Here is a 121,896-nt window from a genome sequence, read left to right on the forward strand (position 1 = left end):
CAGCGGCCTTGAGCAGTGTGGTGACGAAAGACTGATCCCCAGCCCAAAAGACTGGCATCGGTAGTCACTACTAGCCATTGAACCGGGAGAAAAGACTTCCCCAGATTGAGGGAAGAGCTCAATGGCCACCATCTGAGAGTTTGCCTGACCCCTCAGCGATAAATTGCACCTGCGGTCGAGGGAAAACGGGTTCCTGTCCCAAGACGCCAGAAGAGCATGTTGCAGGGGACGAAGGTGCAGCTGTGCAAAAGGGACTGCTTCCATTGCAGCTACCATTTTTCCCAGTCCCCTTATAGCAAACCGGATGGAATAAGGGGAAGAATGACAAAGCGCGCTAGCTCCTGGTTGAAGGGCTAGGACTTTGCCTTTAGGGAGAATTACCAACCCTCGGAAGTTGTCCAGGGTCATCCCTAAAAATGATATCTTCTGGGCTGGGACGGGGGAGGATTTGCAGAAGTTTATCAGCCAGCCCAGGCGAGAAAGAGTATTGCAAGTGATGCGGACGGACTCCACACAGTCGTGGAAAGACGGTCCTTTGACCAAAAGGTCGCCTAGATAGGGCAGGACGACCATTCCCCAAGAGTGCAAGATGAACATGTTGCCGCCATGACCTTTGTGAACACTCTGGGAGCCGTATCGAGGCCAAAGGGCAGGGCCATGAACTGAAAATGCCGGGTAGAGTGCGCTTTAATCCCTGCTGGGACAGGTGCGTTTCTGACAGGATTCATGAATCGCCAAGCGAATCCACTTGGCTAGCGTGCTTTTGACGTGGCTAGACCATTCCTATGCCCCTCTGAAAGCATGAACACGGCATCTGACTTATGGAAGGAAGCTGTCCGCGAGATATACCGTCTCAGCGCCCTAACCACATCCAGGGTGTGGAGGGCCTTCTGAATGCGATGGACTGGCGCCGGCCAAAAAGGAAGGCAAAACAATTTCCTTGTCGAGATGGAAAGAGGAGACGACCTTGGACAGGAAGAACGGTGATGTCCTGAGAACTACCTTTTACTGATTAAAATTCAGGAACGGAGAATGGCAGGACAGGGCTGCCAATTCCGAAACTCATCTGATTGGCGTAATTGCCAGTAGAAAACCACCTTCCAAGAGAGGACGGACAGTGACACATACTGCAGCGGTTCGAAAGGAGCCTCCTGTAAGGCCTCAAGAACCAGGTGAAGGTCCCATGATCCCAATGGCCTTCTACAAGGAGGCGCCACATGGGAAACTCCTAGAATGAATGTCTTGACCTGAAGTCTGGTGGCAATTATGCGTTGGAAAAGTACGGACAAGGTCGAAATTTGGCCTTTGAGCGAGCTAAGCGCGAGGCTTGATTTTAATTCAGATTGTAGGAATTCCAATATGGCCAGAATGAAAAAACACCAGAGGTGATCGACCATGATCCTTGCACCGCGAAAAGGTTTTCCAGGTGCGGTGATAGATGCGCATGGACACAGACTTGCTAGCACTAATCATGGCGAAAATCACATTGTGAGAGAACTGAGCCTGTGGTAAAAACCAGGATTCAACGGCCACGCCGTCAAGACAGGACCCCGGAGGTCTGGTGGAAACTCGGGCCCTGCGAAAGGAGATCCATGCGATCTGGAAGTTGCCAGGAGACGTCAGCGACCAGTTGTATTGGTTCTGCATACCATGCTCGGCGCGACCAATCTGGTGCGACTAGGATCACTGATAATCCCTCCGTTCTGATCTTCTTGATGTCCCTCGGAAGCAAGGAAAGAGGGGGGGGGGATGTACAGGAACCGGTGCCATGGCAGAACTAGGGCGTCCACTCCGATGGCGCATGGATCGGGCAATGAACCGAGGAACCTTGTTGTTTAGTCTTGAGGCCATGAGATCACATCCGGAGTCCCCAACAAAGACAAATCTGCTGAAAGACTTCCGGATGAAGAGGCCATTCACCAGAGGCGATGCCTTGGTGACTGAGAAAATCTGCCGTCCAATTTTCTACTCGGCCCAATGGAGGATGTGACTCACTTCGTGCATGGCCATACTGCTACGGATACCTCCCTGGTGGTTGATATACGCTACAGCCGTGGCATTGTTGGATTGGATCCTGATGGGGTGATCTGCGAGGAGATGGTGGAAACTCCGTAGATCTAACCTGATCGCTCCTATTTCCAAAATGTTGATAGGGAAAAGTGACTTTCGGGTCGACCAGCGACCCTTGTGCCGTGTGGTGACAAAAGACCGAACCCCAATCGAGAAGATTTGCATCGGTGGTTACTGCCAACCATTTTACTGGGAGAAAAGACTTCCCTTGATTCAGGGAGGACCTCAGTGTCCACCACCTGAGGGCTTGCCTGACCCGCGGGGAGAGAAGGATCCGACGATCCAGGGAGAACGGGTTCTTGCTCCAAGCTAACAGCAACGCATGTTGTAAGGAACAGAGGTGGAACTGTGCAAATGGAACTGCTTCCATCATGGCCACCATCTTTCCGAGAACTCCCATGCTGAAATGAATAGCGTGAGAAACCGGTGGTTAAAGAGTCCACGCTGCCTTTAGTAAGGCTTGGGGCCTGTCTGGAGGGAGAATGACCAACTCGCAGGAAGTGTCCAAGATCATTCCCAAGAAGGACATCTGCTGAGCCGGTTTTGGGAAAGACTTTCTGAAATTTATGTTCCAGCCCAGGCGATAAAGTGTATTACTATTATATCCACAGATTCCTCGCAGGCTGGAAGGGACGGGCCCTTGATGAGCAGGTCGTCCAGATACGGTAACACCACCACTCCCCGCAAGTAGAGAATGGCCATGACAGCCGCCATGACCTTAGTAAAAACCCGGGGGGCGTTGGCGAGTCTGACGGGCAAGACAACAAACTGGAAGTGTTGCTCATCAATTGCAAAAACGCAGGAACTGCTGGAAAGATGGGCAGATCCGGAATGTGAAAGTAAGCATCCTTGATGTCGATGGATGCTAGGAACTTTTCTTTTTTCCATGTAAGTGACAACTGACTGGAGGGATTCTATTCGGAGTCGCCATACTTTGACAAACTGATTTAACAGTTTGGTATCCAGAATGAGTCGAATCATTCCGTCCCTTTTTGGGAACCACAGAAAAGGTTTGAATAAAAACCCATGAACCTCTCGTGATGAGGGCCCGGAATGATGACTCCATCCCTTATCAGAGCCTGAACAGCCCGAAGGAAGGCTCTTGTCTTTTCCTTGGGGGATAGAAAAGGAAAAACCGAGTTGTAGGGGAGAAAATTCTATCCTGTATCCAGAGGACACTAGCTACCTGACCCACTTGTCGTGGGCAACTGTGAGGCAAGTGTGGCTGAAGGAAAGTAGGCGGCCGCCAACTTTGACGGGGTCTGCCGGAAACCGCAACAAGAAATTGGGTAGATCTATGAGATCTGGCTCCCTTAGATCCAGAAGCCCTAGACCTTGGTTTCCAAGAGCGGTTAGGTCTGTACGAGACCTGGGAGCATCTGTCTCCTCGCAGGGACCAACCTGATCTGGAAGAGAAGGTAGAGGACCAACCAGAATTGTGGCGAGAAGATTGAAGACATGTCGGCTGTTTGCAAAACGGCCGAACAGCCCTTGTAAATTCCTTCCTCAACACTTTTTCCTTCCGGTAGTATCAGAAAAGAGCTGGTCCAGTTTCTCTCCAAAAGGACGACCCGTTTGAAAGGGAAGAGAAGACAATGCTCTTTCAGATGTGGCATCCGCCCGCCAGCCTCGGAGCCATAGGGCTCTTGTAATGGAGGTCGCATTAGCGGCAGTTTGAGCCGCGCAGTTGGCGGCATCACCAGAAGCGTCTACTACAAAGTCCGCTGCGAGAATTATCTGCCTGGCTCAAGTGGTTGCCTCCGGAGGAAGGATGGTGCCCAGGAGGGAAGCAATTAAGGCTTCCGCCCAAGTGGCCATTGCCTTAGAGACCCAAATTGCCGCGAAAGAAGGCAAGTAAATTTGACGATCGGAGGAGTTTCTGACTGAGGAATCCTCAGAAACAGATAGGGGCGTTTTAGAAGCAAGACGCGATACAGGAGGGTCCACCGGAGGGGACTGTAACCAATCCTTCATTAGGTCTGTATCAATAGGGTATTTAGCCTGAGTAGACTGTTGCCTGAGAACCATTTATGTGGCCAGTCCCTATGTTTCTGGACAGCTGGTAAACAACCTATGCACACGGTTGGTCTTCTTAAATGAGATAGCGTGTGCTGGAGCGGGAATATTTTCCTCATCCAACTTCAGAATCCTGTTGACTGACTCTATAAGAGAATCAAGCGACTCCTGATCAGATGGGGGATTCTGAGGGTCTGATGAGTCAGATTCGAATTCAGAGTTGTGCTCGCTGTGAACCTCTGAAAAAGGCGAGCGAGACAGTAGGCGCCGATGCTGAGGTGCGAACGTGACTGGGAGACGCATCTTCTAGAGACCTGACCATCCCTTGAATGATGGCCCCTGCTGGTGGTTCTGACTTAAAGAGTACTCCCTGAGGGAGAATAAAGCCTGGGTCAGAGATTTCACCGACCGTAATAGGGATGCGGCCCCCTCAGGGGTACTAAGCGCAGGCCCGTCAGCAGCGCAGCGAGGGCGTTGGAGCGCAGGCCAGGTCACAGTCCGTGTATAACGGATCAGTCTGTCCACTGGGTAATGCAGACTTGCAAATGGTACACACGGTATAAAAGAGGGATTTTTGGGTTCTTACCGTAAAATCTCTTTCTTGGAGCCTTCATTGGGGGACACAGATTACCATGGGTGTATGCTGCTGCTGCTAGGAGGCTGACACTATGCAAAAAAAGGAAACTTAGCTCCTCCCCGGCAGTATACACCCACCGACAGGCACCAAGTACCTCAGTTGGTGAGAAAGCAGTAGGAGAAGCAACCAAAAACTCAAAATATGTACCAAGGGACTTGAAAAACCCAACACGGTACAACTTAAACAGGGAGGGTGCCGCGTCCCCCAATGAAGGCTCCAAGAAAGAGATTTTACGGTAGGAACCCAAAAATCCCTCTTTCTTTATCGCTTCATTGGGGGGGGACACAGATTACCATGGGACGTTCCAAAGCAGTCCCGAGGGTGGGAACAGCAACAAAGGAACGAAAGGAGGAAGGGCTTATGTCGGTCTACGTGCTACCGCCACCTGCAGAACCTTCCTACCAAAAGCTGCATCAGACGAGGCCTGGGTATGAACCCTGTAGAAACTCACAAAGGTGTGCAAAGATGACCAGGTCGCAGCTCTGCAAAGTTGTAAGGCCGAAGCCTGGTGTCGCACATCCCACAAAGCCACTACAGATCGGGAGGAGTGGGCTCTCACTCCCGTAGGGGACAGTTTCTCCTGAAGTCGGTAGGCTTCCAGAATGGTAAAACGAATCCAGCGAGCGATTGTGGATTTGGATGCGGGAAGCCCTTTCCAGCGACCTTCAGAGATGACAAGCAAGGAATCAGATTGACGAAGAGAAGCGGTCCGGGCAAGATAAACTCGCGAGGCTCTCACTACATCCAATTTGTGGAGCGACTTTTCCAGCGGGTGAACAGGCACAGGGCAAAAAGAGGGAAGGACGATATCCTCATTAATGTGGAAAGGGCATACCACTTTTGGAAGGAAGGATGGAACTGGCCTGAGAACGACCTTATCCTGATGGAGGATTAGGTACGGGGAACGACAGGATAAAGGCGCCAGCTCAGACACTCTCCTAATGGATGTAATGGCGATCAGGAAAGTTACCTTCCATGAGAGAAGGGAAAGAGGAATGTCCTAGATAGGCTCGAACGGCGCCTTCTGGAGAGCGCCAAGAATGAGATTGAGGTCCCACGGATCTATCGGAGAATGAGTAGCCACGTGGGCGACCCCCTGGAGAAAGGTCTTAACTTGCGGTAATGGGGCCAGATCTCTTTGGAAAAGAATCGACAGAGCTGATACCTGGCCTTTGAGGGTAATGAGGGACAGGCCCACATCTAAGCCGGACTGAAGGAAGCCAAGTATGGATGGAATGGAGAACGCCAAAGGAAAAACATTGCTATCGTCGCACCAACGGAAAAAAGTCTTTCCAGTACCTATGGTAAATGCAGGAGGCTGGTTTACTAGCTCTGATCATGGTCTGAATGACTTGGTTGGAAAAACCTGATTGTCTTAGAATCGCGGCCTCAACGGCCATGCCGTTAAACTGAAAGACCGAGAATTCTGGTGGTAAAGGGGACCTTGTGAGAGAAGATCTGGATGGTCTGGAAGCCTCCAGGGGACGTCAGCGAGCATGTTCACCAGCTCCACGTACCAAGGTAGTCTTGGCCAGTCCAGAGCCACCAGAATTACTGGGATGCCTTCTGATTTTATTTTCTTGATCACCCTTGGGATCAGGTAAAGGGGAGGAAACAGGTAAGGAAATTGGAACTGGGACCACGGAATTACCAGGGCGTCGCAACTGACGGCTAGAGGGTCCCTGAACCTGGCTAAGAAGCGAGGAACTTTGCGGTTCATCCGAGATGCCATGAGAGCGACGTCCAGGGTGCCCCAACACTGGCATATCTGGTTAAAGACTGTGGGGTGAAGGGACCATTCGCCTGACGCCAGCCCCTGGCGACTTAGGAAGTCGGCTGCCCAATTTTCTACCCCTGGAATGTGAACGGCGGAGATCGTCGGAACGTAACGCTCTGCCCAACGCAGTATCTTTGCCACTTCTGACATTACCTGCCTGCTGTAACACCCTGGTGGTTTATGTACACCACGGCCGTGGCGTTGCCCGATTGAATGCGGACTGGTTTGCCTACGAGGAAAGGCTGCCAGCAGAGGAGGGCAAGGAAGATAGCTCTGATTTCCAGGAGGTTGATGGGAAGAAGAGTCTCCTGGGCGTTCCAGCGCCATTGGGCTGTCTTCCGATGGAAAACCGCCCCCCATCCTAGAAGACTGGCGTTGGAGGTGAGGACTTGCCACTGAGGCGGGAGAAAGGACCTTCCCTGTAGAACTGATGCCGGTATTGTCCACCAAGTCAGAGATTGCCTTACTCTGAGAGGAAGGAGTATGGGATGGTCCAGAGAAACCGAAGTCTTGTCCCAGGCAGAAAGGAGGGACAGCTGGAGGGGACGAGTGTGAAATTGTGCGAAAGGCACTGCTTCCATGGAAGCTATCATCTTCCCCAGGACCCTCATGCAAGACCAAAGGGGAATGGGCCTTGACCGTTTCAGGGACCGGATCCCCTTGCAAAGGGCTGAAAATTTTTCCCTCGGAAGAAACACTGGGGCTAGATTCGTGTCGAATTCCATGCCCAAAAAGGTCTGACGCTGAGTAGGGTGCAGGATGGACTTCTCTTTGTTAACTATCCATCCGAGATGGGAGAGTGTATCCAGAGTTATCTGAAGACTTTGGAGACAGTCCTGACGGGACGAGCCCTTGATCAGCAGATCGTCCAGATAAGGGATAATGAGAATCCCCCTGGAGTGAAGAATGGCCATGACTGTTGCCATCACCTTCGTAAAGACACGGGGAGCGGAGGCTAGGCCGAAGGGGAGGGCCGTGAACTGATAGTGATTTTCTTGAATCGCAAAGCGGAGATATCTCTGATGTTGCAAACAAACAGGGATATGAAGATAGGTATCCTGTATGTCCACAGAGCAGAGGAACTCTCCGGGTTCCATCGAGGCTATCACCGAGTGCAGGGTCTCCATCATGAAGTGGAGGATCCTCACGTGGCGATTGAGCAACTTGAGGTCTAAGATTGGGCGAAGGGAACAGTCTTTTTTCGGGACTACGAAGAGATTCGAGTAAAACCCTGAAAACCGTTCGTTTGAAGGAACGGGAACGATAACTCTGGCGGAAAGGGAGGAGACGGCCTGAAGGAACCCTGGGGTCTAGGACGGCTGTCTTGGGGGTCGGGAAAGAAAGAAGCGACTGTTTGGGGGGGGGAAGAAAATTCGATTTTGTATCCGGATATGATTTCCCTGACCCAAGCGTCGTCGACCACGGACAGCCAAGCGTCCATGAAAGAAGAGAGCCTGCCTCCCACCCTGGAAGAAATTCCAGGTGGGGGTGACCAGTCACTTTGAGGAGAATCTACCGGAGTGGGAGCATGAGTTATACGATGGTTTTCTGCGATCTCTGGAGGCAGAGGGCCGGTCCTGCTGGGATGATCCTTCTGCGGAAGAGAAGGGGCGAAAGGACCTAAACGGTCGAGGAGCCTTCCTGTTTAAAAACCATCTAGGCCGAGACTGAGGAAGGGAGGTACTTTTACCACAAGTGGCATCAGAAATTATCTGATCCAGCTTGGCGCCAAAGAGTCTAGAGCCGTGAAATGCCAGGTTGGTGAGCGACTTCTTGGAGGTGGTGTCCGCAGGCCATGACTTCAACCAAAGGATACGGCGTATAGCTACTATGTTGCTGTTAGCTTTTGCTACGCACCCAGCCGCATTTAAGGAGTCGGCCAAAAGGTATTTACCCGCATGATTAATTTGGTCTGCTAGATCTGCCAGCTCGTCCTGAGGGGCAGACGATAGGATGCCCCTGCGAAGAATTTTTTGCCCAAGCTGAAATGAGTTGCCACCCAGGCAGAGGCGAAAATAGGGCAGAGAGGCGCGCCGGATGCTTCAAAAATTGATTTAGCCAGCGATTCTATTTGCCTGGCTGTTGGATCTTTCAGGGATGCCCCGTCTGGAAGGGATAGAACCGTCTTAGAGGAGAGACGGGAAACTGGTGGGTCCACTTCGGGGGCTTTAGTCCATTTTGTAAGAAGGTCCGCATCAAATGGATACAGGATGTCTAAGTACCTGCAGCCTGAGAAACGCTTCTCAGGGTGTTCCCAGTGTTTGGTTAAAGTAGTCTCAAACTCTTTGTGATTAGGAAAGGTTCGGGAGGGAGGCTTCGCTCGTTTTAAGGGGACAGAGCCGTCCTGAAGGGGAGCCGTATCTTTTATTTTGAGCGTCTGGAAAATAGCCGATGAGACTATCGACCATGTCCTGTGTTTTAGACATGTTGTCTGCCTCTGAGTCAGATCCCGATTGAGAATCATTGTCTGACCTAAGGTCGTCTTCTGACGAGGGAGATTAGGAAAGCAGCCTGGGTGGAACAGACGGACCTTGCGAGCTGGAAGAGCTAGAAAGAACGCGCTTCCTAAAAATCCTACCCGGCCTGTCCCTGTGGAGGTCGCGGTCAAGTGCAGACGACTCACCGTGAGAGGTGGTCGGAGCACAGGTGGCAGAAGATAGCTGAGGTAGTCATTCTAAGACCTGGACCAGGGACTGAGAAACTTTAGTCAGGTCAGAGACCGACTGAGACACTGCCACAGCTCACTCTGGGGGAGGGGGAGTGCACTCATCCCGGGACTCGAGGTGCTTGGGTGGGGCAGACATCGTGGAAGGACTGCAGGACGGGCAGAAGGGAGACTGACCGGACGCCCACTTTCGCTTTGGGTAGCGGTGGGTCTAGGGTAAGGAGCCCTTGCAGGGTTGGGCATATGTGAGGCCTGCAGTATTACTGCGGCAAGTATCTGTAAGGGGAGTACTGCCGAGGGAGCTAGAATTAGGGCTCAGAAATTTAAGAACCTACCGTGACCAGCACCGTTATCTGATGCGCAGCAGACAGCAGCTGTGTCCCCCAAGCTGAGATCCGTGGTGTCGCACACGAGGTCTCAGAGAGATGGGCGGTGCTGGGCGGCAGCGCTGCGCGATTGGCTATGGACTGCGGGGGGGCAGGTCAGGAGGCTGAGGATCTATGAACAGAAAGTAGCCCTGTGATGGGCTAATAAAAGGTGCCAACAAAGCGCACGCTCTGCAGAGGGCATGAACCGGAATGAAAGTGAAAGTAAAAACGGGCTGTGCCGGTTTCTGCCCCCGGAGTCCCTGATCCTGAAGCGATGAACCCGGTGCCTGTGACGTGCAGAGGAGGGAGGTATGAGGAAGGGGACCCACTGACTGCTGCTGACTGACGGCGTGGGGGAGCTGAGAGGCGCGCGCCTGCAAACGAATGGGCGGGAAATTCAATAGGAGACTGACAATGTCTGCTATCAGCGGCGCCAACCTCACTGACTTCTATGTGGGGCGAGCATGGGACTGATGGTAGCCTTCAGGCTGCTTACCTGGCGTCCACATGCTCCCTGAAGATGACCACAGGGGCCCGCGATGAGGGGGGGCGCTGGTAATGAAAGTCCTCTGCCCCGCACTATGTCCGAATAGTGCAGAAGACGGCACCAACCCTTTGCCAGCAGGGTAGAGTCACCGCCGTCTTCCTCTCAGCCCTGTCCCGGGAGAGGGATGAGGAGGGGAATCGGCTAGGACCTGCCACCTGTAGTCAGCGCGCAGCACCCGAGGGTGATAGGGAAAAGGTCCTGCCCGCGGTCCTGAGAGTTGCGATGTGGATAACATTACACTGCTCGCTCAGCCGCGTGATATGGGAAAGCAGGGTGAACATTTACCTCGTTTCACGGAGCCGAGTCTGAAAAATAAATGGGAAAAGATTAATACACACACACAAAACCTAAGAGAAAAAAGGAATCGTTAAATGCGGATCTGGGGAGATCCCGGTCTGCCTCCTACAGACACTAAGCACAAACTGAGGTACTTGGTGCCTGTCGGTGGGTGTATACTGCCGGGGAGGAGCCAAGTTTCCTTTTTGGAAGAGTGTCAGCCTCCTAGCAGCAGCAGCATACACCCATGGTAATCTGTGTCCCCTAATGAAGCGATAAAGAAACCGGTGTGCTTATTAACCGCCCATTTAGCCTCCTGAAATTGAGGCATAGCACTCCTGAAAGGGTTAACAGCAGTCTGTCTGCAGCTGCAGGGAATGTGACGGGAAGGGGTTAAGCTTTAATCTGAGGGCAGATGCAGCTTACCAGGTCCTGTTTGTGTCCCCCGGGAGGAATAGCTGTGGTCCTGTGGTGTCACCCGGTATCCGGCTGTCCAGAGCAGGCCTAGGGCTCCTGAAGGGGTTAACGGCCACTGATGGAAAAGGACATGGCCCCCGAGATTAGAATTGCGCGTCTTCTAAGAGGCGCCAAGAGGGGGGGCAGCGACATTAGCGCGGGCGGCACTAGTGAAATTGCGGCCTACCCGAGCGCTGAAAGCAGGGGGGGCCGCCGGTGCTACGTTCCTTTTGCGCTAGCCCTCGTATCCGTGGAGTACCGACCGTAAGGGAACCATCGTCAGAGGAATCAGCCCCATTCGTTGCAGGAAAGTGTACGTGAAGGGTTATTCCACGTGCTTGCCTGTTGGTTCGGGGGAGAGGGGGCCGTAGAAAGGAAACGTCGCCCCCTTCACTCCGTTAATTAAAAAATAATTTACAGAAAATTCAAAAATAAAATAAAAACGGTGGGGTCTGAAACTAGACCCAAGTGCCTCCTACAGACACTAAGTAAAGAACTGGAGAAATCCCAGCCAGCGAGAGGTTGTATACTGCAGGGGAGGAGCTAACTTTTTTTCTGTTTTACTTAGTGTCCTCCTAGTGGCAGCAGCATAACACCCACGGTCTCTGTGTCCCCCAATGAGGTGTAGGAGAAATTATGGTATTGGTAATAGCTAGTGATGAGAGAGCATACTCGGGTGATCTCCGAGTATTTGGAAATGCTCGGAGATTTAGTTTCTGTCACCGTAGCTGCATGATTTGTGGCTACTTGACAACCTGAATACATGTGGGAATTCCCTAACAAACAGGGAATTCCCTAACAAACAGGCAATCCCCACATGTATACAGGCTGTCAAGTAGCCGCAAGTCATGCAGCTGCTGCGATAGAAACTAAATCTCCGAGCACTTCCAAATACTTAGGAGATCACTAGAGCATGCTCAGGAAAACCAGAGCAACGAGTATACTCGCTCATCACTAGTAATAGCACTTACCAAAGTATAATAGATTGACATGAAGTGGTGGCACATAGCTAATAATAGAAACAATCAACCAGTCCACGAGAAAATCGTTCAACACCACCCCCCCTTGACAACAAACAACTGCAGCTAGCCCACCCACCTACCCAATGTAAGCGCGCACACGATCTAAAAAAAAAAAAGGGACACGACAACATGTTTAGCTGTAAAATTTCTGGAGTGGTTCTTATTCGTTCCAAATTCAGTGACTGCGTAGTATGTTTATCTTAATATTTTCTTTTTTTTTATCTTTTTTTTTTCGCCTTGATATCTTTGTTTTGAACCACTGAACCATGTTTCTTTATTGCAAAAGTGAACATGCTTTAAGAAATTCAGCTTGAAAAAAAAAAAGTCAATAAAACAAACATTACATAGGATGATTTTTAAATGTATAAACAATTAGAAATTCAACAATATTGTCTATCATACTATGACACAAGTTCACAATATTGTAAAAACTATAATACAAGTATACTGTACATCAGAAGAACCAAACCTAGCCACATGATCCTCCACACGAGTTCTCCTAGGTCTGTTTCACATAAGCGCAATATGAACTCATTTCTTGCCCGTGTACGAGGACAACAAATCCTGGTCTGTACACACCATTGATCACAATGATGCTGCTAGCTTATCTAGCTAGAACACTCGTGAAACTAGCCTGACAAAGAACTTCTTCACCCCGGTTCACCCTGAACTGCAAAGAGCAAGGGATGAAGTCCCTTTTTAAGAAATGCCCTTGCTTCTTAAGCTGGTACATTCCAATATTTTCAGTCATCAGGAAAGATGCACACATACAAGAATATTAACATTAAAGTGGACACATTTCAAAAGTTGTTCATCACTGCACATTTTTACACAATGTTGTCAAAGGGCATAAAACATACAAGAACCGTGAATTTGTAAAAGTGCATGTTTATTCCAAACATGCAGAATACAACCCAAAAGTATATCAGCAGCTGAGAAATCTTGAAAAAGACTTGATAAGAATCCTAAAGAAAACCATTTCTACAGATAGGCGGATCGATTAGCGGGACTCCCAAATCTCTTGCCTTCCAGAATCCACAGCACAGCTTTTGATTAGCCAGGACTGGTGTAAGGTCATCATTGTGGAATGCTGCACATATGACATCCCTAATCAAAAGCTGCAGCGGGGGTCCCGAAGGTGAGAGACTCATAAGCCTCCAATCCAGCATTCACAGACTACTGATGAAATCAGGCGATTCGATCTGCTCAGCTCTATTCATTTCAGTTCCAGAGACATAAAAAGGCAAAGTAATCAAAATAGTAGAAAAGCAAAGTGAAGAAGTTGCCCACAGCAGCCAGGTAGGGGTTTTCATTTTTGAATGGGTCTGTGAAACACAATAGCGGATCCCAAGTAGTTCCCAAAGCCAAGTCTACTTTTCCTTTACACTATTTTTTGGAAAAATAAGTCTTGTGAACAAGCATTTTGTGTCGTTTTATAAAGCACGGGGTTGTTGTGCAGTTTTTGCTGTGTTTTTTTTTTTTTTCACAAAAAGTTTTTAAAAAAAGGGCACCAAAAACATTTTATTTACCATTTATGCATGTAGTGTTTGGTGAAGTTTTTAAAGCAGTTTTAGCCCCTCTCCCAAAAAAAACAAACTGAAGACTTTCATACCGCTCAATCTCTTACGATTCACTTTTGGCCAAAAACTACATGTATACGTCTGGGAATTAGGCTGCCAATGCACAGTTTCATGTGGGAGCCAAATATTTAGATAAGTATCTAATTCAGAAAAGCATTTCCAAATATTTTAAAATTTTTACTATTTTTTCAAGAAAGACTTTGATGAAATGCATAATTAACCAGTTATTGGGAACTGAATTTTTCAAGCTGACACTAAACTGTACAACAGCAGTCTAAGTTCAAAACCAAATCAATACACTGACATTTGTCCTCCACATAGTGCTAATTCTGTAATAAAAAAGAAAGACTAAAAGGGCGAAAGACTAAAAGAGCTTAGAATTTGGGACTGGAACAGCTGTGCGCTTAGTTCCCCTGGTTAACTGAAAAAGTACTTTTACTTTAGAAACAAAGTAAAAACCTGTCTTGTAAAACGGTGATTGGTTTCATGTAAGGCACTCGAAATTGCAATAGTGGCAATCAAAATTAAATGGTGGTCTCTGTGCGTACACACATACATTCACATACTGCCCATCTGTATAAAAAAGGTGAAGAAACCACTCTGCCCACCCCACTGTGGAGTAGCATTTCAATGCTATCAATACAGGAACATACCATCAATCTCTAAATATTAATGTGCCGATTGCGTACATGCAAGTCATCTTTAGGCCAGAGTCACACTACCGTATAACATGGCCGAGTGCTATGCAATAAAACATCACATAGCACTCGGCCCAATGTTATTCTATAGGGTAGCTCAGATCTCAGATTATTTTCTCATGCCAGTTCGGTATAAGAAAACAACTGCAGTGAGACTTGGCTCACTCGCACCCCTACAAGTCTATCGGACTGCACGCGCATGTCACCCGAGTGCAGTGCTATTCCCACTGACACCAGCGATGGAGAAATCATTTTCTCCATCTCCTCTGCACCTGTCCTGCAATGCTCTCATGCGAGAGGATCGGAGCACAGTGCACTGACAATCGGCTCACGCCCGCAGCAGAGTTGGAGACGAGTGTCATTAGCATACCGCATCGGATGCCATACGTTAGTCTGCTTCCAGCCTTAAAGAGGTTCTCTTGGAATGTGATATTGAACTTCAGATAGGTGATCAGTATCAGATAGGTGGGAGTCAAATACCGGGAACTTCCACCAATCAGCTGTTATTAGCTTTGGTGGTGCCTGGATGTAAATACAATAAACAGAGATGCACTGCACAGCTCCATTCAATATGTACTGGACGGTGCCGGGCATAGCTCCTATTCCTCCGTACTGAACGGTACCAGGCATAGCTCCTATTCCTCCTCTGCTGGAGTAGCCATCAGTGGATTGGTGAAAATCTGACACCTAGCACCTCCACCAATCTCATATTGATGACTTATCTTAACAATGTCACACGTCCATAGAAACCTTTGAAGAAATGAGAAACAACAAAAATAAAATTTCAGACATTTCAGTACAGCTGCATTAAATAGGTGGACCACAAAATAACAGGTCCTCAGGTGAACACCACATTTTAGCATCACATCATCCTGAAAAACAATACAGCGAGGTGGTTTACCATAGGATCAAGAGACTGACTTGTTGGTATATCGTTTCAATAGTTTACGGTATAGGCTTCCAAACATTATACCGTAAACAGGAGCTGTGTAAGTTTAGACTGGTATGAAAACTAGGATTATTTGTGACAAGGCTTTAGCTCGCTGTAGCTGTGGACACAGACCAGAACTTGCTGCCGACAGGCAATTATTTGGTTGGTCTCCTTTTCCTCTCTATTGTAGGTAGAAAAAATAAAACTTTTTGGGCATCTATTTAATTTCTAACTTACTACACACAAAAGGAGAAAGTTATGTACAAAATTATACATCTTAAGAAAACATCTGTACATAATATATAAATCTTTTGTCCCCCCGTTCCCTTTCCTTCTATCATATATAAAGATTTCAAGACATCACTGGCAATGCCAATAAGGGCCTGGCAGTGACAGCGGTTCCGGAGAAACTCGCTTCTTACAATCAATAGGTTTTAATTCTGAAAACTAGCACAAAACAAAAAATAAAAAAAAAAGGGGGCAAAGCAGCCAAAGTGAAAAAAATAACAGCTTATGACTCGGATTGGACCCAACTAAATTACTGTGTACATTTCATCACCTTCCAACACATATATCACATTAGTGAAGGAAGATTTTGCAATGCCATATTCTGATGACTTTTGTATCAAAGTGAAAACATTACTCCTAGAGGCTCAATCTTGTCACCACCTATGGCCTCTTGTGTAGGGAACATGAGTGTGTAATAAATACAGGTGGTCTTTTCAATGCTACCCAAGACTTTGTTAATACTTCTCCCTTGTAAGAGGTTCCCTTCATGACAATGTATTTCCAAGAGGCAGAGCAGCTTAAACCACCCATACAATATGTCACCACTGAGAAAACTACACCCGAGACATATGTCTTAGATGATGGAGAACTGGGCAGTAGTTGGACCTGCGTTAGCCAGACCCCTAGCCTAGCCCTGATGAAGAACTGGGCAGTAGTTGGACCTGTGTTAGCCAGACCCTAGCCTAGTCCTGATGAAGAACTGGGCAGTAGTTGGACCTGTGTTAGCCAGACCATAGCCTAGCCCTGATGAAGAACTGGGCGGTAGTTGGACCTGTGTTAGCCAGACCCTAGCCTAGCCCTCAGAACCATATACTGATTTAGTGTCAATGGTGGCAAAGAATCCTTTGGCAGATGATACATACAAAACTAAGGTTCAGAGTAGCGGAAAATACACTCAGTATATGCACTCTATAGCAAGGAAATCTAATCATTGGAGCTCATACAGCAAAACAGAAAGCCACGTTTGGCACAAGTAGTCAGGTTATTGATGTCCATTTTAGAGCCTTAGATGCAATGATATGGGTGACCAAATTATAAAGCAGTTTAGTCTTGTAGAATATTGTCCGAATGTTAATTTGCAGGGATATGACTGATAAAGGATTGCACTTTATGGGACGCGGGACATAAATGCCTAAGCTGCTGGGCATCTTTTTAAAGTGGGTAGACTTCTAGCAATTTCATAAAACTATAACTTTAAAGAATTCGAAAAATATTTATCGCTCTACTCTCTATGTAGGACCATGTATATTAAAATAAAAAACAGAACGATAATAAACACAAACAGTCTCTAGCCTTTGGCTTTCATAGAAAAAGCATTCAATTCAATGATTTACACAATCAAGAGAGATGCTTCCTGTGACTAGGAGAAAATAATTGGCTCATTTGGGTTCACACTTTCTTCCTTCCTCATGTTACTATAGTAAAAATGTCAGTAAACATGTCTTAAAAAAATTAACTTTTATGTACATTTCTCTGTTTTGCTTTTTTTATGGTGCTTTCATCTTCTCCAGGAACGTGACTCATCTTCGTCTTCATCCTCATCATCATCTTCATGAAGAAATGTGTCGGACGTCTCTGCTTCTTGCTGACGAAAAAAAAAAAAAGGGGGTCACGGGGAGGATGGAGGATAAAGGGGAACCTGACAATTCAGTGCAAGACTGGAACTTTCTGCTTTGGTATAATTTTGAGCAGGTCTATTCTGAAAACAGACCATCATCTAGAGTGACCCTTAGGCTGTGTTCACACGTAGCGAAACTCTCGCGGAAAATACCGTGAGAGTTCCGGAATTCCATTCTGCGGGAAAATCACATTTTAATTTCCCGCGATTTTCCCGTGGAAAAACTAGCATTTTGCAAGCGTTTTCCAAGCGATCTGTAGCATCGCTTGGAGAACTGATTGACAGGTTGGTCACACTCGTCAAACATAGTGTTTAACAAGTGTGACCAACTTTTTACTATTGAGCCGCCTATGCAGCATCAGTAGTAAAAGATAAAATAAAAAATGGTGTTATTCTTACCTTCCGACATCCCGCTCAGCCTTCCCGCCTCTCTCCACGCTCCCGTTCCCAGTAATCCTTTGCGAAAATGCCCGCGATGACGTACGTGATGATGTCGCGCGAATGACCGCGAGACTTCGCAATCCCGCGAGAACGGACGTCATCGCAGGCATCTTTGCAAAGGATTACTGGGAACGGGAGCGTGGAGAGAGGCGGGAAGGCTGCGCGGGACGTCGGAAGGTGAGAATAACAATATTTTTAATTTTAAACTCTATTTTTTACAGGGATATGGTACCCAAAGCCCGGAGGACAGTCTCCTCTCCTCCGGACCATGGGTACCATCCGCAATTGTTCTGCTTACTTTTCGCATGGTGTGCACAGCCACATGCGGGAAGTAAGCAGAACAATGCATTCCTATGGGTGCGGGTTCGCCGCGATTCTGCAAAATTAATGAGCATGCTGCGTTTTTTACCGCGAAGCGATTCCGCCGCGGTAAAAACCGCAGCATTAGCACAGCATTGTGGAATCCCATAGGAATGCATGGGATGCTTATTTTTCGCGTTTTCGAGGCAAAATCCTGCGGTTAAAACCGCCGCGGAAACGCGAACAAAACGCCACGTGTGAACTCAGCCTTAGGGTTCTTTCGCACTGCGTTCTTCGCACCGTTCAGTGGTACAGTCAAGGCTTACGTCCAACCTCCCAAAACCAGGATTCAGGCGTATGCGCCAACTGGGCCATTGACTATAATGGTGCAGGCAGAGTAGAGTCAACGTGTGCTCTGATGTGCATCATTTTCGGGGGTATACACCTACTGGAGGCAGACACACAGACACAGTAGACTGCATCCGAGTGCCTGACTTCAGCAGGCCTATACACCCGAAAATGATGCTCAACAAATCTCATGTCGACTACACCCGAATACCATTATGACCGTAATGGGGAAAAAGGGGAGGGTGTGTGGGGTGTTTGTTGGTTCCATCGGGGCTTACATCCAAACATATGACAAAGCACAGGGTGAAAGCACCCTTATTGAAAATGAATTTGGTTCAATCCAGGAGCGTGCGCAGAGCAGCTAGTCACCGCTCACAATGTGAGTGGTGGCTGTAAAAGCATGTTCCAGCACTTTGACAGTGAGCTCTGCAGAACGTCTGTGCAGAGCAAGCTGTCAATCGTGCATACAGTGGCCACTCACAACATTAGGGAGGTGTAAAAGTAGCCACTTCATGCACACCCCCCATGACTGATAGCAGGTGGCTCCTGGGAGGAAAGAAGTTAATTTTCTCCTGGAAGCCGTGCCATCAGTAAAGCGGGCAGCATCCTAAGGTCAAGGTCACACTTGCAAGCGCAATGCGATAAACTCGCGCAAGTCTCTCGCCTCAATACCCGGCACTGCCGCCGTCACTCTGGACTGGAGTGTGTGAATGCATAGAAAGACATGCAGCCACACATTCCGGTCCTGAGTGCCGGGTATTGAGGGGAGAAACTCATGCGAGTTTCTCGCATTGCACTCGCAAGTCTGACCCAGGCCTGACTAATTACCTGCAGATTAAACCTATATCAGCATTTAAATATTGTTTTCCTTGGTGGGTGACAGATTTCCTTTAACCCTTCAGGTGCTTAACAAGAACGCAAAGCAGAATGAAAATTAGTGTTTTCCATAATAATGTAGCTTTAATGCAAATTTGTAATTTTCATAAAAAGGAATAAGAGAAAATGACCTCAAATTGTTCTGCACTCTCTTCTGAGCACACCGATACCACATACATTATTAGAAAGTAATGTTTAGGCACATGGCAGAGCTTGGAAGGGAAGAAGCGCTTTTTGATTTTTAGAGCACTATTTGGCAGGGATAGATTGCAGATGCCATGTCGCATTTGAATAGCTCCGGAAAGTGCCAAAACAGCAAAACACGTCCAACAAGTGACCACATTTTAGAAGCTACACCCCTCAAAAAATTAATTTAAATGATGTGCTGAGAATATTAAACCACTTGGTGATTCAGGAGAGTTTTATAACAGTTGGCCGTGAAAGCGAACAATTATATTTCCATTACAATATTGCTCTAGCCACATTCTAGTCATTTTTTAGCTTTCATGGGGGGAAGCGGAGTACACCAACACACAAATCTCAGGCGGCAAGGAGAACCATTTTGGAGTGCAGATTTTATCAGAATAGTTTGTGGGTGCCATGTCACATCACCAGAGCCCCTGAGGTGTCGAAACGGCAACTACCGTTTGGGCACACACAAGTGCTTGGGAAGAGAGAGTGCCGTTTGCCTCTGGGAGTGTCCCAGAACATCAGAAAACAGGATTTTTGGGTTGCTTACCGTAAAATCTGTTTCTCGGAGCCTTCATTGGGGGACACAGAGACCTTGGGTGTACGCTGCTGCCACTAGGAGGCTGACACTATGCACAAAAAAAGATAGCTCCTCCTCCGCAGTGTACACCCCACCGACCGGCAGAGAATTCCTCAGTTAGTGAGAAAGCAGTAGGAGAAGTAACAGAATAGGTTGACAACATAAACAACTCAACTGTAACCATTCAACCAAAGTAATAACAGGAGCTGTAAAACATGGGAGGGTGCTGTGTCCCCCAATGAAGGCTCCGAGAAACAGATTTTACGGTAAGCAACTCAAAAATCCTGTTTTCTCGTTCGCCTTATTGGGGGACACAGAGACCTTGGGACGTCCCAAAGCAGTCCCTGGGGTGGGAAACAAACTTCCATCAGGCCAGCGGACTCACCACCGCGGCCTGCAGAATCCGTCTACCTAGGCTGGCGTCCGCCGAAGCGTAGGTGTGGACTCTGTAGAATTTCACAAACGTGTGAACCGATGACCATGTTGCAGCTTTGCAAAGCTGCAGTGCGGAAGCTCTGTGGCGCACCGCCCAGGAGGCACCCACTGCTCGAGTAGAGTGGGCACTGATACCCGGAGGGGCTCCGCGACGCTTAACACGGTAGGCTTCCAGGATAGCCGATCTGATCCAGCGAGCAATGGTGGCTTTTGACGCCGGGTGACCTTTCCGCGCTCCATCAGGGATAATGAAAAGAGACTCTGTCTTTCGCAAGGAAGTCGTCCTAGACAGATAGACTCTTACCGCCCTAACCAGGTCCAGCTTGTTCAAGGACCGCTCTCGGGGATGAGTTGGATTCGGACAAAAGGACGGGAGCACGATATCCTCGTTGAGGTGAAACGAGGACACCACCTTCGGAAGGAACGAGGGCGGAGGCCGCAGAACTACCTTATCCTGGTGGAGAACCAGAAAGGGAGAGCGGCATGAAAGAGCTGCCAATTCCGACACGCGCCGGACGGAGGTGATGGCCACCAGAAAGGCTACCTTCCAAGAAAGGAGAGAAAGGGAAATATCCCTGAGGGGTTCAAAGGGCGGACCTTGCAGAACCTCAAGAACCAGATTAAGATCCCATGGATCCACGGGTGCCCGGTACGGCGGGACCGTGTGAGCCACGCCCTGAAGAAAGGTCTTAACCTGAGGACGGGAAGCCAACGTTTTCTGAAACAGAATGGACAGCGCCGAAACTTGACCCTTCAGTGAACTGAGGGCAAGCCCCGCATCCAATCCTGCCTGAAGAAACGCTAGGACTGAAGGGAGCGAAAAGGACATGGGCGCGACGTTATTGGTCTCACACCAAGTGAAATAGGCCTTCCAAGTACGGTAGTAAATCTTGGAAGATGATGGCTTTCTGGCTCGGATCATGGTCTGAATTACGTGGTCGGAAAATCCTGCTCGTTTCAGAACCTCGGTCTCAACAGCCACGCCGTTAAATTGAGCGGCCGAGAATTGGGGTGGCAAATCGGACCCTGAGACAGCAGATCTGTTCTGTCTGGAAGCTTCCAGGGGGCGTCCGCGAGAAGGTTGACAATGTCCGCGAACCAAGACCTTCTGGGCCAATTCGGGGCGATGAGAATGACCGGAAGTCCTTCTGCCTTGATCTTCTTCAACAGCTTGGGAAGAAGAGGCAGAGGAGGGAACAGGTAGGGAAGTTCGAACTGGGACCAAGGAACGGCCAGGGCGTCGGCGCCCACTGCCAGAGGGTCCCGAGACCTGGACACGAATTGTGGGACTTTCCTGTTGAGGCGAGACGCCATGAGGTCTACATCCGGGGTTCCCCACCGAAGGCAGAGCAGATGAAACACTTCCGGATGTAGGGACCATTCTCCCGCCGCGAGACCCTCGCGGCTGAGAAAATCGGCGGCCCAGTTGTCTACGCCAGGAATGTGAACCGCGGAAATTGACGGGACGAAAATCTCCGCCCAACGAAGAATCTTGGACACCTCCACCAGGGCTGAAACACTCCGTGTTCCCCCTTGGCGGTTGACATATGCCACCGCTGTGGCGTTGTCTGTCTGAATCCGTACCGGCAGTCCTTTGAGGAGCCTTTCCCAGTGGACCAGAGCAAGATGGATCGCTCGAATCTCCAGAACGTTGATCGGTAGCGCTGATTCCCGATCCGACCATCGACCCTGAACAGTGTGGTTGCGGAATACAGCACCCCAACCGAGGAGACTGGCATCTGTGGTTACTATCTGCCAGTGAATGGGAAGGAAGGATCGACCCGATAGAATGAGAGGTAACGACAACCACCAGTTGAGAGACCGCTTGATCCGGTAAGAAAGATGGACAGGGCGATCCAGGGACCGAGGCGACCTGTTCCATTTCGACAGAATGGCCTGCTGGAGAGGCCTGGTGTGAAATTGGGCAAAGGGAACTGCCTCTATCGCCGCGACCATCTTTCCCAGGACCCTCATGGCTGTACGGAGGGATGGGAATCGCGAGGTCTGCAGCGATCGTACTTCCTGCTGCAGAGAGAGAATCTTTTCTTGTGGGAGAAAGACCCTTGACCGACGAGTGTCGAACAGAAGACCTAGAAAGACCAGGCGTTGTGTAGGAACCAGACAGGACTTTTTCCTGTTGACGATCCACCCGAAATTGGAAAGAGTGTCCAGGACGATTGACAAACTTTGGTGAGCCTGTTGGAATGAGGGAGCCTTGATCAGAATATCGTCTAGGTACGGGAAAAGAACGAGGCCTCTGACTCTCAACAAAGCCATCAATGCAGCCATGATCTTCGTGAAGACTCTGGGAGCGGTGGCAAGACCGAAGGGCAGTGCGACAAACTGGTAGTGGTGCTGTCGAATCGCAAAGCGCAGGAACTTCTGATGTCCGGAGAAGATTGGAACATGTAAATAGGCATCTTGGATGTCTATTGAGCACATGAATTCCTGCTCCTCCATGGAGGCGATGACCGAGCGAAGCGACTCCATGCGGAAGTGGCGAAGACGGACCCTCTTGTTGAGCAGCTTGAGATCCAAGATGGGTCGAACCGCGCCGTCTTTTTTCGGCACTACAAACAGGTTCGAGTAGAACCCCGTGAAGCGCTCCGATTCGGGAACGGGCACAATCACCCCGGAACTGAGGAGAGCGGCGATAGCTGTAGAGAACCCCGGGATCAAGGCTGGATCCTTTGGAGGCCGGGATTCGAAGAAACGATCCCGTGGGAGAGAGACGAACTCTATCTTGTATCCTGAGGATACGACCTCCCTGACCCAGGCGTCCTCCACGGCGGCCAGCCAAACGTCCCTGAAGGAAAGAAGTCGACCTCCCAATTGGAAAGACCCTTCGCGTGCCCGATGATAGTCATGTTGAAGTAGACCGTCCAGATCTAGATCTGGACGGTCTGCCCTGGGAGGAGTGGGGTCGCCAGGAAGGAGTGGGTCTGAAGGAAACTTTCCTTCTCTCCTGGCGAGCCTGCGGCCTCTGTTGGCTGGAGGAGTTGTCCGCCGTATTGAAACGGCGGAAAGTCCGAAAGGGTCGAAACTGACGCCTTAGTGGGGGTCTGCGAGGCTTGGACTGAGGGAGGAGAGAACTCGTGCCTCCGGTGGCGTCCTTAATAATCTGGTCCAATTGGGACCCAAAGAGGCGCACCCCCTGAAAAGGCAGGTTAGTGAGGGACTTTTTAGAAGACAAGTCCGCTTGCCATGCCTTTAGCCAAAGTGTGCGTCGAATTGCAATAACGTTGCTTGACGCCTGAACTGCACAGGATGCAGCATCCAAGGAAGCGGAGAGAAGATAGTCCCCAGCATGGGAGATCTGATTGGCGAGATTGGCCAAATGCTCCGGTTGCGCCTTATCTAAGATGCCCTGCCGAAGGTCGTCTGCCCACGTGGCTATGGTCTTTGCTGTACAGGATGAAGCAAAAATTGGACACACCGCCGCTGAAGCCGCTTCAAAGGCAGACTTCGCCAGGGATTCTATAATCCTGTCATTAGAATCCTTTAGGGACGCCACGCCTGAAAGCGGGAGAACCGTGTTATTGGATAGCCTGGACACGGGCGGATCGACCGAGGGAGAGGCCGACCAGTTGTCCGTGAGCTCCTTAGCAAATGGGTAGAGTACGCCGAGACGTTTTCCTCTTTGAAAGCGTCTGGTCGGATCCTCTCTTTCCTTGGTAAAAATTTTCCCAAACTGGGAATGGAAAGGAAAAACCCTGGAGGGAGTTTCTGCCCGTCTGAACGAAACCTCCTGATCTGAGGATTTCGCAGGGGAGTCAGCAATATCGAAGGTATGATGGATCGCAGCAATGAGGTCCTGCACTGTGACCTTCATGCTTGCATCCTGGTCTGAATCCAGCTCTAAAATCCCCTCAGATGACCTGTCCGAAAGCGCTTCCCCTGACTCGGGAGAGGAGGCCCGAGAGGGAGACTGGTGAGAAGGGCTATGCGGTGAGATGGGACTAGGAGAGGATTCCGGCTGGGAATCTTGCCTGGGTCTTTTGCGACTACCGCTGGCTGATTCAGATGGAACAATTTGGGACCTGCTTGGCCATGCTGAAGAGTCCAGGGGCAACTTATCAAGAACGGCCACCAGGGACTGAGACACCCTGGTGAGGTCTGCCACTGATTGAGATAGCGAGGAGGCCCAGCCAGGCATGGGGGGCTCACTCTCACCTGGGGCCGCAGATGGCTCCTGGACGGCGTCAGGCTGAATTGGATTGCTACAATCCAGGCAGAGGGGAGTGGACTGGCCTGAGGGAAGTTTGCGATTGCACGAAGAACATGCAAAGTACTTGACTAAAGTGGAGGGGGGAGCGGTAGAGCGGGTACGATCAGACTTAGACATAGTGAAAAGCTGAGGTAATGCCGGAAGGTTGGGGGACAGAGGGCGGAGAAGGGTCAGTCTGCAGTGCAGAGCTACTCACGGTCCGGTGTCCCCAGAAGCGATGCTCTGCGACCTGTCAGTGGATGCAGGTCAGAGTGAAATCCGGCTGATAGACCTCCTGAACGAAAAAACCAGCTGGAAAAGATGCTGTCCAGTGAGGAGCTGGTGCCCGGCTAACAGGCTGGGAAAATGGTGCCGTCCTGAGAAAAAGCGCGCCTTAGGAGAGGAGGGAGGGCGGAGCACCTCGTAGGGTTAAAATTCACCGCCCTCTAGCCAATAGCAGGCTGGGCAGGTGAAGGACAGGCGGTGGGAGGGCCTGGGAAGAGCGGGAGAGAAGCCCGCTTAGAAGAAAGGGGCGGGGGGCGTGGCCGCGACGCAGCGGTAGGCCCGAACTGAAGCCGGGGCCTAAATTAGTTGCGGCGGCCGCCTGTCAGCAGGGGGTCGGCGCGGAGGTCGGAAAAAGGACGCCGCCGCCGCCGGAAGCCGCGTCCAAGGGAAGAAGGAAGAGGCCCTGTACTCCCTGTCCCCAGAAAGGGGGGAGGGAAGGGGGGAACGCGGGGGCCAGCAATATGGAGCATGGTGTGCCTATGGGCGTAGGGCGACTGCGAGCGACCGCAGCGCCCGCTCCCTGTGCCACTGAAGAGGCGCACCCCCTGTCCGTCGGGAATGGGCAGCCAGGAAAATAAAAATAAAAAATCCATACTCACCCATCCCCGATCCGTTACCTGGGACTGAAGAACTCCTGCGTCTCATCCAACCGACAGGCTCTGGTAGGCGAGTGGGAGGGAGACTGGCGACAAGGACCCCTGGAGTCGCTGGCACGTCTTGGTGTCGGCGTCCGTCTGGCTGGTCCTGCCGCGGAGAACTGCAAGGATACGGGGTGGCAGTACATGCCGTACTTGCAGACTCCATGTGGGAGTACAGATGTGACTTTTCACTCTGTATCCCTCCGTAGAACCTGAAAAGGAACGACGCACGACGAGGTAGATATGGGTCTAATAAAAGACCCGTGTCCACCTCCTACTGACACTAAGCTAAACTGAGGAATTCTCTGCCGGTCGGTGGGGTGTACACTGTGGAGGAGGAGCTATCTTTTTTTGTGCATAGTGTCAGCCTCCTAGTGGCAGCAGCGTACACCCAAGGTCTCTGTGTCCCCCAATAAGGCGAACGAGAAATACCTCTCAAACTACCCCATTTTGGAAATTACCTCTCTGGGAATTCATCTACAGGTGTAGAGACTTTGACTCCAGGGTGTCATGATCCAGTGTTGGATCTGGCGGTATTAAAAGCACAAAGTGAACTTTTTTTACTTTGGTTGAGTTCAAAGATGTTTTGACTGTCCCCGGTGGTGGTTAGCGGTATCGCACCTTAGGTTTAGGTTAATGTTCACTCAATTAGGGATCAGGTGTGACTCCCTATAAAGGTGTGCTAGAGGTGTGCAATCACTGCCTGTGATATTGTGAGTTTGTGTTCACTCTGTTTTTGGAGAGCCTGGATGAAGGATGGAGCTGGTGAGGAGTCCTGCGCAGCTTAGCCAGGGGGGATGTGTTTCAGCTATGGTGTCTAGACGAAGGGCTGGCATGGCGTGGTGGAGTCGCAGTGATGGTGTCAGCGGGAAGTGTCTGCATGGGCTGGTGGAGTGGCGACTATGGAGAGTGGCACTCACCATGTGGGACTTGGCCGCTGAGCTGGGCTCAAGCATGCTCGACTTCGTGTCAGCAGCTGAACTCATCCTTGGGACTCTGGTTCTAAGCAGCTGCAACTGGTGTTGGACTCTGCTCCAAGGTTGCACTAAGGTGAAGGATCCTGTTATGGTGATGGATCCGGGTGGAGGAGAAGATGCACTCAGGTGGAGGGCTCTGTTGCTGGGAGCGCACGCAACAGAGCAAAGCTAAGTGGTGTTTCCCCTGTATTGTCTCTTTCCTCATGTGTGTTATTAGTGCAGTGGTGGGATTAGTCTCCGCACCGACCCATTCCCTAGTGAGGGTTTAGGGTCAGGGTGAGCAAGGGCGTTAAGGTACGCGTGCGGCGACAGGTGCGGAGCCTGTTTAGGGAATGTAAGGAGTGCAGGGACACTGGCTCAGGGGAGCTTAGGAGGTCTCCATGTCCCCATTCCCTATCGCAGGGCCCACCATTGTTAAAGTTTCCCAGGTTCCCCCGTTATTATTTGATTATTGTATGTATAACGTGTAATACCTAAATTCGCCAGGTGGAGGCGGCGTATCCACCTGCACGTGTTATTATTTAAATGCGCCCCACTGGAGGCGGTGTATCCAGGGTCACGTGTGTTATGGGTTCGCCTTGCGGTATCATCTGCGTCCTGACACACGTGATCATGACACAGGGGTGCAAATATGCCAACTTTGATCCCAGTACATTGTACCCAACTTGTACTTTTAGACATACATCCCACAAATTTCTTCAGTGGGTTCTTCCCGCTGCAGCAACGCCACATGTGAGAATGCCAAATTCTAATAATGGCACACTGTGAGGCTTGTGTTCATGGCGGGACAAAATTAATTTCATTGATAGTTTTTTTTTTTTTACATGTGCTCTATTCCACTACAAATTCTACATTTTGTGCAACATGATGATAAAAAAACGTTTTTTCTTTTCACAGTGTACACTGTTGGGGTTAAATAATACACTATAGTTTTGGAGACCATTACCAAATCTGTGTACTTTATTTTTGTAACTGTATAAAAAAAAAAAAACTTACCCTTTATTATTGGCAAACAATTTTTCATTATTTTGTGGGGGTGGAGTTGGAGGGGATTATATATTTTTTACGTGATCACCATGACAATACCATTAACCCCTTAACCCCCCGGAGCTTTTTTCGGTTTTGCGTTGTTTTTTGCTACCCCTCTTCCCAGAGCCATAACTTTTTTACTTTTCCGTCAATATGGCCATGTGAAGGCTTATTTTTTGCGGGACGAGTTGTACTTTTGAATGACAACATTGGCTTTACCATGTCATGTACTCGAGGGGAAAAAAAAAAAAAAAAAAAAGAAAAAAATTCCAAGTGAAGTTGCAAAAAAAAGTGCAATCCCACACTTGTTTTTTTTCACCATGTTCACTAAATGCTAAAACTGACCTGTCATTATGATTCTCCAGGTCATTACGAGCTTCATACACACCAAACATATCTAGGTTCTTTTCTTATCTAAGTGGTGAAAAAAATTCCAAACTTTGCTTTAAAAAAAAAAAAAAAAAAGCGCCATTTTCCGATACCCGTAGCGTCTCCATTTTTCGTGATCTCGGGTTGGGTGAGGGCTAATTTTTTGCGCACCGGGCTGATGTTTTTAATGATACCATTTTGGTGCAGATACAAAAAGATTGCTCGTTTTGTTGCATTTTAATGCAGTGTCGTGGCGACCAAAAAAACGTAATTCAGGCGTTTTGACTTTTTTCTCGCTACGCCGTTTAGCGATCAGGTCAATTCATTTTTTATTGATAGATCGGGCGATTCTGAGAGCAACGATACCAAATATGTGTATGTTTGATTTTATTTTCATTGTTTTATTTTGAATGGGGCGGGGGGATGACTTGAAATTGTATTTTTTTTTTTTTAATTTTTTAAAAAACATTTTTTTTGGCATGCTTCAATAGTCTCCATAGACTAGACTAGAAGGTGCCATAGCCCAATCGGCCCTGCTACATAAAAGGCCGTTGTCAGATCGCCTCTATGTAGTAGAATTACTGACTTGCTATGAGCGCCCACCACTGGGTGGCGCTCACAGCAATCTGGCACCGACAACCATAGAGGTCTCCAGGAGACCTCTGATTGTCATGCAGGCACACCATGGACCCGCGATCACGTGACGCGGGTCAACGGTGTGCGATTGCTGGAGCGCCATTTCAACGCCGCTGTCGGCGTTTGACAGTGGCATCTAGCCAATTAATTAGCCACGGGTGGATCGCGATTCCACCTGCGGCTATTGCGGGCACATGTCAGCTGTTCAAAACAGCTAACATGTCCCAGGGAAAGATGTGGGCTCACCACCGGAGCCCACATCAAAGGGAGGATGTCCGACATCAGCGTACTATTACACCCAATGTCGGAAAGGGGTTAAAAGGGGCATTTCCATCTCCAAGATCCCATCCCAATATGTAGTAGGAGTAATATTATTATTAGCAAATTCTTCAGATCACAAATGTAGCATAGTTGTTCTGATTCGCTATGTCACTTACTCCATGTGCAGGGCATTACAGTAGCTTAGGAATCCATGGTTATGACTACTCATATGATTATGACTACTCATTACCGTTAGTTGTTAGTGGTCGTAACCATGGATATCTAAGCTACCGCAAAGCGCTGCACGTGGGGTTAGGGACATAGCAATTCGGAAAAGCATTTCTAATCCGAGGTATTTGCTAATATTATTACTCCTACTACATATTGGGACAGGATCTTGGAAATGGGAATAACCTTTAAAGGGAAGGTGCCATCCAAAAAATTTTTTTTCAGCAAATGAAAAAATGTGAAGAATTAATGTTTACATTGTCTTAAAAAATATTATGTTTTTAATTTTGTAAAATATGAAAAATAATTTTAAAAAGTTTGGCATTTCCACTTGTTAACACTAGGGGGAGCAGCTACTGAAATTTGGCACAAAAACCTAGTGTACAACTATCTCACATTACTGCACTGCAGTAATTATGGGCGGAATCTGCTGACATGGGTGTGATGTCACTCCTCTCCTCCCCTTCTGGGTGTTTGCTAAGAGAAAAGAGAGGATGACATCTAGGAACACAGTGAGCTGCCATTTTGATGGGGCCTGCAAAGTTACTGACTGTCTTTGCATGCAAAGTCTGGATCAGAACAGGCCATCAATCAGCAGAAATGTTTCCTGGATTTCTGTGGAGCAGACAAGCAGATCGTCCATCCATGTGTATAAAACACAGCGCTCTATGTATAATCCCTGGCACCGAACAGGGCGCCCCCCATAGACCAGCACACTGCTCTCCTGAAATACTCTGTGCTGCTGTCGCCCTGCTCCTTCCACCATATATCAGGCCCCTGTCGCCTCGCTTTCACACATCGCCAGGACGGGATCTGAGGAGAAGAATGGGGTCTTCGGTCACCGAGGATGGCAGGCAGCAAGGATTCTGGGAGTAGGGTGACAGCAGCACAGAGTATTTCAGGAGAGCAGTGTGCTGGTCTATGGGGGTCACAGAGGGAGATATATGGCGGAGGAGCAGGGTGACAGCAGCACAGAGTATTTCAGGAGACCAGTATCACACGGGATAGGATTAGATACACGGCTCAGCACACAGAATCACACAGGAGAGGATTAGATACACGGCTCAGCACACAGTATCACACAGGAGAGGATTAGATACACGGCTCAGCAGTCAGTATCACACAGGATAGGATTAGATACACGGCTCAGCAGACAGTATCACACAGGAGAGGATTAGATACACGGCTCAGCAGACAGTATCACAGGATAGGATTAGATACATAGCTCAGCAGACAGTATCACACACGAGAGGATTAGACACACGGCTCAGCAGACAGTATCACACAGGAGAGGATTAGATACACGGCTCAGCAGACCGTATCACACAGGATAGGATTAGATACACGGCTCAGCACACAGTATCACACAGGACAGGATTAGATACACGGCTAAGCACACAGTATCACACAGGACAGGATTAGATACACGGCTAAGCACACAGTATCACACAGGAGAGGATTAGATACACGGCTCAGCAGGCAGTATCACACAGGATAGGATTAGATACACGGCTCAGCACACAGTATCACACAGGAGAGGATTAGATACAGGGCTCAGCAGTAGGGTGACCGCAAAAAATCGATGTCGGAATTTTGTCCGTCTGGACCCCACAAAACGATTCCCCTTTCCAGATATTGAGAGAGCCAAAATTTGAGCTCGATCAAACGACGTTAACCCGTGCCGCTCGTCGCTCAAAGTTTGAAAAAATCCAAATTGAGGTATTTTAAGATTTAGGTATTTTGCATAGTCTGTTAGACTATAAAGAATGTGACAACAACATTGCAGAAATAGCCCTGACCAAATTTTCGAACCATTTGTGGTATTTGAATGCAGAGTTGGTGGGATTATCGTTTTTTGATCCCACCATTACAGACAATGAAAAGTTGTTAATGGCTAATAAATTGCTCAGCAGCACAGATGAACCATTAAAGCACGCTAGGGTTGTAAATCCAAAAGTTAGGAAAGAAAAATTAAAAGAGGTAGGAAGTAACCGACTTTAACGACCTTCTGACAAAAGATGAAGAACAAAAGCAATATGTCCTGCAAGTTGTAAGCAAATGCCGAGCATTATATTCTGACGTTTCAAAAACTACTTTAACAAAAGCTCTAGAATAGATAAGATAACTATGTAAAATTATCAACTCATGTAGGTTAGCGTGCTCTGATGGTTCATCTGTGCTACTGAGCAATTTATTAGCCATTAACAACTTTTCATTGTCTGTAATGGTGGGATCAAAAAACGATAATCCCACCAACTCTGCATTCAAATACCACAAATGGTTCGAAAATTTGGTCAGGGCTATTTCTGCAATGTTGTCACATTCTTTATAGTCTAACAGACTATGCAAAATACCTAAATCTTAAAATACCTCAATTTGGATTTTTTCAAACTTTGAGCGACAAGCGGCACGGGTTAACGTCGTTTGATCGAGCTCAAATTTTGGCTCTCTCAATATCTGGAAAGGGGAATCGTTTTGTGGGATCCAGACGAACAAGATTCTGACATTTTTTCCCCCCATATGAGATCCGGTCACCCTACTCAGCAGTCAGTATCACACAGGAGAGGATTAGATGTCCAGCAGATTGCTAAGTGTTTTGAAACAGCAGGGAGCAGCTCCTCCTATGTTTTGCAAGAGCAGGGGCAGCAGATGGCCATGTGTTTTGCAAGAGCAGGGGCAGCAGCTGGCCGTGTGTTTTGGAAAGAGCAGCTTGGTGTCCAGGAGCTCGTCCTGGTTCCTCTCCTACAGCTGGTATGTGCAGAGTGAACATCCAAGCCCTGTTATGCTGGAACAGTACAGCATCCAGGGCTTGCAATATAGTGTAAACGAAGCTAAAAGAAAAGCACTGGGCTCTAATAAGATGGCGCCTGGCCACACCTACAGCTGTGAATTGAGCTGCCCACAGAGGCGTGGCCAGTTCACTCCTGATGCTGCTGCAAAGATACAGATAGGGGTCGGGAGCCGACTCGTCTCTTATGCCCAGGGACTGCCGTAAATGAGCATGGAAAGTGTCGTTCAGCAGCCAGAGAGGTAAGATGGCAGCCCCCAGTGGCTGCATTACTACAGAAAAAAAAAAAATCCATACACACCACTGAGTCAAGCTTAGGGGACAATATCTTTTTATACTATTTTCTTTTTTACATTAAATTATGAAAAAACACGGCACCTTCCCTTTAAGTCAATCTGCGGGAACACGTTTCAAACAAAACGTACTACTACGCCTTATGTCGGGAACTGGTTAATTAATGAAATGAAAGGGCTTCTAGAATTCAAATTTTTAAAGGGTCAGACTGTCATACCTCTTCCTTTGGCACCTCCTCCTCAACCTCAATGGACAGCGAGGGCGTTTTCGGTTTGTGCCAGCATACTATAAGCTTTCGACCCTTGAACTTCGAACCTTGATTAGCAGCCTAATAAGAGAAAAAAAAAAACACATGAGAAGTTATCCCTTCAAAAATAAAATATCATTAAAAAGAAGGAATGCTGCCAAGGACTACAATACAGGCTTTGTCTCTGCATCAGCACTTGATACTGTTGGACCCCTATCTAAAGGAGAAACCAATCAAGCCGATGCTCAACAGGTTACTGTGGCTTCACCAACTTCCTGGCTGTCAGCGGTTATTACTGGGGAAGCCAGCTTCGGCCATTTACATCCTCAATACTAGTATTAAGTTATAACCAGAATAACACCGTAGCTAGCAAATCCTTGCTAAATATTATGATGTCAAGTACACCATGGAAAATATATCGATACAGGTACTCCTGTATACTATCCAACGCTCGCCGGAGAAAAAGAGGGCTCCTGACAGGCTGGGTTTGTGCTACAAATTGGAGTGAAGTTAAAAAGAGCGCCCTCTAGTGGCTTAAAGTGAAAGCTAGCATATTATTATCACTTTACCACTACTTTTCTTTTATATTGCACTTCACTTCTGATTTATTGGTGCTGTAGTCCATTTTATAGGCTGTTTTTCCCCATCAGGAACTATAGTCAAAGTGCGACACCAGCCGTACACTACTTAATCTATACTGCGCTGACTCAGTAGGGAAACTACAGAATTTGGGGAGAAATAAGGATTCTTAAGATCGCCTTACTTACATTTTCTGCTTCTTGCCTGGTCTTGAATGTTAAAATGACAGTTGGGGGAAACTCCTCTTCCTTTAATTCATCAAGATCACCAAATTTCTGTAAATACACACAAAAAGCGATAAAGGCCAGAATCTACTGCGCTTAGAAACTGTACAAATTGTGTCTTTCACACACTGAATGAACCAATCAGATGGAAAAGACTTGAGATCAGCAATTCATCCGTCTTAATCCCTACTCCACAAGTGAAAATGGGGAAAGTGTATAAAATTGGTGCACCCTTTAAATTTTTACGCCATTTCTTCCAAGAGTCACACGTTATTTTCTCATTCACGTAGACTACTTGTTTTCCACAGCACAATTAATTTTACCATTCACTGTACTGGAAAACAAGAAAGCAAAATCACTCTTTGGGTTTTGTTTTTGCAGCGTTCATTGTACGGTAAAGATGACCTGGCCTCATCGGTCTCCAGGTCCATACAATTACAGGGATAACAAACTTGTATTTTATTTATTTACTTTAAGTGATGGAAAAAAGATGGATATTCGAAGAAAAGGATTTTCACTTGGGAAGCCATTTTCTAAGACTTGAAGCATTTTTCATATTTCTGTCGATGCAAGCGCTTTGTTTTTTTTTTATGTGATAGCTGGTGTTCATATTGATAGCTTTTTGGGGTACATACAACTTGTTATTTGCATTATATCAAATATTTTTTATAGTGCCTTCCACTTAAGAAGATGGTCAGGGCATTGGAAAAGGAACTAAAGTTTGTTACTTCCTGACTTCACAATTGTGGCACACGGCCCTTTCATAAAATGGTTCCCCCTATCTTCGAGTTTACTTACAGCAAAATGTTGTAACAACTCTTCTTTTTCTTTCTCATAAAAGCCTGCGACAGATATGGTTTTGGGACGATGATCGACAACCATGTGACTAAGTGAGCCCCTTCCCCTTCCTCCGCGTCCACGTCCTCTGCCCCTGCTCGGCATCGTCATACTCTTCCCCCGTCCTGCAGGTAAGATGCCTAATCGAGCAGCCTTGAAGACAAGAAAGTCAGGTTAGTTTGTGAACACAAGTGTGATAAAACGTCATATCTAGTGAAAATAAGTCACGCTATAAAAATAATGCACATATTTAGGAAAAAATAAACAAAATTCACACTGCGCTACCTCAACTTGTAGCTGGTTGAGCTTTTTCCTTAGTTCTGTTGTATCTTCTCCAGAGGACAGCCGCTTGTGGAAATCCATCTCGGCATCCAAAAGCTCTTTCTGTGCCTGCAGGACGGGATATATCAGTACTTTATAAGACACACACATCACAGCTGCTGCTGAGGTAGGGCATGGATGTACACAAACACAGATTACATCCATGTAGGTCAATGACAGCGGCATTTAAATGGGGCGATGGATATTGCAGGAGCATGTGCCACTGGCTGCCATGACGTGACAGCGGAATGAAGGTTACCATGTCAGCCAGAGGCACATTGAAGCCTCCACTTCGAGGACCGTCACTTGTCCATATTGATGGAAAGTGAGAATACCTGCCACACACTCTGTACACATTACCTCAATCTTAGACTTGACTTTAGATGGAGCAGCTAATGTCTTCAACTCATCTTTGACCTGAGAGATTTTCTCGTCAAGTTCTTTCAGCGTTTTCATAATCTCTGTCCTCTCTTCTGCTTTCATGTTTTTGTTTTTCTCTAACTTTGATATCAACATCTATAGATAAAAAAAAAAATTAAGACATTTTTCAGGTTTTGTAATATTAAAAAAAAAAAAAAAAAAAAAATCATATTTTTATTTGCATTTGACATACAGATATATTAAAGCAGCACTCAAATTTTTTTTTTTTTATTTATTTTTTTTTTTTTTTTTACACATAGTGGAATTCAGGCTATTAAGGAACAATTTAAAAGAGTCTAGCAAGTATCTTAGGTACAGGATGAGCTATACTTTATATACCAATCCTAGGTTGTCTAGCATGTTGATTCCTTCTTCCCCTAATGCAGATGTCTCTGGTCTTAATGTGGAAAGCCAATCACCACATCACTCCTGCTATTAGTCCTATCTATGGGAAGCCTGCGCTACATCGGTGACCTACTACTGCTTTTTCAGTGTAGGCTAGTAAAGCAGTTTAAGACTTGTCTCTTGCTAGAGATAGGTTTCTTCTTGTCAGTGCTTACAAGCAGGAGACCGTATTAAAGGGGGTTTTCCTACAAACAAAAGTTCATTTTAACCAATAGATCTTTGAAGAATAATAACAACAACAATAATAATAAGGTCCACAATTAAATATGCTTAAATAAAATGTTCCTGTGCCGAGATAATCTTATACATGTGCCCCTGCTGTGTGCTGTGTAATGGCTGTGTCTGACCGTACCGCATCTCCTGGGCAAGGAGGCTGTGCTCACACATTTTTTTAGCGGGTGTTTTTACGTTGCTCTGAGTAATAATGCATAGCAACATAAAGTTCAGAAAATTAGCAGCAAATAAAAAGGTCCATATCTCTGGAACAGTATGGCGGTCTTTAAAGAATAATGTGGAATACTCAAGGGAGTAGCGGAATACAAGAAAAGCAAAAACTGGATAGTTTTGATCTAGTGACAGCATTGTATGGACTCGCACACTCTATCACCACTCTTCTATAAAGCAGGCATGACCGCTTTAGCTGCAGGGGGGGAACGTACAGAGAAAAAAAAATTATGCCAGCATCGCGTTTTAAGCCTTCCCAATGTTAGATGAAAGCAGTAGACCAATATGCCAAATGTTACATGGTTTTGGCAATTTTTGTATGGAAAATGTTTAAGAAATATATTGTACTTGATGCCAAAGGCTTGTTTATCCTTGCTTCATTTTCTTGCCATTTTGACATATGACTCCTTCAGTCGCCACCAGTCATCCATGGGTAGCACAATCCACAATCTAAACAATCACTACAAAGAGGGGGTGCAGAATCATGGCCAAATTCTCCAGCTTAGCACATGGAGCACATACCTTCTGATATTCTATTTGCTTTTCTAACATTTCTTGCTTCTTCTTTCTCATGTCTTGTTGGAGCTTTAAGGCTTCCTGAAAGTAAAAAGTATGTCGCTAAAATTAACTCTCATGTTGTAAATGTGTCAACCCAAATTACCCCTCTTGTTCTATGCATTCCTGTGGTATTATAGGGGTTGCACCACCATTCGTTATCACATCCATCATTTAAAAAAATCAATAAAATAAATCACATTTGCAGCTTGGTCAATGATCCAGTGAAGAGTTATGCCATATTAATTCCATACTATGGCACCACCTGGCTATTAAAATATATAGCATTGTACAGGTCCATCTAATGAGTGGAGGGGCTGCTCTCCCCAGAGCGAAAGACATTGCTCACTACTCTACAGCCAACATCAATGGGTGGCAGAAAGCAGAAGAGCAGTATACAGCTCATTAGATGGACCTGAACATTGCTACACACTTTCAACACTAGGTGGCACCATACTATACCAGAGAACGGCATAGCTTCACCAGATCAGTTGTTTGCTTTTTTAACACCAAGTACTTGGCCAATATTTTAGGATCTATACAGTGAGTGTAAAATGCAATGAGAGAACCCCTTTAAACCATAAGGCATTGGAGTTTCAATCATACAATTACTCAACACAGTATCCAAGTAATATTTCTACAACAGTTCAGGAAAACTGAAATAGATTATAAAAAGGTGATTAAAGTTACTTGAAGCAAAATAAAAAAAAGAGTTCATGCGTGTAAATACAAAACACCACCTCTTGTAGTGCTCCATTTATAATCTACTAACACTGATTGCACAGGGCGATTCGCTTGCTACTGTACCCGGAAAAATTGCTGGAACTTGTTATAGAGACGATCTATCGTACCGAAATTTGGACTGTAATTACTTTGGTTCATGAGAAACTCATTTGTAAAGCAGGTGTTCAAAATGTCCATCGTCCACATCCAAGCACGCGCGGCTTTGTATTGTTGAATGTATTTTTGCAGGATGTCTGGGGTCATAGCCTGAATTTCTCGCTGTTTATTCTCTCGGAGTGGCTGCAATGTTCGCCGTGGCTTGTTACAGTACACTAGAGTTGAGAGACTTTGGTTGGATCGGGTTTCGTGAAACCCGACAAATAAAATTTGAGTCGGATGAAACAGGTCCGACTAGGGCAAAAAAAGTTGGAGTTTCGTCCGAAACCCGACCCCAAAGCTAGTCAATGGGGAATAAAAGTCGGCATTGAGTGGATGAATGTCATCCGCTCAATGCCGACTTTTATTCCCCATCGACTTGCATTGGGGTCGGGTTTTGGACAAAACTCCAACTTTTTTTGCCCTAGTCGGACCAGTTTCATCCGACTCAAATTTTGTCTTAGTCAGGTTTCACGAAACCCGATCCAACCAAAGTCACTCAACTCTACTGTAAACCCAACCCTTCAATTGGCCCCAAAGGAAAAAAAACAGGCAATGACGAATGTTTCTCTCTTATCAGGTCCTTACAATTCCTGAACGACAGTGACTCTTTACGGGCGAACATGAGCTTTCTTGGCCGCTTGTTGACAGTTGGAATAGGACATGGGTGCCTCCTGGAAAAACCTGAGCAACAATTTACGTAGGGAGATGCCAGAGGTCCTCGTTTCACATCTTAAATAGTTTCCGCAGACATTTTCGGATGTACTCCATCATGGCTGTCTAGTAACATTCCAGCTTATTCACCGACCTCCAAACTTCATTACAAACTCACTTTGGCACCTCTTTAAGGACTCAGTTTTCCAATTAGTATTCACTTATGGGAAACACACTCCTCCAACCTGTATCTGCACATTGTTAACAAAATGAAGGAATTAGGCAGGAGTGAAATGCAAACTACTGGCGAGCAGAAAGGAGTACAGCAAGTGTATCTCGTCATGGATATGACGGGCAGGTCAACAGGTCAGCGAGACCACTCGGCGCGAGGAGTTTCTCATCGCTGAGGTTCATTGCACTCTCATTTCTCATGAACTAAAGTATATACTGTCATAATTTCAGTACGGTCAACTCTTTTTGAAGTTACAGTAACGTTTCCAGGTAAAGTAGCAATTGGTTCTCCCTGTATTTAAACTCCAGCACACAGCCTTGTAAGTGATACATCACTGAAATCAGGCTCTCTTCCCTATATTATGTTGCCTTTAGATTACAATGCAAAAAAATGGCGACAAATGACTACCAAATGGTTTGATTGCTAATGTCTCCGCAAGGAAGCAAAATAAAAAAAAATAAATAAAAAGATTTATTCGGCATTCACTATTGCACTGTGCATCAAGTTCAACATTAAATCTTTGGCATAAGGTCCTCTTTAATTCCGACAACCTCTAAAGTCTGTAATTTGCTCTTTAACCCCTTTGACAAGAGATTGTACAGTGCACAAATTCAATACTGTTCAACAGGTAGCTGCCATATGTAGTCGGGAGGAGATATCATGTTAGGTTAGGGTCAGGTCCCAGCACAGGGGGTACGCCTTGTCATTGGCTGTTGGGCACACCTATATTGACCATTTTATACACCGAGCACATTCATTTTTTTAACTTATTTTCTATAGCAGTAATGCAATTTTAATCTCATCTTCCATGTTTGCATGCTATAGCGTTGCAAAGTGGAGCTTTTATTTGTTACATATTGAGTGGCTCTCCTAGTTTGCACTTGTTCACAGTCTTGATATTTATATGTAGTCCAGAGGAAAAAGAAAAGAAAAAAAAAAAAAAAACACCACCACAAAACACAGTGGTTCTTTATAGAGCAAAACAAAGCTGATTTCCTAAAGAAATGTTAATGTTAAGCACAGCCTTGGAGACTTGTGTGAAAGGAAATAAAAGGCCAGGACTTGTTCAGCCTGTAACTGGATACAGGATCAGCAGTGACAATGGGAACGGGCTATTTTTACTTCCATTCACTCTTTGTGCAGGAATTGGTGGGCACCTTTGTCTTAAGGCCCTTTTACATTTAGCGATGCACCAGCGATCCAACCAGCGATCCGACCCGGTCAGGATCGCTGGTGCATCGCTAAATGATCGCTAGTGAGCTTTCATACAGAAAGATCTCACAGCGATGCAGCAGCGACGCAGCGCACGATACTTACCATTCACACACAGCGATCCTGCGTCCTCCTGCCCGCCTCCACGCGTCGCTGGACGTCACAGCAGGAAGCGCAGCAGGAAGCGCCCGACGAGAAATGGAGCCGGACATTCTCGCGCGATCAGCGATGGACAGCGGGTGAGCCGGTCGCTGGTAAGTATCACACATAGCTATATCGCTAGCAATATCGCTATAACGTCACAAAACCAGTGACGTTTTAGCGATATTGCTAGCGATATCGCTTAGTGTAAAACCCCCTTTAGGAGGCAAAAACAATACCTGCTTCTTCTTCAGGGCATCCTGCACATCTACAGGTTTTGATCCTGCTGGGTTCTTATTTGTTGCCTTCAGGCCGGCAGAGTTGTAAACCATTTTGGAGGCAGGTGGCAGGGTCTATAGAAGCAAATGCCAAACACAAATTAGGGCATAAAATCTTGTAAAACCAAAGGGCTCTGATGTATGTATATTATTTAGGTTATACCCTACAATAAAAACCTTGGAGTCACAATGCATACATTTGGCATGCCTATTCTTGCCAAATATATTTAATAAAGCACTTCTATATGCACTGTATTATGGACCTGAAGATTGTCTTTAATTGGTCTCCCCCTTCCCTTAAAATAAGAAAAAGAAATGGACAAGTTTGGTATTGCTGTAAATTGTACCAACAAGGAGAATCATGTTATAATTTGATGCCAAATTCTATCTTGTAACAGACTAGAATTTGTTTTCGTATAATTTATATGTAATTTAATGGCGCCAAACACATCCTGACAAAACCGTGGTTGAAGCTCTAATATGGACATTATGATCACTTTTCCTGGCTTTGCACTTGTCTACGGGTTGTATCCATCAAGACATAATGCAAGCAGCCTATGAACTTAAGCTTTCTAGACAAATCCGTTTAGGACAATCTATTAATGGACACTGATCTTACCCCAGGTTCCTCTGCCAAGTTGTTCTGGTTAGGAGCCACATACGTAGAGTCCGGTTGACTGGTAACTACTCCGAGCCGATGTTTCGCAGGTAGTTTATTAATGACGTAGGAACCCTGGGTGGGAGGTTTGGACATTGCCTGTGGATTGTGAAGCGAGATACATCACTGTGCTATGAAGACATAATACAGATGACAAAATCATATCTGAGATCATGCAGTCAGCATGTATTGGCAGAGGTTCCCTTTAAATAGCAGTAAGAACATTGAGGAAGGTTTAAAAAACAACATGTTACAGGTAGGACTACAATGACATTGGCATCTACAATCTCCTGACATACAGGAACAAGAAAATCAGGCTGTAGATTGAAAAACTATATCTTCTGAATATATACATGCAATGCCAAGGTAGATACTCTGCACAGTTGGAATACAATGTAGCTTTTCCCTCTGTCTCTGGTCTACGATAAAGAAGCTGGACAGCACCTATAAACAGTTATATGATCTGTAGTGGTGCTGGTCACAGTCAGGATTACTGAAAATACCCAAACTAGATGAAATAAGGTGCCAGTAAGATGACAGCATTAGAGCGTTACCTTCTGCAGATGTGCCTGTCCAGCGAGCGGAACAGAGGACTGTGTGGTTGGTACAGTATGCGGTAAATGGTGGGGTGGCAAATGCTGAAGCTGCGGAGAACCTTGTTGCTCATTGTTTTCCCTGTGCCAAAGAACTCTAATAAACCTATTGTTTAAAACGGCTTCTGTGCTGGAAATGGCTCTCCTGGCTTCTTCATTTGTCAAGTACTGGATGAGGGCACCTTCTGGATCTCCTTGGAAAGCAACCTAAAACAAAAGGGAAATCACCTGTAAATTTTCAGCATTTACGATTACCACAGCAGGACATTATGTTGTGCGTCATATATAGGACCCATAGGCTTCATTCTGCTGCATGAGCTCTATCCAGCTTAAAGAGTACCCATCACCAATCTGGGACTGCCCTTTTTTTTTTTAATAAAACACTGGGCAAGCCAACATTAGTGATTTTTCTAAATATTATCTATCATCAAAACGGCTCCCGAAAGGGTCAGTTTCAAGCTAAAGTCAGGCTTGTACTTTCAGGTTGTATGATCTTGGCATGCAGTGCACAATCCCACAAGCCTCAAGGAGCTCTAGAATAGCTATATTTGCAACCAACCCATGCAATTTACATAGCAGTTTGGTGAACAGTAATGCAAATGTAAGTGTGTGACATAGGCGGCCGAGTTCCTGCCCCTGAAGACAACAATTGGGTAGTGTGAATACGGTCATGTTTTTTTACTGCGTTTTATTGTGTCATGAGAAATGTAAAATGTATAGGGTGTAATGTGAGCAATGTATAGTGTGATCTGTACTGATGTTACTTTGAGGGTACTGCAAAGTTAATGCCTAAGGCAACGTTGGTGCACTCAGATATAGGGAAAGTACAGAATATAGCTTAGAGATAGCTAGTAACGGTAGGAACACTAAGGCAAGATACAGTTAAATAACTAGCCTATATTGGGAGGTGGCTAGGGCAAGCAAAATAGAATCACTTCCTGGTTTGGTCAGTTAGTGAAAGTGTTCATTGGAGGCAAGATGAAATTCAACGGTGCAGTGGGCAGAAGCATGGTGTGGACAAAAGATTTTGGTGGTACAAGGTCATTCAAAACTCCCTGCGGACATTCCTGCAATGTCAGGGGGGCCTATGGCCCGAACATGAAACTGAAGAGTATCCCTTAATCCTGTCCATAGAGAGGAAGCTGGACAGTGAACCGCATGACGAAAACGTAGCCGATTTCGTGAATATTGCTGTGCCAGATGGGATATACCTGGGGCCATCAGAATTTGTTAAAGTAGGGATAGTCCAAGCTGAACGTTAGAAAATGATGGAAATGTGCTGTGTTGATAGAACAAGAAGTGAAAAGGGCTGTGCCCGATACTGCGTGTTAAAGACTGATGTACTTGAACTGTCCAGTCAAGTTGAACTTGTTAAAATGAATCAGGTGTCCCCTGATGTGTGTGTGTGGCTGTACCTTGAACTGAGGACATGGATACATCTGAGGCCTACAAGAGAGTGCAATGCAACATACAAAGCACAACACACATGGACTGGGACCCTATTTATTTGTAATGTGCCATGGCGACGACATGGAGCAGCCACGGCTACTGTCCAGGGCATCTTACACAAGATCCAACGATTGCTCTCAACTTAACAGTAATCCAAGACATTCTTTCACTTTTCAGACCGAACTAGACAGGAGAAGAGTTCGGTCTATTTGCTGACCATATATTTATTTTTTTTTGGGGGGGGGTTAACGTTCTAAGTCACTAGAGCACTAACACCCATACTGTCTTCTGGTGATGATCAAAAATAAAGACCTTTAGAGTAATGAACATTTACAGCAATTTTGTACTTTGTACGTGTGGCCAAATAATCCTGAACTAAAACTCACCTGAATATTCACTATGGTACCAAATTTGCTGAAGTGCTCGTTCAATTTGGTAATGTTATTTAGATCCTGAGGAATTTTCCGGACTTCAAGTTTGGTATTTGTGTACTGGATCTTCTTCCCAAAACCTAGCTTGTTAAGGTTGTTGTTTCCCTGCCTGGAACAGAGAAACGATATAGTATTTTGTAGAGCTGTATGAACAAACTATGGTTGCTCATACACAACAATAAGGAAACAATGACTGCTGCCCTCTCAGTTCTCAGCCAGGGTCGACCAATTCTGAATTTGGACCAGAATGCGGTTCATAATATACATAGGCTTGTCAGATTCAACTTTTCATAAGACACTGGTGCCCACAATGAGATGTGATCAGAAAATAACAAACTAGCTGAGCAATATAGACTACTAATAATTAAAAAAACCAAGCTTTTGTGTCCTTACTTGTCCATCCAGGGTTTCTTTGCAAACGGCCCATCATTATTATTATTTCCAAGTGCTCTTTTCCTTTCCGGTTCAACCACCACTCTGTTGAGGTTACTATTTACAGGTGTAGAAGGTGGTGGCTCCGTTTGGATGACAATATTAGCAGCTAGACATAAAATAAAAATAAATGAGTTAACATCCAAAAATTCTACAAAACTAGTAATAATGGCTAACATTCAGGGAAAAAAACAATATTTAAGAGGATTTCTCTAGCATCTTTCAAGTGTACACTGGAAAACAAGAAACGCTGGTGATGCAACATTGAACGGTGCCTGCGAGGTCTTGTGAATGGCCATCAGGTATCATGTACCTATCCTACTTAACACAAAGTTACGACTACACGAGACTTGGCTGATACAGGTCTATGCACAATCACCTTTAAACAGAATTTCTAACAGATTTATTCATTTTTTGTGCATTTTTCTTTTTTTAAATGCTACACCATTTACAGTCTCAACATGATCCATGAGGCTGACCACTAACCTCTCGGTGCAGTGTCCATTTCACAAGATGTCAGCCCAATTAAATTTGGCCTCTGTGTCTGTGTCCGTGTGAAGAACTGCCGGTATCCAGGCCTGCCAGTGTTTGTAAGACTAGGTGCTTCAGGATTGTACCCATCAGGCTCATATGTATCTAGGATAAAATGTAAAGACATATTTTAAACTGCACTGGCCAACAACTATCATTTAGAGATACCAATTGATGAAATGAACAAATTATTAAATGTAAACATGAGAGAGAATTTCCACATAAGTTAAATCAGCCTAGCCTAAACAATCACCTTATTCAAGGGCACCTGTAGTAGGATGAACCCTCCTACGCAGTCTAAATGGGCATGTAGGTCATAGGAAGAAGAATATAGTGATACATTGATATCTGCAATCTAATGCCAGAGAAATCCACATTTTTATTGTATGTAAATGAGCTGTTAAGATCTATGGCTCAGAATGATCCCATGACAATCTGTCTCCAGAGCGTGTTTTAAATGAAAGTGTGACATGTAATGACTGACACTTTGCTCTCATGCATGGCACATATGCTGACCCACATCTCTACAGTGAGATAAGAACCAAAACAGGAGATAACATTGTATTTAGACAAAGTTCACTTCTGCTGCACTAACACATTTGCACTGCAGTCGTTGTCTTAGTACTTCAACTTCCATCTCGCAGGCAGCTAGTGTGGAGGGAGGGGCAGTACAGCAGAGCTGACATTACTGAAAATGTGCTTGCAACGAGACAAGGTTCAACTCTGCTGTACTATGTAGGTTGGAATGAGGCACCACTCTGCAGCAGACTTGAGGGCACTATGAGAAGACAAGTGCTGCTGCAAATGTGTTTGTAATAACACAAAGTTCACTTCTGCTGTACTGTGTTAGTGCTGATCTGACTGCAGACCTGCGATTCTGAGCACAAAGTGTCAGTCATTACATATCGCACACTGGTAAAGCCCCCTTTCATTTAAAATAAGTTCTGCAGGTAGATTCTCTGGAAGATTAGGGTCCGACCCATAGATGTTAAAAAGCACATTTATACATACAAACAAAAAAAACTACGGAAAACGTAGATTTCTTTGAAATACTACATCGGATCACAGATCTCACTTTGTTCACCTTTCTATGACCTACATGCCCATGCAGGCGATTTGAGTGTTGAGCCTACAGACAGATTCCCTTTAATAGCCGCCGGGGTCTAAAGCCACATGGTGGATTAGTTGGACAGGCTTCTCCCTGTCTGCTGACAGGTCTCTGCCTATATGTATACGTAGGCAGGGACCTGTCAATCAGGGGAAGTGGGTAGGGAGAAGCAGCTGGGGACCTCCCTGCTGAACTAGTTTCTCTCTGGGGTTTAGGGCCCTAGCGACTATTAAAAGTACATTTTTATCCGAAACGCTGTAGCGCTTCAGGGTCAAACATATATGGCTGAGATCATACAGCCAGTGCCTGATACTTGCTACACATGGATTGGGTAGCATACATCAGGTGTCAACTTCTCTTTAAATAGCAGATATATAAGGATTTAAAAAGGAGTACTACAATTGAATAAGAGCAGTTCATCCCAATCTTAATAATGATGTGGGTACAAGTTATGACAGCCCAAGTAAAATTTAATATTATACTCCAAGTCTAAAGTGAAAAATGAAGCATTGAGAGAGGTACAGATATTCTGATCACAAACAGAGGGGTGGTGAGAAGCTATGCTTACGTTCAGAAACGGAGTAGAGTAAATTCTGAGGAGGTAATGGAGGAGGGAGCCTTCCTCCTACGGGTGCAAGACTGGGCACAGTACTTGTTCCTGGCTGTTCACGGTTATTTACAAAGTCTGAATGCGTCATTGGTATCCCTGCATGTTTGGAAGTAAAAAATATATTTATTTTTTTATATTTCGGGGTAATTGTCCCCCAGCACCAAGAAGTGAAGATGGCTTTAAGGTGCAATGATATACTGCGCTGCTGTAGGTATAATTCAAGGAACTTTATTGGTGCCTATGCGTTTCCTGATGCCCTGATGAAGTGAGCTGGGACAGCTCAGGAAACGCGTAGGCACCAATAAAGTTCCTTGAATTATACCTACAGCAGCGCAGTGTATCATTGCACCTTAAAGCCATCTTCACTTACAAGTCTTTGGACCCTGTGCAGACTGCAGCAGCTGTTTCATGCGTTTGTAGGTATTGTGACCGAAGTTTCACAACCCTATCAGGTGAGTCTCTCCTTGCCTCACCATTACAATTGTGTTTTAAAGGTTTCACACAGTGGATGCGCCCTGTTTTGCTTCTTTTATTTACCAGCACCAAGAAAGCATAGACATGGCTATGTCAGCACTAAGTAGGGAAAAGGTTACAAAACTTGTGCAAAAGTCATCAGGAGCACTTGCCACTGGCAAAGCAAGTTTCAACTCTCAGTTATCAGAGGATTTGGAAAATAAAAGCAGTGACCTAATGGGTTGCAATGAACAATTACTCCACTTGGATTTTGCGCCAAATTCTATACAGCTCTCCCAATGTGTCTTTTGATGTGTGTGGGTAGAGATATATATATATATATATATATATATATATATATATACACACACACACACATACATACACAGTATATATATTCTTTTTTTTTTCTAGACATAGGATACTTACTTGGAGCAGGATGGACAACAGGAGGGGGCTGGGTCATAGGTCGCGGCACTGGCATTCTCATATTATGAGCTGGAGCAGGTATCGGGTGCATCAGAATGCTAGGTGGAGGAAGCCCAGGGGGAGGAGGGAAGGGAATCATGCTAGGCAATGACACCTCATCAACTATTAAAGGGTCATTTCCGTGATCATATTGACAGAGGTCGCCAAGAACACAGTATCCTCGTTCTGTATTAAAGATAGAAAGAAAAAAATTACGTATAAAAGGTTTAGAAGTAAAAATGTTTTCTTTAAGAATAATTCCTTTACCAAGGTGAAAATAACATTCCCATCAAATAAGTGCCCTACAGAACTGATATTCAGAATGCATCTATTGTAGGTATACAATGGTGCCACTATCTTGAATATTTGAAGCTTACAAGCACGTAGCAAGGGTTACATCAAGAAATATCCATGTACTGCCTTTCAGTTAGAACACTAGTAAGATACAGAAACTTCTGTTCATGTAATCACACCCCGCTGAAGTGGTGACCATACGCCCAAGATAGCTGTCCACCATGCAGCTCTCATCTCCAAATCCACCACACACACACACACACGAAGCTTGGTGTGGCTCAGAGTTCATTTGTTTTCAATGGGGGGAGGGAATAGAGGCCGTGTGAGACACCTCGGTCAGTATCTTATTTCCCATGGAAACCAAAAGATCAGGCATGGAAATTCAACATGTCTGATCCCTCTTCTCTGACATGTATTGGTGGGGATGAGTCAAGGCGCCTCACATACGCATGATGACCAGTCTCACTAAAATCTGCAAATTTAGTTTACTTTTCTCTAAAGTGAATGAAGGTCTTAAACTTGAACCTGGGTCATAAAGATAGCAGATTGACATCTGGAGATTAAATATACACTGCTCACAACAATAAAGGGAACACTAAAATACTGCATCCTAGATATTACTAAATGAAATATTCCAGTTGCAAATCTTTATTCATTACATAATGGGATGTGTTGAGAACAAAAAATATAAAAATGATCAACATAAATCAAGCTTAATATCCAATGGAGGTCTGGATTTGGAATGACACTGAAAATCAAAGTGGAAATTCAAATTACAGACTGATCCAACTTCAGTGCAAATGCCTCAAGACAAGGAAATCATGCTCCGTAGCGTGTGTGGCCTCCACGTGCCTGTATGACCTCCCTACAACGCCTGGGCATGGTAATGATGAGGGGGCGGATGTTCTCCTGAGGGATCTCCTCTCAGACCTGGACTAATGCATCCGCCAACTCCTGGAAGTCTGTGGTGCAATGTGACGTTGGTGGATGGAGCGAGACATGATGTCTCAGATGTGCTCAATCGGATTCAGGTCTGGGGAACGGGCGGGCCAGTCCATAGCTTCATTGCCTTCATCTTGCAGGAACTGCTGACACACTCCAGTCACATGAGGTCTGGCATTGTCATGCATCAGAAGGAACCCAGGGCCAACCGCACCAGCATATGGTCTCACAAGGGGTCTGAGGATCTCATCTCGGTACCTAATGGCAGTCAGGCTACCTCTGTGCGACCCTCCAAAGAAATGCCACCCCACACCATTACTGACCCACTGCCAAACCGGTCATGCTGAAGGATGTTGCAGGCAGCAGATCGCTCTCCACAGTCTCTCTAGACTCTGTCACATGTGCTCAGTGTGAACCCACTCATCTATGAAGAGCATAGGGCGCCAGTGGCAAATTTGCCAATCCTGGTGTTCTCTGGCAAATGCTAAGCGTCCTGCACGGTGTTGGGCTGTGAGCACAACCCCCATCTGTGGACGTCGGACCCTCAGACCATCCTCATGGAGTCTGTTTCTAACCATTTGTGCAGACACATGCACAGTTGTGGCTTGCTGGAGGTCATTTTGCAGGGCTCTGGCAGTGCTCCTCCTGTTCCTCCTTGCACAAAGGCGGAGGTAGCGGTCCCCTCCATGTCTCCTGTGTACTGGCCTGTCTCCTGGTAGCGCCTCCAGCCTATGGACACTACGCTGACAGACACAGCAAACCTTCTTGCCACAGCTCGCATTGATGTGCCATCCTGGATGAGCTGCACTACCTGAGCCACTTGTGTGGGTTGTAGAGTCCATCTCATGCTATTACGAGTGTGAAAGCACAACCAACATTCAAAAGCGAAAAATACATCACCCAGAAAGCATTGGTACTGAGATGTGGTCTGTGGTCCCCACCTGCAGAACCACTCCTTTATTGAGGGTGTCTTGATAATTGCCAATAATTTCCATCTGTTGTCTATTCCATTTGCACAACAGCATGTGTAATTGATTGTCAATCAGTGTTGCTTCCTAAGTGGACAGTTTGATTTCACAGAAGTTTGATTTACTTGGAGTTATATTCTGTTTAAGTGTTCCCTTTATTTTTTTGAGCAGTGTATTTTAGGCTGGTTTTACACAACCATGTTTTGCAGTCCGTACTTTGACAGCAATGCATGGACTTGGCCCAGAGTCTCCTGATACAAACGCGGCAACCTCAAATCCCAAGTTTGTGTCAGGAGACCCGTAGCCAGTTTGTGCTTTGTGGACAGAGTATGGACCACAAAACAGATGTGTGAAACCAGCCACTGGTCCAGGTTCAACCTTCCATTCTCAGTTACAGATTTAGAAGACCTTTTAAACATTTTGTGAAGATGTGTGCACGTAGACCTAGGCATACAAGGCAAATATCAGCTAACATCTTCTACTTCTAGATAAATCTAGAAGTGCTGGGTCTGACTTTTTGGCTTTACATTTCATAAAGGTGCTCTGAGTGTGAAATACTTTATGGGCAGGGGAGTAAAATCTGCTTTTTTTCCCCCAATTAATTTCTTACCATCATAATCTCTGCAGCGTCGTTTCGGGGGTGGATTTCTAGTAAATGAATTGGGAGGGGTGTGGTTGTTATAGTAATTAGACCATATTTCTGTTGTGCTCTCGGGGTGGTGAGCAGGTGCGATGACAGTCACAGTGCTGGGTACAGCCTGCCCACCAGAGGAATACTGCGGCTCGGTGGAGATGCTCGCTGGCTGGGAAGCAGGAGTGTAAGAAGATTCTACATCACTCCTTTCAGACTCAAACTTCGTCCTCTCTCGGTGATCTAAAAAAAAAATAATTTGTCTTAAGTTTATTTGCTCAACTTTCATTTGTGAAGTTTGCATACAAATACCAAAAGTTTCTTCCCAAAGAGATATGCAACAACCCAGCTGGAAATGATGTCCGACAGGGGCAAATTTGCTGAACATCTCATGCACATACAGCTGCAACAACTGCACTTTATGGCAATAAAGTATTAAGTATTCCTATACGTAGATACAAGCCTAAAAAAAAAAAAAAAAGTAGAGTTGGTGGTTCTTGTATATATTACAGCTCATAAAAAACTCTGGCATTTTGTAAAGCTTCCATTCACACAGTGTTACTCGATTCTTGGTAAGGCTGGTAGCACACATCTGTGTTTCTCAGTTTAAGTACGGACCACAATGTTTGGACTGGTCGTGGGTCTCCTGAACTGAATTCAATGGTCACAAATGCCCATGAAGCTGTTGAGTTCTGGTCAAGAGCCCTCTGGCCGGTTCAGACACCAGGGTCAATATATAGACTATGACACCAGCCTAAAATGCATTAAACAAGCACAAATAAGCTCAAAGAAAGAAACAAAACCCATACGTATAAACATATAAAAAAAAATATTTCATCAAAGGTTCAAGCACATTATAAAAGAACAACTGGCATAATACTACTGAGTATATAGAGAAGCTACCAAGTCATGGTCCACACTCCTGGACAAGCATAAGAAACCAGGGCAGAAAAGGAAGATTTTCCTGGAAAGATTGATAACATACAGCAGAAATAAAAACATATCTGAATGATACATTACTTCTCCATGCAACCACTTGGGTGACTTGATTCATTTGCAGGTAAGACCAGCCAAACCTGGAGAACCAGTGGTCCATTGGAGCCAAGCTGGCATAGAAGAGTGAGATGCTGCGTTTTCCGACACTGGCAGCGTAGTATCACTCTTCAATCTCTCAGCAATATCTCACGCCTATGAAAATGCACGCATTTGCTGGAATACACTAGTGAATAAATTAGACAAACTAGGTTATATTTGGCCAAACTCCCCAAGCTGAAGCTCAGAGTAAAGGGGACTTAATTGCTGTAAAAGCAGAGGCACTCCTTCACATTAAGTGGGGAAACATAACACCGGAACCAACTAGTAAGCAAGGGTATGAGTTTTAATTTTTTTAATAAAAGATGCCGGCATACCCCTATCACTTTTTTACAATGTTAATCTTTTGTGAAGGACTTATTGTCAACAGAAGGATGGACTGAGTAATTGTTTTAGCAGTTTCACGGCTTTCAATGCCTGAAGCGGTTAAAAGAAGTTACAGAAAGATGGAACCTATGCACAGAAAATGGTTTTGACATTGCAGAGTTTCATTTTTGGATTTCTTTTAGCGCATTTTCAGCCGGCTTGCAAGCAGAATCATCCAGAAAAAATGTTGTGTGCACATACCCCAAGAAACAGAGTGCACCCACCACATAAATGAAAGAAAGCTACGTGGAATGTAAAATACCAGAGCGTTAATGACTAGCTGGGTTTCTTTTGGTGAAGGTTTTGTCTCCTGTATTTCTAAATACTGAAAGGGCAGATCTACGGACTGCCTGCACAAACTTTTTTTTTTTTTTTTTTTTGTGCGTTTCCTATAGCAGAGTACCAGTTTTCATTTATTCGATCGTCCATGACAGCACCACCTGAGAGAGGGGATCCGCCCTTCAGGAACAGGAAACCTACAGATACAAAAGGACAGGGTTCACTACAGATCGTCCGTCATGGATCGTCCGGAAATTCCCAGGCCGGCTGACCGACCCAGGTGGGGGGGGGTCTTCCTACCTCAGTCAGTGCGGGGTCCCTGGACGTGCCACGGTGGGGCCGGGCAGGTCTCCACATCAGTGTGTGGAGCAAGGATCGTCTCCATAGTGCCAGCACCGGTAGGTAAGTATTCCCCGGGCCCTTCCTGGTGCGTTCCCCCGATGTCCGGTCTTCGTTGCAGCCCCGGTCCTGCATTTAGGGCCCAGCCAGCGGAGCATGGCGGAGCGCGGGAGGCTGAAGGCATACCGGGCCGGGGGGCGCCGTGCCAGCTGCCTATCGCAAGTTCCTGCATGCTCATTTGAGTGGCAGAAGTGACGCGGCGGTAGAGCGGGGCCGGCAACGCCGAAACCAGAAGTCGGGTGCCAGACGGCCTTTTCATATGCGCCGCGGGAGCGTGGCTGTTCTGGGTCGCGTGCAGGGGCTGGGGGAGAGGGTGGCCGGAGCGCAGAGCGGGGAGGTCACAGGGAGGGTCCCAGGTGGGAGGTGCCCTTGGCCAGAACCCTGCTGACCCGGATTTCTGGGGGAGGCAATATAAGACAAGCTGGGACGCTGCTGGGGTGCTTCTGAAGGCCCATTGCAGCGATGGATACGACAGAAGCCCCCATAGACCAGCAGCACTAGGTGCAGGAGCACCCACACCCGCAGAGACAGGCCTCAGTGAAGCCTCATACAAGCTCCCAGCTGAACAAGGACGAACGAGCGGGCAGAGCCGCACAAGTTCCTCCAGGCTGAAGGATTCAGCTGCCTCCCTCCATAATCCGGTACCTGCTTCTACTGCTTGGGTAAGAGATCTCCGTGAAAGTACCCTGATGCAGTGTTCCCTTGTTTCTTTTTCACAGGGGAAGAAAAGCTCTGCTAAACAGAAACATAGGGAATGTGCCCTCTGTAGTTGCCCCTTGCCAGATGCACACCCTAAAAAGTTGTGTCAGCCGTGCGTGCGACAGACGGTAGAGTTCAAAAAGGGAACAATAGTCCATGGCTAGACTGGCAGGCCCTTACACTCTCCACCGTTTATACAGGTAGCGGAAGAAACTCCTGACTTCACCACAAGCCTGAGGGAAATAATCAGGACAGAGATGAAAGACTCCCTAAAGTCCCTATCACAAGGGGAATCTTCTAGGAGAAGCTAGTTTTTCGGGTTCAGAGTCCTCGGCCGCCCCTAGGAAGGACGAAGATTCCTCAGAGCCCTCTGCCTCTTCTTCATCTTCTTCGGAGGAAGACTCTAGCCGTTTCTGCTTCCCCTTAGACCAAATGGACAGGCTAGTCAAAGCAGTAAGGTCCACCATGGGGGTAGCGGACACAAAACCGGAACTCAGCGCAGGATCTGATGTTCGGCGGCCTAGATCCAAGGAAGCGCAGGGCCTTCCCGCTAAATAACAAAGTCCAGAGCCTGATAGACAGAGAATGGAAGAGGCCTGAAAAAAGGAGCACCTTACCACCGGCCTTCAAGGGACAAGGCCCCTAAGCTTGACGCAGCAGTAGCCAAAGCTTCCAACAAATCCTCCATACCTTTTGACGACATGGCCTCCTTAAAAGATCCGTTGGACAAAAAAGCAGACTCACTTCTAAAAGGAACATGGGAGATGTCAGCTGGCGCTCTAAGACCAGCAGTAGCTGCTACTTGCACAGCCAGATCCACGATGGTCTGGCTAGATCAGCTTGATTCTCAGCTGAAAGATGGAACCTCGAGAGCATCCATCCGGAAGATCCTGCCGATCATTCAAATTGCTGCTTCCTTTTTAGCCGATGCTTCGGCGGATTCGGCAAGGATGGCGGCCAGGACCTCAGGGTTATCGAATGCAGCTCGAATGGCTCTCTGGTTGAAGTGTTGGCCGGGGGACATCCAGGCCAGATCCTGACTGTTCCATTCCGTGTGAGGGAGAATAGCTATTCGGTCCATTGCTGGACGAACTTTTAGAAAAAGCCGGGGATGATAAAAAGAAATTTCCCAGTCTGACGAACCCTTCTTATAGACGTCCCTTCACCAGGAAAGGGTATTTCCGTAGATGATCATCCAGAGATCAAGGCAGATGGGATGAAAAAAGAAAAGGTACAGGATTTATGTTTGGAGGAGGGGGGCACCAGGAAGGACCAGGACCAGCGCGTGAAGCTAAAAAGCCACCCCAATGACTAGCTGCTCCGGTAGGAGGGAGGCTAGCCGCCTTCTACCCGGCCTGGTCGCTAATTTCCAGTAGCAACTGGATCCTGGGGTTGATAGCCTTGGAACTACGGCTAGAAATTTCCCATGTCCTCCAAAACAGATTTAAGGTTACCCCACTCAGATCTTCCCCATCAGAACAGGCTGCCCTGGAGGCAGAGATTCATGACCTACGCCGCAAAAAGGTCCTGACAGAGGTGCCGGAGGCGGAAAGGGGAAAAGGTTTCTACTCCTAGTCCGTAAGCCAGACGGCTCCCTCAGGACTATAATTAATCTTAAAGCCCTCAACGAGTTTCTGGTCGTACGTCCGTTCAAAATGGAAACAATCAATTCCACAATAAAATTGCTGTTTGAAAATTGCTTTATGGTGGTGTTAGATTTAAAAGACGCCTACTACCATACACCCATTCATGCAGCTCATCAGCGTTTCCTCAGAGTGGCGGTTCAGTTAGATGGGTCAGTTCAACATCTCCCAGTGGCCCTCCCCTTTTGTGTGGCAGTCGCTCCCTGGGTATTTACTAAGGTTATAGCCGAGGTTATGGCCCATCTGCGTGAATCACATTCTGGTGGTCTCCTACCTGGATGACTTCCTTATTATAGGCAAAACAGCAGAACATTGTTTGGAGCAATTACAAAATGTCTGCTCTAGAGCAATTAGGATGGCTGCTAAACATCAAAAAATCTTGATTGCAGCCAATGAAAGTCCAGCAATTCTTAGGCCCAATATTGGATTCCGAGAAGCAGGAATGCCGTCTGCCTCCTGAAAAGTTAGTTCACCTACGCTATCTGGTCCTGAACGCTCCCAATAACCCCACCATGTCCCTCAGGAAAGCTATGTCCCTTCTAGGCTCTCTCTCATCCTGTATCCCCGTGGTCCGGTAGGGCCCAGTTTCATACAAGGAAACTACAGGGCGAGGTTTTATTACATCAGAGTCCTTGGGGGTTACCTAGAGGGCCAGCTAACTTTGTCCTGGAACACGAGGGAGTCCCTAGAGTTGTGGTTAGAAAGGAATAACTTATCCAGAGGGGTACCCTGGGAGTATAACATAACCCGCATAGTCACCACAGACGCAAGCCCTTCCGGTTGGGGGGCTCATATAGGTGAGATTTTGGTCCAGGGCCTATGGGAGCATCATCAGGTAGAAATTTCCTCTAACCTGAAAGAACGGACAGCGGTGGAGCAGGAAGCTAAAAAGCTCCTTGTGCATCTGCAGGGTCATCACGTACGAGTGTTCTCCGACAATCAGGTCACCGTGGCTTATATCAATCACCAAGGCGGGACTCGTTCCAGACCCCTGATGAATGTAGCAGAGCGTTTGTTCCGACTAGCAGAGCAGCATTTTCTATCTTTAACAGCTCTACATATAACAGGAAGAGAAAACACCATGGCAGATTTCTTAATCCGCAATCTGCTAAAACAAGGGGAATGGGCCCTAAAAACCTCCATCTTCGACCTGATTGTACAGAAGTGGGGGCAACCAGAGGTGGATCTCTTCCCCACCAAGGAGAACAGGAAAGTGAGGCAATTCTGCTCACTGAATCCCAGAGAAGACCCTCTGGCGGTAGACGCTTTTCTGATAAAGTGGGACTTCAGGCTAGCATATGCTTTCCCTCCCCTGTCTCTACTACCCCTGGTGATGAGAAAAATCAGAAAAGACAGGGCGAGGACTATAGTGATCGCTCCATTTTGGCCCAGGAGGGCATGGTTCTCATGCCTCAGGACCATGTCTCTGTCCGATCTGTGGGTTCTTCCAGACATCCCAGATCTCCTATGCCAGGGCCCAGTTTACCATCCTCAGGTGGCTGGCCTACATCTGACGGCGTGGATTTTCAACGGTCACTGCTAAAAGATAAAGGTTTCTCCCCAGACTTGATTAACACCCTACTTAAAAGTAGAAAAATCATTACAACCAAAATTTACGTTAGAATCTGGAAAAGATTCCTTCAAAACTCAGGGGTAGTTGCTGGACAATCAGCACCAATAGTTCAAATCTTAGAATTCCTACAAAAAAGTCTGGACATGGGGCTCTCCACCAGTACCCTTAAAGTGCAAGTATCAGCCTTGGGGGCCCTTTTTAGCTGCAACATCGTTGGTAAATACTGGGTCAGTAGGTTCATTAAGGCGGCAAGTAGATCCAGACCAGTAGTAAAGGATAGGTTCATGCCGTGGGACTTGAACCTAGTCCTCACGGCTATGACAGAGGTTCCATTTAAACCTCATCAGCCTCCATAAAAAACCTGTCCCTCAAAGTAGCCTTCCTTTTAGCACTAACGTCAGCTCGTAGAGTAAGTGACATCCAGGCGTCATCTAGGCTTCCTCCTTATATACAATTCAGAGACGATAGGGTAATACTTAGGCCCGATCCAGCATACTTGCCTAAGGTGGTTTCTAGTTTTCATAGGACGCAGGAAACAGTCCTTCCATTCTTCCTCCCTAATCCAGTTAATGGGAAGGAAAAGAAACTACACACCCTAGATGTCAGGAGATATCTCCTAGAATACCTGGCAGTTACTGATCCCTGGAAGAAGGATAATGCCTTGTTTGTCTCCCATCAAGGCGCTAGAAAGGGTCTTAGAGCATCAAAAAGAGGGATTTTGGGTTCTTACCGTAAAATCTCTTTCTTGGAGCCTTCATTGGGGGACACAGATGACCATGGGTGTATGCTGCTGCTGCTAGGAGGCTGACACTATGCAAAACAAGAAGCTTAGCTCCTCCCCGGCAGTATACACCCACCGACAGGCACCAAGCACCTCAGTTGGTGAAAAAAGCAGTAGGAGAAGCAACCAAAACCATAAACATAAGTACCAACTCAACAAGGGACTCTCAGACCCAACACGGTACTAATTAAACAGGGCGGGTGCTGTGTCCCCCAATGAAGGCTCCAAGAAAGAGATTTTACGGTAAGAACCCAAAATCCCTCTATCGCCTTATTGGGGGACACAGATGACCATGGGACGTTCCAAAGCAGTCCCGAGGGTGGGAACAGCAATAAAGGAACGAAATAAGGAAGGGCTTAGGTCAGTCGATGCGCCACCGCCGCCTGCAGCACCTTCCTACCAAGAGCTGCATCAGACGAGGCCTGGGTATGAACCCTGTAGAACCTCGCGAAGGTGTGCAAAGATGACCAGGTGGCGGCTCTGCAAAGTTGTAAGGCCGAAGCCTGGTGTCGCACAGCCCAAGAAGCCCCTACAGCTCGGGTGGAGTGGGCTTTCACCCCCGGAGGAGGCCGTTTCTCCTGAAGACGATAGGCTTCCAGGATGGTAGACTGAATCCAACGAGCAATTGTGGACTTGGAGGCCGGAAGACCTTTCCGGCGACCCTCAGAAATGACCAACAAGGAATCAGATTGGCGAAAGGAAGCGGTCCTGGCAAGGTAAACACGCAAGGCTCTCACTACATCCAGTTTATGGAGCGACTTTTCCAGAGGATGAGCAGGCGCAGGACAAAATGATGGAAGGATGATATCTTCGTTAATGTGAAAGGGGGATACCACTTTCGGAAGGAAAGAAGGAACTGGCCTGAGAACAACCTTATCTTGGTGGAGGATAAGGTAAGGAGAACGACAGGATAAGGCCGCCAGCTCAGAAACTCTCCTGATGGAAGTAATGGCGATCAGAAAAGCCACCTTCCATGAAAGAAAAGACAGAGGGATGTCCTGAATCGGCTCGAACGGCGCCTTCTGGAGAGCGCCAAGAACAAGATTGAGATCCCATGGATCTATCGGAGAACGATGAGGAGGAGCCTCATGGGCGACTCCTTGGAGAAAGGTCTTCACTTGCGGTAAGGAAGCCAGATCCGTCTGGAAGAGGATTGCTAGGGCAGATACCTGGCCTTTGAGAGTACTGAGGGATAGGCCCGCATCCAAGTCGGATTGGAGGAAACCAAGAATGGAAGGAATTGAGAACGATAGTGGAAAAACATCGTTTTCGTCACACCAGCGAAAAAAGGCCTTCCAGTACCTATGGTAAATGTGGGAAGAAGCAGGCTTCCGAGCCTTAATCAAGGTCTGAATGACCCGGTTGGAAAACCCTGATTCCTTCAGAATCGCGGCCTCAACGGCCATGCCGTTAAACTGAGAGATTGAGAACTCTGGTGGTAAAGGGGGCCTTGCGAGAGAAGATCTGGACGGTCTGGAAGCCTCCAGGGGACGTCCGTGAGCATGTTCACCAGATCCGCGTACCAAGGTCGTCTCGGCCAGTCTGGAGCCACTAAGATGACCGGGATGCCCTCTGACTATCTTTTTGACCACTCTTGGGATTAGGGCAAGCGGAGGGAACAGGTAAGGTAGGTGGAACTGGGACCACGGGATTACTAGGGCGTCGTAACCGACGGCTAATGGATCCCTGGACCTGGCTACAAAGTGAGGAACCTTGTTGTTCATCCGAGAGGCCATGAGATCGACGTCCGGGGTGCCCCAGCGCTGGCATATCTGACTGAAGACTGTGGGATGAAGGGACCATTCGCCTGACGCTAGCCCTTGGCGACTCAAGAAGTCGGCTGCCCAGTTTTCCACCTCTGGAATGTGAACGACGGAAATCGCCGGCACGTGACGCTCTGCCCAACGAAGTATCCTTGCCACTTCCGACATCACCTGCCTGCTGCGAGTACCGCCCTGGTGGTTTATGTACGCCACAGCCGTGGCGTTGTCTGGCTGAATGCGGACCGGCTTGCCTGCTAGAAGATGCTGCCAACGAAGGAGAGCGAGGAAGATTGCCCTGATCTCCAGAAGGTTGATGGGCAGAAGAGTCTCCTGGGCATTCCAACGCCCTTGGGCTGTTCTCTGACAGTAGACCGCCCCCCATCCTAGGAGACTGGCATCGGTGGTGATGACCTGCCACCGAGGCGGGAGAAAGGATCTTCCGCGGAGAAATGACGTCGACAACGTCCACCAAGTTAGCGATTGTTTGACTCTGAGCGGAAGAAGAATGGGGCGATCCAGAGAAAACGAGGTCTTGTCCCAGACTGACAGGAGGAACAGCTGGAGAGGGCGAGAGTGGAATTGTGCAAATGGCACTGCTTCCATAGAGGCCACCATCCTCCCCAGGACTCTCATGCAGGACCGAAGGGACATGACCTTCGAGCGCCGAAGGGACTGTATCCCCTTGCGAAGGGTTGAAAACTTGTCCCTCGGTAAGAACACTCGGGCCAGATTCGTATCGAACTCCATGCCCAAAAAGGTCAGTCGCTGGGTAGGGCACAGAGTGGACTTGTCCTTGTTGACTATCCATCCCAGGCGTCCGAGGGCATCCAAGGTTATGTGAAGGCTGTGAAGACAGTCTTGTCGGGACGAGCCCTTGATCAGAAGATCGTCCAGGTAAGGGATGATAAGGATCCCTCTGGATCGAAGGATGGCCATGACTGTTGCCATCACCTTCGTGAAGACACGAGGGGCGGAGGCTAGGCCGAAGGGAAGGGCCGCGAACTGATAATGGTTGTTCTGAATCGCAAAGCGGAGGTATCTCTGATGCTGGCAAGAAATGGGGATGTGGAGGTAGGCATCCTGTATATCCACCGAGCAAAGAAACTCTCCGGGCTCCATTGAGGCTATTACCGAACGCAGAGACTCAATCTTGAAATGGCGGATCTTCACGTGGCGATTGAGCCGTTTGAGGTCCAAAATTGGGCGAAGTGAGCAGTCCTTTTTTGGGACTACAAAGAGATTCGAGTAGAACCCTAAAAACCGCTCGTTTGTAGGAACGGGAACGATGACCCCGGCGGAAAGGAGAGGAGACGGCCTGAAGGAACCCTGGAACCTGTGATCGCTGTTTTGGGGATCGGGACAGACAGAAACGACTGTTTGGGAGGGAAGAAAACTCGATTTTGTATCCGGACGTGATGATTTCCCTGACCCAAGCGTCGTCGACAACGGATAGCCACGCGTCCTTGAAAAAGGAAAGTCTGCCTCCCACCCTGGAAAGCTTTCCAGGTGGGGGTGACCCGTCACTTAGATGAAAACCTTCCGGATCGAGCGCCTGAGGACCTGGAAGGCTGACCCCTGGATCTCCAGCGAGGGGCTGGCTTATACGATGGCTTTCTCCGGTCATTGGAAGCAGTGTTACGGTCCTGCTGGGATGAACCGTCTGTGGGAGAGAAGGGGCGAAAGGACCTAAAAGGCCGAGAAGCCCTCTTGTTAAAGAACCTCTTAGGACGGGACTGAGGAAGGGAAGTGCTCTTTCCACCCGTGGCATCCGAGATTAACTGATCCAGCTTGGCGCCAAAGAGCCTAGTGCCGTGAAATGCCAGGTTGGTGAGTGACTTCTTTGAGGTAGTATCCGGATTCCAAGACTTCAACCAAAGAATGCGGCGTATTGCCACAATGTTGCTGTTAGCTCTAGCAACGCACCCTGCCGCGTCCAAGGAGGCGGCCAGAAGGTACTTGCCTGCGTGATTAATTTGGTCTGCTAAATCTGCCAGCTCGTCTTGAGGAGCTGCCGCTGAAACGCCCCTGCGCAGAATTTTTGCCCAAGCCGAAATGGCTTTCGCCACCCAAGCGGAAGCGAAGATAGGGCATAGGGATGCACCGGAAGCCACAAAGATAGACTTAGCCAACGACTCTATTTGCCTGTCTCATGGGTCCTTGAGAGAAGCTCCGTCCGGAAGGGAAAGGAAATACGAGAAACTGGTGGATCTACCTCGGGAGCTTTGGTCCATTTCGTGACTAGCTCCGCATCAAAGGGATAAAGTACATCTAAGTACTTGCGGCCTGAGAAACGTTTCTCAGGATGTTGCCAGTGGTTGGCTAAGGAAGTGTCGAAATCCTTATTAGGGAAGGTTCGAGATGGAGGCCTTGCCTTCTTAAGGGAAACAGAGCATTCCTGAGGGGGGGCCTTATCCGCCTTAATCTTGAGTGTTTGGTATATAGCCAATATGAGACTATCTACCATCTCCCGAGTTCTAGCTATGTCTTCCGCCTCCGAGTCTGATCCAGATAGTGAATCCTCGTCTGACCCCGGATCGTCTGCCGATGAGGGGGACAAGGAGCGTAGCCTGAGAGAAGCAGAGGGACCCTGCGAACCGGAGGAAGAGCCAGACAGGACCCGCTTCCTAGAGCCCCGACTTGGTCTGTCCGTCTGAGGGCCACGGTCCGGTGCTGGCGACTCACCATGCGAGGCGGTCGGTGCACAGGTGACAGCAGATAACTGAGGTAACCGCTCTAAGACCTGGACCAGCGATTGAGACACCTTTGTCAGCTCAGAAACTGACTGAGACATCGCCACGGCCCACTCCGGGGGTGGGGTGGTCTCCGCCCGGGGTTCGGAGTGCTCCTGAGGGGCCGACATGGTGGAAGGGCTGCAGGAGAGGCAGAGGGGAGACGACTGACCCGAAGCCCACTTCTTTTTACAGCGCGCGCAGGTGTAGTGAGTAGCGGTGGGTCTGGAGCAGAAGGCCCTTGCGGGGTTGTGCATAAGTCTCAGTGGCAGAAAAAACACAGCCTGAGGAAACTGCGGGGGGGGAGCTAAGTTAGGTGCCAGGGATAGCGTCTAGCCTACCGAGGATCAGAAGCGATGTGTCCCCCAGGCGAGGTCCGGAGAGAAGGAGGAAGAACATCGGCAATCCAGGAAGAAACGCTGGCGGTGGGCGGGACTAAGCCACCGCACGGCGCGATTGGCTGAGACCCCAGAGGGGAGGGGGACGGCCAAAGACAGTGACAGGGCTGAAGTGAAAGCAGCCCTGAGATAGGCTGAAAAAGCGCGCGCAGGGAGAGGGAGGAACTTTTGAAAATGAAAGTGACAGTGCTCCCTCACTTTCACTAGCGACGGCGCGCCCGGGCTTGAAAGCGCTTCCTCCCTGTAGCTTGCTGATGGAGGGAGCACCGACGGAGGAAGCGCCCCCCCCCCCCCGGACCCCCCCCCGCGACAAGAGGGACGCACGCCTGTCAGAGCGCTGGTTCAAGGGGCGGGAAATTCAAAAGGAGGAGAGGTACTCTGCTGTCCTAGACTGGCATGTGAGCGCAGGGCTGCAGGGAACATTCAGAAAAACATACCTGATGTCCCTGAAGAGGCTGACCACAGGGGCCCGCGATAGAACGCAGGTCGCTGGGAGAGGTGATCCTCAGTACCCGCACCGCCGTATGGTGCAGAAGACGGCTCCAATCCCCCTGTCAGGGAAACGTCACCGCTGGCGACCGCCGTCTTCCTCTCAGCCCTGTCCTTTGAGAGGGGTGAGGAGGGGAATCGGCTAGGACCGTCCATCCATGGCCCCTAGTACCCGAGGGTGATAGGGGAAGGTCCTGCCTGCGGGCCTGAGAGTTGCGATGTGGGCGATACCACATTGCTCGCTCAGCCGCATTAATAGGAAAAGCAGGATGAACTCACATCCTGTTTCCTGAGCTGTATCTGAAAAAGAAAGGGGAAGTCATTAAAAAAACACAACAAAAACCTGAAAAGAAAAGGATTAAATGCAGATCTGGGGAGATCCCGGTCCGCCTCCTACAGACACTAAGCACAAACTGAGGTGCTTGGTGCCTGTCGGTGGGTGTGTACTGCCGGGGAGGAGCTAAGTATCTTGTTTTGCATAGTGTCAGCCTCCTAGCAGCAGCAGCATACACCCGTGGTCATCTGTGTCCCCCAATAAGGCGATAAAGAAAACACACTAGCATGGTGGATTAGAGAGGCTATTTCACTAGCATACACCTCAAAAGGCAGATCGGCACCTGGGAAGCTGAGTGCGCATTCCACCAGAGCCATGGCGACCTCGTGGGCCGAAAGATCGCAAGTCTCCATTGACCAAATACGTAAGGCGGCTACTTAGTCCTCTCCGAGCACCTTTTTTTTTAGTAGTTATAGGCTAGACCTGGGTGCTTCCGCAGACCTCTCCTTTGGTGTAAGGGTGCTGCAGGCTGTAGTCCCTCCCTTAGTAGTTATTACTCTCTGTAATTCTCTCAGGTGGTGCTGTCATGGACGATCGAATAAAGTCTAGTTACTTACCGGTTAACGGTATTTTTCGGAGTCCATGACAGCACCCTTAGATTCCCGCCCCTTTTTTTTCGTTAAGTTTGGGTGTGTACTTCTTCCTCTTATATGTCCACTGGTGATAGATAGTTAAGTTGTAATAATATTGTACATAAATCATGCCATTAACCTTGGAGGTCCTCTTGTGCTCTGTAATCCAACTGATGCGTGGGAGAGGTGCCGCCCTTTAGTATCTGTAGGTTTCCTGTTCCTGAAGGGCGGATCCCCTCTCTCAGGTGGTGCTGTGATGGACTCCGAAAAATACCATTAACCGGTAAGTAACTAGACTTTTTCAGGCACAAGAATACAACTGTGAATCCGCTTAAAGTGCAAAATCTCCAGTAAGATGGAATTGCTCACCTGGGATAGTTGTGCTAGTCAGGCACAACAATAGATGAAATCTGGACTGGAATAACCCAAGGCTGCAGCACCGACCGTTTGCCAAAATAGCAAGGCAAGGAACCAAAGGATAATCCAGGGAGGAAGAAAAAATGCGGTTTATCTGGACGCTGCCACAAAGGATGATGATTTTTTTTCATTATTTTCTAAATGATAAAACTGTATGTTTCTAGAACGATTCGACCAAAAAAGCTGATGAAGGGGACGGAACCGCGTAGCTTAGTTACCATTAGAAAATAATAGGAAAAAAATATATATATCTTAACCTACCATCTGGCTTGACACCCTTTTGTGGCAGCACCCAGATAAACCACATTTTTTCTTCCTCCCTGGATTGATTCAGTGCCTATATTAGATTGATTTAAAGGAAATGTGTCACCTCATATTTTTGGCCTATGAGATGCAGCCACCACCAATCAGGACTTATCTACAGCATTCTGTAATGCTGTAGATAAGCCCCCGATGTAACCTGAAAGATAAGAAAAAGGAGTTAGAATATACTCACCCGGGGGTCTGGTCCGATGGGTGTCGTGGTCCTGTACGGCGACTCCCATCTTCTAGTGATGAAGTCCTCCTTCTTACTTCTGCCGCGGCTCCTGCGCAGGCATACTTTACTCTGCCCTCAACAGGGCAGATAAAGTACTGCAGTGTGCAGGCACCGGGAAAGATCAGAGAGGTCCGGCACCTGCGCACTGCAGTACTTTTCTCTGCCCTCAACAGGGAAGATAAAGTACGTCTGCGCAGGAGCCGCGGCAGATGTAAGGGAGGATGTCATCGCTAGAAGATGGGAGGCGCTGAACGGGAACACGCCCTCCCGGAGAGTATAATCTAACTCGTCTTTCTTATACTTCTTTCTTATCTTTCAGGTTACATCGGGGCTTATCTACAGCATTACAGAATGCTATAGATAAGCCCCTGATGGCTGAGGCCGCAGCCCATAGGCCAAAAATGAGGTGACAGATTCCCTTTAAAAAGTTGTAACGTTTTTGAGCAACTCCAAGCTGCGCAAAAATATTGTGTCTTTAAGAGTTCTCAAGCCAGTTTCTCTAAGCTCTGACAAAATGGATGAAACTGGGATGTGACGGGGGCACGAATGGTGGCATGACGGCACAGCTTGTCTAATTCCTGATGAGCCATGGCATGCCTTACACCAGAAATCTTACTCAGAGACTGGAGAAAGATTTCTGGTGTGGCATCGTAAGGTGCTCACCACTCGTCAGACATTCCTGATTCATTAAGGCGCATTGAGTAATTACGATGATTCTAAGCAATACAGCAGCAATATTAGGACTACTCCGCTCAGATCTCTGTAAAGTACAATGAGCAGCACAATGCCAACTAACAGGATCAGGACTGTCAGCCATTATTGGTGAAAATATCCACATGTCAACACCACATTGCAGTCACCAACAAAATGTCTCTATACTGTCAACCTAAACTTCTTCATTCTCCCTTATTTTGCAAACATGTAGAAGACGGGAGGAATGACAAAGTGTTTGAAAGTTGAAAATCTCAAATTTTAAAATTATGTTTCATATTTTATACTATAAAAAAGTCAATACTTCATTTTAAAAACATTTACTTTTTTCAATTGCTGAAAAAAATAAAAATGCAAAAAAAAAAATGGGGCGTGGAGGGGAAACGTTCCTATTAAATCACTTGCCCCCCCCCCCCCCCATCCTCACAAGAAGGGATCTTTGCTTACAAATGAAAAGCAAAAACAAATATGACAGGACACAATTCTCTGTAGCGCCAGCTTTTTAGTTTCTCTGAATATGGCCATTACCTCTGCTCCTGGCAGATTCCCGATCTCGGCTTCTTCCTCTGCTACGGCTCCTGCTCCGATTCGGAGGCCTGGTTTTGAGAGGGCTTTTGCTTCTTGTTCTCCTCCAGTCATACTTGTCCCTATGTCTGTCATAGTCCCTCCATTTGCCATCTTCCCTCTTCTTGTCTCTTGTCCTAGAAGAAGCCAAAGAAATGACACTTAGCTGGGGGTTTATCAGGAGAAATAAAAATATATACACACTAAAGGAACCTAAATACATAATGTACCCCTGTAGCTATAATTCAATTTTCTGCTGAAAACCAAATCTTTCCTATATATGCTTTTGCAGATTTCATGTACTTTTGAGATCTCAAACACATAAGTATATACAATGAGGGCTTTGTTTCTACACTGATTTCTGTGGCTGATCAGCTAGTAAACAAAATGTACAATTTCTGGCTTATGATTGTGTTTCCTTATATGCAAATTTTATTTTAGAAATTTATTAGGCTCTGGGTTACTATTTATAAGAGGAGTTCTTAATGAAAAGCCCTTTAAGTATTGCATTCTTAAAGTTTTTGGCTTCAATACAAAGTATCAACAACAGCATTTTGATTGCAAAGTCTGGTACTTAAAGAGGACATATAGGAAAACAAAGCAAGTATAATTACCTCTTAAATATGTATAACTAGGTAAATATAAAAACCTTGGCCTTTTAGGAGGAGAAACAGAAGTCAGCTAAATTTGGGGTTTTCTGCTGCCTCCCTATTTTAACAGTTGGCAGAGACTTCCTGCTCCCGAACTTGGCGATACTGCTGTGTGGGATGGAAATGTGTGCAGCAGGTAAGTGCAAAAGAGAATCTGTGAGGTCTTGTAGTATTTTGGCAATCTAAGGGGGTGTACGCACAACTTTTTTTTAAAAAGGCAGTATTCTGCATGGAACCCACCAGAAAAAGTGCTCAATAAACATTAAAAATAAAGAACCGACCGAATGTTAAACTGACTTGCTGTGCACAAAAGTTCCATCTTTTTTAACTTCTTTTAATCACTTCAGGCTTAGAAAGCTGTGAAGCAGTTAGAAGGAGAGACCTGACCAATCTTTAGACAGCTTCCGTTTGGTAGTCACCAGGGCTGTGGAGTCGGTAAGCCAAACCTGCGACTCTGACTCCTCAATTTCTCTTACACCGACTCCAACTCCACGACTCCGACTCCCACATATATTGCTTATATTTAAGTGAAAAAATTTTTGTAGTACAATGTGAACATCAGACATTTAATCATTTTTATGATACAATAATCAAGATATTTAGACAGAACATAATATCTATTTATTGGAATACAACTTTAGAACACAAAACGGTAATAAATTGTAAATATATAATACACTATGTTAATATCGATTACATATATACAGTACAGACCAAAAGTTTGGACACACCGTCTCATTCAAAGAGTTTTCTTTATTTTCATGACTATGAAAATTGTAGATTCACTCTGAAGGCATCAAAACTATGAATTAACACATGTGGAATCATAGAATTAACAAAAAAGTGTGAAACTGAAAATATGTCATATTCTAGGTTCTTCAAAGTAGCCACCTTTTGCTTTGATTACTGCTTTGCACACTCTTGACATTCTCTTGATGAGCTTCAAGAGGTAGTCACCGGAAATGGTCTTCTAACAGTCTTGAAGGAGTTCCCAGAGATGCTTAGCACTTGTTGGCCCTTTTGCCTTCACTCTGCGGTCCAGCTCACCCCAAACCATTTCGATTGGGTTCAGGTCTGGTGACTGTGGAGGCCAGGTCATCTGGCGTAGCACCCCATCACTCTCCTTCTTGCTCAAATAGCCCTTAGACAGCCTGGAGGCGTGTTTGGGGTCATTGTCCTGTTGAAAAATAAATGATGGACCAACTAAACGCAAATCGGATGGAATAGCATGCCGCTGCAAGATGCTGTGGTAGCCATGCTGGTTCAGTATGCCTTCAATTTTGAATAAATCCCCAACAGTGTCACCAGCAAAGCACCATCACACCTCCTCCTCCATGCTTCATGATGGCAACCAGGCATGTAGAGTCCATCCGTTCACCTTTTCTGCGTCGCACAAAGACACGGTGGTTGGAACCAAAGATCTCAAATTTGGACTCATCAGACAAAAGCACAGATTTCCACTGGACTAATGTCCATTCCTTGTGTTCTTTAGCCCAAACAAGTCTCTTCTGCTTGTTGCCTGTCCTTAGCAGTGTTTCCTAGCAGCTATTTTACCATGAAGGCCTGCTGCACAAAGTCTCCTCTTAACAGTTGTTGTAGAGATGTGTCTGCTGCTAGAACTCAGTGTGGCATTGACCTGGTCTCTAATCTGAGCTGCGATTAACCTGCGATTTCTGAGGCTGGTGACTCAGATGAACTTATCCTCCGCAGCAGAGGTGACTCTTGGTCTTCCTTTCCTGGGACGGTCCTCAGGTGAGCCAGTTTCTTTGTAGTGCTTGATGGTTTTTGCCAATGCACTTGGAGACACTTTCAAAGTTTTCCCAGTTTTTCAGATTGACTGACCTTCATTTCTTAAAGTAATGATGGCCACTTGTTTTTCTTAGAATTTGTATTATGGCAAGAAAAAAGAGCTAACAGTCTATTCAGTAGGACTATCAGCTGTGTATCAACCAGACTTCTGGACAACACAAGTGATGGTCCCAACCCCATTTATAAGGCAAGAAATCCCACTTATTAAACCTGACAGGGCACACCTGTGAAGTGAAAACCATTTCCGGTGACTACCTCTTGAAGCTCATCAAAAGAATGCCAAGAGTGTACAAAGCAGTAATCAAAGCAAAAGGTGGCTACTTTGAAGAACATAGAATATAAGACATATTTTCAGTTGTTTTACACTTTTTTGTTAATTATATAATTCCACATGTGTTAATTCATAGTTTTGATGCCTTCAGAGTGAATCTACAATTTTCATAGTCATGAAAATAAAGAGAACTCTGAATGAGAAGGTGTGTCCAAACTTTTGGTCTGTACTGTATAATATATATATATACATACATATATACAGTATAGTGTGTGTGTATATATATATATATATATATATATATATATATATATATATATACACACATACATACATACACTATGACTTATCTCAGCTAAGACAAGCCCTAGATCCTCAGGCTACATTCACACCATGGGGGTAGCCAGGATCAAAGCTGGGAGGGGGGGGGGCAGAACCTCATACTGTTCTGTGACCTCAAACTGCACACCTCAGCTGCTGCAGAGCCTCATACTGCACACCCCTACACTTGAAAATAAAGCCTGCACCATAAGAAGATGTGGTGATGAATGCAGTCTATTTAGTCCAACTATCAATTGATGTTGATGTGTTACTAAGGACGAGCAATGCCTGTTCTGGGCATCCTTTTGGGCAGCTATGAGGTGTACCTGACTGGTGCTATAAAAAAAAAAAAAAAAAAAAAAAAGGAGTGTAAAGGCCCCGTCACACATAGCAATCTCGCTAGCGAGATCGCTGCTGAGTCACAACTTTTGTGACAACAGCGATCTCACCAGCGAGATCACTGTGTGTGACAGCGATCGGCCCCCCTTCCGGTATCGCTGCAAGAAACCTCTGGACATTTTTTTCGTCGCTGATCTCCTGCTGGCCAGCACGCATCGCTGCGTGTGACAGGCGGGAGACCAGCGATCAGCTGTAAAAAAATTTAAAAAAAAAAATATTGTTATTCTCACCTTCCGGCGTCCTGCGCAGTCTTCCCGCCTCTCTCCACGCTCCCGGTCCCAGTAATCCTTTTCAAGAATGACCGCGAGACTTCACGATCCCGCGAGAACGGATGTCATCGCGGTAATTGTCGCAAAGGATTACTGGGACCGGAGCGTGGAGAGAGGCGGGAATGCTGCGCGGGACGTCGGAAGGTGAGAATAACAATATTTTTTATTTTAATTCTATTTTTGACATCAATATGGCATCAGCGCTAACGAACACAGCGATGCCGCGCGCGGCGTCGTTGTGCTAATCGCTGGTGAAGCTGTCTGTTTGACAGCTCACCAGCGATCACTTAGCAACTTACCAGCAATCCTGACACGTTGATATCGTTGTCGGGATCGCTGGTAAGTCGCTATGTGTGACTCCAGCTTTAGTCTATGTGCTACACGGCTTTCATTCTTTTTGGTACAGATAAGATATGGATAGACAGATATGGATAAATGGATAGATAGCAAAAGCAGATTAGAAACTGTGTGAATGTAGCCTTAGATCAGGAATAGAACAGCCATTTATAGGACATTTCATAACTTTCCCAAATTCCTGTGAAAAATATTCAGCACATTCTGCATTGAATTACTGTACCAAATTTATTATATATTTCAGGAGTCGGTCCATTTTATACAGACTCCGACTCCACAGCCCTGGTAGTCACCACTATGTTATACATAAAATACAAAAAAAAAATTTAAAAAAAGACAGCGGTTGCGAAGCCGCCTTGAGAACAAAAGTGACAGTAAAAATACCACAATTCTTTTCATGAAGTGTCATCTTGCTTCAAAAACCATGATAAAATACCCAGCCTGCACGTAAACCAAGATAGATTCCTGTGTATTATAGAGCAGCAGGAGAAGCAAATCACACAACCATCTCTTTGTGGTTTGGCTGCTGCTGGCTCTATACAGATGCGTGAAGACATTAAAAGTAACCCTTGACAAGCAGCTATGTCTTCCATTTGGCAGATTAACCATTTAGAAATAACTATGACCTCCTCCTGCAGAGCTTAGCACAATGCTACATTTACTATTTAGACCCTGTATAGTGTATGCTCACCTATGGTATGTGTCACGGAAGAGAATTTCACCAAATTTTGCACTCATTGTGGTAAACTGAAAGTAAAACCTGTATCCCCCCCCCCCATAACACTGAAGGAAACAAGCTGAATTGTATTAGAAGGTCATTGCCTACCCACTGTCTATGGAGAATGTGCAGTAAAGAGCAATAGAGATGACAGACTGCAATAAAAAGTCTGCACCTCTCTATGGGGACGTCGGCAGTTCTGGAGCTACAGGTTCACGAATAGCTCTGCTACTATCAAAAGCTGTGAAGTCAGTAAGCCAAACCTCCGACTCAGACTACGATTCCAACTCCTCAATTTCACCTCACTGTTGAGCATGTACATAAAGTGCAGCACAGATTCATCTCAGCTACAACTCCACAGCACTGCCACACTACTGAGCATGTACATAAAGTGCAGCACAGATTCATCTCAGCTACAACTCCACAGCACTGCCACACTACTGAGCATGTACATAAAGTGCAGCACAGATTCATCTCAGCTACAACTCCACAGCACTGCCACACTACTGAGCATGTACATAAAGTGCAGCACAGATTCATCTCATCTACGACTCCACAGCACTGGTCACTACTGAGCATGTACATAAAGTGCAGCCCAGATTCATCTCATCTACGACTCCACAGCACTGGTCACTACTGAGCATGTACATAAAGTACAGCACAGATTCATCTCATCTACGACTCCACAGCACTGGTCACTACTGAGCATGTACATAAAGTGCAGCACAGATTCATCTCAGCTACAACTCCACAGCACTGGTCACTACTGAGCATGTACATAAAGTGCAGCACAGATTCATCTCTGCTATGACTCCACAGCACTGGACACTACTGAGCATGTACATAATGTGCAGCACAGATTCATCTCATCTACAACCCCACAGCACCAGCACAGGTCACTACTGAGCATGTACATAAAGTGCAGCACAGATTCATCTCACCTACAACTCCACAGCACTGGTCACTACTGAGCATGCACATAAAGTGCAGCACAGATTCATCTCATCTACGACTCCACAGCACTGGTCACTACTGAGCATGTACATAGAGTGCAGCACAGATTCATTTCATCTACGACTCCACAGCACTGGTCACTACTGAGCATGTACATAAAGTGCAGCACAGATTCATCTCATCTACAACCCCACAGCACAGGTCACTACTGAGCATGTACATAAAGTGCAGCACAGATTCATCTCACCTACGACTCCACAGCACTGGTCAGTACGGAGCATGTACATAAAGTGCAGCCCAGATTCATCTCACCTACGACTCCACAGCACTGGTCACTACTGAGAATGTACATAAAGAGCAGCACAGATTCAACTCCACAGCACTGGTCACTACTGAGCATGTGTACAAGTGCAGCACAGATTCATCTCAGCTACGACTCCACAGCCCTGCCTCACTACTGAGCATGTGCATAAAGTGCAGCACAGATTCATCTCATCTACATCTCCACAGCACTGGTCACTACTGAGCATGTGCATAAAGTGCAGCACAGATTCATCTCAGCTAAAAGCAGACATCCTTAGATCAGGAACAGAACAGACGTTTATAGGACACTAGCTGAAGAGCCCGGCGTTGTCTGGGCATAGTAACCAACTGTGGTTAGCTTTAACAAATTATAATGATTATATTGCACATAAAAACCGTGCATCTAATCCTATCCTGTGTGATACTGACTGCTGAGCCATGTATCTAATCCTATTCTGTGTATTACTGTCTGCTGAGCTGTGTATCTAATACTATTCTGTGTGTAACTGTGTACTGAGCTGTGTATCTAATACTATTCTGTGTGTAACTGTGTACTGAGCTGCGTATCTAATCCTATCCTGTGTGATACTGTCTGCTGAGCCGTGTATCTATTTCTATCATGTGTGATACTGACTGCTGAGCTGTATATCTAATCCTATCCTGTGTGATACTGACTGCTGAGCAGTGTATCTATTCCTATCCTGTGTGATACTGACTGCTGAGCCGTGTATCTAATCTTATCCCGTGATACTGACTGCTGAGCCGTGTATCTAATCCTCTCCTGTGTGATACTGACTGCTGAATCATGTATCTAATCCTATCCTGTGTGATACTGACTGCTGAGCTGTGTATCTAATCCTATCCTGTGTGATACTGACTGCTGAGCCGTGTATCTATTCCTATCCTGTGTGATACTGACTGCTGAGCTGTGTATCTAATCCTATCCTGTGTGATACTGACTGCTGAGCCGTGTATCTAATCCTATCCTGTGATACTGACTGCTGAGCTGTGTATCTAATCTTATCCTGTGATACTGACTGCTGAGCCGTGTATCTAATCCTCTCCTGTGTGATACTGACTGCTGAGTCATGTATCTAATCTTATCCTGTGTGATACTGACTGCTGAGCCGTGTATCTAATCCTCTCCTGTGTGATACTGACTGCTGAGTCGTGTATCTAATCCTATCCTGTGTGATACTGTCTGCTGAGCCGTGTATCTATTTCTATCATGTGTGATACTGACTGCTGAGCTGTATATCTAATCCTATCCTGTGTGATACTGACTGCTGAGCAGTGTATCTATTCCTATCCTGTGTGATACTGACTGCTGAGCCGTGTATCTAATCCTCTCCTGTGTGATACTGACTGCTGAGTCATGTATCTAATCCTATCCTGTGTGATACTGACTGCTGAGCCGTGTATCTAATCCTCTCCTGTGTGATACTGACTGCTGAATCATGTATCTAATCCTATCCTGTGTGATACTGACTGCTGAGCTGTGTATCTAATCCTATCCTGTGTGATACTGACTGCTGAGCCGTGTATCTAATCCTATCCTGTGTGATACTGACTGCTGAGCTGTGTATCTAATCCTATCCTGTGTGATACTGACTGCTGAGCTGTGTATCTAATCCTATTCTGTGTGTTACTGACTGCTCAGCCGTGTATCTAATCCTATCCTGTGTGATACTGGGCTCCCCCTGAAGTGTGCCAGAGGCTGTGATATTGACTGCTGAGCAGTGTATCTAATCCTATCCTGTGTGATACTGACTGCTGAGCAGTGTATCTAATCCTATCCTGTGTGATACTGACTGCTGAGCTGTGTATCTAATCATATCCTGTGTGATACTGACTGCTGAGCCGTGTATCTAATCCTATCCTGTGTGATACTGTCTTCTGAGCAGTGTATCTAATCCTATTCTGTGTGATACTGACTGCTGAGCCGTGTATCTAATCCTAACCTGTGTGATACTGACGGCTGAGTCATGTATCTAATCCTATCCTGTGATACTGACTGCTGAGCTGTGTATCTAATCTTATCCTGTGATACTGACTGCTGAGCCGTGTATCTAATCCTCTCCTGTGTGATACTGACTGCTGAGTCATGTATCTAATCTTATCCTGTGTGATACTGACTGCTGAGCCGTGTATCTAATCCTCTCCTGTGTGATACTGACTGCTGAGTCATGTATCTAATCCTATCCTGTGTGATACTGACTGCTCAGCCGTGTATCTAATCCTATCCTGTGTGATACTGGGCTCCCCCTGAAGTGTGCCAGAGGCTGTGATATTGACTGCTGAGCAGTGTATCTAATCCTATCCTGTGTGATACTGACTGCTGAGCAGTGTATCTAATCCTATCCTGTGTGATACTGACTGCTGAGCTGTGTATCTAATCCTATCCTGTGTGATACTGACTGCTGAGCCATGTGTCTAATCCTCTCCTGTGTGATACTGACTGCTGAGCTGTGTATCTAATCCTATCCTGTGTGATACTGACTACTGAGCCATGTGTCTAATCCTCTCCTGTGTGATACTGACTGGTGAGCAGTGTATCTAATCCTATTCTGTGTGATACTGGGCTCCCCCTGCAGTCTGTGTCAGAGGGTGGTCTGTGTTGGCACGGTAATAAATTGTGTTATTTCCAGCTTTACAGAAGGACGATAACACCATAGAAATGATAAGAATAATAGGCCTCAGTTACCACAACTGTCTACAAAGAAAACTGTTGCTGATAGCAACTAATCACAGCTCATTTTTCATCTTTTAAACAGCTCTGGGAAAGCGTGGCGAGTTTCGAGTGGCGACTTGTGTTTGGACTTTTTGCGTGGCGAGGTTGGTGTATGTGTGGTGAAATGTGTGCTGAGGGTGGTATATGTGTTGAAGCACGTGGTAGTGTGTGGCGCATTTTGTGTGTGTGTTCATATCCCAGTCTGTGGCGAGTATCCCATGTCAGGGCCCCACCTTAGCAACTGTACGGTATATACTCTTGTTCCCCATTATGTAGATAAGGGCAAAATTGTTTGGTGACTTGGAACGCGCGGGGTTAAAATTTCGCCTCACAACATAGCCTATGACGCTCTCGGGGTCCAGACGTGAGATTGTGCCAAATTTTGTGGCTGTAGCTGCGACGGTGCGGATGCCAATCCCGGACATACACACACACATTGAGCTTTATAAATTAGATTTCAGAACTTTCCCAAATTCTTATGAATCTGCAGCACATCCTGTACACAATTTAAATATTTTGGGAGTCCGTCCATTTTATACCAACTGACTCCACAGCCCTGGCTACAATGCGGTGACGCCTGAGAATATCACATGCAGAATAGGAGCCGGTCTGCCCAGATGTTTAACGTTTATGGTCAGTCTTGAAGCAGTTAAAATGCCTTTTAACAATTGGCCTACTTTACGCTATACAACTCTAGTTATAAAGTCTGGGGTGGGGAGGAGGGGTGACATTTCCTTTAAATCACTTGCCTTCCCAACAATGTCTTGCCACTCCGTTGACTTCTTGTCCATAAAGATAAGTGGTATTTACGCACTGTCGCTTCCTTACCAGCTCTCTGCTGCCTACAGTCTTTACTGATATTGCTGCAGCAGTAACATCACGTGACCGCTGCAGCCAATAATCACTGGCGGGGATACATTATCACAAGTCGGCTTTGACGGCATCCATCGCATGTGGAGTGAAGCAATGTGTACTGATTTTTGTTCGTCTGATCATGCGCTGGATCTCGCCGAATTGTCTTGGGAGGAACGAGTCCCAGCCAATGACCATTTGAGAGAGAAACCACCTCCAAGGCAGCGATCCCCAACATTGCTTACCTTGAGAGCACACATTCAACTCAAAGATGGACAAACACATTACTCGAGGACACTCCCGATACTGAGATAACATGATATCAGAGCACGATCGCTCATCACTACTCTCCACGTAAAAGTACAACCATGTTATTTCCCTTCGTCACCACCATCATTTACAAGTGAAATATCCACTAGCAAATCTTCTTGGCACTATACCAAACACACAGACACGCTCACCTTCTCTCAGTAGAGGCTGAACGATTTCTTTGGGGACTTAAATGTTTCTTCTTTCTCTGGTCTCGGTCTTCTTCATAGATCTCCTGAAGGGTCTTTAAAAACAAAAAAAAAAAAATTCAAAAACAATGTTCATACTAGATTGCAAAGTCAATACAAAAATTGAAGTGGCTGAAAGAGAAAGTGACTGCTACACACAGAAGACACACACTGAACCCAAGAGTCGCCCAATTCTATGTGATCCTGTGTGCAGCAAGCGGCCACGACACACAGTAGAGGGACGTAAACACATCGGAACACACTGACACTGTGTGCTCTTGGTCCCTGCAGTGTCAGTACATGAAGGCCTGTTGATTTAGATCTGACAGCCCTCCAAAGCGATTGCTGCCAATCACCGTAACAAGAGGGGCAGAGGATAGTCTCTGCCCCTACAGCATGCTGCCATCACAGATAGGGTACAAAAAAAAACCTGGCGACATTCAGTTTATAGAAAAAAAAAAATCTAGCTTAAAAGGAATCTGTCACCAGGTTTTTGGCACTTTAATCTGAGACCAACATAAGTAGAGACAGATTCCAGCAATGTGTCACTCACTGGGCTACTTGCTGCAGTTTTAATAAAATCACTGTTTTATCAGAGCGTGACTGGAGCAATGGTTGATCATGCGCACTGTGCTCCATGAATTCTTAATAGGACCGTTGGAGATAGCTGAGCACAGTCAAGCTGATCTTTGGCACTCCCACTAAAAAAAGAAAGCGACAGTGTGCATGATCGACAACTGCTCTATTCACACTCGGCTCAATCTATAGGTTTTCTGGATTGATGGGCGGAGTGGGGTGGGCATCCAGGGATTGGGAAGGAAATGACGTCAAGACTTTTGGGATTATTGGAGGCAGATAGAGATTTCGATCAGGACAATATCCCCAATTATTACGCAAATAAAATATGGTGGATATGTAAATGATGTTTGCATATGTCAGACTGCTCAAAATATATGACCATCTGGAAAAATCCTTTTTTAGTGAGAGCTCCATCACCTAGAGTGTTTTTGAGATTGGGAAAGGCAGAGACTGAAGTATGTGCAAGCAGATCTACTTGGAATGACATTCTTGTTCCTTTGAGCAACTGAGGCAAGATTCTGACTTCCAACATTCTGACTTTTATAGAATGACTAGCTGAAGAGCCCAGCATTGCCTGGGCACAGTAACTAACTGTGGTTAATTATAACAAATTATAATGATTATCCTCCATCGCATAGTCCTGTGCCCATATACCACCCATCATACATATGCTCCAACCCATAGCACCGTGCCCATATACCACCCATCATACATATGCTCCATCGCATAGTCCTGTGCCCATATACCCATCACACATCCTTCATCCCATAGTCTTGTGCCCATATAACCATCATACATATCCTCCATCCCATAGTCCTGTGCCCATATACCCATTACACATCCTCCATCCCATAGTCCCGAGCCGGGTGGCGCTGAGCAGGGAGTTCCTGGAAATGTGCCGTTATGTAACCTGGCAGTGTGGCTTTGTGTGCAGCCGCTGATGGTGCAATTTTCTACGCCAGTAATAGAGGGGGTGATTCATTTGTCATGTGCGCTCTGCACCTTTCTGGGGGGCAGACAATGGCTGGGAGTTTATGTTTCGGGGATGCTAGATTTCTCCCACCCAGTGTCTGCTGAGGTGTTGTGGAGCGAGAAAACTGTTGCTCATAGCAACCAATCACAGCTCAGCTTTCATCTTTTAAACAGCTCTGGTGAAATGAAAGAAGATTAGTCATTGGTTGCTATGTGCAACACAGGCAGTTTAACCTGTTGTGGTCAAGATGATGTGCCTATGATAGATAGATAGATAGATAGATAGATAGATAGATAGATAGACAGACACACACACACAGTATATTAGATATATATATTATAATAGATATTTATTATACAGGGCTGTGTGTGGAGCGAGTGTGGCTATGTGGAGTGGGCAGGGCTTGATGCACCCATACATACATACACACACACACTTTTATATATACTGCTCAAAAAAGTGAACACTAAAATATCACATCCTAGATATCTCTGAATGAAATACTCCAGTTGCAAATTTTTATTCATTGCATAGTGGAATGTGTTCAGAACAATAAATCATAATTATTAATGTAAATCAAAATGAATATCCCACGGAGGTCTGGATTTGGAAAGATACTCAAAATCAAAGTGGAAAATCAAATTACAGGCTGATCCAACTTCAGTGGAAATGCCTCATGACAAGGAAAAGATGCTCAGTACTGTGTGTGGCCTCCATGTGCCTGTATGACCTCCCTACTGTACAACGCCTGGGCATGCTCCTGATGAGGCGGTGGATGGTCTCCTGAGGGATCTCATCCCAGACCTGAACTAAAGCATCCGCCAACTCCTGGACAATCTGTACTGCAACGCGATGTTGGTGGATGGAGCGAGACATGATGTCTCAGATGTGCTCATTCAGATTCTGGTCTGAGGAACGGGGGGGGCCAGTCCACAGCTTCAATGCCTTCATCTTGCAGGAATTGCTGACACACTCCAGCCACGAGGTCTGGCATTGTCCTGCATTAGGAGGAACCCAGGGCCAATCGCACCAGCATATGGTCTCACAAGGGGTCTGAGGATTTTGCAGGCAGCAGATCGCTCTCCACAGCGTCTCCAGACTCTGTCACATGTGCTCAGTGTGAACCTGCACTCATCTGTGAAGAGCACAGGGTGCCAGATGCGAATTTGTCAATCCTAGTGTTCTGTGGTAAATGCCAAGCTTCCTGCATGGACGTTGGTGGGATCGCTGGAGTGGGACATTGATACGTGTAACGGGGTCCTTAGTAGTGAAAAGGTGGTGTCAGCCCGACACCTTCATTACTAAGCCAATAAGTAAACACAAAAACAAACCTACACACACACAGTCACCAGCCTATGTAGGAGTGTTAACAGAATGAACATACATAGGCTGTAACCAGACAGCAACTGTTAATTTTTAAGGTAAAAAAAAGGCATAGGCTCCCGTGTAATTTTAATAACCAGCAGAGGGAAAACTGATGGTTGCGGGCAGATCTTTATAGCCTGGGAAGGGGGTAATACCCATGGAGTTTCCCAGGCTATTAATATCAGTTCATAGCCTTTACTGGCTATTAAAATGGAGCACCCGCCCCCCCCCAAAAAAAAAAAATGACGTGGGGTACCCTTATAATTAATAACCAGCAAAGGTTATGCAGACAGCTGTGGACTAATATTAATAGGCTAGGAAGGGGCCATGGATACTGGCCACTCCCACACTAAAAACATCAGCTCTCAGCCACCCCAGAAAAGCTGCATCTATAAGTAGCGCCAAATCTGGCACTTAGCCTCGCTTTTCCCACTTACCCTGCAGCGGTGGCAGGGTTCACATTTGAGGGGTTGATATCCCCTTTGTATTGTTGGGTTACATCAAACCCACAGGTTAGTAATGGACAGGCTAACTTACTAACCCCATAGTGAAATTGTATAATAACAGACACCCAGAATTAAGTCCTTTATTTGAAATAATGACACAGACTTCCTTAATAATCTTAATTAAACCATACTTGCCCAATGCCTAATCCACCGAAGCCAACATCTCCTGCAACAAAAATAAACCACAATATTCCTCACCTGTCCGCAGAGAAGATAATCCGTTATGTCCCACGACGATCCTGATCACTTTGAGAGCAGTTACATCAGTGATGTGACTGCTCTCAAAGACAGCCGGCGATACACTGTGGGAGCTATTACCTCCTGTCAGTGTATCACTGAGCTGCCGTGAGAGTTCACCCAAGTTCATCAACTTGTCAGCTCTGGTGATCTCCATTACGGCACCCACTGCTGCATATGAAAGTTCTCACGCAGCGGTGCCGTAAGTAATAGCACCGGAGCTGACAAACTGTGAACTCACACGGCAGCTCAGTGATACACTGCGGGAGCGATTACCTCCTGTCAGTGTATCACCGATGGCCGGGTAGAGTGGTCACATCTCCTGATGTGACTGTTCTACACGTGAGATCGAGATCGCCGTGGGACACTCGGATTACCTCAACTACGGCGGTGAGTATATGTTGGTTTATTATTTTGCATTATTTCCAAGAGACGAGGGCGTCAGGGATTAGGAGAAGATAAGTTAAATTATATACATAAATTTATTTATTTTTTTTCAAATGGTGAGCACAAGCGCCGGCAGATGATACTTCTCCCACCAGCAGCACCTGCTGTCACTATTATCAGTGACAGCAGACATAGACCGATGGGAGAAGTTGTCTCATCGGCCCAGGCCAGCTTTTTATCGCAGGTCACCGCTGTGGGTCACAGTCCGCTGCGGGCTCATGCTGACATCTGACAGCATAATCTCGCAGCGCTCTGACAGACAGTCTGTGGTAGCTTTACCACGGGTCGTAGTCACAGCTGCGGGGTCACTGACATCTGACAGCAGGACCCCCGCAGTGCTCTGACGATCTTGCCAGCGGTAGTGTTAGCGCAGATTAGAACCACCACGCCGTTGTTTCCCACGCTGTCACACAAATGACACACGGAAATTTACTGACCATGTGCACAACCTTTCAGGATTGTCATTGAATTAACTAGCATAAGGATTCCATTGGGTTTTTGGACCATTTCCACACGGAAAAACGCAGTGAAAACGCATAAAAAAAAGCATCGTGTGCACATAGCCTTAATGTTTGCACTAGTAAAGTGTTGGAGCTAGTAGTTGGAGCTAGAGTAGTTAGCTCGAGAGATATCTCATGCCTGATCTCCATAATGTATAGGCCACTAATTTTAACGATATTAGGGAATCCAATGTATTCAGCTAAGTGTAAATGGGAAGATGATGTGGGCCATATCTGCTCAGCTAAAATGGATGTAATATTAGAGTCCCAAGGCTCAATTTCTATAAATGTAGGGCAGAGAAGGTCATGACTTTTCTTATTTCATAGGGTGTATACAAGACCCTATGGATAATGTGTCAATGTATAGATTGAGTTTAACCCCTTCACCCCCAAGGGTGGTTTGCACGTTCATGACCGGGCCAATTTTTACAATTCTGACCACTGTACCTTTATGAGGTCATAACTCTGGAACGCTTCCATGGATCCCGGTGATTCCGACAATGTTTTCTCGTGACATATTTTACTTCATGCTAGTGGTAAAATTTCATTCAAATAACTTGCGCTTATTTGTGAGAAAAACGGAAATTTGGCGAAAATTTTGAAAATTTCGCAATTTTCCAACTTTGAATTTTTATGCCCTTAAATCACAGAGATACGGCACACAAAAAACTTGATAACTAACATTTCCCACATGTTTACTTTACATCAGCACAATTTTGGAAGCAAAATTTTTTTTTTGTTAGGAAGTTATAAGGGTTAAAAGTTGACCAGCGATTTCTCATTTTTACAACACCATTTTATTTTTAGGACCACATCACATTTGAAGCCACTTTGAGGGGTCTATATGATAGAAAATACCCAAAAGTGACACCATTCTAAAAACTGCACCCCTTAAGGTGCTCAAAACCACATTCAAGAAGTTTATTAACCATTTAGGTGCGTCACAGGAATTTTTTTGAATATTTAAAAAAAAATGAACATCTAACTTTTTTTCATAAAGAAAATACTTAAGGTTCAATTTTTTTTATTTTACCAAGGGTAACAGGAGAAATTGGACTGCAAAAGTTATTGTGCAATTTGTCCTGAGTACGCAGATACCTGATATGTGGGGGGGAACCACTGTTTCGGTGCATGGCAGAGCTCAGAATGGAAGGAGCGCCGTTTGACTTTTTCAATGCAAAATTGGCTGGAATTCAGATGGGACGCCTTGTCACGTTTGGAGAGTCCCTGATGTACCTAAACAGTGGAAACCCCCTACAAGTGACCCCATTTTGGAAACTTGACCCCCCAAGGAACTTATCTAGATATGTGGTGAGAACTTTGAACCCACAAGGGCTTTACAAAAGTTTATAACGTACAGCGGTACAATTAAAAAATCATATTTTTTCCACAAAAATGATCTTTTCACCCCAATTTTTATTTTCCCAAGGGTAACAGGACCCTAAAAGTTATTATGCAATTTGTCCCGAGTACGCTGATACCCCACATGTGGGGGTAAACCACTATTTGGGCGCATGGCAGAGCTCGGAAGGGAAGCAGCGCCATTTGACGTTTTTGGCTGGAATTGAGATCGGACACCATGTCGCGTTTGGAAAACCCCTGATGTACCAAAACAGTGGAAACCCCCCACAAATGACACCATTTTGGAAACTAGACCCCCTAAGGAACTTATCTAGATGTGTGGTGAGAACTTTGAACCCCCATGGGCTTCACAGAAGTTTATAACAAAAAGCCATACAATTAAAAAATCATATTTTTTCCACAAAAATGATCTTTTCACCCTCAATTCTTATTTTTCCAAGGGTAACAGGACCCTAAAAGTTATTGTACAATTTGTCCTGAGTACGCTGATACCCCACATGTGGGGGTAAACCACTATTTGGGCGCATGGCAGAGCTCGGAAGGGAAGCAGCGCCATTTGACGTTTTTGGCTGGAATTGAGATCGGACACCATGTCGCGTTTGGAAAACTCCTGATGTACCAAAACAGTGGAAACCCCCCACAAATGACACCATTTTGGAAACTAGACCCCCTAAGGAACTTATCTAGATGCGTGGTGAGCACTTTGAACCCCCCAGTGCTTCACAGAAGCTTATAACGCCCGGGCGTGAAAATAAAAAATTCGTATTTTTTCCACAAACATGATCTTTTAGTCACCATTTTTTTATTTTCCCAAGGGTACCAGGAGAAATTGGACCCCAAAAGTTGTTGTCCAATTTGTCCTGAGTATGCTGATACCCCATATGTGGGAGAAAACTACTGTATGGGCACACGTCGGGGCTCGGAAGGGAAGTAGTGACGTTTTGGAATGCAGACTTTGATGGAATGGTCTGCGGGTGTCATGTTGCCTTTGGAGAGCCCCTAATGTACCTAAACAGTGGAAACCCCCCACAAATGACCCCATTTTGAAAACTAGACCCACTAAGGAACTTATCTAGATGTGAGGTGAGCACTTTGAACCCCCAAGAGCTTCACAGAAGTTTATAATGCCAGGGCATGAAAATAAAAAAAATCGTATTTTTTCCAGAAACATGATCAATTAGTCCCCAATTTTTTCATTTTCCCAAGGGTAACAGGAGAAATTGGACCCCCAAAAGTTGTTGTCCAATTTGGCCTGAGTACGCTGACACCCCATATGTGGGAGAAAACTACTGTATGGACACACGTCGGGGCTCGTAAGGGAAGCAGTGACGTTTTGGAATGCAGACTTTGATGGAATGGTCTGCGGGTGTCATGTGCGTTTGGAGAGCCCCTGATGTACCTAAACTATTGAAACTCCCCACAAGTGACCCCATTTTGGACACTAGACCCCCCACGGAACTTATCTAGATGTGTGGTGAGCACTTTGAACCCCCAAGTGCTTCACAGAAGTTTATAACACTCGGACGTGAAAATAAAAAAATCATTTTTTCCCACAAAAATGGTATTTTTGCCCCCAATTTTTTATTTTCCTAAGGGTAACAGGAGAAATTGGACCCCAAAAATTGTTTTGCAATTTGTCCTGAGTAGGTTGATACCCTACATGTGGGGTAAAACACTGTTTGGGCGCATGGCAGAGCTTGGAAGGGAAGGAGCAACATTTGACTTTTTCAACTCAGAATTGGCTGGAATTGAGATCAGACGCCATGTTGCATTTGGAGAGCCCCTGATGTGCCCAAACAGTGGAAACCCGGCAATTATAACTCCAACCCTAACCCCAACACACCCCTAACCCTAATCTGAGCCCTAACCCTAGCCCTAATGGGAAAATGGAGATAAATACTTTTTTTTTAATTTTATTATTTTTCCCTAACTAAGGGGGTGATGACGGGGGGTTTGATTTACTATTTATGGCGGTTTTTATATTTGGCAGCTGTCGCACGCTAAAAGACGCTTTTTATTGTAAAAATAGTTTTTGCATCACCACATATTGAGAGCTATAATTTTTCCGTATTTTGACCCACCGAGTCATATGAGGTCTTATTTTTTGCGGGACGAGTTGACGTTTTTATTGGTACCATTTTCGGGCACGTGACATTTTTTGATCGCTTTTTATTCCTATTTTTGGGACACAGAATGAACAAAAACCAGCGTTTCATGAATTTCTTTTGGGGGGGTGCGTTTACACCGTTCCGCGTGCGGTAAAAGTGATAAAGCGGTTTTATTCTTCGGGTCAGTACGGTTACAGCGATACCTCATTTATGTCTTTTTATGTTTTTGTCGGTTTTATGCAATGAAAACTATTTTATATAAAAAATAATTATTTTTGCATCGCTTTATTCTGCGAGCTATAACTTTTTTATTTTTTCGCTGATGATGCTGTGTGGCAGCTCGTTTTTTGCGGGACAAGATGACGTTTTCAGCGGTACCATGGATATTTATATGCGTCTTTTTTATCGCGCGTTATTACACTTTTTGTTTGGCGGTATGATAATAAATCATTTTTTGCTTCGTTTTTTATTTTTGTTTTTTAAGGGGTTCGCTAAAGGGGTTAACTAATGGGACAGTTTTATAGGGCGGGTCATTACGGACGCGGCGATACCTAATATGTGTACTTTGTTTTGTTTTTTTTTATTATTATTTCCAAAAAATGGATTTATTGGGGGAATATTTTATTTTTTTTTCTAATTTATTTGGCGATTTTTTTTTAAATTATTTTAACACTTTTTTTTATTTTTTTTTTTTTACTTTATTAAATAGTCCCAGGTGGGACATCACTGTCCTGTGACAGATCGCTGATCTGTCACATCACAGATCACTGTGACAGATCAGCGATCTGACACAGGCACTGCAGGCGGCTTCCTCATGCCTGCGCTTTGCAGGCTCTGAGGAAGCCAGCTTCCTCAGGCCCCCGAAGGCCCCCGTCGCCATCTTGGATTCGGGGGCCTGGAGGAAAGGAGCCCCCCGCAGCAGCGCTGCACATTGCGCTGCCGTGGGGGGCTCAGGGAAGCACGGAGGGAGCCCCCTCCCTGCCGATGCTTCCCTTTAACCCCCGGTACACCGCGATCATGTTTGATCGCGGTGTGCAAGGGGTTAACGTGTCGGGGCGGTCCGTGACCGCCCCTGACACATTGTGCCGGGTGTCAGCTGTGATAATCAGCTGACACCCGGCCGCGATCAGCAGCGCTCACCACGTGGGCGGCGCTGATCGCGCTAGACGTACTATCCCGTCCATGGGCATAGGGGCCCAGGTCCCATGGACGGGATAGTACGTCTCATGTCAGGAAGGGGTTAAAGCAGAAATGACATGTACCTCCACAATGCAATGAGAAAGTGCGAAATTGATGAGTAGGTTTTTAAAATCACTGTTTTTAATCACCAGGAAATTACCAAAACTACTAAGCAGCCCAGTAAGTGACAACACAGGAATAAGGATACCAGTCTATACAATATGCTGTTCTCAGATTAGGTGGCAAAAATCAGGTGACAGATTCTTTAACCAATTCATGCCCATTTTCACTTTCATTAACAGGCCAATTTTTACAAGTCTGATCAGTGTTATGTGGCAATAACTCTGGAACAATTCAACGTATCCCACCGATTCGGAGTTTGTTTTATTGTGACATTGTACTTCAGAATAGTGGTAACAATTATTCAATAAGACTTCCGATGTTTTCACAAATAAATGCAAATTTGGCAAAAATTTCAAAATTTTCAAACTTAGCTTTCTGGTTTAAAGGCATAAAAAAATAATGCCACAATAGTTAATAAATAGCATTTACTACATGTCTACATCTGCATCATTTTTTAAACATTTTGTTAGGAAGTTGGGTTAAAAGTTGATCAGTAATTTCTAACTTTTCAAAAAAAAAAGTTTTTTTTAGGGACCACATCACAACTGAAGTGATTTTGAGGGGCCCATATGACAGAAAATTCCCAAAAGTGACACCATTCTAAAAACTTCACCCCTCAAGGTGCTCAAAAAACATTCAAGAAGTTTATTAACCCTAAAGGTGCTTTACAGGAATTAAAGCAATGTGGAAGGAAAAAATGAACCCTTTTTCCCAAAAATGTTACTTTATCACCTTTTTTTATTTTTACAAGGGTAACGAGAGAAAATGGACTCCAAAATGCGTTGTGCATTTTCTCCTGAGTACAACGATACCTCATAAGCGGCAGAAAACTACTGTTTGGGCACACTGCCGAGCTCCAAATGGAATGAGTGACAGCTTTGAAAGCAGACTGATGGAATTGTTTGCGGGCACCATGACACATTTGCAGAACCCTTGAGGTGCCAAAATAGTAGAAACCCTCCACAAGTGACCCTATACTTGGAATTTATGCGAGTTGTGTAGAGTGCGGCAGGTTGGCATACGCGAGCTGCATAGAGGGCATCCAGTCGTGCAATAAATTAGTGTAAGTCACAAATAAATTTAGTAGCTCATGGAGGAGTGGTAGACTTTGAAACAGTCTTTTATACACAGGCCTGGTGTCCACTGAAAATGGTGTCCTTTCTTATCTCCCTTCTGTAACACACTTTACGCTTTTTTTGTAACCTTCCTTTCTTTCCAGTTTGGGGCACCTCACCGGTGAAATGTTGCCCTGGTACTATATGGGCACCTTCGGTTCCAGAAGTACTGGGCCATTTCTCTTCCAAATGTTGTGCCTTGATCACTACCAACTGAAACGGAAGGAATGTGCCGGTCTGGCCTGCAGGTCGTGATCGCACGTAAGCATTATAAATTGCCATTTGTCAGATGTGCATGGCCAGCTTCTTGTACCACAACTTCGCTTTACCCATGGCACTGTAGAGCTAAAGGATTTGAGCAGAGACATCAACTCCCCCATGTTCTTGTAGTACCACAGGACATTCTGGTTTGGGGAAGAAAAACACTATATGCACTACTAGAGGAGGTGCTCAAGTAGGTTCCCACACCATATATAGATAAGAAACAGAACTTGGCACTCAACTTTGGATGATTTTTTTTTTGTATTTTTAATGGTCAAATAAAACATTTCAGCCCGATTTGGGGGATTCCGACTAGCTGCAGGACACACTCGCACACGGTCTCCTACCACAGGCCAAGCAGGCAGTATAGATCCTTGGACATTGGCTGTGCTCATTTACTGCGCTCATCTAAAGCAGGGTGGATAAAAAAAATCAATGTTTTTTAAAAAAAAAAAAAAAAAAATCTGATTTTTTTGATTTAAATCGGATTTTTTTCAATAAACTGCTTTTTGAGGAAAATATTTTACCATCCAAAGGTTCTTCCATCATGAGATAAAGCTGAGTTGTTTAACTCAGTAGAATAAAGGCTGTATATGTGTAACATTCACAATGCCATGCTCTTCCAGAGGTTTCTGTAGGATTAGTGGGCAGTTTCTCTCCTATATTATCACAGACGCTCGCTTTACTTACTTAGTTCTCAAAACTGAATTTGACTCCGCAGAGGTCCCAGCCTCTTCTTCATGGCAAAAATGTTACAACATGAACAGAGTTGAGAAAAAGACCTTAATCCTATTGTTCTACAAACCTATGAATACAGAATCAACCCCTTCAGTGCAAAGTCCAAGAAGTTAGACAATATGTTTCTGATTGTTTGGAGTGGAATAGATCTGCACAACACAAGAAGAATGTGAATCTAAGTGTGAGGAGGAGGAAGGGCAAGCAGACAAGAAAATGAAAGTGAAACTTTGAGCACAATACTGCAGCATAGCCACAGACAGACAAGTCTGGATCTGTTTGTGTGTACGATCTGAGGTTTATTACATTCTTTCCTTATAATGGCAGCAGGCCGTAAAAGAGACCCAGTTTGGGAATATTTTAATGAAGCTCCTTCGCCTATCGGTAAGGCAGGCATGCGTGCAAAATGCAAACGATGCAACAAAGAGATGCAAGGCCTGGTGGCGTGAATGAGGCAACATCATGAGAAGTGCGGCGATGAAGATGACCAAAGAAACACTTCTGAACAGGCAGGATCTTCAGGTTGGTAAACATTTTTATTGAATCCTATTTCTAAAGACTGAACTGTGATGTGTGAGAAAAATTATATTTCTTATTATTACTGCATGTTACTGTCATTTGGTATAGTTATGAAGAAAAACAAATATTCCTTTTGGGGCAGGGGCAGTGATGTGTTGTGTACAATAAGCAGAAATTGTATAAACAATAAAATAACAGCATTGACTTTTTGTTTAGGGGAATTCATGGATTCTGGAAACTATCCACCTCCAAGATCACCATCATCCTGTTCTACAGTTTCAGAGTTATCCATCCAGGATAGTGCTTCATTAGCAGCAGCATCATCAGACACCCACAGCCACATATCACCATCACCCAAAAGGAAGAAAAAACCTTTACCTCCTGGAACCACCATAGATAGGTTTGTGATAAGAACTAGCAGATTAGAAAAAGAGTTGATTGATGAAAAAATTGCCCAGTTTATTTATGCAACGAACTCTTCTTTCCGTCTGACTGAGAACCCACATTTCATTAATATGGTTCAGTCACTGAGACCAGGATACAGTCCACCCAGCAGAGCTGATGTTGCAGGGAAACTGCTGGATCAAGTGTATGACAGAGAAATGGAGCAATGTGCAACAGCTCTGGAGGGTAAAATTGTTAACCTAAGTATTGATGGGTGGAGTAATGTCCACAATGATCCTATTGTATGTGCTTGTATAACAACAGAAGAAGGTAAAGTCTTCCTTGCACAAACAACTGATACGTCAGGAAATGCACACACAGCAGAATACTTACAAGAAGTGGCAGTAAAAGCTATAACGACATGTGAACAAAAATTCAAATGTCTAGTACGCAGTTTGGTCACTGACAATGCTGCAAACGTATCCAAGATGAGAAGAGATTTAGAAGAGCAGGGAGGGAATACAAAGCTGCTAATAACATATGGTTGCAGTGCTCATTTGCTGCACCTCTTAGCCAAAGACTTAAGTGTTCCAGAAATAAAGGCTAATGTTGTTGAAATTGCTAAATACTTCCGTAATAATCATTTTGCTGCAGCAGCTCTGAAAAGGATTGGTGGAACCAAGCTAACGCTCCCACAAGATGTTAGATGGAACTCTGTGGTGGACTGTTTTGAGCAGTATATCAAAAACTGGCCTATTCTGATGACACTTTGTGAAGAAAATCGAAATACAATAGATGGCACTGTCACGGCCAAAATCCTCAACATTGGGCTTAAGAGAAATGTTGAACATATGCTGAGCTTCCTGAAACCCATCTCTCAAGCTTTAAACAAAATACAGAAAAATAGCTGTTTTATTGCGGATGCTGTTGAAATTTGTAAGGAACTGAGTGAACACTTAAAAACAGAACTACACATGGACAGAATTAAATTACAAGCAGTAAACAAACGAATGGGACAAGCACTGACTCCAGCTCATTTTTTGGCAAATATTGTCAATATCCAATATCAGGGTCAAAACCTAAGTGCTGAGGAAGAGGAGTTAGCTATGACATGGGTATCCAGCAATCATCCATCTTTAATGCCAACTATAATAAACTTCAGAGGTAAGGGGGAACCATTCAAGAAATATATGTTTGCTGAAGATATTTTAAGGAAGGTCACACCGGTAAACTGGTGGAAGTCACTTAAGCGCTTGGATTTAGAGACTGTTCAAGTAATGATTTCACTTTTAACAGCAGTAGCTTCTTCTGCAGGCGTTGAAAGAATATTCTCTTCCTTTGGACTCATTCATTCTAAATTGAGAAATCGGTTGGGACCCAATAAAGCAGGAAAGCTTGTTTTTCTTTTCCAGATTATGAATAGGAACAAAGAAGAAGATGATGATGAAGATGACGACAAGTGAGCTACAGAGGACAGCAGGGACAGTAGTATTTAAGTTTTTCATGTGTCGGCTGGGCTGACAGTCTAAGTTTCTTAAAATATATATATATTTTGTTTAGCCAAATTAGTTAACAAACATGGATGTTTGTTTAAACAAATAACTTATGCTGTAATGTTGTTATTGTTTCAGTTGAATAAATCTATTTAAATTGTTATTAAGGTCAGGATTATTTTTCTCCTTCCTAAGTACAACAGAACAGTGGTGTCCAAATATGAATGATTAACCCATTAAACTGGGGAGAAAAAAGTAATATAAAAAGTGATTCTAAAAATCTTCATCTACTTGCATGTTAAAGTAGCAAGAACTAGTTTAGGTAGAAACTTTGATTTAAATCACTGATTTAAATCAAGCCTTACTGACTAGTGATTTAAATCGTGATTTAAATCAGTTAGATTTAAATCAAATCCACCCTGATCTAAAGTGTAACTGATGAAGGCCAAATCCGGCCGAAACATTTTATTTGATTTCTGACTGCATTAAAAATACAAAAAATAAAAATCATCCCAAGTTGAGCACAAAGTTCTCTTTCTTCCATTCAGGTTTGGGGACCTGTGTAGAGGTACCTCATACAGAGGTGGGGGTGCTGCCATCACCATATATTGTGGCCAGGGAAATAAATCCCTCTTGTCCTTATACTTGACCACCAGCAGGTACTCGCTATATTGGTCCCTGCTCTCACCCTTTGTGAGAAGCTGCCCAACTAGCATCCCAGGGAGTCCTTTCTGGATTTTGCGGACAGTACCGCAGGCTGAGGTAGCTTGGGCAGAGAAGGATTTGAAGAGTGGGATGCTGGTCTAAAAGTTATCTACGTAGAGGTGAGTGAGATAACCCTTATCGAGCCGTGGGTGCACCAAATAGACTATTTTCACACTCACTCCCAGGACAGGGGGAAATCAGGGGTTTCAAAGTAAAGGAGTCCTTCCCTTCATAAACCCCAAATATCAGTGGGTGTACCCTGAAATACTGTTGCAAAGCTTGTACATTTTAATTCCGTACCTGGCCATCTTACTGGGCAAGTACTGCAAAAATTTAAGCCTCCCCTTAAATGTATTAGGAACTCACCCACGCAGATATCATTTTGGGGAATTTACACCTCAGGAAATTTGCTGCTGAAGTGATCAATGACCAAACAAATTATGAAAAGTCTGTCAAAACTGAGAGTCTCTGGGTGGATACTGTGCATTATTGTAGTAATGCAAAAATATGTGGATGGCCTCCAAGCGTATACGGGACACAGCCATGCGTAAAAATGAAGAGTTATATTAAATATCAGCACTCCAATATTGCCGAACTTCTGCTAACTTCTCACTAACCCCATGTGAAGGACAAGGTATCAAAACGTCAGAATTTCTACAGTGTCTACCGAGGTCCAGTTAACATATGACGAAGTGGGGCTTCGGGCAAGAAATTGTTGGGTGTACAGAATTGTCTGCCACCATGAGATTTACCAAATACTTCACATGGAGAAAAAGTCTTTGAAAAAGTAAATTTTTCTGAGGCTGGTAGTGTCAAATTGGAATCCTGATTGGGCCACAAAACCAGGAATCTGAGGTTCATAATTTTCAGGAGGTGAGGTCCATAGGGGATGACTTGGTGGAAGTTGACTCATTTGCTGTCCTGGGGCGTCTGCGTGGGGGGGTTAGTTACCACTGGAGGAAGGTGGCAATCTCTCTCTTGCCATCAGTGTCGGAGGCCTGTCTTTTGGAAAAGTGGAACTTTTTTTTTCTTAAAACAAACTTACAACCGTAAAAACAATTACTGAGAGACTGCAACTGCTATACAGTAGAAAAATCTGTAGTATAAGTACTACAAGAATTTTCAAATAAATTCTGAAACTACAATTGCTACAGGCAACTATCTGATGCCGATTCGGTATTTTAGTAAAAAAAAAAAAATGCTGTAGAAGCAAATTACTACAGTATATTTTTTACTGTGGATTACACGGTCCCTAATGTAGCTCTATAATCTAATATAAAATAATTTTCATTTGATTTTTTCTTCACTATCTGGACGCTAATGCTAATTATATATCTGTAATTAATAAACACTCTAGTATAAGTTGATTACTACAGTATATTTTGCTGTCTGTAATCTAACCCTCTCAACTAGTCTAGATTTACTTGTAACTGATATTAAAAAAAAAAGAAAATAAAAAAACAAAAGAACCACCAGATGCTGATCAGTGATGTGCATCACTGATCAGCGCTTGATGGCTGCAGGACGCATGCACTAGGTTGTGCAAGGGGAGGGGGTAAGAAATGGACAGGAAAACAAAGCACTGGCCAAAAGAGAGCAGAGATGCTGAGCAGTGAAGTGCGGTACTGATCAGTGCTCAGAGGCTGCAGGACGCACACACAGAGGTGTCAAAAATTGAGTGATCAAGTAATGATCAGCACTCGGCAGCAGAAGGGGGGTTGGGGGGGTTCATGTGGACTAGGAAAAAGGCAAAGGACAGGAATAGGTCAGGAAGAGATCATCTCTTTTCTTCAGGTCTTCAGTCAGCAGCAGCAACAGAAGTCCAGCAAATCCGCAGCAGAATGACACAGCGACTGCTTTGCACACATTTCCAAGCTAGAATGAGGCGATGCAGAGCAGTTACTGTGCTGTCAAACTACATTCCTGATCACCGATTGGTATTATCAGATATCATCGTCTGATCGCTCCATTCAGTGTAGGAGCTGTTGAAGCTGCCCTTGGCTAGCTTCAGCCTATGATGGGTGCTGTTACACTACCAATCATAGCAGGACTTCAAATGTTTCAATCCTCTTGGAAACATGTGAAGAAATAGAGAAGCAGTAGCTAAGTTTGGAAAACAATGAGGTTATTTCTATAAATTGCTCAGAGGTGGTGCTGAAAGCTGTGTTGGGGGATGGGATGTTTGGGCCATTGGGTAACTGGTGATGAAAATGGGCCGAGACATCAGCAATTCATAACTGCTTTTTTAATATTCAAGGTCTTCTACGTTATCTATTCACGCATTCTGGTCCTTCTTTATGAAGTTGCACAACAAAGGACAATGTGAATGGGGTTGGAGAAAATGCTGCATTACTTATATAATATCTGTGCACACAATTAGGCTGGGGCTACACAGCGACGTGATGCGAGACAGCTATTTGGTAAAATGTTAGAACTGTGATTTTGCTGTGGAAATAAAGCGTCCAAGTTGCAGGTAAGTCGTATATAGCGTGCAACTTACATTGAAGTCTATGCAAGTGTGACCAGGGAGAGAAAACACAACACATTTGGAAACATCCGTGACTGGTGTTGTAGCATATCACAGGTCCAAATATGACACCATAGGAAATCATTACAAGCAATGGTACAATGTGTCACTGTGATCTAACTACCGCACAATACAAGCTGCAGTGTAGCCCTAGCTTTACTATGCTTTTCTACTTGTGCAATAAATTGTGAATAATTAAAAAGAATCTGCCTGCACACACAACTTCATAAAATAGTACGAGCCATTATTTAGGCTCTTCAAGACAAGCTGCAATAGTGCAGACAGAATATAATGAGTTCTCAACACTGGACAATCAACACTTGTTAGCCAGGTACATAGACAATAAGCTAATCAAAAGAGGTCCCCCCTTGATAAGGCCCCGAACGACTCACCTGTAGGGAAAATTGTGAGTAAAATGTTCAAATCCACTGGAAAGCCACCACAGGTGAGACCAAACATCAAAAGTGCCTATTCATCAATAGGTTGTCCATGTAATACAGGACAGTTCCTACAGAGAGGGGCTTAATTTGTAATCTTTTTCCACCCTGGCCAAGAAATTAGAACTCTTAACAGAAGATCCTCCTCTATTAAAAAAGGGGTTGTCCACTGCCTTAACACTGATGACCTAGTCAATGTTTGATCGCCGGAGTCCAACACCTGGTTGTTCTCTGTGCCGGTGGCCGTAAGATCTTAGAGGCCACAGCCGGGAACTGCACATATGACACATATAAAATTCAATAGGGGGATATGTGCAGTACTCGGTCGCGGCCATTATCAGTATAAGGCCGGGGTCACACATGCGAGAAACTCGCACGAGTCTCACATCTCAATACCCGGCACTGCCACCGGCACTCGGGAGCGGAGCGTGCGGCTGCATGTATTTCTATGCAGCTGAGAGCTCCGGTCCCGAGTGCCGGCGGCAGTGCCGGGTATTGAGGTGAGAGACTCGTGCGTGTTTCTCACATGTGCGACTCCGGCAGAAGGAGCAGCTTCGCAACTGAGCACTTTCGGCTGCCTCTGGGACCAAGAACAATTGATTGGCAGGAGTGCCGGGTGTTGAACCCCCACAGATCAGACAATGGTGACTTATCCTAAAGACTAATGGACTATGTTACAGTAAAGGACAACCCGTTTAAACACATGAAAATAGGATTTATAAATTTAACAATTTCACAAGCCACATTTTTTGATAGTAGCCAACTAAACAGGAAAAGCATCACTGGTAAACTAGCTGGTACAAGCAGTATGCACTGGACAAAGATACGGACTAGACTATTGAAGCCAAGGTGAAGCTTCTCAAAAAGGACACAAACCAGCATCAAAACCAAGTGGTAGAAACATCTATGTGATATGCTCCAACTGCTTCATTACAGGGTAATCCCCTCTGAAACCTTGGAGTTAATACAATATGAGAGATATACCACTGTTAATATATATCATCGTTCACTTTAATAATCAGCATCTAACAGAAATTATTTTAAGAACACAAGTACAGGGCAAAGGACACAAAGCAACATGAAAACTCACCTGTCCTGTTCCAGCTGCAGATACATGGTGCTTTTCTGATATCTCCTCCTTTTCTTCAACTTTTACAGTTTCTTCAGGTGGAAGGTAGCTTCCTGTGTGCAAACTTTCAAAAAGTTTATCCACAAAGTCATTTGTTTCTGAAAAAAAGAAAAAAGGATATGTAAGCTATCTATGGATGGAAAAAAAACTGGTATTATCTAGCTAGGCTGGAAAACACACGCTTTTATTTATTTATTTTTTTTTAAAGAAAATCTCAGTAGGATGAACCCTACTAAGCCATCTATTGTATATGGACATGTAGGTCATAGGATGCTGAATAAAATGATACCTTGATATCTGTGATCCGAAGTCTTATTCCAGAGAAATCCACATTTTTCTTATATGTAAATAAGCTGTACTGTGTTAGTTGTAATTACGCACAGCTCCACAGCAGAGCCGACAGCACTGAGAGGACAAGTGCTGCTGCACATACGTTTGTAATGAGATAAAAGTTCACTTCTGCTGTACTGATCTCACTGCGACTTGTGTGTGATTAAGTCAGTCTTTACTTGTCCCACACGGGTAATGCGCCCTTTCATTCACAATAAGATCAGAAGGCAGATTCTCAGAAAGATGGATAGATAATCTGTAATTGAGCTGTTAAAATCTAAGAAAAAGGTAGATTTCTCTGGAGCAAGATATCACATCGCAGATATCAAGCTATCATTGTATTCAACTTTATGATCTGCATGCCTATGTAAATGACAAAAGGGTTTATTCTATTGACGGATCCCTTTACAGCAGTTTTTGTAAGTCAAACAAGAGTGCACATGAATTCCAATATTTTTTTTTTTTTTTAGATTAAAACAAACAAAAGTACCAACAAAAACTGGATGTGCGATTTAAAGTCAAAAGGTTATCCGGCACTTTAGTTTTTTTCCTATGATCTTACCTGTTCAAGCATCCGCTAATCTCTTCTAGCTTAGAGATATCACTGACCGCTGCCGCTTGTGATTCTCCTGCTTCCTGTGACATCACGTCGACAGAGCAGGTCTGTTGTCGGGGACATCACTGTCAATATCACACTGATTGACAGCCGGCTCCCCACTGCCTAACAATTGTGAACCAGCTGTCAATCAAGATAAGGAGCTGTTTATTGATGGTTAACTGGCCACTTCATGAAATAGATGCTGCAGAGCTCAGTAAAACAGTTTTTAATTTCTTCTCTCTACTGCGGAGATATTAGCTTGTTAAGTTTGTGTTATAATTTGATAAAATTAAATTCAACTGGGTTTTACTAGAGGTTCATCTCTGGGGGAGGGTTCTTGTTCCTCTGCATGAGATTGACCAATCACAAGCAGGCATACTGAGGGGGGGTGGGAATACGCTTTCCTCACTAGTGGGTGCAGCTCCTGTGTAAGCGATACAGCTGAGCAGAGTTGTGCACCATCATCAGGCTGTGTGCCCACGATGCGTTTTTAAGCGTTTTTGCCGCGATTTTCGGCGCAAAAACATTTAAAAAACTCGTACAGAACGCACCCCATGCATTCCTAGGGCATTCCACACATGCTGTGCTAATGCTGCGCTTTTTTCCGCGGCGGAATTGCATCGCGGCAAAAAACGCAGCATGCTCATTCATTTTTGCGGAATCGCAAAGAATTGCCGCGATTCCGCACCCATAGGAATGCATGAGAACCGCTTACTTCCCGCATGTGGCTATGCCCACCATGCGCGAAGTTAAGCGTCTCATGTGCAGTTGGTACCCACAGTGTGGAGGAGAGGAGACTGTCCTCCAGGCCCTGGGTACCATACCCCTGTAAAAAAAGAATAAAAAAATCGGGGTATATTTACCTTCTGACGTCCCGCGCTGCATTCCCGGGCCTCAGCGTTCCCAGTAATGCCTTGCGGAAAGGTCCTGTGATGACGTGGTCTCGCGTGAGATCGCTATAGCAACGCGAGACCAACACAGGTCTCGCAAGGCATTACTGGGAACGCTTAGGCCGGGAATGCAGCGCGGGACGTCGGAAGGTAAATATACCCTGATTTTTTTTTTTTTTTTTTTTTATCATTTTTAACATTCTAGCTTTTACTATTGAGGCCGCATAGGCAGCCTTAATAGTAAAAAGCTGGTCACACTTGTCAAACACTATGTTTGACGAGTGTGCCCAACCTGTCAATCACTTTCCAAGCGATGCTTCAAATCGCTTGGAAAGTGCTTGAATATCGCACGCGAAAATCGCGGCAAAATCGCAACATAATCGCGGTAAAATCACGATTTCTGGGAAGGAGTCCGGTTTTCAGTGTCCGGATTAAATCGCAACGTGGGCACATAGCCTCAAAAACACTTCCAGATATCATCTCACTGCGCTGTCAGCTCTCCCCCCCAGGCTGACTGCTGTGAGGAAAGACGTGTGATGATGCCTGCATATGACTGGTCAACCTCATGCAGAAGTAGAGCTCCCAGGTACAAATCTCTTTTAACACCCAGATTAATTAAAAGTTAACCTAAACTTTACAAGATAATATCCCTGCAATTGAGAGAAGAAATTCTGAAGTAAAAATTATGTTTTACTCAGCTCTAAAGCAACTATCCCACGATATAGCCAGTTTAACATGAAGAAACTGATGTAAGATCCTCTAACCTCTTCCTGACATTGCAATTTTCCATTTTTACGCTTTCATTTTTCCCTTTCCTTCTTCCAAGAGCCATATTTTTCATTTGTCCTTCAATATAACTGAGAGCTTGTTTTTTTGCAGGTGAGTTAAACTTTTGAATTACGAAATTCATTTTACCATATAAAACGCACTGGAACACAAGTGAGGGAGAAAAAAAAATAAAAAATTGGCACGCCAAAATCCCATTACAAAAAAACAACAAAATTCTGCAATTGTTTCTTGGGCATTTTATTTTAAGTGTTCATTATATGGTAAAAGTGACCTGGAAATATAATTATACAGGTCAGTATGATTTTGGAGATACCAACTTTTTTTTTCCCCCATTTAAGTGGTGAAAAAAAATGTTAAGCAAGTTTAATTTTTTACAAATTCTGGTGTTGACATTTTTCGAGATGCTTTCAATTTTCAAGTGATGGAGCCCGAGTAAGAGCTTGTTTTTTGTGCCCCTAAGCAATGATTTTATTGATACCATTTGGGATTAGATATAATGTTTTGATTGCCTTTTATTGCATTTTTCTGCGGTGTTGCAGCAGCCGAAGAGACATTTAAGGGTGTGTGCACACGCTGCGGATTCTGCTGCGGTTCCGCAGCGGATTTGGCCGCTGCGGATCCGCAGCAGTTTTTGCTGCGGTGTACAGTACCATAATATCCTACGGATATTAAAAACCACAGTGCAGACGGTGCAGATATTTCTGTGCGGTTTCAAAACCGCAGAAAGAATTGACATGTCAATTCAATTCTTTCTGCGAATTCTGCTGCAGTTTGCCATCTCCTCCATTGTGGAGATGAAAAATCGCAGGGCAAAACTGCGGGCTAATCCGCAGGTCTTTTGACCTGCAGATTTACCTGCGGATTTTACAAAATCCGAGCGGCCAAATCCGCACCCCAATCCGCAGCGTGTACTGTTGTGAATGGGAAACCGAGGAGGAAAAAAAGACAACAAGCTAAGTCTCAGAAAACCAGAGAAGTTGGTAACTATGCAGATTGCAGATCCCTGATCTTAACCGCAACACTAGCAGCAGTCGTGGAGCGTTCCTACGTTGGTCCTAGACGCCTCGTCACAACCGGAGAACTACATAAGCCTAAAGCAGAAAAAGAGGAAAACTAACTGCCCCAGAGCAGACCCCAAAGGAAAGACAGCCCCCCACATGTATTGACGGTGAAACAAGACGAAAATACAAACAGAGGCAGGAAAATAGGCTGAGTAAACGATGGGGCCCGGCTAACTAAAAAGGACAGAAAAGGAAAGACACTGTCTGCAATCTGCCAAAAAAAAAACCTACAAAAATATTGTCCAACACTTCTGATAGCAAAATTAACCCTGAAGTCACTAGACTTCTAAACCTATATCAGCACTCTGAAATATTCTGAGACAGAGCAAAAAAGAGGCCAATCTAATAAGGGACAAAAAGCAGATTGGCAAATACTGATTAATAGGAGTGGAATTTCAGCATAGCCCCAGCAGGGGCAGGCTGATTACACAAAAAACTGAATTGACCAACAAGCGCAAGTGTGAACAATAGCAAAAAACAAACAACTTGAGAAGACTGGAAGAGAGCTGAAGTCCAGGACCTGAGAAGAAGACTGAATCACCAGCACCCGGATAGGGCGTCGGCTGTCTTATATCCAGTCTGATACTCCAGAGATCCAATCGTTATCCTCCTCATCAGGTGGCAGATCACTACCACTTAAACCAACCGCACTACCTCCTGTCACCACCAGAGGGAGAACGGAAGGGGAACTCTCAACTGGTGGAGCAGAAAATGAGTTCATGACAGTGTACACATACCCTTATTTCTCATTACACTGCATTGATTGGGATAAATAATTTTGCAATTTGACAAATTATACTTTTACAAAGTAGCAATACGTGTATTTTTTTTTTTAATTACTTTTTTCATTTCTGAATTTTTAATGGGGGAAATGAGGGATGATTTGAACTTTCTATTGTTATTCAGGCCTATTGTTATTTTTGCTATACTATGAAACTGTCTTTTTTATGGCTTGCTAAATAAAAGCCTTGCTTCATTGAGCCGAAAGTGCCGCCCTCCCTCTTTAATTCTTCTATTGTTGCGGTGCTGCACCAGTTGGAGACCTGTCACACCGTTTTTGCCTCCTATGGACTTAAAGGGAATTTGTCACCCTTTTTTTGCTGCCGGCATTGACATCAGGGGCTTATCTACACCATTCTGTAATGCTGTAGATAAACCCCCGATGTAACCTGAAAGAGAAAAAAAAACAAGTTAGATTATACTCACCGGAGAGGGCGGACCGGTCCGATGGGTGTCGCAGTCCGGTCCGACACCTCCCATCTTCATACGATGCCGTCCTCTTCTTCCCTTCCTGTAGTGGCTCTGGCCTGTTGAGGGCAGAGCAGAATAACTGCAGTGCGCAGGCGCCAGACCTCTCCCGGTGCCTGTGCACTGCAGGACTCTGCTCTGCCCTCAACAGGGCAGAGCAGTGCGCCTGCGCCGGAGTTACTACAGGAAGCGAAGAGGACGTCATCATATGAAGATGGGAGGCACCGGACCGCGACACCCATCGGACCGGACCGCCCCCTCCGGTGAGTATAATCTAACGTGTTATTTTTATCTTTGAGGTCACATCAGGGGCTTATTTACAGTATTATAGAATGACAGATTCCCTTTAAACGCGTGGTAAGCTCCAACCAGCCCCTTGTTCTCTACCTTGACATAATATTTTCATACTTTTAAAACCTTTTTTTGTACTATTTACTATATTTTGTAGTCTCTGCAGGGAACTTGATTGCTTGTGCTATTATATACAGCAATACCACAATATTGATGAACATAGCAGAAATCACTGTCATAAGTCGTTCCAGTCTATAGACTTTAGACGACACCACCCTCTTACCATTTTTCAGTCTAATCATCGCTTTTAAAATCAGTGCGATTATCACCCCCTTTCATCATGGATGGAATAGCATATCCAAACTTTGGATATAACAGTTATCCTGTATACTTTTTCTTTTTTGCGGATCCATGTAAAGAAAAAAAAAAAAAAAAAAATTACAAAACCGCATTTAAGAGTCCAAACCTATAGTGACTTCACATCTGATTTACCCATTGAATATTAATTTTATACCTTTCTGCAAGAAAACATCCAGCTGGTCAGCACATATGGCCTTTAACTCCTTCTCCGATTTGTCTTTTCGTACCAAAGCAATAACGTAGTTCGCTAAAGCTGATGGGTCAGCATCACATCTGTTAAAAAAGAAGTTATTGGTTACAAATATGTTTGAAACATAAAAATTCTCAGTCTCAGATAATATTACGCGGCCGAACATAGTCCCAGCATCTACAGGGACAATCTGATCTGTAAAAATTAAAAAAAAAAAAAAAAGGGTTCTACTTCATCTTTTTTTCCTTTCACAAATAATTCATATTTCCTATTACAGATAGTAAAATGCTAGGACCCAGAAGGTCCAGGACTATACAAATCTTCACCAACTAACTAAAAGTTGTAGGGCCAAGTCCTGATATCCCTAATGAGGAGTGATTATCCAGAAAGCTCTGTTCACAGGGATGTGCCTTACATACCCTGTGGATGTGCTGTAAATGTTTTCATAGTTATTTGGGAAAGTTATGAAATGTCCTAAAAATGTCTGTTCCTGATCTAAGCTTCTATTTGAGATGAATCTGGGCTGCACTTTATGTACATGCTCAGTAGTGACCAGTGCTGTGGGGGTCATAGATGAGATGAATCTGTGCTGCACTTTATGCACATGCTCAGTAGTGACCAGTGCTGTGGGGGTCATAGATGAGATGAATCTGTGCTGCACGTTATGTACATGCTCAGTAGTGACCAGTGCTGTGGAGTCGGAGATGAGATGAATCTGTGCTGCACTTTATGTACATGCTCAGTAGTGACCAGTGCTGTGGAGTTGTAGCTGAGATGAATCTGTGCTAATCTTACTCGCGATGAACGCAGGAGGTTGGACGTACTGAGGGGGCTTCCGGATGTTGTAGTGAAGCCAGCTGACAAAGGGGGAAACGTTGTAATTTGGCCCAAGTCCCTCTATGAGAAGGAGGCACTTAGACAATTAAATAAAATCTGTTACAAACGATTGACGTTTAACCCCTTGACGTCATTTGTAACACAATTGAATAAAATTATCAATTTAGCAGTCCAAAATAGGGTCATTACAAAGGAACTGGCTACTACTTTACAGGTACAAGAACCAACTATTGCAACGTTTTACCTGTAACCTAAGATACGCAAGAGTCTGGAGGCCCCCCCAGGGCGTCCGATTATTTCCGGTTCTGGCAATTATCTAGAGAGAGCTAATCGTTGGATTGACTCTAAATTACAACCTCTAGTGGAAAGCCTACCCTCTTTCTTACTAGATACGGGTAACTTTTTAAAGAGAGTAGACGGACTTCATGTTGGGAGTGATACTATGCTGGTGACGGGTGACGTTGAATCCTTGTATACCAGCATCAGGCACAAAGATGGACTGGCAGCCACAAGTTATTTTCTCAACATGTCCAACTTACCTTCTGTGATTGTCTCCTTGATTCTTGAGCTTCTTGAGTTTTCCCTGACCCATAATTTTTTCACATTTATGGGGTCCTTCTACCTGCAGCTCCAGGGTACAGCGATGGGGGCATCCTTTGCCCCATCTTACGCCAATCTGTTCCTGGGCCTGTGGGAGAGGGACCTCCCCTTGTCTGACCAATGTCAGTCGATGGACCGCATCCCCTTTTGGGTGCGGTACATCGACGACATTTTCTTGGTCTGGCAGGGGAATGGCTCTTCCTTATCTGATTTTATAGAGGGATTAAACCCGAATGATAGGAACATTCACATCACATATCATTGTGATACAACTAAGGTAAGTTTCCTGGATATCAATGTGTGGAGAGACATTGACAACGTACTCCAGACTGGCATTTTCAGGAAAGAAACCTCTACCAACATGTTGCTACATGCCTCTTCTGCCCACCCCAAACCACTGATCAATTCGATTCCTATAGGACAGTTTCTGCGTTTACGCAGAATATGCTCTAGTGATCAGGATTTTGTTTCACAAGCTCATGACCTTTCGGATAGGTTTTTGGAGAGAGGGTATAGCAGGCAATTAAGAGAGCATTCAGTCACGCAAGATGGTCTACGCGTCAGTCCCTACTCTATAAGAAGAGGGAGGATAAGTCCAAAAATAAGATTAGATTTATTAATAATTACCATGCTCAATTCGCAAGAATGAAAAGCTGTCTTCAAAGAGCATGGCCCATACTGCAAACTGACCCTATTTTCAAACAACTAATTTCGCCTGAACCAAGCGTTTCCATTAGACGGTGTAGGAATCTTAAAGACTATCTGGTACATAGCCACTACCAGCCGGAACCAAAAGCATAGTTTTCTGAATGTGGGTCGTCCTAGGTGTGGCTGTGCTCCTTGCGGTCGTGTGTCGCCTGCCCCAGTATTGAGCAAACAAGCACGTTCTTCAATTCATCAGGAACCAGGACATTTAATATTCGGAATAGTATTTCATTCACATCACGCTATGTGGTATATTTTGCACTTTGCATATGTAACCTGATTTATATAGGCATGACCACACGGTAATTGAAGATACGTGTTCGTGAGCACGTGCTGGGTATACAGGCGGCCGCCGACAGTGATGACCCAGCCACGCTTAGGACGTTACCCCGACATTTTAAACTTAAACATGGTTGTGATGGATCACTGCTTCGTGTTCGTGGCATTGATATGATAACGCCGGGTGTTCGTGGCGGTAATTTAACCCAGAAACTCTTAGAACACGAAACAAGTTGGATTTGGCTATTAGATACGGTCCATCTGAATGGTTTAAATGAGGCCATTAGTTTTGCTCCATTTTTATAAACATCTGTTGTGGCTTTTCTTCATATACGATCATATGTGGCCTTTGGCTTTTGTTTTTAGTTCTTGGGTTTTAATGTTGTTTTAATCTTTAGAGTCGCCCTTCGATTTTTATCTTTGTGCACCAATGGTTACATCTTCTGGATACTTTTGGCTATATTCCCTCCGCGTGGACCCATCGCCATCTGGCATTCCGACATACATATGAAGATGAAGACCTCCATCTTTTGTGAAGAAAGATACATAATGCATCAAGCTTTGTAATCTGATGTTATAGTGCTTATCATGACTAACTCTGTACATGTTATGTATTTTGTTGATTCTATTGTTCTTTATTATGACATGCATATGTACTGTTGCATCCCTTCACTGGCCATCACTAGTACGGCATTAAGATTTTGGCCTCATTTGGGTTCCTTTGCTAATTATTTAGTTATCATTCAATCTTGGTATATTAATTTTGGCTACTCTTTATGGTTTTGCCTCTCTCTCTCTCTCTCTATATATATATATATATATATTATTGTTAAGGCCTATATCTAATTGGTTTATTCTACATACTGTGCCTGTTGTCTGTATGCTATATAGGTATGACCAACCTATGTTTTAATTCGTATGCTGCATTGGCATTTTATGACCACTTTTGCCCCCATGTGGCCATCATCTAAATTACATCTTCTAGTGTGAGTGTCGGCGTGCACTCTGCGCGCGCCGCTGGCTTCCTCACGCCGGGCGGCTTTCAGCATCTTGGTGTCACGTGATCAGTCACAAATTAGTGACGTCACGGGCGCGTGATGCCGACGCCGCTTGTTGTGTCTTGGTCACCAGGACGACGCGCGCGTCATCATGAGTAGACGCGTCGTCACTACATTCAGTGAGGGAAGGAGTTCTGTGACGTGGAGTTGGCCATGTGACCGCAGTAACGTCAGCGTCATTGTAAGGGGACGGGGCGCAGGCCGTGACTGGATACTGCTGCATGGGTAATGTAGCGTTCCCTAACACAAATATGGTGCTGCATATCCTAATAAAATCAGGGCGTCTTCACTTACCTATCTACTCTGAATGTCTTTGGATGGATGAAGGTCACATATTGAGCTGGTTGTTGTGTATGTTTGATGTCACCATGGTGATGGGAGCCATTGTTGGGAGGTACTTGCGCCATACATACATCATTGGTTTATTTGGTCACATGTATGTGATTCACAATGTGATTGGTCGACTATCATAAATATCCCTCACTTCCCCTTTCCCATCACCCCTTGAGAAAGGCCATTTGCCGAAACGTGCGTTGGGGGGGTACAGACGTGGGTGGACCTCTTCTTGCTGTTCTAACAGGTAAAGTTTTTCTATTGTCTAATTGTGAACAATGTTACTGTTTACACCTATTTAACCTGTCTGGTCGTATTTTACTATTTGGGATTGGCGCAATGCATTATCAAATATTATATTGTAATTATGCTTTAGTCATGCCTTATCCCTATTTGGTCCTTTCATCCCATGTATGCCCCAGTTGTCTGCCTTTGTGCTGCTTTGGTCATTTCTGACTCAATTTCCCCCTGTTTCCTTGTTCCTGTTCACATTACAATAAAGATTTAATTTTATTTTTTGTAATACTGAGTCTTTTGGACTTTTTTTTGATCGCTTCATTTTTTCTTGTGGTAACTTCCATGCTATATGCGATTGTCCTTATTGATCCTATTAAGCTAAACTCATTATACATGGCTACATATGTATGTATTTTATGGAATCAATTTTCATCCTAATGGGTTCTCTATCGTTAATATGATTATGCTCAGTAGTGACCAGTGCTGAAGAGTCAGAGGTTTGGCTTACCAACTCCATAGGCCAGACACTCTACTCTAGTGATAAAAATGTCACTTCTGACATTCATCATCCCCATTGATTATAGCAGACAGACAACTAATCACAGAAGTCTCCTTCGCATTTGGCACCAGGTAGAAGTTATCAGTTGCCAATTAAGGAAGGAATTACACTTTTTTTTTTTGTTTTAGTCCTGCACTGAGGTTCCTAGAACTTTCAAATTGGCACCTGGAGTGCTTTGATTGGCTCCTATTGTCTATAGCAATGTGTCCACTCTTGAGATGATCTCATTCAAGACCCCCCTCAACAGTTGTCAATTGTAAATGGACTATTGTCATCTTAAGGAGATGGCATACCATTAAGATTTCGGGGACACCCACAGACCTAAGAGTGAAGGGGGTGCAACCCATTAATTCCCAGTATAGGCCAGGGTACATGAGGCCAGTGATGACACGTACTGATGATACATCATCTCCTTATGAAACATAACCTCTACAAGACAAAAGTCATCATTTCTGAAAAGTGAAACAGAAAAGTACCAGAACCCAAAAGGGGCATGATGCCATGATCTATCACTCTGTGGAGGTATGACATGTTTCTATAAATTGGAGGCAAAATGGAAACGGGTCCGTTACCACTGGTTACGATATACATCGTGACATCCAATAATTGTACAATATGTCACCAGTGTGTCTCTTGCCAGTCTCAATACCATCAGAATGGAAACGGCAGTAGAGGAAGCGATGACGAGAGGACAGTCCGATCCAAGGCTAGGCAAGACGCAAAATAATACCATCAGACATATGTACCTTAGCGATGGTGATCTGCACCATCAACCTTACCAGGTACGGATCAGCAGCTTCAAGCACATCTTCACCACACATCAGAAGCTAATGCTTTGCATAGCACATCTGTTATGGCTTTCCTATACAAGTCTACCTTTTTGTAGCATCTGTATTCCACGTTCACAGATTTGCTTCACTTTCTCCCTAAAGCGGACTTGGCAAATCAGGTATGTTGCCTTATCCGATGGAAAAGTGTAATATTGTGTATCGGGAGTCACTTGGAAGAAAAGGCGTGTATATTTAAAAGCCCACCCCCCCCCCGCCCCCCAAAAAAAAAAAAAAAAAGTCTAGTGAGGGTCTGACTGGCAACTTTACAGTAAGCTGTTACATAGGAGCAGAAAACTCAATCCATACTTGTGAGTAACGAGAAGAGGGTGCTAGCCACAATCACATCATAACTATAGCGGATGCACGGGTTTAAGAAGCACCCAGGCCCTGGAGCCAAATGGTCCCTTTACTCTGTATAAGACTAGCAATATTACAAGCTTGTGATAGCTGGGGGCCTTGTTGGAGATTTTACATTGGGCCCACAATCTTGCTAGGTACACCACTGTTTGGTGCTGCCGGACCAGTAAAGGAATGCAGACCTTTTAAACAAAGCAGATGCTATCGCTACCTATGATACCTTCTATGAAGACAATAGTGCACGTTGAAAACAACTCTTGATTAGTCAATCACGATGTTCATGTGGAAATCCATATACAATCTGAACATACACCTAATTCAGATGAACAGCTTTGCAGCCCTGAAATTTATGGACAGAGCTGCTGTATGTAGATGTGCCCTAAAGCTGCAGATATTAAGAGCTCTTCCCCACAGGTTAGCAGAGCTCTGCACTACGGAACAGAAGCTCTGGTATCCACATACCTGACAACTACAAGTGCTTATCACTAACTTAGAATATCAAAAAGTCAATTTATTTCAGTATTTCAATACAAAAAGTGAAACTCATACATTATATAGAGTCATTACAAACAGACTGATCTGTTTCGAGTGTTTATTTCTGTTAATGTTGATCATTGTGGCTTACAGCCAATAAAAACCTAAAAGTACCGTATATACTCGAGTATAAGCCGACCCCCCTAATTTTGCCACAAAAAACTGGGAAAACTTATTGACTCGAGTATAAGCCTAGGGTGGGAAATGCTCCATAGATTATTCCCCCATATGCTGCCCCCATAAGAAGCTTCATTAGATTATTCCCCCATATGCTGCCCCCATAAGCAGCTCCATAGATTATTCCCCCATATGCTGCCCCCATTAGAAGCTCCATATTGTTCCCCCATAAGAAGCTCCATATTGTTCCCCCATATGCTGCCCCCATTAGAAGCTCCATATTATTCCCCCATGTTCTGCCCCCATTAGAAGCTCCATATTTTTCCCCCATATACTGCCCCCATTAGAAGCTCCATATTGTTCCCCCATATACTGCCCCCATAAGAAGATCCATATTATTCCCCCATGTGCTGCCCCCATTAGAAGCTCCATATTGTTCCCCCATATGCTGCCCCCATTAGAAGCTCCATATTATTCCCCCATATGCTGCCCCCATTAGAAGCTCCATAGATTATTCCCCCATGTGCTGCCCCCATTAGAAGCTCCATAGATTATTCCCCCATGTGCTGCCCCCATTAGAAGCTCCTTAAGATTATTTCCCCATGTGCTGCCGCTGCTCCAGCATGTAAAAATAAAAAAAATGACATACTCACCTCTCCATCGCTGGGTGTCAGATACTCACCTGTCCTGCGTCCATGGCTGCTCACCGCTATCTGCCACGTCATCAGTCAGTGACGTTCAGACTGCAGGGGGCGCGGCGCGCACTAACCACGTCACCGCGCCATCTGCTGTCTGAAGTCACTGACCGATGACAGACAGCAGCAAGCAGCCATGGACGCAGGACAGGTGAGTATCGCTATACTTACCCGTCCTGACGCTGTGTCTTGAGCCCCCAGCTTCTCCCCGTGCTCTCTCTTCCTGCCTTCAGCAGTCACGTGGTGCCGCTCATTAAAACTCATAAATAGGCGCATATTCATGAGTTTTAATGAGCGGCACCACGTGACCGCTGAAGGCAGGAAGAGAGAGCACGGGGAGAAGCTGGGGGCTCAAGAGACAGTGTCAGGACGGGTAAGTATGACCTGACACCCCCGCCCCCCCTCCCCCTCTGACCCCCCCGGTGTATATGACTCGAATATAAGCCGAGAGGGGGACTTTCAGCCCAAAAAAACGGGCTGAAAATCTCGGCTTATATTCGAGTATATACGGTAATTATCTCGGTAAATTAGATTAACCAAAACCACCTGCAAACGCTTCCTAAGCATGTAAAGGTCCCTTAGTTTTTCAGTAGGCTCCACAATCATGGGGAAGACTGCTGACTTGACATGTCTAGAAAGCAGTCATTAACAATCTCCACAAGGATTGTAGGCCACAAATGGCAATTGCTAAAGAAGCTGGCTGTTCACAGAGTGCTATATCTAAGCATATTAATTGAACGTTGAGTGGAGGGAAAAAAGGTGGTAGAAAAAGGTGCACAAGCAACGATGATAACCTCAGCCTTGAAAGGATTGCTAACAAAAGGCCATTCAAAAATTTGGGGGAGATCCACAAGGAATGGACTGCTGCTGGAGTCATTGCTTCATGAGCCACCACATACAGACGTATTCAGGACACGGGCTACATGTGTCGTATTCCTTGTGTCAAGTCATTTATGACCAATAGACAACGCCAGAAGCGTCATACCTGGGCCAAGGAGAAAAAGAACTGGACTGTTGCTCAGTGGTCCAAGGTAGTGTTTTCAGATGAAAGTAAATACTGCATTTCATGTGAAAATCAAGGTCCCAGAGTCTGTAGGAAGAGTGGAGAGGCACACAATCCAAGCTGCTGGAGGTCTAGTGTGAAGATTCCACAATCAGTGATGGTTTTGGGTGCCATGTCATCTACTGGTGTAGGGCCACTGTGTTTTATCAAGCCCAAAGTCAGCACTGCCGTCTACCAGAAAATTTTAGAGCACTTCATGCTTCTGTCGACAAGCTTTTTGGAGATGGAAATTTCATTCTCCAGCAGGAATAGGCACATGTCCACACTGCCAAAAGTACCAATAACTGGTTTAAAAACAACAGTATCACTATGCTTGATTGGCCAACAAACTCACCTGACCTTAACCCCACAGAGAATCTATGGGATATTGTCAAGAGGAAGATGAGACACCAGACCCAACAATGCAGATGAGCTGAAGGATGCTATCAAAGCAACCTGGGCTTCCATAACCCCTCAGCAGTGCCACAGGCTGATCGCCTCCATGCCACGCCGCATTGATGCAGTAATTGATACCAAAGGAGCCCCAACCAAGTATTGAGTGCATTTACTGAACATACATTTCAGTAGACCAACATTTCGGATTTTAAAATCATTTTTCAAGCTGGTGTTATAAAGTATTCTAATTTATTGAGATAATGACTTTTGGGTTTTCATTGGCTGTAAGCCATAATCATCAACACTAACAGAAATAAACACGTGAAATAGATAACTCTGTTTGTAATGACTCTATATAATATATGAGAGTTTTACTTTTTGTATCGAAGAACTGAAATAAATTAACTTATTCTAATTTAGTGGGAAGCACCTGTACACTGCGTGCAGAATTATTAGGCAAGTTGTATTTGAGAGTATTCTTTTTATTATTGAACAACTATGTTCTCAATCAACCTAAAAGACTCAAATATCAAAGCTTAATATTTTTGGGAGTTGGAGTGGGTTTTTTTTTTTTAGATTTGGCTATCTTAGCAGGATATCTGTTTTTTCAGGTAGCTATTACTGTGCAGAATTATTAGGCAACTTAATAAAAACCAGATATATACCCACCTCACTTGTTTATTTTCACCAGGTAAACCAATATAACACAACATTTAGAAATAAACATTTCTGATATTTAAAAAAAAAAAAAAAAAAAAATCAGTGACCAATATAGCCACCTTGCTTTACGATGACGCTCAAAAGCCTTCTATCTATAAATTCTGTCAGTTGCTTGATCTGTTTACGATCAACATTGCGTGCCGCAGCCACCACAGCCTCCCAGACACTGTTTGGAGAGGTGTAATGTTTTCCCTCCCTGTAGATCTCACATTTTATGAGGGACCACAGGTTCTCTATGGGGTTCAGATCAGGTGAACAAGGGGGCCAATTCATTATTTTTCCTTCTTTTAGACCTTAATGGCCAGCCACGTTGTGGAGTATTTGGATGCATGTGATGGAGCATTGTCCTGCATGAAAATCATGTTTTTCTTGAACGATACCGACTTCTTCCTGTACCACTGCTTGAAGAAGAAACTGGCAGTAGGTCTGGGAGTTGAGCTTCACTCCATCCTCAACCCGAAAAGGTCCCACAAGTTCATCTTTGATGATACCAGCCCATACCAGTACCCCACCTCCACCTTGCTGGCGTCTTAGTCGGAGCGGAGCTCTCTGCCCTTTACTGATCCAGCCTTGGGCCCATCCATCTGGCCACTCAAGAGTTACTCTCATTTTATCAGTCCATAAAAACTTAGAAAAATCAGTCTTAAGATATTTCTTGGCCCAGTCTTGATGTTTTATCTTATGTTTCTTGTTCAAAGGTGGCCATTTTTCAGCCTTCCTTACCTTGCCCATGTCCCTGAGTATGGCACACCTTGTGCTTTTTGATACTCCAGTAACGTTGCAGCTCTAAAATATGGCAAAACTGGTGGCAAATGGCATCTCGGCAGCTTGACGCTTGATTTTCCTCAATTCATGGGCAGTTATTTTGCGCCTTTTTTTTTTTTTTTTTTTTTATCAACACGCTTCTTGCGACCCTGTTGGCTATTTGCCATGAAACGCTTGATTGTTCGGTGATCACACTTCAAAAGTTTGGCAATTTCAAGACTGCTGCATCCCTCTGCAAGACATCTCACAATTTTTTACTTTTGAGAGTCCGTCAAATCTTTCTTCTGACCCATTTTGACAAAGGAAAGGAAGTTGACTAATAATTAAGCACACCTTATATAGGGTGTTGATGTCATTAGACCACACCCCTCATCATTACAGAGATGCAAATCACCTGATTTACATAATTGGCAGTTGGCTTTCAAGCCTATACAGCTTGGAGTAGGACAACATGTATAAAAAGGATGATGTGATCAAAATACTCATTTGCCTAATAATTCTGCACACAGTGTACATTCACAACCGTACTGAATCTCAAGCCAGACAAAATGATAAAATGATAAACTGACGTCTCGGGCTGTGCTATCTCGGGGGGAGTATAAATAAGATACATGTTCTTAGCCTATATTCACATGGTGCGTTTTTTCCAGCTTTTTTATGCAAATTAAAAGCGGCTTTTTACAGTACTAGCAAAAGCGATGACATTTCAGAAGTCTCATGCACACACTTATTTCTTGACAGAATTGGAAAACTGCTCAGTTTATTAAATCTGCAACGTCAATTCCTTTTTGCAAACCAATGTGTAAAAGTGATCAATGCCCCATCAATTCAACTTCCGTCTATTTTCACATTTGCAATTGTTGTTTTTTTACTAATGATTGGGTGGATCAAGGAAATGCTGTAGATATAGTATATCTTGACTTGAGCAAAGCATTTGACAAAGTATCTCATACAATCCTTATTGAAAAAATGACTAAGTATGGAATGGACAAGACAACTGTTAGGTGGATTCATAACTGGCTTAGTGATTGGACCCAAAGAGTGGTAGCAAATGGCTGCACATCCAGTTGGAAGAATGTCTCAAGTGGGGTACCACAGGGCTCTGTCCTGGGCCCTGTATTGTTCAACATCTTTGTCAACGATTTAGATGAAGGAATTGAGGGTAAGCTGATTAAATTTGCTGATGACACAAAGCTAGGAGGGATAGCTAATACTAGAGAAGAGAGAGAGAGGATTCAAAAAGATATAAATAAACTGGAGAAGTGAGCAGCAACTAACAGAATGGTTTTAACAGGGAAAAATGCAAAGTACTACATCTGGGCAATAAAAATGAAAAAAGCATATACAGAATGGGAGGAATAGGGCTAAGCAACAGCACATGTGAAAAAGACCTGGGTATACTAATAGATCACATACTGAATATGAGTCAACAGTGTGATGCAGCAGCAAAAAAGGCAAATGCAATTCTAGGATGTACTAACAGAAGCATACAGTCTAGATCACATGAAGTCATTATTTCCCTCTACTCCTCTTTGGTCAGACCTCATCTGGAATATTGTGTCCAGTTTTGGGCACCACATTTTAAAAAAGACCAACAAACTGGAGCAAGTTCAGAAAAGAGCGACCAGAATGGTGACTGGTCTGCAAACCCTGTCTTATGAGGAAAGGTTGCAGGATTTGGGAATGTTTAGTTTGCAAAAGAGAAGACTGAAAGGAGACTTAATAGCTGTCTACAAATATCTAAAGGGCTGTCACATTGTAGAAGGATCAACTTTATTCTCATTTGCACGAGGAAATACTAGAAGCAATGGGATGAAACTGAATGGGAGGAGACACAGATTAGATATTAGAAAAAACTTTTTGACAGTTAGAGTGATCAATGAGTGGAACAAGCTGCCACGAGAAGTGGAGAGTTCTCCTTCAATGGAAGTCTTCAAACAGAGGCTGGCCAGACATCTGTCTGGGATGATTTAGCGAATCCTGCTTTGAGCAGGGGGTTGGACCAGATGGCCCAGGAGGTCCCTTCCAACTCTACGATTCTATGATTCTATATCCATAGTTCCCAGCTACTCTTCTACCGCATCACCTGAAAGGTTTTTGAGCTCATAGATGTTTTCAATAGCAAAAGCAGATTAGAAATCTGCTCTATCCATATCTTATCTGTACCAAAAAGAATGAAAGCCGGGTAGCACACAGACTAAAGGGCCTTTTACACAGCGATATCGCTAAAGCGTCACCGATTTTGTGACGCAGCAGCGATATCGTTACATGTGACACTCGCCTCGGACCGGCAACATGTCAATTCTTTCAGCATTTTTCACCTACAGAAAATAAGTGCAAAAACGCTGCAAAGAACGTATACAGCATAACATTTGCGCTGCATTATTGGTGAATAAAACTAACTTTATCAACCTGTACTGTACACAAATCACACATGTAATCCGTCTGAGACAGCAATTTGTTGCATTTTTACTGCCAGGAGTGAAGGATTTAGTTGCAAAAACGTGGAACATACCTTTACAAAGATTAACCCTATCACGACATGCACTGTGAGAGGTGCGTTACCGCAAACCGCTGTGTGTATGTATATCAAGTGCGGGAGTCTGCTGTATACGAGAGCGGACACCCTAAAGTATTGCCCACAACTGGCGCTAGCACTTAACCCCTCTTAACTATAGTGACAGCGATATCGAGGGGCATCGCAGAACGAGGGAGCTCCCTCTGTGCTCCCATCGGCACAACGGGATCATGTTGTGCCAATGGTCTCCATGGAGTCCCCTGGCGGCTGTGGGGGGGGGGGGGGGGGGCGAGGGGTCACCCAGGAATGGTGAACTGTAAGCTCCTGCTCAGAACAATGCATTGTTCTAATGTCCTGCAATGCAGAAGCACTGCAGTGTGCAAGATCAGCGATCAGTCACTGGAAAGTTGATGTCCCATCCTGGGACAAAGTAAAAATAAAAGTTATAGAAAAAAAAAAAAAAAAGCACAAAAAATAATCCAGTAAATACATTTATACACAGGGTGGTCTAAAAGTAGGTAGACAGTATGTGTAACAGGGTTATGGAGAGGGAGATTTATCAAACATGGTGTAAAGTGAAACTGACTCAGTTGCCCTTAACAACCAATCAGATTCCACTTTTCATTCTTCACACTCTTTGGGAAATGAAAGGTGGAATCTGATTGGTTGTTAAGGGCAACTGAGTCAGTTTCCACAGATAAATCTCCCCCAAATCTGTTTTCTTTTCAGATAATTCAGATAACCCATAATGGCAAATAATTTAAATACAGATCAAAGTAAATGGATTTTAAAAAGAGTATTGGAAATCTCAAATGCTGATACAGTTAGAGCAAATTGGGTTGAAACATTTGGTACTCAGGCCCCAAAGAGACAAACCATTTACCGCATTTGTGACAAATTTGATGCCACTGGCTCAATCCTTAATGCTCCAAACACTGGTCGACCCAAAACAGCCTGTACAGAAAATAATAAACAATTTCTTGCTGAAACATTTGTTCAGAGTCCAAAAAAGTCCACCAGAAGAGTCTCTTTAGAATTGGGAATTTCACGAGCTTCCATCATGTGAATCCTGAAATCTATTGGGTGGAAAGCTTATCGTCCACGGAGGTCCGCTGCCTCGGAGGAACCCTTGACTCTGCCCTGTCCTTTAAACAGCACATCCAAGCTCTCTCCACCTCCTGTCGCCACCAGCTCAAAAATATTCCCAGAATCCGTCCCTTCCTCAACCCTCAATATACTAAAATGCTTGTGCATGCCCACATCATCTCCCGCCTCGACTATTGCAACATCCTTTTCTGTGGCCTCCCTGCTAACACCTTTGCACCTCTCCAGTCCATCCTCAACTCTGCCACCCGACTAATTCATCTCTCTCCTCGCTACTCCTCCACTTCTCCCCTATGCAAATCTCTTCACTGGCTCCCATTCCCTCAGCGTATCCTGTTCAAATTACTAATACTGACCTGCAAGGCCATCTACAACCTGTCTCCCCCATATGTCTCTGAACTAATCTACCGATACCTTCCCTCACGTTATCTCTGGTCCTCCCAAGACCTCCTTCTCTCCTCCACACTTGTTCGCTCCTCACCCAACCGCCTCAAAGACTTCTCATGAATAGCCCCCATCCTCTGGAATTCCCTGCCCCAACACGTCCGGCTATCAAAAACATTTGGATCCTTCAGACGGAACCTGAAACCCCACCTCTTCAAGAAAGCCTACAGCCTGCAATGATCCCCGCTGCCTCACCACAACTGGAGCTACTGCCTCACCATCACTGGAGCTGCTGCAACCCCCCAACCTACTGTCTCCTTCCCGACCATCCTGTAGCATGTAAGCCCGAAAGGGCAGGGTCCTCTCTCCCCTCTATATCAGTCTGTGATTGTTAGTTTGTTTGCTGTAAGTGATATCTGTAATTTGTATGTAACCCATTCTCATGTACAGCACCATGGAACCAATGGTGCTTTATAAATAAATAATAATTCATGGTTTATTGGAGGATGATCCCGACAGGCAACTGCAATTTAGTGAGATTACGCTTAACGAAATTGAAGAACATCCAGTAATTTTAGATATCATGTGGAGTGATGAAGCTTCTTTCAAATTATCTGGCCATATTAATAGACATAATTGTATTTACTGGTATAATGAGAACATGCATTTAACATTAGAGCAACAACTAAATGAGTTTGGTGTCAATGGGGTGGGATTTCAAATTTTGGTGTTTTTGGACCATTTTTTTTTTTTTGGATGAAGCAGTCACAGGAAATAAGTATCTCAAAATTCTAATAAATCAAGTTTTTCCCCAGTTACAGCAACAGCCTACCGTATATACTCGAGTATAAGCCGACCCGAGTATAAGCCGACCCCCCTAATTTTGCCACAAAAAACTGTGAGAACTTATTGACTCGAGTATAAGCCTAGGGTGGGAAATGCTCCATAGATTATTCCCCCATATGGTGTCCCCATAAGAAGCTCCATAGATTGTTCCCCCATATGCTGCCCCCCATAAGAAGCTCAATAGATTGTTCCCCCATATGCTGCCCCCATGCCGCTGCATGTAAAAATAAAAAAAAAAAAAGACATACTCACCTCTCTGTCGCTGGGTGTCAGGTGCCGGTGTCACTGCTGGCACCTGAGATACGTGTCCTGCGTCCATGGCTGCTCACCGCTATCTGCCACGTCATCAGTCAGTGACGTTCAGACTGCAGGGGGCGCGGCGCGCACTAACCACGTCACCGCGCCCTCTGCTGTCTGAAGTCACTGACCGATGATAGACAGCAGCAAGCAGCCATGGACGCAGGACAGGTGAATATCGCTATACTTACCCGTCCTGACGCTGTGTCTTGAGCCACCAGCTTCTCCGCGCTCTCTCTTCCTGCCTTCAGCGGTCACGTGGTGCCGCTCATTAAAACTCATGAATATGCGCCTATTCATGAGTTTTAATGAGCGGCACCACGTGACCGCTGAAGGCAGGAAGAGAGAGCACGGGGAGAAGCTGGGGGCTCAAGACACAGCGTCAGGACGGGTAAGTATGACCTGACACCCCTGCCCCCCCTCCCCCTCTGACCCCCTTTGTATATGACTCGAATATAAGACGAGAGGGGGCCTTTCAGCCCAATTTTTTGGGCTGAAAATCTCGGCTTATATTCGAGTATATACGGTAATTCAAATGACCTTTATTTCCAACAAGATGGGGCCCCCCCACATTATTCAAGAGCAGTCCGCGAGTATCTTGATGAAACAGAGGCCCACTTGACTGTCCGGCACGTTCACCAGACTTGACACCAATGGACTTTTTCTTTTGGGGAGTACTCAAGGACAAAGTTTATAGTCGAAAACCAAAAAGTGTCAGTGATTTGAAAAATTACATAAGAGATGCATTTCAAGAAATTAATACCCAAAGAGACTTGTGCAGAAATGTTTGTCGAAGCGTAAGAGGCAGACTTCAAAGCTGTGCAAATTGTGATGGAAAACCGTTTAAGCACCTGTGTTGATAAAATTTAAGGGCTTTTGTATTATTGTTCAGAATAAAATTTAATTGTCAATGTTATGCTTGTGCTAGTAAAATATAAGTTTATATATAAATCAAAATAAATATTATTTACTGTCCACCTACTTTAGGACCACCCTGTATATAAAAAAAAAAAAAAAAATACACATTTGGTATTGCTGTGTCCAGGAAAGACCCGACCTATAAAAACACTGTCCCATTAGTTAACCCCTTAACTGAACACAGCTAAAAATAAAAAAGTCAAAAAGCTATGCTTTATCATCATATCGACAGACAAAAAGTGGAATAAAAACACAATCAAAGACAAATGTAAATAAAAATACAGACGAAAACGTCATCTTGTCCTGCAAAAAACAAGTCACCATAAAGCTCCGTCTGCAGAAAAATAAAAGTTATAGCTCTCAGAATAAAGCGATGCAAAAATAATTATTTTTTCCATAAAATAGTTTGTGTGAGCGGCAAAACACAAAAGAGATATAAATGGGTTTTCGCTTTAATCGTACTGACCCGAAACAATAAGGTTATGTGGACACGTTGCGGATTCTGCTGCGGATCCGCAGCAGTTTTGGCCCTGCGGATCCGCAGCAGATTTTGCTGCGTTGTACAGTACCTTTATATTCAATGGAAATTAAAAAACGCAGTGCACATGCTGAGGATTTTTCCGCGCGGATTTGCTGAGGTTTTAAATCCGCAGCATGTCAATTCTTTGTGCGGAATCCGCAGCGGTTTTACACCCGCTCCATTGTACAGGTGTCAAACCGCAGGCTAAAACGCAGGTCTTTTGACGTGCGGATTTAGGCAAATCCGCGCAGAAAAATCTGCAGCACAATCCGCAACGTGTGCACTCACCCTAAAGCTGCCTCAATTTTACACATGCAAAATGCCAAAAAAAATAAAAATATTCCTAAATTGCTAATTTTTTTTTCCTTCTGCCTCCCAAAAATCGGGACTAGAAAGTGATGAAAAAAAAATGTCATGTGACCGAAAAGTGTACCAATAAAAACGTCAACTAGTCCCACAAAAAAAAAAAAAAAAACAAGTCGTCACATGACTCTGTAGGCTGAAATATGAAGATAGTATAGCTCTCAAAATATGGAGATTCAAAAGCTAGCCTTGGCAATAAAAAGTGTCTTTAAAGGCCCTTTTACATTTAGGGATGCACCAGCGATCCGACCAGCGATCCGACCCGGTCAGGATCGCTGGTGCATCGCTAAATGATCGCTAGTGAGCTTTCACACGGAAAGATCTCACAGCGATGCAGCAGCGACGCAGCGCACGATACTTACCATTCACACACAGCGATCCTGCGTCCTCCCGCCCGCCTCCATGCGTCGCTCGTCATCACAGCAGGAAGTCTCAGCAGGAAGCTGACGACGAGAAATGGAGCCGGACATTCTCGCGCGATCAGCGATGGACAGCGGGGGAGCCGGTCGCTGGTAAGTATCACACATAGCGATATCGCTAGCAATATCGCTATAACGTCACAAAACCAGTGACGTTTTAGCGATATTGCTAGCGATATCGCTTAGTGTAAAACCCCCTTTAGTGTGTTACAGCAGCCAAACATAAAAACCAGATAAAAATCTGGTATCAATATAATCGCACCGACCTGAAGAACAAAGTCACCTAATCACTTATACCGCACGAGGAATGGCGTAAAAAATAAAAACAAATAAATCCAAGATCGCAGTAAGGCTTGACGCACATTTATCTTGCGCTCTGCGCTTGCATCAGGGTTTCTGTGTAAATCTGTGAAATACGTAATTCAGACGGAACCATCGGCAGAAGACAATGAGGAAGATTGAGGCACTGTGGACACCGTCTGGCCTGTGATTCGGCAGTGTCTTTTTAGGCGTGCATAAAAGCATGGTCTGCCACAGTTTCCTGCACCTCTGCAAAGAAGGAAACCGCTGAACAGAGGCCAGACGGAGTCCAGAGTAACTCTGCTGCCTCATTATAGATTTAGAAGAAAACCCCAATGTCAGTGCTCAGTGTAGAGCACAGGATAAATGTGATCCCAAATGTTATGTAAAATGTTACCAACAAAAGCTTCAACTCAATTCACAAAAAAAGCAAGTCCCCATTCAGCTCCATCATCTATTAATGGAAATAAAGGTGGCCTCCACGTTACTGGTAGCACAAAGGCTCTGGAAAACGCTATAGCTTCTCACCCCTCAAAAGAAATTCAGCAACTTCTGAGCTCTGAATTGCAAATGCCCTCCCTCGCTTCTGAACCCCAAAGTGTGCCTACATCACATTTAGTGTCCAAGTTTGGCATTTCTGAAGTGATGACAGTAAGCCTAATTTACAGGTGCGAGTCTAGAGAAACATGGAGTTGGGCACGGCAACGTAGTGGGCACTGCAACCAGGGCTGAGAAGCCTTTTAAACAAAACCAACAACAGACTCCTCAATATCCCTGCCTCCCGACTCCACAGCACTGGTCACTACAGAGCACGTACATAAAATGCAGCATAGATTCAATTCAACTAAAAGCAGAGATCCTTAGATCAGGACATTTATAGGACATTTCATAACTTTCCCAAATTCTTACGAAAACATTTACAACACATACTGCATTGAACTACTGCACCAATTTATTACATACTAGCTGAAGAGCCCAGCGTTGCCTGGGCATAGTAACCAACTGTGGTTAGTTATAACAAATAATGATTATATTGCACATAAAAACCGTGCATCTAATCCTATGTGTTACTGACTGCTGAGACATGTATCTAATCCTATCCTGTGTGATACTGTCCTGCTGAGCCGTGTATCTATTCCTATCCGGTGTGATACTGTGTGCTGAGCCGTGTATCTAATACTATCCTGTGTGATACTGTCTGCTGAGCCGTGTATCTATTCCTATCCTGTGTGATACTGTGTGCTGAGCGCTGTATCTAATACTATCCTGTGTGATACTGTGTGCTGAGCTGCGTATCTAATCCTATCCTGTGTGATACTGACTGCTGAGCCGTGTATCTAATCCTATCCTGTGTGATACTGACTGCTGAGCCGTGTATCTAATCCTATCCTGTGTGATACTGGGCTGGATACTTCCTGGATATCGGTCAGACGCCTCTCTCACAGCCAAACCAGATCTTCTCCCACTTTGCACTGATGAGGGGCAGTACCCCGAAACACAGTGTCTGCAAATGGAGATTCTGGCTTGGCTTTTATCCTAAGTCATGTAACTAGGCTCGTTAAAGGGTCAACATTGACTTTTAGGATTGCTACCTCCAATAGGTGGCACTAGAGTTCTAGTCCTCTTCCTCTCTGAAGAGACAATTTGCATAATTAGCATATTTCCCAGAGGAGCATTGCGGCTTTAAGTCTCCTCACCTCGACATGCTTAGCATGTTATTCTCCGCAAGGAGAAATGATACTTACTATTTAATATCAATTACATATGTGTATATGTATATGTGTGTGTATGTATATATCACATTGTAAGAAACTATGTAAGTGGCAAAAAACCGTTTTCAACAAAAACATACTAAATAACATTTATGCAGTCTATGAATTTGTTCTGAGAAATAGAATTGCCTCCATCAGATCCTCCTTCATAGATGACCTCACATCTGACCTAATAATGTTAAGGCTAGAGAACAACCTCTCTACAGTAACTTGGGTTGGAGGGAAAGCTGTAACCACATGGGCAACATCTCTAACAATTTCCGGGTATAAAGGAATTGCCTCATGCACAGGCAGTTTTGATGAACGGTTGAATTTTTTTTTTCTTTGAGCGCAAGTGAAACATTTTGCTGAAATATGGTCAATCTGCTTGCTATAGGAGTCGGAGTGAAATCTTTTTCCTTGCAGTAATGCTTTGCCTGCTCCATGTCATCCAATACTTGTCAAACTCCTCATCTGATGAGGATGAAAATATGGCAGCAGTAGCACTGTCAGGACCAGAGTCCTCTTGTGCCTGGCAGTCCTGTAGGCCACTCATCCTAACTGCTACCTCAGTCAGAGCTTCTTTTCCTTTAGTAAGCTGTTGATCATCAAGCAGTAAACAATGACTTGGGTCCACAAACAGCTGCCAGAAAATTTTTATTTTCCAATAGCTGTGTCTCTCTCCGTTTCATTGAAGCAGATATGCCATCTGCGATTAAACCTCCTTTTTGGGACAGGCAAAATAGCAAGTTCTTCCACTCCCTTATGAAAATGCCAGGAGTTAAATCCTCAGCTTGTAATTTTTTAGTCACGGTACATAGGTGATTAAGCAATTCCTTCAATTCAGCCACCTGTGTCCATTGACCTTCATTTAGGGTTACCTGAGGGTTCGCCATATCTAGAAGAAACGGTTTTAGCCAGGATCAAAACTAGGGGGGAGGGGGCAGAATCTCATACTGCACACCTCAGCTGCTGCAGAACCTCATACTGCACACCCCTACACTTGAAAATAAAGCCTGCACCTTAAGATGTGGTGATGAATGCAGTCTATTTATTCCAACTATCAATTGATGTTGATGTGTTAATGAAGACGAGCAATGCCTGTCCTGGGCATCCTTTTGGGCAGCTATGAGGTGTACCTGACTGGTGCTAAAAAAAAAAGTGTTAGTCTGTGTGCTATCCGGCTTTCATTCTTTTTGGTACAGATAAGATATGGATAGACAGATATTGATAAATGGATATATAGATAGAGCAGATTTCTAATCTGCTTTTGCTATTGAAAACATTAGCTATGAGCTCAAAAACCTTTCAGGTGATGCGGTTTTTTAAAAAGCTGATCTGCTTTTGCAGCTGAAAAACGTATCCTCAAAACGCAGGAAAAACGCTGTGTGTGAATGTAGCCTTAGATCAGAAATAGAACAGTCATTTATAGGACACTTCATAACTTTCCCAAATTACTATGAAAAAATATTCAGCACATTCTACATTGAATTACTGTACCCAATTTATTATATATTTTAGGAGTCTGTCCATTTTATACAGACTCCATGACTCAGACTCCACATTCCTGCTTGGTATACTTGGAGATGTCACCACATTACAGGAGTGCGTCAAGATTTTAGGCAAGTGAGGAAAAAATGCTGCAATGCAAGAATGCTTTCAAAAATAGAAATGTTAGATTATTTTTATCAAGTAACAAAATGCAAAGTGAGTGAACAAAAGAAATCAAAACCAAATCACTATTTGTTCACATACATACATGTACGGTTTCCTATACAAGAAAACGTATACCAATCGCTCCTATAGCAGACGGCGCCTTAGTAGTCGCCATCCTGGCTGTACACCCTGACGGGCGCCTTAGTAGTCGCCATCCTGGCTGTACACCCTGACGGGCGCCTTAGTAGTCGCCATCCTGGCTGTACACCCTGACGGGCGCCTTAGTAGTCGCCATCCTGGCTGTACACCCTGACGGGCGCCTTAGTAGTCGCCATCCTGGCTGTACACCCTGACGGGCGCCTTAGTAGTCGCCATCCTGGCTGTACACCCTGACGGGCGCCTTAGTAGTCGCCATCCTGGCTGTACACCCTGACGGGCGCCTTAGTAGTCGCCATCCTGGCTGTACACACTGACGGGCGCCTTAGTAGTCGCCATCCTGGCTGTACACACTGACGGGCGCCTTAGTAGTCGCCATCCTGGCTGTACACACTGACGGGCGCCTTAGTAGTCGCCATCCTGGCTGTACACACTGACGGGCGCCTTAGTAGTCGCCATCCTGGCTGTACACACTGACGGGCGCCTTAGTAGTCGCCATCCTGGCTGTACACACTGACGGGCGCCTTAGTAGTCGCCATCCTGGCTGTACACACTGACGGGGGCCTTAGTAGTCGCCATCCTGGCTGTACACCCTGACGGGCGCCTTAGTAGTCGCCATCCTGGCTGTACACCCTGACGGGCGCCTTAGTAGTCGCCATCCTGGCTGTACACACCGTCTGTGCATACTTGGAGTGTAGAGCGAACATAATATGGACCAAGCCAGTATAATAAAGAACAAGGAGTCCTGGGAGCGATGAATACGGTCCCACAGCCCTGACCTCAGCATTATAGTGTCTTACGTGAAGACAAAGTAGGATTTGCACAGGCGACATCCATGAAAGATCTGTGGTTACTTGTCCAAGATGTTTGGAACAACCTCCCTGCCGAGTGCTTTCAAAAACTGTGCACAGGGGAATCTAAAGGAACTGATGCGGAGATGATATCCAAATGGGGTCACATCAGAGTATCAGCAGGTTTCTCTCATTCACTTTGCATTCTGGCAATTGCTACACATCAGCCATTAACCCTTGTGTGTCTGGCAGAATCCTGTGCACCTCCTGGAGCCTGCAGACCTGGGTGGGCAGCACGCAGACCACCCCACCACACATACGGTAAGCAGGGCTTCCCGATGCCCCCCAGCTGTCACCCTCCGGGCACAAAGCCATGCAGCACCGCCCCCTCCCCCAGACTTGTTGCCACCAGGCCCAGTCCCCACCACTTAGCTGCTAGCACTTACATGGGCTCTAGTAACTTGGCCAGCCACGTCTTGAAGGCCTCCACATTCTCTATGAGCATGTCGGCGGCTGAGGCAGGGCTGGGGGTGTGGGGGCCCACTAGCGTGCAAGCAGCGCGAGCCCAGCGCTCATCCTCGTCTCCCGCCGGAATCTGCCTGGTCTCCCGCACACGTCCCAGACAAGCTTCCTGCCCGTTAGCCAATCTCCGCACTGACCGCACGCCAATTACCGGCTCAACTCCCGTCCCAAGCACGGCACAACTTAGGCAGGCATTAGGGCCTACGATGGGACCGGAAGACGGACAGCTCCAAACAGCCAATCACAATACTGGATGTGACGTAACAGGCCAATGGGTTCTGGCGGGGCGGGATTACACGCGCTCAGTCATTAATGGGCGGGGCCACGGCAGAAAGGGTTGTAATACCGCATGGTGCCTGAGTGCAGCCAGCACGCGAGCGGCGGCCGGTCCTCTCACCGCTGTGGTAGTGATGGTGCCCCGGAGCTGCCGTTGTGTGGCGACTGGAGAGAAGCTTCCAATACTCTGCCGCCATACTGACCCTTGGCCATTGGAGCACACGTACCTGGGGCAACGATGGGGAGCTACCCAATGCTTTAGGCTAGGT

At 45.2% G+C, this 121,896-nt stretch overlaps 1 protein-coding gene across 1 annotated transcript; it reads right to left on the minus strand.

The window, feature by feature from the left end:
* Positions 1 to 16,620: 16,620 nt before the first annotated feature.
* On the minus strand, positions 16,621 to 121,612 carry RBM27 (RNA binding motif protein 27). Its single transcript, XM_073575260.1, has 21 exons — positions 121,276 to 121,612; positions 98,707 to 98,825; positions 92,947 to 93,083; positions 74,266 to 74,357; positions 64,138 to 64,310; positions 48,806 to 49,069; positions 45,953 to 46,177; positions 45,029 to 45,166; positions 43,308 to 43,457; positions 42,783 to 42,930; positions 42,345 to 42,498; positions 40,471 to 40,716; positions 39,878 to 40,015; positions 39,220 to 39,333; positions 35,830 to 35,904; positions 34,399 to 34,554; positions 34,003 to 34,107; positions 33,679 to 33,870; positions 32,845 to 32,931; positions 32,048 to 32,158; positions 16,621 to 16,916 (listed from the first exon to the last, which is right to left on the minus strand). Exons 1-21 carry the CDS (start codon positions 121,332 to 121,334, stop codon positions 16,830 to 16,832), a joined length of 2,970 nt encoding a protein of 989 aa, XP_073431361.1. The 5' UTR covers positions 121,335 to 121,612; the 3' UTR covers positions 16,621 to 16,829.
* Between the last annotated feature and the right edge of the window lie 284 nt (positions 121,613 to 121,896).

The sequence above is a fragment of the Dendrobates tinctorius genome, unplaced genomic scaffold (genome assembly GCF_039654945.1).
Source record: "Dendrobates tinctorius isolate UK_male_01 unplaced genomic scaffold, ASM3965494v1 ptg000043l, whole genome shotgun sequence".
Lineage (NCBI taxonomy): Eukaryota > Metazoa > Chordata > Amphibia > Anura > Dendrobatidae > Dendrobates > Dendrobates tinctorius.

Coding starts and splice junctions, on each gene's coding strand:
- RBM27 (XM_073575260.1), bottom strand. CDS start 121,334: ATGCTCATAGAGAATGTGGAGGCCTTCAAGACGTGGCTGGCCAAGTTA. Junction 64,311..74,265: donor TCAGCCTCTACTGAGAGAAG/GTGAGCGTGTCT, acceptor GGCTTCTTCTAG/GACAAGAGACAAGAAGAGGG. Junction 34,555..35,829: donor AGCAAATAGAATATCAGAAG/GTATGTGCTCCA, acceptor TTTTATCTATAG/ATGTTGATATCAAAGTTAGA.